The sequence below is a fragment of the Channa argus genome, chromosome 24, assembly GCF_033026475.1.
Source record: "Channa argus isolate prfri chromosome 24, Channa argus male v1.0, whole genome shotgun sequence".
Classification (NCBI taxonomy): Eukaryota; Metazoa; Chordata; class Actinopteri; order Anabantiformes; family Channidae; genus Channa; species Channa argus.
The window spans coordinates 355,948-477,843 of NC_090220.1; the positions used below are offsets into that span (position 1 = coordinate 355,948).

Genomic DNA, 121,896 nt, shown 5'->3' on the forward strand with positions numbered 1-121,896 from the left:
CTATTCTTGTCAGCCCCACCCACACCGCAAGAGGCGGCACTGCCCATTCTCCCTTTTATCATCACTCTCATTTTTTCATGGAGCAAAGCTTAAATTTGCAAGAGAGACCGTTTCTGTCACATTGGGAAAGCCAGTAACCTATATTCAAATGTTGTCTTCCGCACTAAGCATCCTGTTAGGTCCGCATGTGTGCAGTCTTAACTGTCCGGAAGGAGAAAAAACTCTTGATAACTTTCAGAAACTGTTGGCTACATGTACACAACAGCGGATAAAAAGAAGCATCACATCGCAAATACTTTTAAACTTCCATGTTTACTGCGAAGGTGATTTAAAGAAGGTAAAACCAGCAAAATCCATCCTTAAAATGACCGATTTGATTGAACGTTTATAATTTTTTGAATAAACACCAACGAATGTGGATATTTATTCTATTGATAATTTTGTTTTATGTGGGTGTGTATGTATTTTCATGTAACGCCTTCTGCAGCCTGAGTTATGTTCTAAAAGTCCAGCCACTGACAGAGCTCAGCCCAAATATAAACGCAACAGCTGAATGTAAAGTTTATGCGGATCCATTTTAAGGTTAATGTGTCATTTCTGGGCACAAAAAGGGACAAGTCATTGCCTGGAGGCAGCGCTGTTAAAGAGCAGTGATTAATTCCTTTGCTCGGGCCCCTGCCGAGTCGTGGGGGGGAAGAATAGCCTATGTAAAAATAACCAGGTTTTCACTCTGCGGACCTTATTGAATGTCATTGTGGAGGGTTTTCAATGAGAGAGAAAGAGAGTCGAATTAAAGTGTGTGACAGCGGCGGATAGACGCAACAAAGGCGACTCTGTCAGAGAGGAGCCCGATGCGCGGCGCGTGAAGCCCCCGCCTCGCGCTCTGATTGAATGAAGTAATAGGAAAACATTTTCTTTCACTTTAAGGATTTCGGAACGAGACCTTCAAAGCGTCTGGAGCCGCAAAGTGCCGGCAAACCGTGGGGTTGTGATCGGAGTTTTATCTTTCTCTTAAGCAGAGAAACTCATCAAACACGATGTGCTGATCCGGTAAAATGGAGGATAAATATGACATCAGAGTTAGAGCCGTCTCCTCAGGGCGGTTTGGTCTGACAGGGGGATGCTGATGGTACTCTCCGAATAAAATTCAAGCCCTCACAAAGTTTTTGGAACTGCAAAAAAACCTGGTTCTCGTCATTGTGAATGTCTGTGTTGTAGCCCATTTGCAATCAAACCTAGCATTCCCCCCGTGTCGTTGGCTTTATTATTTACATGTCATGTGTTTTAGGCTTAATTTTCCACAAATTGTCAGCGAATTAGCTCTTCAGCGGCAAAACATACCCACACGGTCTGTGGGATGAGATCTGTTTGCTCTTCATAAAAGAGGCCTAATGCGCTCAGCCTCACACTACTAATCTTCCACAACCGCTAAACCTGTAATTAGGCTGCGCCATTAAAGAAGGTACAAATTAGGATCAGTTGAACCATTTAACGAGATCTACTCATTCGCACAAAAACCTGTTATATTTGCGAGAGCTGTTTTCAATATGGTATTAGCGCGTCCTTTCATTTTACTGCCAGAAATGAGCCATTAACTTGTCTGTCAATCTTGTTGCAATGCCTAAAACCTGTAGATACACCCTGAAGTCCTATTATTCTCCTGATGAGTTCAACAATTTATGTGGTGAAGCCCAAAATTAGATAGTCAAAATGTGTATTTTTTCAATCCAGACTTAAACGGTGCAGATTTTAAAAGAACCGTTTCTCAAATCAGGCTTTTTACAGCTGCAGCTAGCCTGCACGGGGTGGCAACTTGATGTATTGCTCAGCATAAAGATGTTATCAAAGGCCCTAATTTTCAAATTATGTACAGCAGTCACCCCGTGGACAGGAATAGAGGTTTCATGGGTCGCCATGCAGGGAGGCTCATCCTAATTTGCAATCACAACTGGAGACTGACAAATAGTTTTGACCTCCCTCTGGAGGCGCGGGCCAGAAGTGCAAAGAATCTCATTCTCCATAATCACTTGTTACTGAGATAAATAATGGAGAGAAATAGCCCACTCATATAGCAACTATTAGTTTTTTTTGCAATACTTCTAAACTAAACACACACACACACCTATAGCCACACATGGTAAGGTTCATACATCATCACATCCATATCCCCTCACAAACCAGAGTAATTCAGCATGGCTTCATGTGTTCAATAACTAGCATACAGCTGTGGGTTGTTAAAGCTTCTTAACATTAATGTCTGATAGGCGGAAAAGCGATGCCCCTGATATAGTAAATTATTTATAAGATATTAAGTTGGAACAATTGCCATCACTCAAATTCATCCCCGATGATAACGCTGACCAATGCCTGCTGTGCCGTTGGAGATGCACATTTTCAGAGGCTTTTATGCAATTATACCCAAAGATCTCGTGCCTGATGACATAAAGAGAGCAGTCTGTTTATGGAGATGTAGTCAATATCTCCTTTTCTTTTTGGTATGAATAATTCATTGTTTAAGACACTGTCCCCCCTCACTTAATATGTACACACACTTAAACACCCACACATCTCTAATACAAATGATGGTTTTAGCTGACAGTGTAACAGGATTTAAGGTCCCAGTGGGGTTTGGCCCAGCCGTGGATGGGTGCTGTGACTGTCGACGTGACACAGAGGGCTGGCTGCCCCTCCTAATCTTCCCCTGAGGCAACATCACAGACTGCAGATCCTGCTGCACCTCTATGGGCACACAAAGGCCTGATTATCATTCATATGCTCACCAGCAACACCAGTCCAATAGGTAACAGATGACACATAAGTACCAGCTGAATGGTGCAATATGTTTAGGCTGCTGGAGTCTATAGGGACTAATGAATCCTTAAGAGACAGGGGCACTGACAAAGAGGTGCAGTCATTTGAGTTGCAATAATGTGACATATATAAGGCTCTACAGGTGAATGTGGACTTGACTGAACCAGAGGAGTTAAAGGCCAATGTTTTGATTTGTTTTTTTGCAGTTTTTCATGTAAAGAATTAAGCACCAACTTCTGATATTAAGCTGAATGCTGACAGAGGACATGTAGAACGTGCAAGCGTTTCACTGATAATTTGGGATGAGGACATACTTAAGTGACCATTTCAGGATGAAAATTATGTTGTTGTTTACATTATGATTAAAGTACAACTTAACTCAGCATGGCTTCAAAGTTATGCAGATCAAAATGCATTTTAGTTCAGTCAAAATCACTTTAACATCTTACTGTACAATACACAATTATCAGATTTTGGTTTTGTTTTATTTAATTTGTTTGCAGATGGGGGTTTTTAAATAACATTTGTATAACTGAATCTCGTCAAAAAAACATTCCTTCCTTCCTTAGTCCTAACTTGTTATGGGCCTATACTTAACACTCCGTGACCCATACTGTATGCCTGGGTTTGTACCACCTTTTGGTTGGTAGACTACATTGCCTGAAGGGACAGCACCTCAATATTGTAGTACTGTATTGTACTCTATAAACTATCATTCCAATTACCTGCTATGTCAGCTTTCTTTCATTTTTTAATTTTTTTTTTTTTACAGTGCGTACAGAACACAACAGTGAAATTCAAATGGTGGGTGGTTTACTGTTCCTTTGATTGATTCTAAAATGTACCTCTAAAGAGTTCCCATTCAGAAGAAACCATGATCCAGACTGTATTACAAAGAATTAAAGAACTGAAACCATCGAATTTTGGGGTTCATTTAACTCAGTCCATGAATGGTGATGATTAAGCCGAGGCCAGCAAACAAAAGAAAAAAAGAGAGTTTTTCCTTCCTAGTGTCATCTGGTTCCTTAAGTGTAAAACTTAACTAAACTAAAGTGTAAAATAACTTGACACAAAGAAGCAGAGTCACATACTGTAATAACACATCCTCTCATCCTCACTCTTAAATCTCTGAGTGAACATGAAAAATGACACATGATCTGTCATGCTGACACAAGTCTGAGCTGTGAGGGGATCCTAAACAGACCTAGCTTTCTGTCATAGAGGTTAGTTAGTGAGAAAGCTCCAAAGTCCTGCAATGTTGAATTATACTTTATCACAAATTACTGTAAATATAAAATATAATTTCAGTATTTCAAAAATAACTATAAAAATAACATATACATAACTTAAATACAAAAAACTTTAAAACATATTTAATAAGTTTTGAAGTTTCATATGAATAAACATTTATAAAATAAAAATTGATTAAATCGCAGCAACATAAAAACATTCAGACAGCATAAATAGATATTAAGAAATCTGGACATTATACTCTTCCTAACTACAAGAAAAGATATCAAAATAATGCAAAGGAGGTGTTTTAGGTGTGTTTTCTTTGATTAGCATTTTCTTGTCTATCTCATGATTTCTCTCTGATGTATATGTGGTTGCTAAATGTATGCTTCAGTTTACTGTGTAGAGCCTCTCTGATGGGGTTGAGTCCAGGTCAAGTGCTGTTGCTAGGTACATACTCACAGCTATGCCTGTCTCTGCACAGCTGGGCACACTGACAGTCTGAGTGAAGCTGTCTGTATACTAAAGTGTGCAGCTAATGTATAACTAATAATCTGAAAAAAATATATAAATTATAGCTGTCTTGTAGATGCAGGTCCCTTCAGGGATTTTAAATCAGTCTGAAAGGGTAGGCTAGGTTTCAAAATGGGCCTAAAGGTTAGAGAAAAAAATTATGACCACAGGGTCACCAGTTCAAACCTTGAACTGACAAGGTTCATCTGGATGGGACAAGTTAAAAAGCAGCACCCGTAACCCCAACTGCTCTGGCTCTACTGGCCAGAAGGTGAACTGTGGCTGTACTGGGCAGCTTCCAGGTGTGATTGACTAATAAAACATAATCAGGTTCTGAAATATTACCTGAGTAAAGCATGGTAGTTAGCCACGAATTTCAGAAATCTTTTTTTATTTTTAGTTTATCTCTGCAGGTTAGCTCTTACTGTCTGTCAGAACCTAGCAGACTTTAGTATTTTAGTGTGAAGAAATCAACAAGAGGCTATAGTATAAGGTTATGTTCGCATTTTTTCATGTCTTTCTTAGAAGAAATTGTCAGACACCTAACTGTACACTGCAGGTTTTGCTTGCTGTAACATTTCTCCTGGTAATACGGGCCGCTCAGGCAACCCATCAAAAGATGTTTCTAGCTGTTACAGCCAGACACAGACAACATAGAAGATCTCAAGGAAGAGTAAAGGCCACTGTTCATAACTAAATATGTGAATCAAGATAAATGATTAATTTTCATTAATGTCTAGTGTAAAATCAATTCTAAAAATGTGCTAAAGCTTCCCTGAAGCCTCGTTATATTCTTCACCCCACAGACTATGGGGTCTTATGTGCTCACAATTAGGGAGGGGTATGAGGATTCAGCTGAATTACATTTTTAAATTATTTAGTTTAACATAAAATATAATTTTTGATAGAATCACCTGTATTATGTTATAACAAAATAACTCTACTAGTGTTTACAGTACAAAATAATTTTTACGAAATGGTGCAGTGCTTTTTAAAAACAATATTCAGACTATGTTTACATTCACATTACATGCTGAAGTCCCCAATGCATTTTCGATTTAAACATTTCTTTTTTGCATTTTGTGCTGGTCCCAAGCCCAGAAAAATATGGGAGGGTTGTGGCAGGAAAGACATCCGGTGTAAAAAACATGCCAAATCAATGTGCGGAACATGTTCCACTGTGGCAACCCCGAAGGGAAAAGCCAAAAGCCGCTAAGCTTTTGTCAACAATCCTAGATTTTTTTTCCCCATCAGACCTGGCCCACTTATGTGGTTATAAAAAAAAGTAAGTGTGTCAGTCAGATCATAATTCATGTTTGGTTTTTTAACATCTCTTTCTCGTTACATGTGCATATTGCCCATCATCATGCTCCTGGCTCCTCACAATCTGGAAAAAATAAGCATGAAAAAGAATGACAGTGACGAGGCTAAATGGAATGATAAGGAGATTTAAAATTTTTTAGATACACATGAAGGGAACTTCTGTTCAAGCCAGAAGATACATATCATGACTGTTGCACAAATGATGTTATTGTTTTTATTCTCATAAGCATGTGGCTCACATTTTCAGCTAATGACAGATTATAATGACAGTTTACACAAACAAATGTTTCATCAACACAGAAAATGTGTTTTAGCTTTTTACTTCTCTAATGACTGTATAATAAGAAACAGAAGTCACTGGTCTTGTAATATTAACATTATTTTGGGGGTTTGTGATTCAGCAATTAAAATAAAGAAGAAGTATATAAAATTTTCAAAAAAGCATGCGGTTGCCCTTAGCCTGTTTGACAATAATAAATTGGGAAAGGATGCAAATCAGACAGTCTCTTTAATGAATGTATTTACATCTAAATGTAATGTAATGGGAAAGTTCTCGATCAAGTATTTCCTGGAAATTTTCATATTCAGGACAGGACAAATACAACCATTCAAAATCCTTCACACTGACACACAGCATTCTTTAATCAATAACTTTCCGAATCTATTGTTGACCGGTACTCAGTCCTCACACTTTGCTTATTAATAAACTATAATCAGAAATCGGATTTCGCTCAAAATATCAAAAATACCAAAATATCGCTAGAAAACTCTACAGTGCCATTATCTTTCTAAATATCTTTAGATGATTTCAAATTCCCTTTTGATGTAAATCCATTGGTTCTGCCATAGATATGTCTCAAACTTCCCTTTGACCCTATTCATATAAAAGCCTTGAAATGCTCTTCAAAAGGGTTTGTTACTCTGGGGAGGTCAGTAGGCTATTACGTATGGCTGACTCACATTTTTCCAAATCAGCAGACTTTTGGCCTAGAAATAACAGGTCAAACCAATGAATTTAATGAACTCTCCCAGACACAATGAATGGCTCTTGCCTTTTGAACCCCAGTAAAGGGATATGGGCAGGTCAGCAAGGCCTTTTCAAGGGTTTGTACACAAATGTGACAGAAAGCAGTTGCTTCAGTGTCTGCGCTGACAAGTTGTTCAAAGTGCTGGGGATGTCAGTGATAGTGCCTCCATCCACACTGCTCCCTTTGTTCCCTATTTTGTGTCTGTTGCTCTTTCATGAACAGTCCCACAACTACAAGAGCAAAGAAAAATGCAAAGCGTCTTTTGCAATGTTCGGCTTGCCTCATTTCTCTCTGCTGAATGTTACGCTGTAGGCCAACATGTAAGAGACTTGATTGTAGAGAAAACAAAGCTGAATTACGGCGCTGAACAACTTCTGATGGTGATTCGCTACTCCTCCCTTCTTTTCACCACTTTAATTTTCTGATTCTCCCCTCATTCACTTTTGCCTTCATTTGCTGTCACTTTTCTTCTCCCGTTCCTCTTGTTTTCATTTTAGATGTTCTGATGTTTGCAGTGGGTTTTCTTCAAAGGCCAGTTAAAAAATGGATGGGAAAAAGTGCAAAAGTATTAGTATCAAGTATTTTTTATCGATGCAACCACCCACTGTTTCAGGCTCGGAAAAAAAAAACACGTTTAAGCATATGCTATCTGTGTGTTCACTTAATTGAATCAATTGGAGGCCCATGGGAAACCACAGAGGGGGGTAAGGTTTAGGGAGGGGTGAGGTCAAAGAGTTAGAGCAGGAGAAAAGGGGGCATAAACTCCAAAAAACACTTCTGTAAATGTTACTTGCTCATTTTCCCCTCAGCAGCTCATGATTACTTCAATATCAATGTGTTTCTCTAAACAACTGGATGAGGATGAGCTTCAGGAAAATGTTTAAAAGAAACAGTCAAGCCTTAAATTTGATGTTTTCATTTTCATGAATGACCCCCTGCGGTTTGGCCCATTTCCTCCACATTCATCTCACATTAGCCTCTTTTCAGAAGTCACCTTTGTTTTGGGTTTGTTTTTTCAAGTTTGCCTGTCAACACAAACACCATTTTAAAACTAAACCAGCATGTCACTCTATCCACTTTTCAGTTGCATGATGCAGAAATTTTTCAAGATCCATTGTGATAAGAATAAAGAAAAAAACAATATGTGGCATATATTAGTTTTGACTACTGAAGGAGGCTACATTTTCAATGAATAGTTCAATGTATTAACCCTAAAGATTAAGTTAAGTGTGCATCCTGAATGAGAGAAACACTTAAAAGTCAATAAATAAGAAATTTGGGGACATTTCAAAGGGAAAGACCAGACCCCCTGTATGAATTTCATAACTCAATATCCTACCTTCTTAAATTTCTATTGCAGGCTTTGTTGTCTGGATTCAGCTATTGTTTGATTTTTTTCTCGCTCTACTATGTATTTGTTTCATTTTACTCCCCCTCCTAATGACCTCTGTGACAGCTTTTTATTTCATCTCACACACAGCTTTTGACAAAAAAAAGGGAGTATATGGCTAAGTCTCAACTTTTTTTCATGAATTATGACGTAAGCAGTGTGAAAAAGCAGTTTGGGCTAATTCAGTGTCTATACATGACCGTGTGTGAGAGTCAGTGTGATGACGGGTCACTGCCCATCTCACAGGGTCCCCCAGTTTCCTTCAAATGCAATCTATTGAAGAGGTGACACGCGGCGGGATGCTACTGGGAGGTAATTACTATTTCTCCATTACCATAGAAACTAGCACACTGGCTTTCAGCTGGTCTAGGCCAGGGGTCCACTGACACCAACTTTCACACTGCTCCAAGTCCTGACAAAAAACCCAAATGGATCTCAACACTGAATAATACCCATTTGTACCCAGTTCACTTACAAAATCGGCTTCCAGCAAAATGCTATGACAGCCTGTCTGAACACATGAGACCAGAAAATACAGAGGCCTCCTTTCTGTGCCACTTATTATAATGTACACAAAATGGGAAAACACTGTGGCACTGATATGGAGTGAAGCAGTAAATATAAAAGTACAACAGTTTACATATTATAATGGAAAAAACAAATAATAATTATATTATTGCTCATCTTGCTGTTGAATTCCTGTTGTCTCTCGGTTTGGACTTCAATTTTCAATGCAAAGTGTTTAAGCTAAGGCACATAATGTCAAAGCCTTAAGAAAAAGTTTGAATTTGCCTATTTCATTTCTTTTAAATGCGAGTCAACAACCAGCACAAGGGCAGATTTGCTGAGCCTAGAAGCCAAAGGCAATCAGCTAGTCTGGCACAGTCATAAGGTCATAAGGTCTACCTGCCAAAACCTCAAAATCTTATTAATTAATAGGTTATATCTTGTTTGCCTTAAGTTATAGTGTGCAACTTAGGTTTGCTAAAAGCAAGACTCACTTGCCTCAACTCCCTCATTCAGGTCTATAATCCTTGCTGTCCACTGCGTTAACGTGCTACCAAACTCTGCACACTCTGCAACCTCACTCTCAATATTCAAAAAACACACCTTCCTATGCACTTAGATCTATAAAAAAAAAAAAAAAAAAAAACTTCCTTTCTGCTCTTTCTTGCACTTGCATCTCTTGAAACGTAAACACTTCTTCTTCTCTGGACTTTGCTTTGATGTTTTCTTCTTGACTTAGATTTTTGCTTGCCTTGTACCTCACTCGTAAGTCGCTTAGGATAAAGCGTCTGTTAAATGTGAATGCGAATGACTCAGACTTAGTCTTGTCTTTTCTGCCCAGTCATCACTCTTTCTCCCATGATATAGCTCTCTACATTCTGCTACACTTTGCACAGCCCTTAGGTAGTCATAATTATCAAATTACAATAAATACAAAGTCTACCTAACTTACTAATCAAGCATAAACCATTGATGTTCTGCGATTGGTCATTAGGGTGAGACTCAAACAACCACATTCAGAAGCCAATACCTCTGCATTGCTGCCAGTGCTGTTCAACAAAACTACATCATGAGAGGCTTCCACCAGATCTCTCCACATTAAGATAAGTTATGGAGCATATTTCTAATAAATATGTAAAAATGTTGCACACTGTAACTTTAAGGTGTCAAAAAAACATGGGGTTATGTGAACTGTGACTAAACAGACAATATCTTGCTGATAATGTCTTGTCAATAGATACAAGTCTAGGTTGTAAGCAGTTTAATTTCTTAGTCTGCTATAACTCAATCCTTCTTCACATCCCATTTACTTTCCCTTATGAAAAGGATTACTCAGATTGTACTAAATTAGTTTTTGTCCTAAAAAATGTCATTTTTTTCACATTAACATATGTGAAGTAGACATCTGTGTATTGTGGCCAAGAGCTAAATATGAAGAAGAATACCACACTTATCAATATGATAAATATAAAGCAGCCACCAGCTTGTTACCTTAGCCTAACACTAAGATTGGAAGATAGGAAACAAGAAAACAGCTAGGCTGGCTCTGTCAGCTTAGAGCAGCTCTCCATGGAATAATCTTGCTGTGCTTTTTGTAATCTATGCAAAAAGCAAAAATGTGAAAAAGACATGTTGAAATCTGTGACAGACTATTACTTGGCATATACATATGAGTAATAATACGTCTTGAGGAAAAAGGCTGCAGTCAGATCTCCAGATTTCCATTTCATCCTACTTGTTAAAAATATTTCTTCAGCTACACAACTATATGATTTTAATGAGTACAGTATTGTTTACTGTATAGAATACATGGCTTAGGTAAAAGATAGGGGAGTATGCACGGCTACAAAATCTTAATCCCCGTGCTTGTCTGAGTCTGTTTACAACATACTTGTCAAAACTGTTTCTATCAATTCCAGAGAGTAGAATTTTTGTATGATGTATACATTACATGGTATGGGTAAGAACTGGGAATTGTAGAAGGTACAAGGTCAAAGTTCACAATTGATTCCCCCCACCCCTGGCAGGTGCAGATCGCAGGAGTAAGAAGAGGCGGCCCCTCATCTCTCCTACCTCTTCACGCTGCTCAGTGAGAGAAAGAGAGAGTGTAAATGAGTGCACTCCAGAAAGCCATCACCTGCTCCCTCCACCCTACTCCTCTGCCTAGATATCCTACAGGCCTAGCTCAAATTTCTCCATCTAATAAGAGAGAGAGAGAGAGAGAGAGAGAGAGAGAGAGAGAGAGAGGTAAATGGAGGGCAAAGGGGAGTTTAAAATTTTTACTATTAGCATCCATGTGGTGATTTTGTTTTTCTTCTTTTTTTGTTGTTTTGAGTATGAACACATTCATCAGCAGCAAAATATACATTTGTCATGCCTATAGAGCGAACTGAATTGGACTGGAAGGGGCATTGAGTATGTGCGCATAGAGAGCCCAAGGGTGAGGTTGTGTATTGATGGGTCCCCCTCCCAGCCTCTCCCAGATTCCCACTCTATTGTGACTTTGAGTGAATGTATCCTCTTGCTAAGGGCACTGGAATGTGTCTTCTCAACTTGTGTGATGGATGGGGCCTTGTTTTGCACTCCTCCGCCCCTCCCTCTGAATCCCTCTTTCTCTCCCTCAGCCTTTGACTCTTTCATCACATCCTTTTATTTGGCACCAATAAAAGTCAGTGATTCTTCATCAGCCGTTGTGCAGATCTGAGGGCCGCTGTTATTTTTCATCAGGAGTGTGTCACACATCACCATTCAGCTCCTCCGTCACACAATTTCAGACACTGGCACAGAGGCAGAAGCAGGTGGAGCTACACTATCAATGAATTATTCAAATGAGACACTGGGCAAATCCATTAAATTTAATTTAAATACTTGGTTAATCTTGTTTAGTGGGTCTCTATTGCCATTTATGCACAAGGATGATATACTGTTTTAGCTTGAATGAGTTATTGTAGTAGCAGCAACAAAAGAATAACAAAATGTTACTACTACTGTACTTTTTTATTATTTATTTACTGTATAAAATTAAACTCAAATATAGCACAAAATTAAAAAATTAAAAACATTAAATCTAGGAAATATGGGAATTCTAGCTCATCTGTACAATACAAATAAAAGCATTCGCAGCATAGGATCCTTCAAGCCTGAGACTCAGTTTATTTAACTATTCGGTGTTTTGTCGTTGACCTTCTTGGAATCATTATAACAAGAGTTATACGGATATTGCTGTATACTGTATGTCTCATAATGGTCAATATCTGTAACATCACAAATACAGCATAATCGACCTGATGTTGCTGATGAAGCAATACATCATATTCCATTGGTCTGTGTTTGTATGTGTTAAAGAGAGGGAGACAGAGAGAGAGAGAGACAGAGAGAGACAGAGAGAGAGAAGGAGAAATAGAGAGAGAAAAAGAGCCCAGGTGGCTAAAAAGTTCAAGGCATTGACCATGAACAGCAGCATCCCCAGTTGTTTACTGTTGGTGTCGTTGTTGTAAAACTGAAGCTTTATTGTTGACCCTTTAAGACCTCTCTTGTGTTTTATGTTTCATGCCAGCAGGCATATGTAATGACATTAGGCTGTCATTACATAAAAAACAAGCTCATTTAAGGGCAATAAGATCATCATTTTGCACGTAATGACATCATGTTTATTGGGATATATTATTAGTGTGGGTACTGTATATGTGATGAAAGTTACTTAAGACAGTTCTTGAAGGATTTCTCTTACAGCTTTATAACATTTTACAGTCTTATTGCTTTCTGTTTTACAAGACATATTTTTCTCACCCATTTAAAAATTGCAGAGACCAAATCCAGACTCCTACATCTAGATGTCAGTGTATCTTCTTTACTATACATTTTGTTTTCCTTTCACACTCAGACATCATTTCCCATTGGTGGTCTTGTGGAAAGCAAGAGTGTCTCTATTTAAAAAGTATTATTCAACAGAGTGTTACATAAGAAGCTCCAAACAGGAGTGAGGCCTCGCAAATGAATCATCAGCTCAGTCATCATGTCAAACAACGATCCGCTGGCACTTAGAGCACTTCAGTAATTTTTTACACAATCTAAAAAGACTCATACACACCTAAATACAAGCAGAAGTATCACTTAGATGAATATTAGCACATTTTTCTTTCAGCGCTATATGCACACATAGATATGCAATAGCAGTAGTTGTGAGCAATTTATTGTTGTTATAACGGTTAATGCACTTAACTAGTTCAAAAGCTGTGTCTGAGGGTGAAAACAAGACAGACAGTATATTGTGTTATCCAACATAATATTGGCATCATGGGATTCATCATTTAACTTAGTAATTTACTATTAGCTTTAGTTAAATACACATGTATAGTACAAAATTACATTTAAGGTAAACATATATAACAGGTTAGAGAAAGCTTTGCAGACACAGATGTCTCTTGTCTCTGTAGTTATAATAATGAAATGTTCAACTACTGAAAAGAGTGACTATTGCATTTTCTGTTTTGAACTATGGGCTGCAGTTAAAGTCAGCTGCTTGGCTTTGAGAATAGAAAACAAAATGCTGCCTGCTACTTTTGTCTAAATAGACTGATAAGATATGAATGAAACCATTAAAAAACTAACTTACCAGTTCATTAGGCACATCTGAATCAACAATTAACTAAATTTTTAGGCTGCTGGTATTGAATAGCATTTCTAAAAATTTGTTCACACTATTTACAGATAACGATAACTAAATTCTACAAAAACTAATGCAATCCAATACAACATGATGAGGACATCAACTGGAGCCAAGATGATGAGAACCCAGATGAGAAGTGGAGTACCGTGGCCAAAATATTTATCTTTGTCAGAGTCATTTGAACCAGAACTATAGAGTACTGAATGTGACTGGATTGGCTGTGATTATCGCTAAAACGATCGACTGTCCTGACTTTCCAACATGTCTTTGGTGAGGACTGGGATATTAAAAGTAGGCAGCAAGTATGGCAAGGCAGCTTTTCCTTTTAACTTGCCGGAAGCAGGAAAGTGCAAGAATCGGAGCAATTTTAAAAAAGGGGCAAATTGTGACGGCTAGAAGACTGGGTTAGAATATCTCCAAAAAAGGACAAGTAGTAAAACAGCAACAAGGTCATTGGTGCCCAAGGCTCACTGACAGACATGGGCGGTTAGGGGTGGTCCATGTGGTGCTGTCCCACAGAAGAGCTACTGTAGCAACAATCACTGAAAAATGTCAAAAACGGCATCACAGCTTCCCGCAGACCGGTCGGAGTGCTCACGCTGACCCATGACACAAGTGTCAGAACCAGGACCATTGAAAGAAAATGAATTACATTTCTTTTATATCATCATATGGATAGTCAGCTATGTGTGCTTTGTTTGCTGGGGTAGGAGATAGCAACTTGGTTTACTATGGGAGTTCAATCCATGGAGGCCCTAATCTTGCAACTCACAAGATAAAAAGGATATGTTGCTGACATCTGGTACCAGATAACAGGGGAAACCTTCAGAAATCAGTGGGACGGAGCTGCGTTGGCAGCAGAAGGGGACCTACTTAATGTTTCTGTCATGGATGTCCTGTGAAACTTTCATTAAGCTGTTGCCGTACATATCAATTAACAATCTCCATGCTTCTATCATATGTGTAAAACAGTAGTTGTTCAGATTTAGCCATGAAAAGGAGCATCTCCTGGTAAAGTGAGCCTGCTGAAGCCTCACCTTTCAAGGCAACATAATGCTGCAGACATCAGACATTTTAGGGTTTTCTGCATTACAAGCTTAGTGTTTTATTTATTTATCCATTTATATATGGGAGTGACAGTATTTAATATGTATCAGTTTATTTACCAACAATGACTGCAATATAAAATAAGTCTTACTGCAGTATCTTTTTCCCTTGAGAATAAACTGTTTAGTTTTTTTATTTTACAATCCCTTTTTTTTTTTTTTATATGTCAAGTCTATCAATTTGAAATATATTTGAATATCTTTACCCATTTTTTGATAGATCATTACATGTTTAAAGTGGCCTGATTATGGAAACTACTCTAAATAACTTTCATTAATATCTAATTTTATTTTTACCAGCGCCCTCTGCAGGCTGTTACAATCACAGAGGAAACAGTCACTAGTAAATAGACTGTACAATCACATGTCACAGCCAGCAGTGCCTCTAAATCTGAGAACAAAATTTAACTTCCCCCCTATTTAACACATTTTCATAAAAAACACTAAAAGAAATGGAAAAGCTCTGTCTGTGATGGTGAATACAAGAAAAATTATGTAGTTCCTCAAAGACTGAAATATAAAAAAAATAATAATCTCAGGCTTTTTAATACCACTATTCGTATACAGTTTCTATAAAATAGTGAGTTTTTTTTTTTTTTTTAAATCCAGCCCAATTGTCACCACTTACAAGCCTAAGCTTGGATGTATTATTTTATTTCTTTAAATAATATTTCTAGGAACGCTGCAACATGCTGCATTATGTGCTGGTGTCGTAAGCATAGAACTTGACTTAGACCCGTAACTCATTTGTTGAGAAATTTTTTCTGGGTGTCAAAAGAATCCTGCAGCTTTAGATGATATCAACACAGTGGCATCATATTGTGTTTATTGTGCTGTCAGTCCCCTCTTGCTCCCACTTCATAAATCTTTGCTGACTATGGAGAAAAAGCAAATGCAATTTGCCCATCTTGCCAAGTCCACTTCAAATAAAAAAAGACATAAATGGTGCTCAAGTTCAGGATATTTGGTGATGTTTTGTCACAGTGTTACACCTTAAATTTTAAATACTCTTCTTTGCAATTTTACTTTTTTGCAGCATTTTTTAATTCTGTTGGACAGGCTGAAAAACAAAATCATACATAACCTTATTCTTTATGTCTATGTTTTAAAATAAAACAAAAGACATATGCATTTGACTTAATGCACTTACATTTTTAATTGTCTCTTCAGTCAACAGCTTTTGTATTGTCCACCTGTTCTCATGTTTTCAAGCCTTAATTTTTATGCTCACAAATTGTATTCATTTGATTTGGTATGCACAATATTTATTTGATATGGCTCACCTAAATAATAACGCGCAGTTAGCAAAATCTTTTATCTGTTATAAGTAAATATTAAAAAAAACCTTACAAAAAAAAAACCATTTAACAGCAATTGGACTATTAAATTACTTTATATATTTATTAATTTGTGAATAATACATTTTAGTCAAAACTCTTATATTCCTAATCCAAAAAAACAAAAACAAAAAAACAAAAAACAAATATAGATTATATAGAGAGAGATTTAACCTGTTTATAATACTTTTAATTCAGGGTTTATAAATTATATATTTAAATATATTCAAATGTTTTAAAATAGTCTTTCATTTAATCTCTGCAAGGGTATAGATTATAAATATTGAAATGTTTATTAATATGAATGTCTTTTTTTATAAAGCCAAATTTTTAAAAATGAAAATAAAAATAAATATTAAAACATTTGAACATGAAGGAATATTTGAAATTGATATCTGAAAGTATAAGATTACTCTTGTTTACAATGAAAGTAAAGAACACTGTAGAAATTCAATTCTGTGACAATTTAACAAATCATTTGCAATTTTCTCATTTAAAGCAGATATTGTCAGTGAATTATTGACTTAATATAACCGTTTTTGTTTTTAACAAAAGGAATAATATTTCAGGTTTAACAGACACTTCAGTTTTTTAGGATTATCTTACAGATGTTTTAAATGATGTGCATGTGTTTGTGCTTTTGTGTGTGTGTGTGTGTGTGTGTGTGTGTGTGTGTGTGTGTGTGTGTGTGTGTGTGTGTGTGTGTGTGTGTGGGTCTGCACGCGTGCAAGAGGCAAAAATGTGCATGTATTTAATCAGTCCCGGTATAACCTCTTGAAGCACAGAAAAATGGCAGAGGCATTAAAACATAAAAGGGAAAAAGGGCAGTAATGAATTTAGCGGAAAATGGACATTAATGGTATTAGCATTACTCATGTTCCATATAACAAATTATTGGAAATTTGACAAGCACACGAAATTATCTCCTCATGCCTGACGGGAGTGTGATGAAGTCCTCTCTGCCTGCTGAGGAAAGACAATTTATGCTCATTTTACTATTTTTAACAATAGAACCAACCCATTAAGACAAATTAATGTCATTATCAAGTCTCTATGAAAATGACAAATACCACCGTTTCGAGCAGCTTTAGAGGCTATTGACAATAATGAAATTCGCTGTACAGGTACTGAAAAGAAACACTCCAAGTAATTATTTTCTAGTAGCTTGTTTGTCTGCCATCCGTTCATTTGCTTTCAGCTCAATTATCTGACTCTGTGAGCATGTGGAGGCGCATAGTGCTCTGCGGCCCACAGAGCGAGGGCCCTAATTGGGCAATTACCGTTCTGTTTTGGGGCTTTTAGCTCCAGTGGAGAGTGGAGGGAGACCACGGTGTGTAAAACCATGAGGACCTTACATGCGCAAACCACACATATACACTGTTTAAACAAAAACAAAACCCCACATTCTCTATACACATAACACAGACCTATACGGTGTAGCTTTAGTGCAGTTTGTGCAACAAACACTAAAAACATAACAAGTGACAGAAGCAACAGGCCAAAACAGAGTCCTCTCACTGGCACATGATGCAGATGCAACACTAAATTATGTTTATTGTAACTTTTCAAACATGTGATTATGTCATTGCATGGCAAGGTATCTCATGTGCATATGCATTCTTCCTCCTTTCCCTTTAAACACCATATCATCTGACTAACCAGCAACTATAAATAGCTGGGAGTACTCACTGTATAACCCTGCTGAGTTTTGGGGGAGGTGGGCTGCGGTTGCAGGGTTGCAATTGGTGTATGGTGACAACAGGTCAACAGTAGCTACCACTTAAAAGTGTGGTGCATCATCAAAAATACTGGAAACTAAAAGATTCATTTCAAAGCTTAACAATCAAGTTGCAGCACTGCTTCTGCTACCTGCAGTTATTTCAACTGGAGGTAAAGACTAAAGACTTAGAATTATTTAGAATTATTTCTGATATATTCCACTGTTACCGTGTTAAAGATAAAAAAAATTAAAGCCATGGTTTGTTTAATGTCACATTCAGGGCTGCAGCTATCAGTTATTATAGTTTTCAAATATTCTATTGAGTAATTGGACAACAAATAATTTTGCTTTATTAAAGAATAGTATAAAAAACTGAATAGTAGAACATTTAAACAAATTACAGGTTTCTTAACATAAACAAGTAATTGGTTTCCTTTTAGTAAGCATTGGTATTGCTTATATTGCAGTCAAAACCAACCAAGGTGGATAATCCATAATAATAAATATTCTTTATTAGAAACCTGCAAAGAAAGTAAAACTAAGTTTACCTTCTTGAAATGACAAGACTCAAGTAATGGACAAGAACGCCAAAACTATACAATATGTGGATTAATCTTCTACAGGGACTTTTAGCAGCCTGCCATAAACTGTTGTTTCATAAATAGGCTGTTATCTGATTTGAGCTGTATTCAGGGTCACTGCAGATGGTGCTGCCCATGTATGGCCTGCAATTACATCATCCTAGCCAGCGCAAGGGCCCTGTGTAGGCCCGGCACTTGCTGGCCATTTTTTGAAACTCAAGCTAGCCCATATCTCTGTTGATAACTAGTTGACTGGTCAGATGAAACCCTGAACCAGCCACTTGCTTTCCAACTCCAATAATAAGATAACTAATATTTCTTTAAAGACCAAAAACAACTTCAGCAATGTTAACATAATGAACCTAAAGTTACCTAGTTGTACAGAACTGTCCTGTGAGCTACTGTAAGACCAGTCCGCAGTGCCAACTATAGTGTCACAAATTGTGAACAAAGATTGTTGCAGGCTGCACATTCCATTTTTAGAGGTGGCCACGGCCAAGAACAGCTCCTGCTGCTATAGATTGATTTACTACAGTGGTACAAGTTTCATGCTACTAATGCTCCATTTATTATTACGTTGAATCAGCAAAACTAAAATTCTTGTAAGAAACTAATCAACAAAATGGAAACTCTCAAGAGAAAAACTATACGCTTAGTAAAAAACTGTAGTGACAACTTTGATGGTGCTGGAAACAGCCTGAACATGGTTGCTTTGTTTCACTGGAGAAATATAAGGCCACAGTAAGAGCACAATGTCAAAGCTGAAGCAGCTAGAGAGAAATAGCTGTGAGAAATATGCACCTCTCCTATCAAACTGAGGGTATCTGTCCAGTTTGACAGTTACAACAACCTAATATATTCAAAGAAACTATTCTGCAATCTACATTTGTTGGTCAGAATGAGACTGTGTTTGAAAGAAGCAATGTTCAAAACAAAATGTGACCAATGAAGTAAACGGGGTTACAGCTGGGTGAGATTTGGACATCAGGACAGGAAGATCAGCTCCATTGAACACGGCCGAATCCAACATTCTGGACAACTTTGAAAACAATAATCCAGTCTATTTACTAGAAACGAGAGGTGCTGTAGTAATGTTCAGTCAGCAGCCCCCTCAGTTGTTTTAAAGGACTTTAGTATTTACCTATATATACTTTATGATTAATATTATATTTAGCATAAATATAGCCGTTTGACATGATCAAATTACACTACATTTTGGCCTCAATCCCTGCACGTGTCTTATCTCCATTTATAGAAATCATGTAAGTGACATAGAGACACTGCTGAAACTGTAGTAATGCACAAAAACAGGAGCAAATTTTAGACTTTAAACCTGCAAAATAAAAGTTGGCACCCTGGCCCCCTTCCCTCCACATCATCACTTCCTCCTCCTCACTAATTTTCATACTATCCCTGCACTGTGTGCTCTCCCCCTCACTTTAACATTCTGTCACGCGCTCCCTGGATCATGTAGCTTGTGTTAATTAAACCCTCTTTCAGATCATTTTCTTGCTCAAGTGGCCTCAGTGCAGCACCCATTAGGCAGAAAGCTCTGTTATCTGAATTTCCAAATGTAGCTCAACATTTATTAAAGTGAAATTCATCCAGTAATTGCCTGCCTCAGTATGCCCCATGTCTCCCTCTTACCTCCAGGGCCACCTGCTCAGAGACACCTCCAACTATTTACCAGCATGACGCAGGGTAATTAGACCTCTCTGACCCCGTCCACTAAGAGCCCGGTAATTGCGTTAATAAAAAAATTAACAGCAGCAGCATGAGGATCATTATGTAAAAATACCTGGTAATGAAGCATTAGCCTTGATTTTATTTGGATTAAAAACAGCTATAGGTATTTAAAGGTTACTGTGTCTACTAAAACAATATCAGATGAGAAAGTTTTTTTTTTCTTTTATTAAAAACCTGTTTAACTAAAGCGAAGGTGAGGTGATTTATAGCACAAATAGTTATGCTTTCTACACAGCATGCTGGTAATAATTCATGTAACACATTGTTCTTTAGAATCTTTACTGATACTTACACAGTTCACACGTCAGCTATAGAAAAACAACACTGAAATGTCAGAGTCTTAACAATTTTTGCTCAAGAACACTTCAACCAAAGATTTTCAGATTTTCCTGCACTCATAGCTTCTAAATCCTGCTTTATTAACAAACAGGAGACCTCAAATGCAACATCAGTCAATTTCATTAATGCTGTTACCAGTTAATTAGTTATTGCACTACAACTACAACTAATGTAACTACAACTTTGAGGTTGGGGGTACAATTAGGATGAGGTTCATCAACATAGGATGAGCTTCATCAACAACAGATGAACAACAGACCTTTAACAACAGGCACCCTTTCTTATAGAATCACTGCCAGGCTACTAACTACAGGTATGTGTTAAGTGTTATGTAGTTCATCAAAACAAACCCATTCTGCAATACCACTCCCATTCATTTTATATGCCCAACGTCACAAAGAACAGACGAGTATCGTTCTAGAAAATAAAAGAAAGTGAATATCCTTGTACATGATCACTGAACCATCACATTTAGGATCATTTTACTGGGAAGAGATAGACAGCACAAGCAATACGAACTGTTTGGATGTCACCACTATCACACAGTCTCTTCATCATGATCTATAAATACAGCAGGATGGAGGGAGGAGATAAAGAAACATTCAAAATTACTAAGTTTGAGAGGAATCCATATAAACAGAATAGATAGCAAGATGGAAAGATTAAGGATACTAGAAGATTTATTCAAAATATTCTAGAGCAAAGTCAGCACAACGTAGCCAGTGCCACGGGAATACAGAAACTACGAACAACATTAAACATGATATATATTTAATAGCATCCTTTTTCTCCTGTGATGCATTTCATTGATAATCCAGTATAACTTTCTACATTTAATTTTCATCAAGACCACATGGTGTCATCACAAAAACATAATGCATCCTTACACTTTCATTACTTTCTGACATGCATTGTCACTGAAACACTAGCTCTATTAGGCTTAAAAGTATGTACAAATGTCCATTAAATTTTATCGGCATTACATAAACTCACAGCACATGGAAATACGTTTGTCAACAGAGGTTAGAAAATAACTATCTATATAGTGACATCCTATGGGCAAATAGTGCAACTGCAGTTAATCATTTAAAATCCAGAGTTATTGTCAGAGAGTATTAAACTAATTATACCTATCAGTTACTTTTTGATCTGCAAAGAATGGTGCATAAATTATTTCCCTTCTGACTGGACGTTATGTTCGTTGTTAAAATCTTGAAGTAACAATAAGCGACCACTACTACTTCGGAACTACTACTGCTACAAAAAGCTAAACACCTTTCTCAGAATAATGTGTTGGCCATTTGCAAACCTGGGTTCATTAACTCATTGTGGTAGAAATCTTCTCTCTGGAGAAGTATTTGCTAAGCTCAGTGTTGATAGAAGACTAATTGGCATGTCGTTCTGGTTAAATCCTGTTGTCTGCATGACATACATGAGCTCTGAGAGCTTCAGCAGGGACACTTAGTTAACTTTTCTTTAAACATTTGGTAATCAAGCATACCTGAGGCTAAATAAGTAAAGCTGCTTTTTAATTCAGATAACATCTAGGCTACTTTTTTGTCAGGATATGTAGGTATTCTGTACAATGATCTTTGGACTTTATAAAACATCAGGCCTGTGGTTTCTCACATCAAACTGAAAATCACAGTGCACCAGCATCAAGACATCCAGGACTGTTTATTCTCAACCCTGGTTCTGTGAAGATGAAAAAAATTACTGCAATCAAGATAACATCATAAACCTCAAAAATCTCCTTCAAAATTCTCTTATATACTTTAGAAAAACATGTGTCCCAATAAATAGTTTACAGAGACTAGGAAAATAAAAAGGGACAATCATGTTCTTGCCTTTTCACCGCCCTTATACTTAGTAAAAAAGTAACAGTTTTAGGAAAAAAAGGAATGCTCAAAAATAAAAATTTTAAAGCAGCTATCAAGTGCATTAGCCTATTTTAGCTTACACAGTTGCAATATCTCAACCAGGAGCGCACAATTCTTTTTGCAGATTTTGTGTGCCTGAGAATAGTAATAACTGTTGCAATTTGCGAAATAAAATACACCTCTTTAATTTGGTATTTCCTTCCTTTTTGCTTCTTGTGTAATAGTCCCTAAGTGAATTTGGTGATTAACTTAATGTTAAAAATCTGGCTTGATGATCTTAATGTATATATCAAGCATTGCCTTGCTGTGCCAAGTTCAAAGTCCCAAATCATTGTTATCCATACTGCAAACCCACTGTAGCTATCAAGATTCAACAGAATTATTAAAGTAAAAAATCTGCATTAGAAACATAAAGCAATTTGTAAGTCACCACTTGCACCTAGCCTTCTACACTCAAAACCTTGTTCACTGATTTAATCACATTTAATGCTTGTTATGTGCCACTTGTTTCACAACACATAATAAATGATATATAATAAAATCCATAGGCTATTATTACTGAAAATGATCAAATATTTCTCATCTTTATCTTAAACCCTCTATAAAATCCTACACAATCCCTGCCGCTGAAGCTGCAAACATGATTCATCTAATAATAATGACAATTATTTTCTCATTTTGGGTGTTTGTGTAAGCTTGTTCAGGAACCAAACTGTTCACTGTTCAGTTTCTTTGGTTAAAGGATTGAATAGAGAGCTGATCTGTGGCCTCACTCATTACCAATTGGCCCTGTTAGCATTAACAGCATCATTAACAGCATCATGGTGGGTTGACCTCACAGTATTCATAGCTTCACACCTCGCACCCATTCACTGTTAGGAAATAATCACGCCTGCACTGGTCCCCAAAAAGGAAGCGTTTCTTCTAAAAGATACAGAAGGTTTTGTGGCTTGATTCAACCTTTTTTTGTTAGATTGTTGCAACAAAGCAGAATCCCAACACTAATTAAGAAATGAGGAACATCGCTTTTCCTATCTTGAATGCTCTTTTTTTTTTTTCTTTTTTTTTTACTTCTAATCGGTCAACCGCACACAATCATCCACCTGCAACATTTAAAGATGGACGTTTTTGTTCATCCTAAAAGAATTTAAATGAGTTTTCAAACATGTTCATTTTGTGACCAACAACATGTGAATTACTGCAAAGCCACTGGATTTGCTGTGTTTTCACAGCCTATGGAAACCAGCAGAGTAAATAATTTAGTTTATGCTTTATATGTAGACTTTAGAGACTAAAATAAAAGTTTATAGAATAAACTAAATTAAAATCATTCCAGACAACTTAGAATTGATACAGACTATAAAGTTGTTGCACAAATATTTAGGGCTGCTTTGTAAAAAAAATAAATAAATAAAACCAAAACAAACAACAAAAACAGAAATATATATGCTATGATTATCACTACTCATGCCAAACACTATAAAGTCAACAAATAAAGACATTGGGCATTTAGGAACTGGAAATAAACTAGGCTCACTAATAACAAAGAAAACCACAGTCCATTATGTGGATTTAACTGAGCTGATTTACAGATATAATGAGAGCAAATGAAACACGCAGATCCTAAACCTTTCTACAAGTTTCTATTATTGCTTTCCAATTCAGACGACAAAGTGAAAAGAAGCTAAGTGAGAAGACACCTGTGTTAGGAGCAGGTGATGGTCCTTTATTTAAAACAGTTTTAAAGACACTCCACTCAACTGATGCTGAGGTTCAAGCCACAGAAGAAAGCAAAGATTAGACTCTCTTTGTGGTGATCAACATTAAACATATTAATCTTTTGCTGTTCATTTGACTGTGAAATCTTTGGAATCACTGGTTCTAAAGAACTATGAGTAAAGCTACCACTGAACCCACCTTGTGGACAGCTCACAGACATTTGGGGTTCCATAAGTTTAAAACTGCAGCCCGGTAATTTATAGTCAACTTAAAATAAAATAAAAAAAAAAATGTTTAAAATATTGAGTATTTTGAAACATATTATTTAAGCAAACAACAATAGCCTCTTCACTCAAGCTTCTAAACAGAGGATTTTCCTTTGAAGGCCAGGCCAAGAGAAACAATTCTCCCAGAGCCCTGAGCCTCAGCAAAGACCTACAAAGGAGCAATTCTGAAAGGGTGAGGAGTGCTGAGAAATAATAGAAAAGCAAATGTTGAGAAATGAGAGCTTAGAAGACTGGAAAATGTTAAAGATTGTATAAGAGTACTATTAAATGCAACTCCCAGGAGAGAACACAAAACAAAAGCCAGCAGAGAGGGGTATCTGCTAAGGTCAAATTGTGTCAACCTGAGTTACGTTCAGATGGGTGCACTGAAGTTGGCCTGTGTACCAAGTGCAAGCCTGTTTAAAAACCCAGCTTTTATTCCATCTCCTTGATGTCATGATATCTCCAGTGGGCCATGTGCCTTTAGTTGACAGCCTCATGGTTTGACGACATTTTTTTCCCAAAGGCACCCATTGGACAAAGAGTCCCCAAATCAGTCCCCTTTGTGAAATGGCAAATTTGTAATCTGGCAACAAATTAGGCCTTTCATAATTTAGAACAATGACAAGAATTCCAGTATTTAGAGTTTAAGTTTTACTGACCTGTTTTTGTGAAGGTGCACAGGCACAAATGCCTGTGTCTTCTGTAGGGTTCAAAATTATTGAGCTTATTGCTAAAACTTGTGTTGCAAATTTCGATGCATTTTAAATTTTGACCAGTGTTGTTTCCAATAATTCAAAGATAAAACCAATTTTCTAGTCAAGCATCATAACCCGTGCCAATCAGCAGAGATTAGGATTCTATAAATCTTACCTGATTTGCAACATACACATTTTTATCAGTTATTATTAAAACAAACATCACTGGTAGGCATATTCCCTTTTCTGCACTTAAAGAACATTTTCTGTAATTTTCTTTAGAAATCACATAAAAACATGTCAGTCAGAGACACTATTTGTCTGCGTGACATATTTCTTCCGTACATCAACGGTGTCTGTATGGTCATAGTTAGAAACAGGCTTAATTTAGAAAAATAACTGAAATTATCCTTTATTTTATCTTTTAATTATCTTTGTATTAAATTAAGATTTAAAGTAACATAGTAGCTCAAGTCTGTCAGTTACCTGATCATAGAGACTTGCAGCTCATCAAAATGTTGGCACTCAACAAGGCACTCGTATATTAGAAAAGTATACATTATTAATATTATGTTTTAAAAAACTGATCCCAAACTGCCAAAAGTAAGGGGATGCTTGTAGAATAGCAAGAAAGCAAGTAGGCAAGCCAGAAGAGCTGCCTCACAGACAAGGGTTGTACCTGAGATAATTAAACTGTTGACATCTCATTACGATAGGGCCTATTTATAAGAATGACACACTCGTCGGCTGTTATTTATAGTTACCTTGGCCCAAGCAGAAGATGAGGGCAACTTGCCAAAAATACTTGGTGGGAGTTTAAGTGATATGCACAAAAACACCACAAATGCAGCCCTTAATCCAATATCAACTTGACCTCTTGCTCAGTTCCATCAAAAACTGAAAAACTTTAAGAACTCAACAGAAACATTAGGCTATGGTTGATATAATAAATCAATTTCCGTTTAAACTATCAAAAGAATACATTGTGGTCTACTCAGTATGACCAGATGAGTCTGTCTTATATTAGCTCAGATAAGTGTAAACCTAAAGGTAGAATATAAGGGTTTCTTGCAGGGGAGACATATTTCCTCATGGGAGTGGAACTGACTTCAAAATAACCATCCCCTTGACAACACAAATCCTAAATCAACTGTAAGCCAACAGTAAGATGTGGCTGTTATAAACCCAACTCTGCAATTATTTGTTATCAGGGGTCGTGCTTAACAACAAACCACACTATCACAAATCATCAAAACACAAGCTGTCAGTCAACAATTTGACATAAAGAGTATAAATGGTAAAGAGAGACAGTCTAATCAGCTTAAAAAGTTTCATGACATTTCATGACTGGGACAAATGTAAACTGTACAGATACTATGGGGAAAAGGACAGACCAGTGGAATACTGCCTAATTCTTTTACTTAGATATCCACCTTGTGGTTAAAAACTAGTACTACGCAGTTGTTATAAAACTGCATGTGTCAGTATGTTGATCACTTCACTTCCATTAAACTTCACATCACATATTCAATTATGGTACCAGTGAATATTGCCAACACAGTATAGTATTGGCAGTGGTAGTAAAATCTGTAATGTTGTATTAGTAATTAAAATTCTCTGCAGATTTATGTAAATAACAGAATGCATCAAATGCTTATCAACTACATACAAGAAGATGGTGGCTCAGGCTTTCTGATTTCCTGTAATTTACTGTCCCACATGTAATTTTGATAGTTAAATATCTGAGGTGCAGAGACAGATACAGTAATCATAAGCAGGCAGTCTGTTGATTTTTGTTAATATACCAGTTAATTATGAGCTTGATTGGGTTTGTTGCTGGTTTTGTTCGCACCATTAGAGATTCGTCGGCTAAAGCATACCTGTTCATGTTTTCATATTCTCCTTGGCATCAAAAAGCATCTAATCATTTTAACAGAAAGCCCAAAGAAGCAGCTGCATTTAATTGTTAGAAGTTAAAATTTAAGTCTCAACCTGAAACTAAACAGGTCTGTTTGATGACTATATGAATATTAGGTGTACATGCCAAAACTAACCTGGATTAGGAATCAAATAAAATTGACTCAATCAACTCACTTTCCCCTATTTATTCATTTCGGACCGAAGTGCTTTAAAATGGCCATGGCCTCACGTGCCTTGTAGGATCTCCAGTGATGGACATTTTTTCCCTGACTGCACTGCATGGCCTTGCCTGCTTTGTAGCAATATTGTCTTTTCTTCCTGCAGTGCCACCCAACACACACGATGAGATTCCTCTGCGCACACAGTCACACAGGCTTTTAGACACTCATTAGCCGCTCCTAATACAATAAGTGCCATCTTCCATTACATGGTGCTCAGTTGGATATCAGGATTGGAAACCAACCAAATCTTCACACAAGAGGTGCTACCCCCTCATGCACTGTATTGTCTTTCAACTACAATGAGGAATTGTTTTCTCTCTGCTCTTCTGCTAACGTTAATAAAATATAAATGTATACAATTAACACAGATAAACTGAAACCTACTAAAGCTTTTCTCCCATTTTACAGAGCATCTTTAAAGGTATAACTAAATGACACATTCCTTCATTGTTTGAACCTTCATGTTAACTCTGGGGTTTGTTTCAGAGCAGGCAGCTGTTTAAGGATCCACCCCACCCCACCCTATTCAAGCCTGTTGTCTCAAAGATAAACAGCACATGCAGGGTTGTAAAAAATCTTAATTAAGACTCCTAATTCTCCGTGTCGTCGCCTGACTGAAACTGTGCACTCACGTGAAGTGCTGCTAAACACCCGGCGGTAGATGTTTCACATGAAGACACATGACAACAAATAGAGTTGTAAATAATTTAAGCTAATATTTTATTGGCCCTACTAATAGTCGGCTCTTTAAGCAAACCAAGATTAATTAATGCTCTCTACAAATGTTTCCTTTTTGGGTAAATACAGCATTTTTATATTAATTATATTATTAATATAAATCTTATTAATTATTATACTATTATACTTATATATTAATTATTTTTATATTTTATAATATAATATTTCATATTTATATTGTGATACTTCTGATACTGATAAAAAAACACATCTTTCACATATAGATTCCTCTGTTATGCCAACAGGAGAATGTTTTAGACAGTTTAGATAGACATGTTAATAAATTTCCTCACTATACAGAGAACCTGCATTGTGCTGTACATCACCACACAGTTAAGAATATGAGGTGACATGTGTTAGCAACTATAAAGGTGGGTGAAGATTCTCATTCATCCAAGTTTGCTTATCAGAAGACTGAATAATGTCCACTGGACTTCTTTCTTCTCAGAGGGAGAAGCTTCACGAAGAAGCTGTGAAGTCCAATTGACATGATTCAATCTTCTGACACTATAAGGTTTCAGCTCAGGGTTTTGTATGTAGCCCTTTAGTTGTGAGGCTTTTCCTTCTGAGTGGTGGCAAAGGGCATGTGGTCCTCTGCGTGCAGCAGATGATTTGAAAACAGGCATGACATGTGTTAAACAGGCAAGCACTACAGCAATGACATTTGAAAAGATGACGGGCGTAGGCAATCATTATTGTCTCCACTACAAGCAAGCTGTAAATATTCAGGGTTGATTTCTTGGAAAGCAAAAGCCATAATGCAAATCAGCCTGAATAGACTTATCAGACTCAAATACAGCAGATTGGTTGAGGGACATCTACTGTATCTTGAAATAGGCAAAAACCACAGTGGATTAATATTTCAGATTTCAAAATTGACTCAATAATAATTTTAAAATTTCAGTTGCAGGTGTCTGAGTCTATGAATTTGTTCCCTCAGCATCTTGTAGTCATCTCCAAACCGTAACAGATCTTCAACCTGGGTTCTTCCTGCCTGACAAAGGTGCCAATGATGGTAAGTCAGGCATAGGGATGAACATGCCAAGGAGATGCCCCCCTCCTCTTTCTCCCCAATCTACCCACCCTCCAGAACCATTTGGACCACAGGGAATGGGTTAATCACATTAGAGGCCCAGAAGAGAGATGGGAAGTAGACAGTACCGTGACAGCCGGGGTAGCACTGGCACGACTAATCCCGTTAGGCCGAGGAAAAAGGGGGACGCCATCGCGCCTACAAGGCTGAGAAAGAAAAAAACATTTTCCCAGGAATGAGTTCACCTGTATGGTAACACAGAGAAGTTGGCCTATTGATGCCTATTAGAAGACACAATCACACTTGGCACGTACAAATGTTTTTTTCATGCTGGGCACCACTTTATTGTCAGCGGCTGAAAAAAAAAAAAACTGCAGCAGACAGTGGCATTGCATGAGATCCTCTTTCATGCCACAGTGAAGCTCCCCCTTTCAATCGAGTGCTATCAGTCCCGCAAAGAGTAAAAAGATGGGGAGGGGTGCTGTAAGAAGGACAGAGCTTAAATCATCTGCCATTGTAAGTGCACCCGAGTTCAACCTTAATGCAAACCTTTGCAGGCAGGATATGAATAGGATGTTCTCTATAAAAATATATCCTGCTGCGTAATCCAGCAGATGGCCACAGCAGCGGACACTACAAGCACGCCTGGCCACTATGGGGGTACAGTGAAGGGAATGTCCGATCCACTCTTCAGACTGAGAGATGTGGAATCAAGGTTCTTAACTCCCCTTAGCAACGCTGGGAAACAGAGCCGTCACTTTAGATCCATCAAGTTTCTACTTAATCTCGCTCACCATTTTTTCCTCCATTTTTTTGTAGCTTGCCCTTTTGTTGTGGGGATTAAGCCAAGTGGTAAAACAGTGATTTAATGATCTTTCCATGGCTATGTGCACCACTTAAATCATGAGACAAACAAGCTGAGGCATTCTATGAGTTACCCCCTCTAAAGAAAGCTGCTCAGGAACTGTGGGGCTTTTGATACAGCATTACACTCTGACTGATTATTCTTCCCACTGTCATCTGATGTTCTCTGCTCTGCTATGGGAAAATCGAAGGTTTGGTGTTTTGTAAAGGCCCATTGTGAAAGAGCTCAGAAGAAACAGCTGTATAATTACTTGGTGATAGGTTAATATTGCTAGGGTGAATTCTAAGTATTTGTTAGCTAGAGGTTTTAAATGAGCCTTCATTTAGAATTGTTTTATAATATCCCCAAATAATAAAAGGAAAATGCATTTCTAATGACACTGTATTGAAATGGAGTGTAAAATGTGTTCAGACATTTGAAAAGGTGATCTCTTACTCAGGACCAGTTGACTTAGGTAAGTAACTCCAATGCTGTTCCCTTGCTTCCTCTTTATCACTCACCAAGCTGATCAGCAGCAGGTTCTGTATAATGAAGAAAATAATTAATACATTTCTCTTTGTGAAAGTCTAAAAACACTTTTCCTTAAAAAAATCAATAATAAGCCAATGAAACAAATACACCACAAGGTCAGACACAGTAGCTCCTGTCAAAATGTATTATATATTACACACACTGCACGGTTACAACTCTCTTTAAAGGTAAGATTCTTTAAATCATCTTATAAGAATAGCAGTTTTTAAGCCACAGTTTTACTGCACTCCCTTGTTCTACAAACATTACCCAATAGATGACACCAAGAGAGGATTGAAGGGGTTGAGTTCAAACATAGGATGAATGTTACTATGTGCTCTCTTTTATACATTTTTGGTGAACGCTTTATTGTTTTTCCTCAAATAAGTTGCCATAGTGAACTTTAAAACACTACAAGTTTGATTTGTTACCATTCTCTTGCTCTTTACAGTTTTCAAGTTAGTAGGCTATTTCAGTTGTACAAATCTGTAGTATGGATCAAGTTCCAGGAAGTAATGGACCTACATTTCCCGAATTACAACTTTGATTAGGTAAGACACTATCACCAGTATTATTTTCTCAAACACTACTTAACCTAAAGATGCAGAAAACACACAAATGTGTAAAAAAATGCCTCCTCAATAAAATGCTGGTATACTTACACGAATATTATGGAGACTTAACTTAAAATATTGAGCACAGTGAATGAAGGATTTAAATGTCTTATGTCTACCAGAAATGGGATCCTGTAAGACCTTCTCACCTGCAGGTGCTTGACTGATTATTTTCCTACTTTAGCTACTTGACATTTGCTGTATTCCATAGACATATGAAGCTTGAAGTATATAGAAATTGTCTTTTTCAAGGTAAGTCATGATTTTTAAAATGTCTTTTGATGCACTGAGATAGTGTAAGAGGATTTTAACTTAAGCCTAAATGTTAACTTGAAAGAGCTAAACACAGAAGGGGAATGGTAACATATGTACTGATACTCAGGCCACAGCTCTCATGTGTAAGTGTGTGTGTGAGTGTGTGTTTGTGTGTGTGTCACTCGCTCTGTTTAATAATAACTTGCAAGGCACCAGTGATCAGTGCTAAGTAGGACTAGAAAGCTATAATGGGAGGACAAATATCAGAAGAGAGGCAGTCTGTGTTTCATTGTGTAATGGATGATAGAGAGTATTATTGTACAGTGTGGTCTGCACTAAGTGGGTTTTCTGCTGGTTGGCTACATTGTGTGAATCCAGCAGGTTCAATGGTGGTAATAATGTAGAGGGTAAGTACTATATCAGGGTTAATGCTCGATTATGATTAACATAAGATTAAGACAACATCTAAAATATGGAAGATCCCTCACAGAAAGGCTGTGCTCTGCAAACATATTACCTAAGAGCAAAAGTAATAAAAGACATTAAGACACATTAAACAGATTTCAATCTATGCAATAAAGAAGCTGGTGGATCCTAATTTTAAAAAATAAGTGGGGTTTTTGAATAACTGCTTCATCAATGTAAGTTCTTCTGAATGTATTTCACAAATATCTGTCTCCTGTTGGTCTCAGTGTAGATTTTGGTATCATTCCTTATGCCTGGTAGTCATTCTCTGACTGGATCTTGATTCCACACTTACTGGATTCTTCAATATTTGAAAATATTTAGTGTTTTTTCCTGTTTTTGTATGATTGGTTGGCCATGAAATTGGTATGATGTTTCATTCCTTTTACCAATGTAGATTACATTGACATATTTGGGTTAAACAATTTCTCAGTGAAACAAGTCATAGTCCTTTAATACCTATAAGTTACAGTTTCCTGATGTGCTACTTATAAACATTTAAGCTCTATATTTGGGTTACACCACTCTATCCTGCAGTCCAGATGATGCCATCTGTGAGAAAGACGAGTGAGTGTGTGTGTGGGTGTCTTACTTAAGTATTAATCCAGGTTGGGCCCACTGAGATGTAGATAGATTGGCTGGGACTGCTGTTAATGTTCAACAGCAAAACCAGCATAAATGTTAAATACAAAAAAATACAGTTTCTGATCAGCTGTAACACACAAGTACAAAAAAGAATGTTCTTTGGAGAATAGGAAGAACATTTAGAAAAAAATTTTATGCATTTAATGCAAAGCTAAAACAATTAAAGATTAATTAATTTATTGTTTAATCTGGATAATATTAATCAAATTATTTGTCACTGTCACGACAAAAAGCCAGTGTTTACTGTTTCCAAACATGTAAGGATTTAACCTTTCTCTGCTCTACAACACTAGTTTTGTTAAAGAAACAAGTCATTCTAAGACACTTAAGATGCATTGGGTTGTGTAGTTTCTGATCTGATTAGACTCAATGACAAATTCAGAAAATGAATACTTTACTTTTACTTTACTTACTTAATGGTAATAATAAAAATGGTATTAATAAGAAATTGTCATTTTCATATACAATTCATAGAAGACATGGCATTCATGGCATACAGTCCAAAAACAGGACTAAAACATCCTGAAATAAAACACTTGGATGTCGGACGGTTGGCATGACGACTGTGATTGGATGACAGGAGTAAATCTGCTGAAATCCCCTCATGGGATCAAGCTGTGATTTGGACCAGAGAGATTTGTTTTCAGAGTGAACTCAACCGTGCAGAGATAAGTACAGTTACTGTCCAACACTGGACTTCAACAGGCCAGCAGAGTTTAATTTAAAGGATGAGATAGATTGGACTCCACTGTCGTTGCGCCTTCTCAGCGTGCTGACGTCAACAGAACCGCACATTGAGCCAACAAATAAGCTAGCTACAGCTTTATGGTAGGACGTGTATATCTGTTTGTGTTTTAACGCTGCATTTGCTGCTACATGTTATTACAATAATCGTGCTGTGTGTGTGCGAGTACTGAAGACTTTACCTGCTGTAACGAGTTCAAATCTCCAGTCGAGAAAAATGCCAAAGTACGCTAATTGACATCTGCTTCCAGTGACCTCCGATGGTTTGGAAGTGTGACGCATTGCATCTTGGGTAATTCGCTGTGAAACTCATATAAAGTTATAATTGTAACTTTTTTTGCATGGGATTGAAAGACTATTGCTTTAAAAACAAAACTTATTTTAGCTGTAACCGCTTCTTGTGTGAATTGTTTGACATACTTTTATTATTTCATCTGAGCCATTGCCACACTTAATTTCCACACTTAAATTATCCTTTGTAGTGTTAATGTAGTCACATTATAGACGTCCAGTAGTGCTAAGCAAAGGCTATCAAAAGTAAAGTGTGAATGCTTTCAAAAATAATGTCTTAACATTTATTAGTCAACTTAATAAAAAGTACAGAAAATAGGGGAATCCTAATTTAAATAAATATCTGGTTGCCAATGCCATGTGCTAATTTATACTTTGTCACAGTTTGGCTGGGTTCATGGGTTGCTTCATGCATTTGTCTCTTTGTATAATCCCAGACTGACATGTTATTTAAGTCAGTGTTTGGTGGAACTCGGACCATTAATGTGCTTAAAATGTTTGCACAGTACTGTTCAGTGAAAAGGGGACAGGGCATGTTCTTTCTGTGTACGATGACTGCAACGAGATCCAACTGGTATTCAATGTGAGTGATGAGAAACAAAATCCAGACCATTATCTGTTCAATGGGTTCAACCGAAGCTATATGAGGCTTCAACAGTCTGTTGACAGACAGAAAGAAGATTAAAATGTGTAGATTCTTTTTCCACAATTGTTGCTTGCCAGCTAAGAAGACGTGGGACACTGAGAGGATTGAAGAGAGTAGACAGGAGTACAGGGAGATGCACCGTACGGTGAAGGTAGAGGTGGAGAAGCTCAAACAAAGGGCATATGAGAACTTTTGTGCTAGGTTGGACAGTAAGATAGCAGAGGTGGATCTGTACAGGTTGGCGAGGCAGAGAGATAGAGATGGAAAGGCAGCAGGTTAGGGTGATTAAAGATAAGGATGGAAATGTATTGACAGTTGAAAGGCAGTTGGTCCTGATAACATACGTGTGGAGGTATGGAAGTGTCTAGGAGAGGTGGCAGTAGAGTTTCTGACTAGTTTGTTTAATAATATTTTGGAGAGTGAGCGGATGCCAGAGGAATGAAGGAAAAGTGTACTGGTGCCGATTTCTAAGAACAAGGGAGATGTGCAGAGCTGCGGCAACTACAGAGAAATAAAGCTGATGAGCCAAACAATAAAGTTGTGGGAAAGAGTAGCGGAAGCTAGGCTAATGGCAGAGGTGAACATTTGTGTGCAGCAATATGGTTTCATTCCTAGAAAGAGAACAACTGATGCAGTATTTGCTTTGAGGATACTGATGGAGAAGTACAGAGAAGGTCATAGGGAGATGCATTGCGTCCTTGTAGATTTAGAGAAAGCGTATGACAGGGTGCAAAGAGAAGGTAAGACAGCAAAGAGAGCTGGAGTGGCAGAGAAGTGGCACCATGTCCTGCACCATGTTAGAGTGGTGCAGGACCTGTATGAGAGCTGTAAGACCGTGGTGAGATGTGCTGCATGTGTGACAGAGGAGTTCAAGGTGGAGGGGGGTCTGCATCAAGTATCAGCTCTGAGCCCCTTCTTGTTTGCTCTGGTGATGGACAGGCTGACAGATGAGGTTAGACAGGAATCTCCATGGACTATGATGTTTGCAGATGACATTCTCCTCTGTAGCGAGAGCAGGGAGCATGTTGAGGAAAATCTAAAGAGGTGGAGGTCTGCTCTGAAAAGCACATGAATGAAGGTTAGTCGCAGCAAGACAGAATACATGTATGTGAATGAGAGGGAGCCGAGTGGAAGAGTGAGGTTACAGGGAGCAGAGGTGAACAAGGTGCAGGACTTACGGTCAACAGTCCAAAGCAATGGAGAGTGTGGAAAAGAGGTGAAGAGGCGAGTGCAAGCAGGTTGGAACGGGTGGAGAAAAGTGTCAGGTGTGTTGTGTGATAAAAGAGTATCAGTGAGAATTAAAGGAAAGGTCTTCAAGACGGTGGTGAGACCAGCAATGTTGTTTGGCTTAGAGACAGTGGCACTGAAGAAAAGACAGGAGGCAGAGCTGGAGGGAGCAGAGCTTAAGATGTTGAGCTTCTCTTTGGGAGTGAAGAGGATGGACAGGATCAGGAATGAGTACATCAAAGGCACAGCTCATGTTGGATGTTATAGAGATAAACTCAGAGAGGCCAGATTGAGGTGGTTTGGACATGTTCAGAGGAGAAACTGGGAATATATCCGTAGAAGGATGTTGCTAGGCAGGAGGTCTACAGGAAGACCAAAGAGGAGATTTATGGATGTAGTGAGAGAGGACATGAAGTTAGTTTGTGTGAGAGAAGAGGATGCAGAGGACAGGCTTAGATGGAGGCAGGTGATTCGCTGTGGTGACCCCTAAAAGGGAACAGCTGAAAGGAAAGGAGAAGTTGCTTGCCAAAAAAAATTTAAAATGACAATCAGTGATTAAAATAATGTTCAGCTCTACAAATGAGTATTTTTACAAATTCACTCTTTTTAATATGAAAACTCCTGCAACCAGAGAGTATTCCCTTGCTGAACCATGGTAGAGGGAGAGTAGCACAAGTGGGAACTCAGAATTAAAAGTAGATCTTCAAATACTTTATTTCTTTAACTTTCAAAGTTTGATCTAAAGAAGGCTTTAGTTTTATGTAGCTTTACAATGTCAACTCAGTGCTCTCTTAGAAACCCCACAAAATATTTGTAAACTTGTGAATTCTTACCATAGTTCATATGGGAAACTTATTTTTGTTCAAAATATGCAGCCTTTATTTTGGTGTTAATGAAGTATTTCAAACCCCTGTGTAATCAAACATTTATGTGTTATTTCTGATTTGCTTGTCTTCATAGACAGAATAAAAAAATTGTGATAGTGGTAAATTGATGTGCTTATTGTTACCAATGTGATGGGTCACCCCTCCCGCTCTCACTCAGTGCCCTGTTTCAAGTCCATTTCATAAAGGAGTGTAAAGTGACTCGCAAATTCACTTACAAATAGCCTCATCTGTTGTCTTCACACCTCTACTATAACAATAAGCTTGCTGAATAAAACAGCTGTTAATCATCACAAAAGATATGCAAAAAAATACAATATGTGTTGCACTTTAACATGTGGTGATAAATAGTAACATTCAACAGAAAGCGGCAAGAAATACAACATAGCAAAAATAACACAGTCATAAACGTTACATTATGATTTTGATGCGGCCCATTATACACTTTGCAACTCATTTTTAAACTTATCAAAGCCAAAAAGGAATAAAAGGTCTGCCACTGGCATAAAATAGGGCATTTTTTGCATGAAAAATGAAATTACTGCAGTAATTGGTTAGAAAATAGAAAAATAGTGAGGCCCACTTTCATTGACCTGCAATATGTTTGAAATATATTGTGGGTCAGTCCAACCTTAGCATTTGGATACCATGTTTCATTACCAAATATGAAGCTTTACAAATATAGATTAATGTGTTAAAGTTCAGTTTGAAAGGTTGTACTGTCCAGAAAACTGTCAGCACTGTCTTCACACTGTCTCACTGTAGGTGCTTCTGTAGCCGAGATGTGAGAAGGGGTCATGCCACTGGTCAAGAGAAACATTGATCCTCGGCACCTGTGCCACAGCGCAGTGCCTGATGGAGTTGGCAACGAGCTGGAATGTGTAACCAACAACACGCTGTCCGCCATAATCCGCCAGCTCAGTAGTCTGAGTAAGTACAGCACAGTTACTAGCATTAATCAATAAATGTTTAAATCATAATAAAATCGTTAAAGAATATTTACTCCTGCATACACTAGTGTGTGTGTGTGTGTGTGTGTGTGTGTGTGTGTGTGTGTGTGTGTGTGTTTAGTGATTTTACGGAAGCTTAGAGCTTATAGTAAAGCTTTGTATCACAGGCAGAGAAGACAGAGCGTCATTGAGACACAAACACAGGCAGTCTAATGATAGCTTCTACTGTACGTTAAGTGGATTGGAGCTATTTGATATGTTCCATTCATGCTCTTATCTGCAGAAACCAAACACATATTCCTTGTGCATAATTAGGGCTGTACTGCACAATTTTTATTTATTTTCTGTCAATTAATCTATCAATTATTTTTTCTATTAATACATTAATCTATAGATTATTTTCCCTAATTTAAATTAAATTTAAATTTAAAACAAAACAAAATGGAAATTCATCAGTCAAATAATAATTATTCCTCTCTCTCCAAATAGGTCAGTCTTAACTGATAATCTGTGTTTTACAGAATAATATAAAGTCTCCCCACAATATAATTAAAGCAAGAGCTTTTGTAAACCCCATGTAGTGTATCAGTGAATTCTAACTACATAACAAACTCTCCTGTCTTCACTACAGTTCAAGAGCAGCACAATAACAGCCTCCGCAACTGAATTAACTCCTCTGAGTTTGACCATAAGGTATTATCACCTTCATGTAGCAGGATTTACTGCAGGACTGTTGGATCAGACTGGCTTAGTTTGTGCCCAATAAACATACAACTGAATGGAAATTCATTCATTCATATGCACAAGAGCAAAGTCTCCACTTAGACTCAATGATATCTCCTTAATCATTTGCTGGGTGAAGTTTAACAAGAGCGAACATGAATTACACTGAACCCTGTCCTCCTCTGTCTGCTGCTGCTGCTCTTTGCTAACAGCTGCTACAGGGTCCTGCGTGGTTCAGTGTCCACCGGAACCTGTGGCACATTAGGTTAAAAGGTTAGTGCATTGAGGGCAGCACATCCAGCTTTAGGTGGAAGTCAGCCATTAGCCAACAAGCTACTTGTGGTGAACACAGCTGAAATGATCGCTTTTCTACACGTTTCTGATCGTTTAACGAGTGTTTTGGATCATTTCCTCTTATAGATCGTTAATTTACGGAGCGTTTTTACAAAGAGCACTGCTGTTGTCCATCTGAGGTAATGAGTAACTTCGGCTATACTTCTAGCCCTTACTATGTGTCACGCGCGTTTCCTAGATCGACTTATTTTTTCAATCGATTACGTTGTCCCGTCGACCCACACCTATTCATAATACAGATAAATATAACAGAAATGCAGGAGTAAAGAATTCATATTTTATCAGACACCAAAGATAAACCGTATAGAGGACAGACAAAGCTCACTTTTTGTAGGTGTATAAAACCAAATATCAAAACCTACATTTTTATAAATAAACAATTTTCAATTTGCAATACTCTATTTAAACACAGTAGACGCTTTCTCCATATATGTGTAAATAATGAAGAGCAACAAGTCAAAACAGACTTTGTGTTTTTTTTTCCGATTCTTTTATTATTTTCCTGTTTCAGATATTATTTTGCTATTTCATTACCTGAGACACACATCAACTATTAAAAGAACCCTTCGTACATTTCCTTCTTGTTCCTTGCTCTGGTTTTTAGGCAAACATGCAGAAAACGTTTTTGGGGAGCTCTTCAATGAGGCCAACACCTTTTATGTGCGCGCAAACTCTCTCCAGGACCGTATCGACCGCTTGGCAATCAAGGTTACCCAGCTGGACTCTAGCGTGGAGGAGGGTTAGTACAGAGGACAGCATTAAATCTGTCTGCTGGTTTTAAACCACATTTTCCACTCTCCCGTTCTGTCATTTTTTATCTCATGTTTTAAACCTAAAAGCTTTGACCTGCTGTTTTGCAGTCGCGCTTCATGACATAAATATGAGGAAGGCGTTTAAAAGCTTTACTGTCCAGGACCAGCAGGTTTTGTCCGAGGGCAGCATGACAAACTCAGTGGCTGACATGTACAACAACAGTGACAGGCCTCCCCCCCTCAGCACCCTCACGGCTTACAGGTACTGCATGTGCAAAAAGGTGTGATAAATGCTCAGTTAAAGCATCTGATTTCATGTGCAAAATTGCTTTATAAACACAGAGAGGATTCCGCTGATGCAATGAAGTTCTACTCAGACCCATCTTACTTTTTTGAGCTGTGGAAGGAGAAAATGCTCCAAGACACAGAAGACAAGAGGAAAGAAAGGAGGAGACAAAGGGTGAACACACTCTGCCGAGTGTTTTAATTTGTGTGTATTTATTGGGAAAATGTTTTTTCATTCTCGTGTTTTGTCCCTTCCTACACAGGAACAGAAGCGCTGCATGGAAAGCGGTACCCTTCAGCGGGAGGTGAAGAAGGTGAGAAAGGCCCGAAACCGCAGGCAAGAGTGGAACATGATGGGAATCGATAAAGAGCTTCGTCCAGACCATCGTCATCCACAGACTCTCCAACGGGGGGCATCATCTGAGGGCTCTCTTTCCCCAGACGGCAGGTTAGTTCTAGTGCAAAGCTGCAACCAAATATGCTTTTTCAGATGTAGTTATATGAAACCTTCTGGCCTAGTTTTAGCATCATTATCAGACTGTTGATGCTAATGAACAGACAATGACAAATTTTAGAATAATATTGTAAAAACTGCAAAACTGTTGATAGTCTGATGACATAAATTTTCCTCTACTGTATGTCCCTTTCCCTCCCTTCTATCTCTCCTTAATTTTAAATACCTAATAAAGGCAACATTTACCTTGAAAATACACCTTAAAAAATATTGTATAATTTGTATAAAGGAATAAAATCTAGACCCAATTTTATGAATATGATGATAGTGATATCTTTGTTGTTTAAAGCTACAGTTTTGATTTTCTCACAACAAATCTGCCATGTGAATGAGAAGCTTTCTGTCTTTTATTGTTTACGCAGGCCTGACTTCCCTGACTACCTTGTCTCTCCACCTATTGCCCACGCTGCTTGTAACTATGCCAAGTTTCATGATTATGAGCCAGGGAACTCGCGTCCCTCACCACCTGTGGAGCATGAATACCACAGCATTGATGTCAACTACAAGAGGGTAACCTATGCCGCAGCGGAGCCCCACGCCGAAGACCAAATAAACGGTTCAATACGTCCACCTGCAGAGTATGTTTGTCATTTACATAATCAGAAAAGCAATCAAATACAGTTTTTTTCTTTTCTAACATAGCGCTCTTTCTTTCACTGTCGGCCAGCTTTGTGCCTCCACCTTCTGCTCCAGGCCCAGCCATCCCATCATCACAGACAGCCTTTGGGTTTCCTCTGGGTCCACTACCACCAACACCACATAATGGAATTTTGCATGTAGGCCCAGGCTACTCTCTCCCACCTGTTCCTCCTCCAGGACCTTGCATGGTCCCTCCTCCCCCAGGTCCTCCACCTCCACCTCTCCCTCCTCCAGCTGCACCCTCACACCTAGCAGGGTATAGAGAAGACAACAAACCTGTGAGAGATGCAAGAAGTGATCTGCTATCTGCCATTCGCATGGGTTAGTATGGCCGTGTTGCAGTCAGACATTATTTGGCATTGTTTTATGCTATTCAGATAAATGTAGACATGGTTATTTAAAAGTGTCAATTGCCACAGCTCTATGTTGCTTTTCTGCCACCAGATGTCACAAAGTCCCACCTTCGTCACTTCTCTATATGTTCGTAAAAAGTAGAGAAACACGGAAATAAACAAAACTAAAAATTGTACCTTAGATATACAACATTAGAATTGAAATATGAAATGCTTTTGGGTGCTGGGTTGGTTGAATCTTCTTTCTCCACAGAGTTCATCACTTGGGGGTAACTTTTATTATTTAACCTCTAATCAGTCATCCTAGATGTCACTGTAACTGATGTCACAGCACAGTCATTTACATGTACATGTACTTTTTAAAATGTTATCAGACAATAGAGTGATCAGTGCAGTTTGTGGGCAGCAACAGTTTGGTAATCATCAACATAGATTGCTCTCTGCATCTACCACTGGGTCTTGTGTGTTTGTCTTTGTATTGCAATACACCCACAAATAACTAGCACTTCAGTATAAGACAAAGTCTACTGCCAATTTTGACTGTGTATACTTTCACAAGTAACTTGGAGGCTTTAAATAGAGATGGGTGCAAGCTAGAAATAGACTTGATGGATGTGGCAGAAAAAAGAGTCATGTTCACATGTGCCTCAGCTGCTACAAACAAACCAATAGCAGCAGGAAATTGAAGAAATGAATAATTGTGCTTTGTAGCAATTGCATTAAAGCTTTGCAATTTACAGAGGGGTGTGACACTTTTAAGAGTTCACACTGAAAAGAGTTGACAAACGCAAAATGTAATCTTGTTTTACTTTTTTGCATCTGTGCCCTCATTAGGCATCCAGCTAAAGAAAGTCCAAGAGCAGCAGGAGCAGCAAAACAAACAAGAACCAGTGGGAAATGATGTTGCCACTATCCTGTCCAGACGCATTGCAGTGGAGTATAGTGACTCCGATGAAGACTCTGAACTGGATGAAAATGACTGGTCAGACTGACCAGAGTGTAGCACATGGCAGACGCTTTGTTTTATTGGATCTTGCATGCAAAAAAAGCCAAACTGTGAGTCTTAACGGCTCCATCTAGTGGACTCTAAACGCAAAGCCATGACTGCCAGACTACTCCATGTTGTATTAATGTCCTGCTACATTAATTATTATGAGGAATAACATGAAGTATGGTATGCAATAGTCTGAAAAATTCATTTAGTTAACCCCTGTGCTCTTCCTACTTTGTTGAGTCAAAATGTCTACCTTTAAACAGACCTATTTTTATTAATGAATGCAGCACTGTAAAGTGAAACTTTTAAGTAGTCAAGTATTTATTATTATCATTTAAACTATCCTGACAGTTGGACTGAGTATACTCCACCCCCACCCCCATTGTGCGAGCATTTTATGAACTCTTGCTACCTCAGGTCATCACTGTCCCATAGTATGTGAAGTAGGTTTATCACAAACAGTTTGGACACTGATTTGTTCAGCCATTTATTACTATTTATTTTGATATGATTTTGAAAATGATTCTCCTTAATTTCTTTGTTTTATTTAAACTCAAAAATCACCTCAGAGCTGTATTTACATTATAAGTAGAATAACAAATATTTGTACAGTAGCTCATATGCAGATGTCCAGAAGCTTTTTCATCAAGTAAGAGTGAATTTTAAAAGAATTTCTAATGCAACCATTAAGCAGTTAGTTATATTAACATAACTCAATGGCAAACGATACCAAAACAGCAGTCACTACTTTGCCTTTCAAAAAACAATACACTCATACAAATACGGTGCAAATAAATAGTTTTGTGTGTTTTAGTGCAAATATGTGGCCCTTTGTGATGAAATGCTCAGCTTCAGTATTTAGTAAGTAGTAAGTCAAATAAAAGGTGTGATTTATCCAAGCCACCGTTTCAAACTGCAGAATGTGAGCTTGACAACCTGGCCTAATTAGTATATCGTCAATTTAAACATTTTTTTTTTTAATTTATGTGAAAAGATGCCTTCACAGTTTTTAAAATGTGTCTCAAAACAACATTCAAAAGCATCTCAACAACTTAAAATACACACTGAAATGTGAGTTTGTGGATTAGATATTTTGGTAAAGCTCAGAGTTAACAAAGTGCAGCAAAACCAGTTCTCTCTTCATATATGCACTTGAAAAATTGTGAACTAGAGGATTCAAAAAGAATTCACTATAAAAATAAAATTATTTTGTTGGTGTTTTCTGTTGTTTGTTACTGAATTTATGATCATGCACATCTTTTTACACCTTATTGTGAATTTTGTATCCTGGGTTTATCAGTTCAGGTACAGAGACTAGAATAGAAATGTTGAATCTTTTTTGTCACAGGAAAAGTATCTTCTCTGACTATATTTTCACTACAAACACACAATTGAGAACATTTTGAAACAAAAAGTCCACAAAGGTGTGAGACATCATCCTTTTTGTTGTATAAATAAACATCATTGTTTTACTGAACAGAGAGGGCCCGGTGACATTCACAGCTGACAGTCCTCTGATAAGTAAAGGCTGCCAAGCGGAAACTCCTTACTGGATTAAAGGAAGGGTGTAGATTTCAACCTTACAACTTAATGCAGGATGCAGGTGTGAGTCATGTAAGGTTCATCTATACTGAGTGGTGGGCTATTCTTGTGTAGCTATACAACAAAAATTACAGTCACCAGCAAAAGCAAGCATATCAAGCCAGAAGAAGGTTAGAGAGGACAAAAAGGTTCGCCCTTTCTTTTGCACTGTTTATTTATTTACTTGTCCAGATGATCTTGGCCTCGTTATTAGCTGCTGATGCTCTTAAGCTGGCCTGGGTCCTGGTGCCACCCTGGTACACAAAGAGAAACCTAACAACTACAAACAGAGAAAGAATAGTCACAAAGGTGGGAAATACGACTCCAGAGCTCTGTCGGTGGGGATATCTTCACAGTTTTTCATTTGTGTAAGTTTGATACCAGAAATCATGCCTCTTGTTAATATCAGCCATGAATAGATCCTTTCCTAAAGCTGTTTTAGTGGACATGATAGGGGGAAAAACTCCACAGTCTTGTTTTGTGAAAACATTTATTCAAATGTATATCTAAAGCTAACAGGAGGCCTCAGTAGCCCAAGGTAATCAAATGAATGTGCAAATATTTTTAGTTGTCTATAAATTAGGTTTCTCACAGCAGTGCTTCCCTGTTGGGTTGTATTATAGAAGAGAAAACATTATCTTTTTTAAGCGAACCTTTGCTTAAACATTTGATAAATATCATAACTTATCATCCCAGGAAACTGTAGAGCGTCGGACGCCTTGTTGGCTCTATAGTCAGCCAATCACGTTTTCTCCAGTGGCACCGGGGAGCTCGGCAGGTGATAAGCAGAGATAAGCTCCTCCTTAGCCCTGTAAGTGACAGTGCAGTGCCCGGCAGGTGATGAAGCTTCCCCTCAATGCGCTACCTTAAACAAACTGAACTACTGCAAGATTGGACCAAGGTGAGATATTAATACAGTTGCGGACTAATTGCTTACAGTTTGAGCTGTATTCTCAATCTTGGACATTCGTTTATTGTTTATTATTTTGGCAACATGCACTGAGGAAGATATCGCTGTTAATGTTTGCTGCAAATCAGTTTCTTCTCTGCTTTATGTATGTGAAAGGTTACATCAAGCTAGTAAATAGAACATATCCTCAGTGATGAACAGTTGTATTTGAGTTTAATCTATCGCACTCCTGATTGAATGAGACACTTCTGAATGTTCGTTTTAAAAGTAGAGCATTTGTCCTGCAGCTTTTGATTGAATCCATTGTTAGTTAATGACCTGTAGCTGCACTGTCTCGTTTTCTTTCTTTCAGGAATTGTAAAGGACAGAAATTATCAAAATGGAAACATCAAAACTGCCTTTAATCCAGGATGAGGAACGAGAAAGCAAGTTTGGATTTGTACATGGAGTTTCTGGACCAGGTCTGATATACTGCCCTTCTTCTGAACTGGTTAGATTGCAATGTCCAGCATTTGATAGGTCAATTTAGCCATGTGGGCAATAAAGAAATCATCTCCCACAAAAACTTGTAAAATATATACACATTTTCAGCATATTCGTCATCCAACCAATTGAAATAAAATCATTGAAGTAATTTCTTTCTTTTTTCTTTTTTCATCAGTCGTAATAGCTAATTCAATGTCAGGTGCTGCCATGTATGAGCTGGTTCGTGTAGGTCACAGTGAGCTGGTGGGAGAAATCATCCGTTTAGAGGGAGAAATGGCAACTATTCAGGTCTATGAGGAAACCTGTATCCCTTGCAGCCATTGTCCTGTCTTCTGTAGTTAAACATACCATATCAAAACTGAATTTGGATAATAGATTTTTACAAAAGACAATGTACATTTTGTTTAGAGCCACAACACAATCTTTGTCTGTTGACAAAACTAGTTAATCATAGAGGTTGCAGTTTGTTGTGTTTTCCTTGACTTCATGTTGTAGCCGGTGTGTGTGTTGGTGATCCGGTCCTTCAGACAGGAAAACCACTCTCTGTGGAGCTGGGACCAGGAATAATGGGCTCAATCTTTGACGGCATCCAGCGTCCTCTAAAAGACATCAATGACCTCACTAAAAGTATCTACATCCCAAGAGGAATAAACATTGGTGCTCTTAGCAGAGACATTAAGTGGGATTTTAGCCCAAGCAAGAATCTTCGAGTAAGAAAATCACAGTTTTGTTTGCACTTGGATGTCTCTCCTCCGCAATTGTTTTGATTGTGTCCCCCCTTTTCCAGGCTGGCAGCCATGTAACAGGCGGCGACGTCTATGGCATAGTGTTTGAAAACTCCTTAATCCAACACAAGATAATGGTTCCACCTCGCAAGCGAGGCACCATCACCTACCTGGCCCCGCCTGGAAATTATGACATATCTGTGAGAGTTTATCCCAAATCACTTTGGCCCAAATTCTGTTTGATCAAATATTCTGTGAACTTCCTATTCCTGTCTTTTTGCATTCAGGATGTAGTTCTGGAGCTTGAATTTGAAGGCGTGAAAGAAAAACTGAACATGATGCAGGTGTGGCCAGTACGACAAATCCGTCCCGTAGAAGAGAAACTTGCTGCAAATCACCCGCTGCTGACTGGTCAGCGAGTTCTGGACGCACTTTTCCCGTAAGTAACCATTTCAAGAAAAAAGAAAAAATAAATCAGTATTTTGCCTTCATGAATACAGAAACTCAAAAACGGGTCCAGTTGTAGAGGCAAGAAATCTTTATGCAGTTATATTATAATATATTATGTTGACTGCTTTTGCTGTATAGTTGTGTGCAGGGTGGCACCACTGCCATACCAGGAGCCTTCGGATGTGGAAAGACTGTAATCTCACAGGCCCTGTCCAAGTACTCCAACAGTGACGTCATCATATATGTGGGCTGCGGTGAGCGTGGTAATGAAATGTCTGAAGTGCTGCGGGATTTCCCTGAGGTTGGTGGTTTTCTGCAATGTGCTTTGACGCTTTCAGCTACTGTAGCTCCGAGTTTGTAACTGAATAGCCAAGTAAAGAAGAAAAACTCGTGATATTTGTTTTGAGAGAAAATAAAAAACACATAACAGAGTCGTTCACATTGTGTGAGGTTTACATTGGTCTTGTGCAACAGCTTACTATGGAAGTTGACGGCAAAACTGAGAGCATCATGAAGAGAACAGCGCTGGTTGCCAATACATCCAACATGCCTGTGGCTGCAAGAGAGGCTTCCATTTATACTGGTACAAACCATTCACATCATAGAGTGTCATTGTTTCTTCTATTATTTTATGGCTCCTATATATTTTTTCTTGTTTCTTTGAAAGCTGTGGAAAAATGCACATTTCATGCATTTGTAAATTTAAATATAATTTATTGCGTAGGGATCACACTGTCTGAATACTTTCGAGATATGGGCTACAATGTGAGTATGATGGCTGACTCTTCATCTCGATGGGCTGAAGCTCTGAGAGAAATCTCTGGAAGACTGGCTGAAATGCCTGCTGGTAGGTTCACTGGTTACGTGTAATTTACATGTACTTCTGAACATATTCAGATTTAGATTTTAAATAAATGAGCACAGATGTCTAAAAACATATTTTACTTGACATCATATCATGTTGTTTGTAGTCATCCACAAAATTTGCTTTTTTATCACATTTTAAAGTAACTTACTGTGCAGTAAAATGTGCAAAACCTGAGGGTCAATTAATACTTTCCAAATGGGCTTTTTTTGCATTTCTTAAGATGCAGTCAAACAGTAGATAAGATGTTGTGAGTCTGTCACAGTTAGTTGTGTACGTTGTCCTTCGTAGACAGTGGTTATCCTGCTTACCTGGGTTCCAGGCTCGCCTCCTTCTATGAGCGCGCTGGGCGTGTGAAGTGCATCGGAAATCCAGAAAGAGAAGGCAGCGTCAGCATTGTAGCAGCGTGAGTTGACAACAGGGATGAGCAGAGAGAACTACATGAAACTTTTTTTTTCGTATCTGCTCTACACTTCCAGACACCAACACATACATTCAATAGTGAAATGAACGTGCAGTGAGCCAATTAAAAAGTTTTAAGATAAATATGTTCATAAAAACAATGTTCTTGGTTCTTTAAGGCTTTAATCACCAACTTCAATTGAAGTTTTCTTTTTAACATACAAGCATACAGAGAGAGTTTAGGCTTTAGGTGCATCATTTTTTGTTCGCATGACATATTATATGCTATGGTGAATTTCACTCAGTGTTTCGCCCCCTGGTGGAGACTTCTCAGACCCCGTCACTTCAGCCACACTGGGAATTGTTCAGGTAAGTAATGGGTAGTGCTTGATTATTTTAATTCGCCTCACCGTCAATATTACTCCCTTAAAAGCCATCCTGAGTGCGCCACTGTTTTATTGTTTTCTTCTTGGTAGGTGTTCTGGGGATTGGACAAGAAGCTGGCTCAGAGAAAGCACTTTCCCTCTGTAAACTGGCTGATTAGCTACAGCAAGTACACACGAGCTCTGGATGACTATTATGAAAAGAATTACCCTGACTTAGTTCCTCTTCGTACAAAAGCTAAGGAGATTCTACAGGAGGAGGAGGACTTGGCTGAAATTGTGCAGCTTGTGGGCAAGGTGAGGCAAGGTTAAGATTATATAACATGGTAACACACAGTATGACCTCAGAGGCAACGAAATACCTGTGAAATGCAGACAACTGAAATTTTATCTGTGGCTCAGATAACAATTACTGTATATACACAGTACATATGGTACTAAATCTGTTTGCATGAAGGTCAGAGGATCAAAAGGTAAGTGTAATTTCACTTTATTGTAATTGTGTTATATTCCTATTGCCCCCTTTTTTAAAGTCTGTTAATAAGTGTATTTGATGTCAAATCAGATTTATAGAATTAGCTGTAGAATTAGTCATTTGAACTTTTAAATGCTACACAATAAAATAAACAACTCTGAAAAAGGGATTTGGGTTGACATTGATATTCTCCTGTACACAGGCCTCCCTTGCTGAGACTGACAAGATCACTCTAGAAGTTGCTAAACTCATTAAAGATGACTTCCTGCAGCAGAACAGTTACAGCACTTACGACAGGTTAAAATTAACTCACCAATCACCAAACATATACTATTTCAGTCAGTAGGCCTGAAGTGGTGCTGTGAGCTTTAATATTTCTTCTTTTCCTGAACATAGGTTCTGCCCTTTCTACAAATCTGTTGGCATCATGTCAAACATGATTGCTTTCTATGACATGGCCCGACACGCTGTTGAGACCACAGCACAGAGTGACAAGAAAATCACCTGGATGATAATTAAAGAGCATATGGGAGAGATTCTGTACAAGATCAGCTCCTTAAAGTTTAAGGTTGTTACTCATTTTTGGAAGAGATGATGTTTTTCTCATGTTTATTTCATGTTTTCTACTTTTATTACATAGCAGTTCTTCTGTGTTAACATAATGCCTCTCTATGTTCAATAAATTCTTTAGGACCCCATTAAAGATGGCGAAGCTAAGATTAAAGCAGACTGCGCCCAGTTGCTGGAGGAAATGAGCAATGCCTTCCACTCCCTGGAGGAGTAAATTTTTACCTTCAAGCCCCGTTCTCAAGGACCATATCCTCAGTGCAAAACAGTGCAAATTAAAGAGTGCATGTTCTGAATGTCTGCCTGGTGGGTGAAATCATTGGGCCCCAGTCAGGTGACACTCTGGCACTCAGCTGCTACTGACAACAAAGAGTGGAAAGATGAGTGTCTTTTGCCTACATGTGACAAGTCAAATGGGATAATGAACAAGTTTAAAGGGACAGAAGCACTGTGTTGTATCGGGGGGTTATAGAATTCTTCCACCTTTAATTTCTCAAGTGTGATTCCAGATTATATACTTTATGAATGGATGTTTCTGTTGTGTTTTTAAAAATTATCAATATTGTATTCATGGTTTATTGCTGTTCTCTTAATCAAATGCATCATGTGATGTGCAAAGTTGTAGTTATTAAAATCATTGGGCCCGAATTGATCAAAATGACATCTGTTTATTTAAAACAACTGAACAGGAGTGTAGAACTTTGTCTTCTACTTTATGAAGACAAACATTCAGTAGAAGACTTTCACCTCTAGGTGGCACACACATGCTTCAATGTGATGTGGGTTTGATTGATGGACTAACCTTTTGAAATCTAATATTTCCTTAGAGTAATTTTAGGACTTTTGAAATAAGTTGGGGGGGAATTTATACTTTACATTACACAATGTATGCAACTAGAATAGGTTTTTCCTTAAACACTTCATGATGTTCAGACTGTGTGAAATATGACATAAGCATGAAACATTAGTGCACTGTCAAATATTCACATCATCACAACATCATATGGGTCATTTTAAATTTATCTCCCTAATATTCCGCCAACCTCATTCCATGTTATTACCATCTAAAAACTACCTGCCAGGGGACCAGATCCAAGTCCACACAACAATGTTAGGTTTAATTTGGAATAAAAATTATTATTTTTAAGGCAAAGGATTCTTATTGGTTGTGGAAAAGGGTAGCACGGATATTGAAAAAGTAAATTTTGAACTGTGCAAAAAAGTAGCACTTAAAAAGAAATTTATTTTTAAACTACAACAAAAAACCAACGTTAAAAGAGGGTAACTCACAACAGTTAAAACTTGAGCGCACACACGCACTAGCACCCACAAACACAATAACACAGACGATGCGGGAAACATAAACAAAGAGAGAAGCAGCCTTTTTTCCTGATGGATGATTATTTTAATGGGGTTTAATGTGGCTGTTTTCTGTCTTATCTTTAAAGAAAAAACTGCTGTTCTGCAGAAATACAGTGGCCATCTGCACTGCACAAAACATGTTAAAGACAATTAAAGCCACAGACTTTAACGCGTTAGAAGCCCATCACTGCACACAAACATGACAGCAAATGATTAGCTGCGTGGCTTCCTGTTTGCAGGGCTCACTCCTAGTGCTGTTCTTGTTGCAAATGCAGCATCCTTGCAGTTTGCTGATGTGTAATCTCTGGCATGCACTTTTAGTTCAGTCTCTTGTCTACGTCTCACAGCATTAATTCCTCTAAAATAGATTAGGGCCGCTATCTCATGTTCCGGGCTCCATCGAGACTAATGGAAGCATAACCCTCAAGAGCAAGAGCAGCATCTTTTCTCTGCATTGATTCCATCCATCCAGACTCACGCTGGACATTAAGAGGTTTCAGAGGTCTTGGAATATACCAATTTATAGCTTGTGCACCTGTCTTTCTCCTCTTTTCCTGTTAATGTAATGGCTGATGAGCAGTGCATTAACAACACATTAACAAAACCATACATGGGTTTGCTCACATAAAAGTGAAAGTGGAAAAGGGCATCACCTTCAGTTCATTTATAACACTTGTGACTGCCTTCAAATTCAGAACAACGCTGCCTTTGTATCATTTGATCTTTTGTGAGGCCTTGTTGCTTAAGTTCAGCTGTCATTTGTTCTCACTTACAATCTGTCAAGTATTTGACCCTGCAGTGGGATAGCAGGAAAGAAAACTTGCCTGCAGGAATCCCTTGTCAGTATTAGTATACAAGTATGTGTGGAAACATAGGCTTTATTTTACAATTTTACACATGAGCAGTTTTGCCATTGATTTCACACGTACAACCTTCCAGAGTTTTCTGTGTGTGAGCAGAAGTTCAAGTTGCTTATGGGAGGAAATATGATCCCGGAGGGTGGAGCTGCCCTGTGGATCATCGCTCACTCCCTCACCATCTATGAGTGCCTGTCATGTTTCCAATACGCACTCTCATCTAGCTCAGTGTGGATTATCAGGGCCATGAGAAGAGGTATGAAAGAGTTCTGGCTTCCTGGCTCCCTCAACAAGTTGAGAAAGTGCCTATATTTACCAAGCGTGCCAGAATTAAAACCATAAATGGTAAATGGCAAAACCCGGCTGAGTATGCTAGAGAACGACTTTTGAACTATTTAATGATATTTGAGAAAGGTGGAAACGTTAGCTGGAAAATGCAACACAATATTAAACCACTTGTCAGGAAAAATCCAAGTTGCCTCCACTGGGACTCTTCCATCGTGGGAATCCAAGTAATGAAAACCATCTCACTGGACTCATGCGTTGTCGCCGCAGCACCATCAGAGCAGAAAAACACCAATTTCTTTTTTCAACACAAATGACTGATGAGAAACTGGGCTGCTTTTTTTTTACCCCTTCAATACTTCAGAGAAGGAGCTTGATGACAAGGGGTCATCTTTCCTCGGAAAGAGGAACTCTGACATATCGGCCCACATGTTTTGATACTTTTGCAGTTTTGTTGTGGAGACAAAAGGTAAGTCCATAGACAAAAGCTTAATTCTGGCTCTATGAAGGTGAATTTTCCTATTAGCGCAAGTAGAAATTATGGATAAAAAGATAAATAAGTCACTGCTGGTGAGTAATAGTGATCAGTGTCAGACATTTCTGAGTCTGAAATATAGCCATGAAAAATGTTGCCATGAAAAACCACACAAAAATTGTGTGTCTTGTAATTTTCTCTGTGTATTCCTGTATAGATCAGGGTCAGGCTGTATGTTACAACCCTGTAACACTTGGGTTACAGGCTATAAACTGGACTATAATAATAAATCACATTGACAGTTATTACAATATATCTGAAAGTGTTGAGGGCTTGAGTTTGCTGGCCCAGATAGTTTATCTCTGTGGACACAGTGGCCTTGTTTCAACAAATTACATTAGAAGCTCTTGGGGATGTGAAAAGATGTAGAATCTTCAGACTAGGAAAATCTTTTCGTGTGTTACAGGCTGATTCCAATATACTGTAAGATGCTGTAACCTATATAATACTGTTACTTCACACACTACTTACTGTTATTATTGTGTAGCTTTATACATTTCACATTAAGTGCTTTGTACTTACAGGAGGATTACAGCTTATGTTATTACAAACAGTAAAAAAGAGTAGTAGCTGCCATCTGTTTCCGTCTGGTTTGCTTTGAACACATCATTGTTATTGTGTTTTTGCAGTGTGGATTTATAAATGCACCTTACCAAATTATGTTCTGGAGTTCATAATTTTTTATAAATATTAATGTTGTTTCTGAGATGTTGAACCTGACTCACTTTTACAGGTTGTCATGTTTTATTGTTCACTGGTGCTATTGTATATTACATAATGCATATAAACCAAACATCTGATTTTAATTTAGCAAAAAGAGTCAGAGGAATAGTTACAGAGCATCCAATACGTTTAAAAAGTTAGTGCCTCTAAAGGATGTAGTGAAATTTAAAATGCTTCAAATTATTAAATGTATAACTATAATAAAATAAGCAAAAACAGTGATAACAAATATGACATGAGTGGACCATGAGTGTGTGTGTGTTTGATAAGTTTGAAATGTTCGATTCATTTGGTAAATCTCAAAGAATGATAAAGAGCTCTTAATTAAAGGGTACACTGTACTCTTGATATTTAGGTAAAAAGTGTTCATGGGGAGTTTTGGCCATGTTCTGCCTTTGATAACGCTATAACCCATTTTATGTGTGTGTGTTTGTGTGTGTATGTGTGTGTGTGTGTGTGTGTGTACTACAACAGTAAGTTACATATTTATCATAATTAGCTGTACCTCTGTAGTTCACTGTTCAAGATCATTAAGTTTTAAAATGATGGCATTTTGTGTTCAAATAACAGCTTGTAAATGACAATATTATCTTTAGCCAGCAGAAATGAAATGGGAGAAGTTAAAGCCTCCTGAGCCAGATGACCCTATGTGTTGCTGTGAATGTGATATCTATCAGTATGGTTGCTGTGACTGTGAAAATCTGGATGAAGCCTTTAACAGGTATGAAGAGTCTAGTGTTGAATCAAATATTCACTCAAATTTAAATAAAGGTGGCATTTTGGGAAAAAATAAAATAAAACAAAAATACTTTAAATACTTGTAGCAGTTGTATTCGTCGTTTGTAGGTGGCTGAAAGACAAACCACCTAAAAGTGGATGTCAGTCTCCTGTTCTTGGGGCAATGATCGACAACCTGGAGATCTCTATGATCCCAGCGCTGGTGCTGCTGCCTCTGCTACTTCGGGTTGCAGCTCTGCACTTTCTGCTGGGGGTCATCATTCTGACAGTCCTGCCTGGACTGGTCCTCTGGTACTACTATGCCACACACCGAAAGAAGAAACGCACCCTCTTCTTCCTCACTCTTGCACTCTACTCTCTGGCCTACATGTATTACTTGTTCATCACAGAGATTTTGCCACGCGGGGATGTCACCCAGCTCCAGGTGTGTGCTGTGACGTCTGGGATGATTTTCACTCTCATTTCTCTGATTCACACCAAGAGAGGCCCAGGATTTGTGACCACTTCTCTACATGAGTTACACAGCCAGCGTCAGAAGAATGCAAAGGACTCTAAAGAACTTATTGGATCTATCCTATCAGCAGCCTCCTCTGCAGGGACTTCAGCAGAATTACAGATGACAAAAGAGGTCTTAACAGCAAAATGGAGCAGGTGTCAAACGTGCAAAATAATGCGACCACCGAGGGCTGGACACTGTCGGACATGTGGGTCATGTGTCCAGCGTCTGGACCACCACTGTATCTGGTGGGTTGGATTTCTTTTATATATTTCTTGTGTAACTTCCTTTCTTTTCTGCCTTGTGCATTTAGAATTATGATGAAATATATACCTAAAATGTACAGTTTAGATTGCTCCTTTTTAAAGCGCACACACACTAGGGCTAAACCTGATGGTGCTCGTAACTGCATTGTTTGGCTGGGCTTGACATCATCAAATAAGCTGCACCATTTATGCTACTCAACAAGCAGCAACCATATCTTTTAGATAGACATACATCTATCAGTGATTAGTGTTTAAATGTGACTTAAAACACATTTTCTCCTTACCTATGTTTTTACTGGCTATGCAGATATGCTTGGTCCATTCTGTCCTATTTTTGCGATTTTATAGCCACCTTCAAACAACAATAGACAATGGAATTTAGTATGCAGAACCTAACTTGAAAAAAGCGATACTTAAAAAACTCAAATGTAGTGTATGTTTCCAGAAGCACAGTTTGAGTTATTCAAAATAATCTGCAGATCTTACTATAACAGTTTTATTTGGGAAATTTTTCTTCCAAAGGTATTAGCAAGAATATCTCAATCCATCTCGGGACAACTGAGAGGATGAAGCTTTCGATGAAACAGTTTAAAATGTTCTTGTCTGTGTGCTTGGGCTGGCCGACATGCCCTCCTGCTGTGCACACTGCCAGGATGCCAAGATCCAGTCCTGCCCTGGGCTTACATACGCCACCAAGTGTGCACCTGCTCTAAAACTATTCTCTGTAAATTGTTTTACAACTCATTAATTGTGTCCAAGTAGAGGTACTGTTGCAATATTTTGCAATATTGCTTCACTGATTTATTATTCACTGTAGTTTAAAACTACATTTCATTCAACCATGCCATATGTGTATATCAGCAAACTACAAGGCATGATTGTGCAAGTGGACAAGAACAAGTAATATGCATATAGACCTCAATGTAAACCTAAAAAAGTACTAGTCATTTCTTTACATACCCTGGCAGGTGTATGCTTTCCAATTATCAGGCAATGTGTTGTTGCTTAAATTGGCTGTTTTTGGGTTTAACTGGTAAATTGTCATGTGTGTCTGTGTCATGTGTGAACGTGTTGAGATGTTGTAGGATAAACAGCTGTGTTGGACAGGCAAACCATCGCAGTTTCCTGCTGACCCTGTCTGTGTTCGCGCTGACCTCTCTGTATGGGATTAGTTTAGTGCTTTGCAGCATCTGTCCTCAACAGTATCTAATGACAGCTCTCTTCTACTGCCCCGGCGTCTACAGTCAGCCAAGGTACACAAATCTTTGTATATTGTGTTTCCTTTGAAACTTCTACCAGCGTCTTCAAACTCAAACACACCTGTCCTGCCACTATTAAACCTGTTGAAATTGTGTTATTTACAGTTTTTTTAAAAACATATATTTATTGTTTTCTTAGTACAGACAAACATGGAAAATATGGCAATTTTATCATTTGTTTCACTTTGGATTGTGGGATGTTGACTGAAAATTAAATTGGATTAATAAGCGCATGCTTTTTTTAAGGAATGTTTACAAAAGCTTTTTACTGCAGAGATATTATAAAAACACCTTCATTGATACTGAACTTGCTTCTGGTGGTTCTATTTTGGGTAGTACATGTACAAAAATGCCATTAAAATTCCCACTGACTTTCCAATATCAAAATATCTTTCTTCTTCTAGCTGAAAAATGCCTCCAGATGACATCACTTGGGAGGAACGTTCAGATTATGTCATCTTGTTGGTCACACTATGAAGGTTGTAATCATGGTCAACCTGCTTTTCCAGACCTCATCCAGATGACATCATATGAACTTCTAATAATAAAAAAGATTTTCAGCTAGAAGCAGACAGAAATTGTAATATAGGGAAGTCAGAGGGAAATTTAAAACCATTAACGCACATTTACACACTAAAGTAAAGCCACAAAAAGCAACTTGAAGTGATGACAAAGGCAACAAATAATATTCACTCTTTCTTTATTCTAATAGCACGGCACTTTGCTTCACCTGTGCATGGTACAGTGGCATCGTCACAGGTGGATTGATTTATCTGCTGGTGATACAGGTTCTGAACATCAGCTTCAATGTGACAGAGCGAGAGGCTCAACTGGCTCTGAGGAACAAAACAGGCCAGAGCCGCCTGTGGGGACTCGTCATCGACACAGGAGAGCACTCACGTGGCTTCTATCAAAACTGGGTTGAGTTCCTAACCATGACAGATGCCTCGGTCTCTACTTGCTCCAACCTCACAGATGTGGTCTAGTTTCACTTATGTCTTGATAACAGAAGATGTAAATGCAGCATGTGTGAAGAATTCAATCTAACGTATTTCTTAGAATCAGCTCTTGACTTTATTGCATTCTACCTGTTATATAATACATTAAACTCATTTTAATTTGTGAATTCTTTATGCTCTGTGAGGGGGTATTAGTCATTATATTTCAAACTAACACAACTATATGGGTGTAAAATAGGGTGTAAATGGCCTTAAAGGTTGTGTTGTGACTGTAGTAAGCATGTTCATCCTTTGTACAGTGAAGACCTTAGATGTAGATTTTCAGGTTTCACCTCACGATGGAATCAGGTGAGGTGGAAGCATTCTAGAGACATCAAACTTGGAGAAATCCCAGGAAAATATCCTCCCACATCGTGTTGGACTTCTTGAAACAACTTCAGCCATATCTAAAAGAACATCTACTTTCATCTGCTTTACTTGTCTTATTCAATTAATATTCTTCTCTGTGGTGCTGATGTTTATGTCCTTTGTTTTCTCATAGTGCTGCTTGCTTGCTGCCCTGCGATACACATTTACAGACATTCATGATCTTTTCCTGTAAAAAATCAGATACAAATCAAACAAACATCGCGTCTTGTGATCAATAATATTTTTAAACCTTTTAAAAAATGTATTTAATGTTTCAGTCCATACATTTCCCATTATTTTCTATTATCATTTCTCATAATGCACACATTGAGTGGAGCAAAGAATTATACTGTTGGAGTCAACACACTTCCTCTGTTTAAATAACTTTACCAGCTCCACTGCTCCGTGCTTTCATGACCATGGCTTCAGTGAGCTGGTCAGTTTGGTCTTTACTCTAGTGCCACCTTCAGATCAGTCTGTGCGTTTTCCATAAAGTTGCTCTAAATGTGCTAAATGGACAGTCGCTCCTTCATTGTTCTCTATGCTTTAGCATACACATTAAACAAACACACACACACACACACACACACACACACACACACACATATATATATATATATATATATATATATATATATAGAGAGAGAGAGAGAGAGAGAGAGAGAGAGGCCAACTTCAAGTCAATTGCACAAGTCAACGTCAAGTGCAGCACATACCAAGGAGATGCTATGTCCCTGCTGCTGTTGTACATAGGCATGAACCCCCTCAAGTACCTGCAAGGAGAAAGGCAAGACCTGAGAAGTCAGCTAAATGGCAAGAACAAAGTCCAGGCGATAAACACCTACACCCTCCCAGTCATCATGTAACCTGCTGGCACAATAAGCTGGCCAAAAGAGGATGAAACAAACAAGATCCACAAATACAAGAGGAAGATGACACCATGTGATGAAGTGCTTAGTGAAAACTTCAGGCTGCAGACACCAGAGGAGCAAGGGAGAGAAGAGCAGGAATCTTCATGGAAGGACAAACCCCTGGACGGTATGTACCACCATCAGAGGTGGTGGAGAATGACAGAGCTAAGATCCTGGGGGACTTCCAGATACAGACTGACAAACTGGTAATGACCAAGCAACCTGACATAGTCGTGCACAAACAGAAGAACAAGGCTGTGGTGGTAGATGTAGCAATCCCAAGAACATCAGGAAGAGGTAACACAAGAAGCCTGAGAAATACCAAGGTTTGAAAGAGTAGTTAGAAAAGATGTGGAAGGTGAAGGTACAAGTGGTACCTATGGTAATAGGAACAATGGGGTCTGTGATCCTCAAACTGGGAGAGTGATTTCAGCAGATTCCAGGAACAACATCTGAGATCTCTGTCCAGAAGTCTGCAGTCCTAGGAACAACTAAGACACTGTGCAGGTCCCTAAAGCTCCCATGCCACTGGTAGAGGACACAAGCCTGAAGGAAGGAATAAGACCTCCCCTAAAAGAAGGAGCGAGTGGGGAATTTTTTATTTATATATATTTCATTAGTTGGAAAAAGCCTTGTAAATGAAGAAACTCTCAGCTGTATGTGGTTTTAGCTTCAATTCTACCTCATCTTTCACCTTGGTTGCTTTAGTTACTATATATGTTTAGTCCATCTATTTATTCCCAGCTCACCACACATATATCAGGAGAGAAAAAAATCCCTGAGGCCAAACATGTTGGCATCACATCATTTGGACAGAATCTCACTTTCAGCCGTATGAATCTGAGCACACATTCCCTCCTGGGATAGAACTCTGTGTTCATCTGCTTTTTCGACAATGAAATTATGAATAACTGCCAGTGGGCTGGTTCCGCTGGTACCTGCCCAACTTAAACAGCACCACTACCATGTTTATCAGATGGCTTGGTATAATGTAGGTAGTTCCTTTTTTCCACACTTTGCTCTTTCAGTCATTCTGGATTTTTCTTTAATTAGTTTAAAAAACCTTAAAAAAATCTTTTTGTAAACTGAAATGTGTCCATGGCAAAGCATCCATTACTGTTTATGTTGAATACTTATGGCCCATTAACCCTGGAGGACTAAACTCTTTTGCTCCAGTGCCCTCATGCGGCCAAACTACTGCTGTAGCTTGAATGCTAAAGGAATAAAGAAGAATGAAAATTACACAACACACTGTTTTCAGTTTATGCCTTTCATCGTGCCCTCACTAAATGTTCAGTCTATGCTATATATAGTGTGTTTGTGTGCGTGCCTTGGAGCTCCTTTTCATCACATGGCAGATGTTTTTATCAGTGACTATGTTAGAGATTCTATGAGATTTTTCATCAAACTTTTCCGCCATAATTTCTGTAGGGTAGATGGTGGTGTTAAATAAAATGTTCCTGGCATTTATAAAAAAAAGTGGGGATGTGAGCATGGAGTGCAGCAATATGATTTAACAAAGGTAACGCCATATTCATGTCATGTTAGTCATATTAGAGTGTATTTACGAGCCGGCACATAATAAAAGATTGTTAATCTGCACAATGCTTCAATTAAACAATTTGTTGTCAAAATGTAAAGTAGATTCATAAATCTGCACATTCCTGCAACACATTAGTGTGGCAATTAGTAAATTGTGCACCATTTAGCTGCAGCTACAGTGTTTTGACTTTATGTTCAAATATATAATCGTCTTCTAGATGACTTTGCTTTAAATGTTGGTTTTCTTGGTGCAAAACATGTTTAGACTAGCAAAGCCTGCAAGTAGGAGAAATGTTTGAACCATGGCATGTATCTTCTTGTGTCTGACTGCATAGTCTGATTCCAACTTGTTACACAACCTCATCTTCTCAAGAACCCTCCTGCCTTTTTACCAAACCATCTATTTTGTTTATCTTTCCGGTTTTAATTCTTGTCCACCTCAGTTTAACGGATTGGTTAAGAAATCTCAGCCTTAGAAACAGCAGCTGATGAAACAAAAGGTCCACTCTGTGGATATCTTTCAGCAGATTAAATAGAGTTAAACTCCATTTCTAATTTCCTGTGTACCGCTTCAGTTTTATTCCATCTGCTGATGAAGACCATGTGACACACCAGGAATTTGATACCTTTGGGCATATCATGTCAGAAGGGAATATATTTACAAACTTCAAGCGCATTAATGAGACACTAAAGTTCTACAGGAGAGCATTTCAGTTCACCACAAGTCAGTGCTTGATGTTTTTGACTATCACAACTGCTGACAGCGGAATTTGATTCTGTGAACTCTGCCATAGAAGGTCCTGGAGAGCAACCACGGTGGTGTTTACCACTTTTTGTTCCTGCTCACACACACAGGAAGTTGCATAACATAATGGAATTATCAAACGTGTTGCTTTCCAACCTTACCTAAGTGAAAGACAGGATAGAGTTTTGACCCAGGTTTTTCAGCTTATGTCATTTCTTTGAACCATTCTGCTGTCTTGCTTTTGCTTCTTGGAATATAGATTGAAGTTTTGCTCTGGCAGGGCTATAAACCAGCATTTGCCTGAAGCTTCGCATGTTTGAACCCATCCGAGCTCCAGGGCTTGTGTGGGTGTGGGTGTATGTGTGTGTATGTGGGTATTTGCTGGCTAGGAGGGAAAGTAATCTCCCTCTCCACTATATAAGGGGTGGTCAGGCAGAACCTGAACAACAGAGCTCCAGATCTGTCGCAACACTCTTTTCCATTATTGTTGACTGTTGACGGACCCTCAGCTGCTATGACCCAACTGCTAACAGTGCTGGGAGCTCTGCTCTGCTCCTTGATGGTTTCCTCTGAAGTTGTGCCACAGGCCGACTTCAATTTACAGCAGGTAAACACCTGGTTGTTTATTTATATTTTAGTTATAATATAAATTTAGGGTGTGTTTTATTATTTTATTATTTTGTTATAATCTGTCAAATACAAAAAGTTATTTGATAGAACATATGAAGTTAGATAAAATAAATATAAACTCATGTTTATAGTATCTTTTTATGTTCGCTTTTCATAATGTAAACTTGCTTATTTTTCCCAGCTATTTAAATAACATTTTGTAAAGCATGTGAGCTCTTGTCGGAGTTGTAACAATATGTTGCAATACAGCAAGATGGTAAAAACCTTTTCAAATGTTTAAATTTCCTCAAGTCTAAAATGAATTCATCATAGTATATTTGGTATTTTCATTGCATTTCGGCTATGTTTGCCTGCAGGTGGCAGGAAAATGGTATCTGATTGGAATTGCCAGTGATGCCCAGTGGTTTGCCAATCGCAAAGCCAGCATGAAGATGGGCACGGCCATGTTAACCCCAACTGCTGAAGGGGACCTGGACATATCATTCGCCAGTCTCAAGTGCGTGTGAGAGGACAGATGGGGAGAAAGGAGATTTACATAAGTAAAGAACACACTAACACACTGACACACTAAATTGGGTTCCTGTGGTTTCTTTGCAGGTCTGATGGTTCTTGTTGGAGAAAGAATAGCGTGGCCAAGAGGACTGACGTGCCTGGGAAGTTTGCATACACATGTCAGCGTGAGTGAAGCCACACAAGTGCACGCAGACAGTGAACACACAGAGGCATGCAAGCAACAATTACAGTTAAAGTGTCCAGAGTACTTCTGTTTCTACATGATTTATTTTCCTTCCTCTGTTAGGCTGGGGGAGTGAGAATGACATGCGCTGGGTTGATGTAAAGTATGACGAGTACGCCCTGACCCACACCATCAAGACCAAGGCGGGTGTTTCCACCATTGTCAACAAACTCTATGGTGAAGTCATCCTTTCCTATGAAGCCGCTCTCTGTTCGATCACTATAAATTTGTCCAGACATTAAATACATGTGCACAGTTGCATGACTTATTTCTATTTGACAGGCCGTGGAGTGGATCTCAGTACTGACCTGCAGGAGAAGTTCAGGCAGTTCTCCTTGGAGTCTGGCATCCTGCCTGAAAACATTGTTTTCCTTCCAAAAAATGGTACGTTTTTTTTCAGTCAGTGTAGAGGTTTTACATAAATTACCCTGTAAATAATAAAAACTTCTTTTTCTGTTGCTTCTTTAGCTGAGTGCCCAGCTGCCTAGTTTTCTGCCCTCTGTGTCAGCGATGCATTTGAATATTCTACATCTCTTCACTTCCATGAACACATCATTTACTGTTTATCTGCTCTACTCTTTCAAACCAACCATGATGTAAACCCTGGTTTCAATATGTCGGTTTGCTGTTATCTGCAGTTGTAACTTAGCACTTTATAGATCCATGCATTCAAAGATTAAATGCTCTGCTATGAATTTTAATATATGCCTGGTTTGTCATTTATTGTTATTTTACAATAAAACTAAATTTTCCATTTATTATCCATTTTCACATCCTGTGAGGAGTGACTGGGTGACCAAGTGCACCCTGGGTGGTTCATCAGTCTGTCTCAGGGCAAAGACTGAGAGGAATACACAGAGAGACAACAATTCACACTTACAGGCAATTTAAAGTCACCAATTCACATGCATGCCATGAGCTAGTAAATAAAAAGATGCAAAAGTTTGCATCCTTGTATTTTGAAACTGCAAATGGGTTACATTTTTTTTCACAACTCAATATTTATCACAGATGTGGCTAGTATATGTTCTTTTATTAAAAAATTTATTTTAATTCATTTATCAAGGGCATGCAAACTTTTCCACTAATCTAATTTTAATATTTTACTTTTTTTTTAACTCCTTTAATATTTGTTATTTCTACTGATGAAAAAAACATTGAAATAGCATGTAAGCAATGCAGATTTGACCCTAAACCTGACATAATAGCAATGCAGTATTGTTCGAAATTGGTATATATTGCTACAAGCTTATAGTAAAATAATGAAAAATTTTGTAAAATGTTTGTACTAGCCAATTATGTTGAAAAAATAAACATTTTACACTTTTTGCCTATTCAAAAGAAGGGTAGGCTAACTTTTCCACCTAACGGTATATTATATAAGCACAGTAAATTTTAAACTTATACTCAGCTATGCAAATGCTGTTTGAAGAAGAAAGCACATTTTTCAGATCTCAAGGACACATGACTGTTGGTAACACTGAGTTTACAAAGAAAACTCCAAAGAACTCTGAGCACAGAAACTTTGCCACTAGTCAGTCTTCTACTCAGTCTCCATGTCTCTCACACAGCTTATCAATCTGCTCAGTTAAAGCCCTGTCATATAATAAGCCAAACACATTTTAAGCAGGAGACTTTAAAAATAAAACAAAACCAAAAAAACAAGAGAAATTAAAATACTTTGCTTTTATTAGCTTTTTAACAAATACATTGAAGTACATCCATAACAACACAGTTCTGCAGAAGTGTTTACATCTACACGCTTTGTACAGATTTGTATACAAAACAATAATTTACGTCCCATAGAAGTCTAGTTACACATAACTATATAACAACTTGTAAATGAAATAAATATAAAAACAGAAATAATCACAGGTGATAACAACAATGTAAAAAGCCATAGTACAAGTACACCACCAGAGCCCATCTTCTGAAGTTGCATCTAAAGATAAACATTTTCCCTTTCTACTGGCAAAAGTACATCTGTGCTGGCAAAAAAAAAAATGTTCAGTTCATAGTTTAACAGAAGCACCAGATATATACTGTATGATTCCCATCAGGCCAAGTCATTATATTGGTACAATGATGTGATACCTCTTTTAACCCAGCCTAATATTGGTATTATAGTGACACTTGTAGAATATGCTTTTTTTCCTATGATTTAACAGATAATGTCAATTCAAATGAAACACTGACGTTTGTATGATCGTCTTTTCATCAGTAATATGCTGAAAACATTTTTACTCCCCAGGTAGTATTATTGGATTTAAAATACCATCAGTCCAGGCCTTGGCTCTACTGTTTGGCCACTTGATCTAAACAATTTACAGTACACTTACTGACTTTAGACAGAAGTATCAGGAAATCCTGATAATCAAGTGATGGGTTAATGATTGCATTGTGACACAGGTGCATATGTGTAATTTTAATCACTACCATGATACAGCAACTACCTTCACTTTGTATTATGTGTATTTAATGATCGTAGACCCCTGTGGATGAAGCAAGGAATGTTTCTCTGTGCTGTACACCGCAGGCTTTGTGTTTGTTAACACAAAAAAAGTACTATGTTAAAAAGGTGGGATCAGAGCACCAGGAAGCACAACAATTGCTTTTGTTGTCACTCACCATCTTTCTCTCTCCCAGTCACTCACTCAACACACAAACACACATATAATTTGTTTACTGCATTTATCATGATCTTTACCAAGATGCAAGTGCTACCGGGGACAGGTTGCTAATCCATACTGCTGCATTTAGTACATGTTAACAAAATGATGCACATGTTTTGCAAATTACGCTTCAGTTTTGAGACAAATAATTAGGACCACCGTGATTGTGAACTGTTTGCTGCCTGCAAAATCAAAAATGTGTATCTACAAAGAGACATCTGCACAATCTTTCATGCACACTGTCACCAGCAAGGGACATGCAGTTCAAAGTGCAAGTCTACGTAGGGGCTCTGTTGCTAACTCTGCCAGAGCGTTAATGTTATGTACATATGTATACATTTCATTAGGCTGAGGATTAAAAAAAAAAATTAAATAAAAATAAAAAAAGGAAAGGAAGGAAAAACAAAAAAGGGCTAAAAGGAACAGAATGGACTAAGTGCAGCACTTGCAAACACATTATTTCAATGTGAATGCTGTTGTGCTGAGGGTGCAGTGACTGGAGTATGATGGTTGCTTTAACATTGTTCCATTGTGTGGCACAGTATTTGGCTCTGTCAGAGTCACTCTGTCTGCACCACGTCCTTGTGGTGACGCATAATATGCTGGTTCTTCTCGGATGGTCGCCGGAAGCCTTTCGAACAGATCTCGCAACGGTGTGGATAGTCTTTTGTGTGAATGGAAATCACATGTCGCTTGAAACCCGAAGCATCGCCAGTGCTGTAGTCGCAGTACTGGCACTGGTAAATTCGCCTTTCTTTTTGTCCTTTGCCAATAACTACAGTCACACTGCTGGCTAAGCTGGCTGCGCTGACTCTGGCAGGTGGAGCAGAGCTGCTGGACCCACTAGCTGCAGACTTTTTAGCTGTCACTGCAGGAGTGTGAGCCTCTGTCCTCTTAACCTCACTCTTTTCAGGTGAGGCTTGTTGCTCCTTCGTGTGGACAGACAAGATATGGCGACTGAGAACAAAAGGATCTGCAATTTTAAAGTTGCAGTGCCGGCACTGATGGAGTTTCTTGGTGCGATGGGATACTGAGTGCTTCTTCAGTTCAGAGGGCCGGTGGAAGCCTTTGCTACAAACGGCACATTTGTGTGGATAGTCCTTGGTGTGAACAGATATGATATGGCGTTTCAGGTCACTGGAGTTAGAACTTTTGTGATCACAGTGGGCACAATGGTGGGTCTTATTCTCCTCGTGTGTTAGTCCATGCTGCATCAACTCCTCCTCCTCTGCAAAGGTCTGGAAACAGCGCTCACACTTGTATGGCATCTCTTTGCTATGCTTAGTCTTGATGTGAGTCTTGAGATTTGAGGAATCAGCTGACTTGTAGTCACAATAACGGCAGGGGTAAGGCTTTTCGCCCGTGTGTGTGCGCATGTGTTTCTTTAACTCTGAAGGATGTCGAAAGCCTTTTCCACATTCCACACAGATGTGGGGGAAGCTCTTACTGTGAACAGCCAATAGGTGCCGATTGAGCAGTCCTTGCTCAGCAGTTTCATAGTCACAAAACTTGCATTTATGCATCTTGGTAGGAGTTGGAGGTGGTTGGCTCTTGGGCTCTCTGTGATGGTGCTGCAGTCTGTGAGAGAACAGCGCCGCCTGCTGGTGAAACTCTTTGCCACACATTTCACACTCAAAGGGGGCCTTACTGCTTAAAGCATGCACCTCCATGTGGTTGTGGAGGCTAGCTTTCTTGTTGGTAGTGAAGTCGCAATCTGTACATTGATACTTTTTCCTTGTGAGAACATCCTGGTGATGATTCTTGGTGTGGCGTTTTAGGAAGCCTCGTGACTTGAACTTTTTACCACAAAGCATGCAGGGGTAAACTGTGAGAGGTTGACCATATGGACCAATGATGATGGCTGGAGAGTAAGAAAATGACATAATCATTACATAATCATAATCTCGTTTGTTCAGTAAAACGTTTGCTCATCTTGTGTTTAAATCCTTTTCAAATGACCTAAAAAGTCTTTACCAAGAAAAGCCCCCAAAATAAATTTTACCCAAGTCTTGTTTTTATTGTTTGCGGCTTTTTCTGAATTCTTTCAATATCATGCCATATTGCTCTCAATACTAAATATATAGGGCAGATGTTTCTTTTTTCTTATGTCAAATTCAGTTCAGCAGACCACACCTCAGCAGAGTATCCTGTCAAAGAACTCAAGAACTTCCTGGAAAAGGTTAATCAGGTCCTGTCCATTTTATTTGCTAATTGAGGTTTGTTAAATGTGGTAAACACATGTCTACCATGCAAATATTAAAGCAACACATTTGAGCATGTATCCGAGCGTGTTTTGAAGGAGAAGCACAATTTCGCCGTTGGAGGGATGAAGAGAAACAGGTCAAAGTATTGAGATGATAAACAGTTTTGACATATGACTAGATAGTGCACAGGGTATTACTTGTGTACAGCTTGTACCTGTATTCAAAAATAATTTTGGATCTGATTACATGTACTATGCATTAGTTTTCACTTAAATAAAAACAACAACTTATTACAAATGAAAATAATGCATTTGCATCTTTCAAAAAGTCCTCCCTTCTGTCACTGCTGAACACTGGACATCTCTACTGTAACAGTTATTAACTAAGCCTTCTTCACAGTTCAGATATAGATGCTGTTTACCCAAGCATATGCGTTGATAATGGCAGCGTCATTGTTCACATACATGCGTAATTTGTGTATATCTGGAGGTTTAAAACAGGTCAGGCACAAGGATTTGCTGCACATGTACTTTACTTTTCCACAAATTAGGCTGTGTCAGGAAGGGCATCCAGCGTAAAAACTGCCAAATCAACATGTGGACAACGATCCGCTGTGTTGACCCTGAACTCACAGGATAAGCCGAAAGGACCAAAAAAAATAAAAAATAAAAAAAAATAAATGAAGCCATGGTAACACTTGAAGAGGTTAATGTCGGGATTGCAGCAGAAATGGAAGATGTGGATAGTTGTGGACTGTTTTTTTTTATAATCACCGTGATTTGAAGCTTTTGCCAAGATCACTTAATACTGCCCCACTAGTAATATGTAGGATTGCATCTTGCATACACAAATGGTTATTTCCTAACAACACGTACAATTGTTGGTCCAAATAAACACAGGCTATTTATCTTCCGTATCCTTTGTGATGCTCTTACCTGTCTGGACCTGTCGAGGTTCGGACCGTCTCTTGCTCTTGTTGCGTTGTCTATTGACTTCATTAGCTCCATCAGATTCATCGATGCGAAGCAGTGCGCTGGCTGCACCGTTACGATTTTCACAACTCTCGCTGTCCTCTGCACCTGGGAGAACAAGAGAAGGCCTTTAACAAAAAAATAAACAAAGCCAGCATGTGTACACTTTTAAAACCAAGACACTCAGAGACGTGGTTGATGCACAGGCTTCCAGTGTTGTTTTAAAAGCAATTTAATAGACAGGGGTGCTGACCATAAGCAGCTGCCCAGGCCACAGGCATGAAGTCCTTGCTTAGAGACACGCTGTCATACGAGCGGTCGTGAGTTACTGGCTCTTCACCTCCTACCACCACCTCCATATATACCTCATCAGTCACCTTGGACCCACCTGTAGATGAGCCCAACATGTACAAAACCAAACAAGGTTTACTCTTATGACAGTCAACCCTGTTTGTTAGATGCTTTAGACTTACCATGGTTTCCTTGATTGTGATGAGAATCCCCGACAGACATGTAAACCATCTTCTCTCTGAGCGTATGGCCTGAAGACTCTGTTAACGCCACACTCTCTGTGTCTCCATCACTGATGTCCACCGATTCTCCTGCAGAATGAAAACTACTTTTCAATCTGTTGTTGGCAAATCACATTTTGGCCAGTAACAGGTACAAGTCCTTGTAATTAAGATTAACATTTATGGAAAACAGTTATGCAGGATAAGGAAATATGCTAATTATTTAATAGTGGACCAGACACACCTAATTTGGTTTCCTGTGGCAATCACTACTACAAATACATAATGAAGTTTCAGACTATTGCCTAACAAAAGCTGATGGTTAATTGCTACTCACCCATGTCATCCTCGCCAGAATCAGCCTTGAAGATGTAAACCTTTATCACTTCCTGCCCATCTTCATCCTTCTCTACTTCCTGGTCCTCCACAGCACCCTCCACCGTTACCTCGGTCCCATCCTCAGAAACCATTTTACCAGCTTCGTCCACTAATTAAGGGAATACATATATATAAGAATAAAGATGTACAGTATATAATGTAGGGTTTTTCCAGTCTTGAACTGGAATGGAAGATGTTTAAATAACATCCCACAACTATATTTATTGAAGATGGAACTGGGATTTAATTTTACCAATTTTTGAAACCAAAAATCATAATTTATACTGTTTTTGCACAAGCTTTTCTTAAAAGTAATGTATACCCAAATTAAATATGTGGATTAAATGGCCAGGTAAAGCACAAATGAGACACTTATTTACACACAGATGTGTGTCTCCGTTGATCTCTTATTAGTGCATCTTTATTTTCTACATGTATGATACATGCAAATTCAGCACTGGGCCTTTTCAGGTCTAGAAAAAGGTAGTAAGGCACCTGAGGCTCAATACCACCAGGGCAAAAACTTCTGAACTTTACAGTTTGGTTAAACCAATAACAGTGTGGCAAGGTGATGAAGTTGATATACACAATTCTTCCAATATAATCCTAGTTTTAGCCACTGTTATTGCTACAAAGGAAATGAACCATGGATGTATCTGGCAAGAATATTCCTCACACCACCTCTGATGGTGGTCTCATACACAGTCTGTGAGCAATCGCATTTACTCCATCTCAAATGCATTTATATTTCTCTTTCGTCAAACCAGCAAGCTATCCAATCCACCCCAAGGCACATAAAGTGACTAATTGCACGTGGTCTAAAATGTTTTCTCCAAAGGAGCAAGGACACATTTAAATGTTACTATAAAAAAGAGAAGTAAACTTACAGGATATCATTAGAAAATCTCCACAGCCATCTTGGTCGTCTTCTTGCTGTTCTGGGTCCAGCCTATCTTCAGGGATGTCTCCCATGGCAACGCCTTCATCCTCACCATCCAGAGCCATCACGCAGGTTTCTACAGCGACATCTTCATCTTCAGCGCAGTGCACATATTCAGAAACCACGTCCTCAACAGCTTCCTGGATGACTAGCTCATCCGGGGCAAACCTGTGAACTGCCATGCTTTCCTCTTCTCCTTCTGACACCAACACAGTCTCTTGAAGCTCCACAACAAACTCTTGCCCACCTGCACCACCGTCATCTGGAAGAAGCAGGATTAGCCAGTTAACCAGATAACAAAGAGCAAAAACAAAGCTTTATTGTATTTACATATTTTAAAATGGCACATTAAATATTACTTATTTATGACCAATATAAAATCATACAACCATCTCATTAAAGACAACAAAAATATTTATCTGGCTAGCAAAAGATTCCTGCTACTTGAAATCCCCCAACTCTATCATGTTTATCAAAACTCACATACCTCCAAAGGATGCATTTGTGTTAATGAAAAACACATTAATATAGGAATGGCTAATTACCCGATCCGTGTATTATTATTTTAGGCTCTTCTGAATGTATTGCAAGCCTGGTGACATCCTCATCCATTGTCCTTGCACTGCATTTGTTAGTGGAAAGCTGAAAGCAAATGATAAAATGCTTAGATTCTCGCACAATGTATTAATAAAGTAATGAATTTATCTTGACAACATTTATCTTTTCAAAAGTTATTTTTTCTCATTGCACTACGACTGAGTGTTCTACCACTCAACTAAACAAAGACCATGTGTGCATCATTAATTTAAACCAATTGAGTTTTAAAACGGAAAATCAGACAATGCAGCTCCAAGAGACTATATGTTACTCTTTTCTTGAGCCACAATTAGCCTGTTATCCTTTACTTACTTACAATTTAATATTATAAAGTTTTTCACATGATGGATAAGCACTGGCATTGTCTTGCAAAGCAGGAATTCTGCAGCCTGAGCATTGCCTTACTGGCTGATGCATATACATTCTTAAAAAGAAAGTCATTTTTAAGTAATAACTTACTGTTTGTGTACCTTATAATACAAAGATTGTACACACAATCACAGCTTGATATTAAACCTATTTATTTGATAAAATAGAATAAAGTGTTAATAACTGTCCAGGACCAAAAGCTAGCAAGACAGACTTAACTGTGAATTATTATTAATCAGTATTTATTCTTAGAATCAGCTCAAGTATAGTATATCCTACACAAATGACTAATTCCACACTGTGCTTTCAAGTTTCATACCAAAACCCTTGTTTGCTTTATTAAAATAAGTTGCCACCTCACTGGCAAATTGAATGAAATTTTAGGGAAAGACTCAAAAGCCAATGATCACACAATCTGATGAAAATCGTATTTTGCAGTGTTAGCCTATGTATGCGGCAAAGGACCGCAAGTAAAATGACAGTGTCATAATAACGGTGACTGCATCAATTACTCGCCCACCAGAAATAAACAAATATCTCCCCAAAACAAACCTCATAGCACAACAGGCTTCAACTTCATTGCAAATGTGAAGGTGATAGTAATGTGCCACGACAAAAAAAATTCATAAAAAAAAATCTCAATAACACACACACACACACAAACACACGGGGACGCAGAGATGTAAACAGTGTTGTGGACAATGCAGCTGGGTTGCCATTTAATTTACAGTAAATGCACCATCCCCCACCTCCAGGTGGAAAAATAAAACATGACACCGGTGTGTAGCGCAGAACAGCGAGCGTAAGTTTGCAGAAAAATGCCGCCAACACATAAAACCATACTTGGATGATCCACCTTAGCTTGTCTCATTCATGCAGCTCAGTGTAAACCCGATGAGACGATTAACGGCAGTGTCTTCAAATGACCACTTGAGCAGGATTAGCACTGATTACACACGCAAACTCCGACTGTCAAAACACACGTTTGCAAACAGCTGATAAAACTACCATGCATACAGCAAGATTAAACTACTAAAGCAATTGTTTCGGGCTACGTTATGCCTTTACTAATGAGGCTCTGTGGCAGCCAGCTAGCGGGAGGAGGGCTAAACAAATATACACATACATACATACATACACACACACACACACACACACACACCAAATCCTTCCACAACTGAGTTTCATCACACCTCCGTCCGCCATTTTGTTAGCTTGACGTCTAGACGAATGCTAATGCTATCGCCAATTGAAAACACCGCTCAGCGATAAGAAAATGTGTAACTGCTTTTCTGATAGAGATCACAATGTCCACCAACTGTTAGAACTGTCAGAAATTATGCTAACGACCACTGGTGAGTAGGAAAAGCCTTATTTTCAGCAGGCTGCCTAGCTAACCCTGTAGGCCTGAATTGCCTATTACGGCCTATATTGAGGCCCGGGCCCGAGAAGAAAAGGCCCAGCCCTTTGCGGCCTCTCCGCGACAATAAAGAATTAAAATAAAAAAACGCATGCATGCAGAAACGACGAGACACAGGCACGCACAAATGCAAACATAGATCCCCCAAACGGGCGGCGCAGTAGCGAAAGTAACCCGCGTACCAGATTCGAGCTGCAGGGATGGCCTCTGTCCGCTCCTCGGCTTCCCAGGCCGCCTAGTTCCCCCAGACTCGGGCAGGATTCAGTCGGGAATTTTGTGTTATTTGGGCGGGCCGGAGAGGAGCAGAGAAGGAGGGGTTATGGGTTGTTTCTGGAGCTCTGCTGAAAGCAAAGCAGGACGTCTGGAGCCAGATCTTGTCAAGCTACAGCCCCCCGCTTCTCCAGCTCGGAGGCCGCCGTCAGCACGACACGTCACAGCCCGAGAGCAGCAGGAAAATGCGGAAGGGTCGTGGTGGAAATCACACCGACAGGCACCAAACAGGCCAGAATCTGGAGACTGCTGTTCCAGCGGGTTATGTCAAAACGTGCACTGTAGTGTTAATTGGAATCAGTTTGTCCCCCAAGGTTAGCGTAGCTCTGCTTCAGCTCTCATAGCAAACTGCCATGCACCGATGAGGTGGTCAGTGAAAGGTGATTAAACTATGACCTTCCGCGAGCAGCCAACATTTAAACAAACCGCCGACTCGCTACTTATAAACACTGCGCCATTGTGTCCGTTTCATCCTCTGCTGCAGGCTATAAACCCGCTTCTCTTTGAATTCAACTCCTAAAGCTGTATTTTAAGATTCTCACGTTTCCTTATTGGAAATAAGTTTTATAAAAGGGCCTGTATGAATGACAAGTTAATCAGGCAACTGAGAGAAAAGAAAACATAACAAAAAAAATAAAGTGTTAAGTTTACATTTTAATTTTTTTTAAAAGATATTTATACCCACCAAAGATGCAAAGACACTACTTAACAAGTACAAATTAGCTTCAATCAAGTATTCCACTTTACTTTTTTAATCATGTTTACCTCACACTTCTTTTACAAATTGCCATATTACATAGAAAGTGATCAAAGCATACCTTTTTACTTACAATTGGTAAAACTATTCAAATTAGTTACAGTTAAAATGCTTTTTCTGCACTAATTCATTTATAGTAATTACACAGCACTACACTGAAAAGGGCCATTTTGCTCTATAATGAGTACTTTTACATTAAGTAGCCTATATTTAGCTAACAACTGTGTCAAATCACTAACCAAACAAAATTGGATTACTGGTGTGACCAATAGTTAGTACAAGTCAGTGAATTAATTGGTTGTCATCTTGAGCAGCTCCTTTTTTCCAATCTCAAAAAGACGCCAGCCCTCCTCAGAGGAGAGATCCGCTGCTCCTCTTCGCTTGTAGAACTCAATAGACTTTGTGTTGTTTTCTGCTACAATGAAGTGCATACTGCTACAGCGAGTCTTCACTGCCGTCTAAGTGAAGAGACAACAAAACATAAAATACAAATTAAGTACCAAATACAGTAATGAAGATGGATCTGTCACCAAAGAAGCTTTGAATATGCAGTGACAACCATACCTCACTCAGAACTTTAAGGATCTGTGAACCAATTCCAAGACCTGGTAAAAGATTAAATGTACAAAGTGCAAACTGTCAGATAATGAGAATGTATGTATAAATACCTACCAATGAGGCGAAACCATTTCTCTGTAACTTATTAACATTTACCATCACCATATAACAGAACTTGGCAACATCTTACCACGAAACTCCTGCATAACAAAGAAGTCTTCTAAATAGAGGAGCTTTCCAATCCAAGGGTCATATGTGAAGTAATACATGGCAAAGGCAATTACAGTGTAACCTATAAGAAAACAGAGTTGGTTAAAGGTTTCATTTGATGGGAAATGGGGGAATACGCAGTATATTAGACTGTGTTAGAGACATGTTTTACCGTCAGAGCTCTGCTCTTTTGGGACCTCAGCAACCAAGCAGCGGTAGAAGGGATGATCCCCAAAGCCATCTTCAAGTAGATCTAAAAGTGGGACATTGACTTTTTAAGAACATTTAAAAGAATGTATAAACTCTGATACATACCAATATATCTATATCTATCTATATCTATAGATAGATATGTATCTGTCTATATAGATATAGACAGATAGATATATTATTCAGGCATGTATAAAAATTACAGTTCATGACAATTCAGGCTAAAATTAAGTACCTTTCTCAGTCAGTCTGACCTTTTCCTCCATGTCTTCATGTTTAGCAAGTTTCTGAAAAAGCAGAAGTACAAACAATAGAGCCAATAAATTATGCTTTGAACAGTAATGAAAAATGGAAGTAGTAGAACAGACAAACATTTATTATCAGGGGGCGAAAATGTCCTACTGGTTGTTAAAATGTTTAACATCTGGCTCACCTTTATGAGTCGTAAGATATCTGACACGTCCTTGGGTTCAGCCGTCCGTAATATAAAACTGGCCATTTTCTTTTTTTTCCCTTTTTTCCTTTGCTCACTAGTCCTCTAAAGGTGAACAGAAGCAAAATTTGTTTCTTCATCCGCCCCTCAGGAGTTTACCCCCCGACAATGAATTTAGAGCACCAGCATACACAGAAGTGCATTAGCTGTGTTTTACAGAGTGGTGCAGCAGCTTCAGTTTCTTCTCTTATATGTATCTCTGGAGGAGGAGGACCTGTTAATACACATATAGGCATCCGGTTTCTTTTTCTTTACTGTTGACTCCTTATCTTTGTGTTGATCACTGTACATCATTTGAATGTTGTTTAAAAGCTAAACATTAACCAGACCTGGAAAAAAAAAAAAACAAGTGCACTTCATGTCAGGAGAGCTGAGTTAAGAACAATCCACCTGTAGAAATGAGGGAGTATATATATATATATATATATATATATATATATATATATATATATATATATATATATATATATATAAACACACACAAAATGTTTATTTTGAAACATTTAACTGTTAAGCGAATGCTATGCACTGCTGAAGAAGAATAAAATACATGAATCTATTGATGGTCCCTTTTATATAATATGTGGATAATTAGCTGTTGCTTAGGTGAAAAGTTAATAAGGAAAAAGAATTGGGACACATTAGATTACTAATAGTCAGAAATGAGCTTCATAGCAACTTAGTTAATAAGGAAAAAGAATTGGGACACATTAGATTACTAATAGTCAGAAATGAGCTTCATGGCAACTGGTGCTTTAGCTCGGAGACAAGACTGTGATGACGACATTGGTGTGATGGTTACACAGAACAGTAGTTACTAATGTTTTCAGTATTTGTGTGTGGATATTCTAGATGGCCTTGCACAGCACTGTTCAAAGCCAAAATTTGATTTGGCTTCTGAAAAGAATATATTCTGTCATCTGGTGTCATAAACACACTGACCCTTGCCTGGTAAGCCCAGGTGATATCTTTTATACCAGAACAAAGTCACACTGGCTAGATTTAATGAGTAGTTTCCCATAAACATGCTTTATGCAATTTGATTTGCAATTTTGACTTGTTCAAGAGCATTTTTAGCGCACAATTGACAGACCTCACTCACAAATGCAAACATGAAATCCTGTGTACATTTCAGTTGTAGTTACACTGTCCGATCAGGCTAAGCTCTGCAGCAGGAGGTAAAAAGTCTGCTTTCTATTTTGTTTTTATAACTACGACACATGATCACCCACACTTTTGTTCCCCAGAGCAAAGCCAAATGTAATGTAATGTAATGCAATGCAAATGTCATCTTTGAGAGAGAGCAAGTGAGGATGTTATATTAACAACAGGTTTCTTCTTAGTCAATGTTAAATATGCAGTTTTGCAGTTTCCTCCCAGGCCACTCCCAGTGCAAATTTATTTAATCATTGGAGTGTTTAAGGAAAGTCATGTCTGACTATACATAGTGTGTAGAGGTTGGGGCTAGTTTTTGAGGCAAGAGGCTGTGTTCACAACAAGTGTTAACCTATTCTAGCAAATTCCAAGCACACAACTTCATATTTATTTTTTTATTAAATCTTTGTCTGATGTCTTTAATGAGCATCTGACAGCCATTGGATGAATTTGCATCAAAGACAGCAGTTTTTTTTCCCCCAGGATGAAACTGGAACGCTTTAAGCACTTTAGAAAATAAAGGTATGAACTTGAAAGCCAAGACCTCAAAGTGCCATGTTGTAAGTCAGTCAGATGACACTAGAAGACCACACAGAAAACATTTTAAGAAAAAAAATTTATTTGAATTTGTGGTTAATTTTACAGTCTGAGAAAAAACAGATCAGTTCAGTTTATCAAAATACTTCAGCTTCCCTGAAGGGTCTGGAATGATCTGTAGGTAAATAATTAATTAAATGAGTGAACCATCATTGTTATGATAATAATATTACATTAGACAACAGAAATAGACCAAACCACAAATAAACTGATCACTGACAAAAAACTAGACCATTACTGTTTGTGTATCTTTGTTTATGCTTAGTTTCCTATTATGTTCAGTAGTGGCTCTTAAGTGAACATCCATTGTCACCAGTTTGGGACAAACTAAACATAATCACTTTGGCACAAAAATTTAAAGCAGCAAACAGCAAAAGTAGCAGCATCTTATTTTGAAAACTCCTGTCGGTGCTCAACTCAACTAGCCAGTCATAGTATCATCTCTTTCTCTGAGAAATTTAAATGCACAATATTTGTTGCACTAGCTGGGCACAAACTAAACATCTGAGATCTTGTAACTGATGTGGTAAAATACTAGTTAAAAATCAATTATCATAGTCAGTGATCAGCCTCAGTTACAGTATACTCACAGTGTCGCTGCCTGGCTTCCATCCTGCTGGACACACTAAAAATAAAAAATAAAATAAAATAAAATAGGACATACATTCAACACTAATCCTTGGGCAGCACTCATAGCTCAAATACTTTAAAGCTTCTTGTACCTTCTCCGTGTTTGTCAGTATACTGGAAGGCCTGCACCAGCCGCAGAGTCTCATCCACAGATCTTCCTACTGGAAGATCATTCATGGTGATCTGCCTCAGGATGCCTTTATTATCGATGATAAAGAGTCCCCTGAGAGAGACAGACAAGTGAGATTCAAGCACAAAATGTACTATTAGTTGTTTATATATACACACACACACCTGGTTGTGAAAATGGACAGTTTTAACATATGAAATGATGTCTGCATTGCAATCATCTGTATTACTTTGAAGTGACGAATTGATCCCAGCCAATCCTATTTGTTTCATACTTGTTCCTATAATTTATCAACATTTATTCACCTCTAAAGCACCTCAGAGGTATAAACTATGTTACATAAAGTTGAAACTGTACCTCAGTGTGTGTCCCTGGTCCTCCAGGTAGACTCCATAGTCTTTAGATATCTGGTGTGTGAGGTCAGACAACAGAGGGATTTTCATTTCTCCTAGTCCGCCCTGCTTCCTGGGTGTATTTATCCTGTTAATAATAACAGTAAAATGTAAAATCATTAAACTCTTCCAAACATAAACTAGAAAAAGAAAATTTGAAAATATCCCTAAAAAAAAAAAACAAAAAACAAAACAAAACACCAACTTTCATGCTTGAACCATTACAGTCTTAATGCATTGTGTAGGTTTAATGGTACAGCTGTTTTACCAGGCCAAGTGGGTGAACTGGGAGTCCACAGAACAGGCAACAACCTCTGTATTGACGGCATGAAACTCATGCACGCGATCACTAAATGCAATGATCTCAGTAGGGCAGACAAATGTGCTGCAAAAGAATCAACAAGACATTTACATAAGATGCTGTGCAGGAATCTCAGCAACAAGTGATTATGGAAAATGTGTCTCAGTCAGATGTTACTCACAAGTCCAGGGGATAGAAGAAGAAGACGAGATATTTGCCCTTGTAGTCTGACAGCTTCAGCTCCTTGAATTCACCATTAATGACGGCTGTTCCTTCCCAGTGTGGTGCAGGCTTTGATACTTGAATAGAAAGACAAACGTTTGTGTTCATAAAAGCAAGAATTTGTGGTATAACTGTAATGTGAAAACGTTAATACTGTGTGATTTTTATTCAAATGGCTAAATTACATCTACTTAAATTTTAACGATTAAGCAGTCTATAAAGTATCTCAACACACAACAGTGAAAAAGCCCAAGATGATCAGCTGTCAAGCTGCCCGTTTTATGTCATCAACAGTCTTATTACCCAAAGATATTACTTTAATTAACATTTCAAAAACTAGAAGCTGGGAATGTTGAGGAGCTTTGCTTAAAACTATTTTATCAAAACATCTCAAAGTGCTCGTTATTTTCACTTCCCATGTTCTGTCTCCATTTTTTTAAATCGCTTGCTTCCATTCAGTTATTTATTACTTTGTACAGGTGTTTATTCTGTACTGTTATTTTTGTGTGTGGTTGCAGTTTGAGATGTGACTAGAAAAATAAGACTTTTCACTATTTTCATACAAAAACACTGTGCCCAGTTTCGAGAGATGGTAGCTCATTTGATACACAGTGGTCTATGTATGATTGTGGTTAGAAAAAGTTGTTCAGTCTTTTTGACAGTACAGGTTATTGTATGTCTGGCCTACAACATGTTGACAGTACTTTTAAAACTGGTGGAACAGGCAAAGGGGACACAGATGCGCAAACACTCCAAAACAAGTTTCTGTGACAGGGAACAGAGTCTAATGAGAACACGTGACAAGTAGAAACTAAGGAGCTGAGGCTATAAATATGTTAACTTCCATTTGTTTACAAATCTCCATATATGATCTTATACATGAGCACACCAGTTTGAGTAGCTTTGACAGCTTCCAAGTATCTCTGTAATGTTGTCCCACCAACGTCGCGCCTGTAAAGCAGTTTTGGAGCTGTGCCACACACCGTCATGGGGGCGGAGGATGGAACACAATCCAATGAATTTCATAGACTGACGTGTCCTACCAAACACACTAGATTTAAAGTTGGGCCTAATGTGAAGAGGGCACCGACCTTAATGCCACTTGAGAAATAAACTATAAGACACAGCCAATCATGACTAGAAAACAAGCTGTAGACAAGACGCTGTCAGTTTGCTGCTATTGTCCTGGCAACAGCTGCTGCGTTTTGCCAGGCAGGGGACGAAAAGAACATCACTGCGCACTTTGAATATGCAAACACTCCTATAGATGAACTCAGAACAGAAACTCACTCTTGGCTTTGCTGAGGTGCAGGGAATGGTCAGACACAGGCACGCGGAAAGCCTCTCCAGGATAGACGTGGCCTCCCGCGTAGTTGTGGCACTGGGAGTTTTTCACGTGTGCGCCTTCTTCTGCAGACGCGCCTGTGGTGAGGAAGAGCAGAGTGATGCAAAGCGCGCAGACAAGCTCCTTCTTTACACCGGCGAGGAAAAGAAACTCCATTGTTCCGTCCTTTAAGAGCACGTAGCCACTGACTGCCAATGCCTGCCCGCCGTTCAGCAGAATTTAAAGAACCTTCTTTCCTGACTTCTTCTTCACTTAGGATTTGGAGCAGCTTTAGTTTATACTGTTGCATTACTGCCATCTTCTGGGGTTAATTAGCTCGAAGGCCATGTACATTTATTCTAACTTCATAAAAAAACAAACAAAAGCAAAATCAACACCAAAGAGATTTGTGGATGTGCTGAGGGAGGACATGAAGTTAGAAGATGATGCAGAGGGTAGGATTAGATGGAGGCAGATGATTCGCTGTGGCGACCACAGAAACAAATCACTAAATGTAAACGCATCATGTTTACTGGCAATAATATTCTCTACCCCTAGTGGACTCCGTAAATACCCCTTTCTGGAATAAACCTTTATTGTTTTTCATTTTTCCGAGTGTGCATTCTCATCCCTGCAGATTTGTCTTTGAATCAAACAATTATTTATTATACAAAAAATAAATATTAATTTGTGTTCATTTTCTGGATTTGGCAGCTGATCTGGACACAGTATATCCCAGGCATCAAATGTCAAACCAATTGTCTATGTTGAATAATTATGTTTGGCATACATTAATACTGCAGCATTTGCAGAAGTGCCCTGGTGTCTTTCAGTTAATATGACCTAGATGATTTTTTTTTCTCTATATACTCAGCACTTATTGTTTTAGGACAACTCAAACAGAGTATTTAAAAAAAATGAAATAACCTGTAAATGGTTTATAATACAGCACTGGATGTCCAACATGGAAGACCTCCTCCAAATCTATTCTTGACCTTCTTTAAGGTCTTCTTCAGGATTGCTATTTGTCCACAGGTTCTGAATGTCCCTGTTCTTTAAAGACTATTTGTCCATGGCGCCTGCAGAGAAATACATTTACATAAACATATACATACAGCATTTAGCACAAAGCTGAGGGGACAGAGAGAGAAAACAGAAAACAAACCAAGTAGAAACACAAAACAGCAGCTGTTTCATTTTACTTCATTTTGTTTTAATGTAAAAATGATGCAGTCTCTTCTTACCCCAGGTATGTTTTCAACAGATTTTTTAAAAGCAGAAAGTCTTTGCCTGTTCCCTCCTCCTGCAGATTAATGGTGCTTTGGAGGTGAACACATGGTTCAGTTAAAGTGTTTTTAACTGCACAGGCAACTGCAGAGTTTGTTTTTCTTCTGTATTGTGAGAATGTCATCGATCAGTCCTGCAGCGTGAAAACTTAATGAAAAAAAAATATAGATGGAGTAAAGAGTGTACAACACATCTGCAGTGAGGAATATTTAACAATCTTGCAGTGGTGCTGTATCGGAGCTTAAATCATTTTTAGTCCATTAATTTTCTTTCAATGGCAGGAGTAGATGGAAAGAAAACAAGAGATTTATCATTGTTCATTACACATGCTTACACCACTTTTCTTGGGCGTGCTACTTTGCTAAATACGGCCACCAAAGGTTGTCTGTGCAAGTTTCGCCTCTCTACCTTCTTTATCAATTTGATTTTTTTTCAAACATTTTTTATTGCAGCTAAAAAGGAAAAAAACTACTGCCACAAGACCTTTGGATTGCATAAGCACCAGTGAAATACATTGTTGTTCCAAACAAAAGCAAATGTGTTACCTCTACTGGCATAACAGAGGAAATTAGTGCTGTAAGCCAATAAACCAATAATTATTTGGCTAAAATATCAACATACATTAACCACTATATGACTGTCACAAGCAGTTGAATATAGTGCCTTAGTCGTTTTATTACATTGGCTCACACATGAAACCAAAATTTGACTTTGCCATCTTATGCTCTCAATATAACAGTCAACGACAACAAATAACCACGCTCTAGGCATTTGCACTTGTATTTGGACAAGCATTGCTGCCATAGGAGATCTTGAACATTTTTACAATGATGGGTTCAGGAACTTGACATGAAAAAAAGCACATAAAGCAAAACATTCACCCAAAAACTGAATACTGAAATGTAGGTGACAAATGCATTTGAAATCATTACATTTCATTGAGCAGGTGGTAACTGAGTGTAAACATTTTGGACATTCAAACAACTTTGTACATGTACATCAGAAATTGAATTTTTGAATGTATATGAAAGTTAACACAATCTGTGAACATCTGCTGTCACACATCTGGCATTTAGATGCAAAGACTCACCTGCTCAGCTGAGTATGACAAAGGACACATTTCCTATCTAAACAACAAAAGATTTGGCATGTTTGGTTTGGCAAGATAAATTTAAAAAGTTCCCTTGGTATTTTTACCCTTTGTTTAATATAGTATGACCTGACAATAGTAAGGATGTTAATAGTATCAACAGTTCTCAACAGGCTGCCATTTTAAATGTATTTGTAACAAGGAGTTAAATTAAAAACATACAACTGATTAAATCAAATTTAATTGTTTATCATATCAGTACAAAGTCATTTGACATGTTATATACAAAGTCATTTGACATGTTATATAGTCTCTTTATATAAGGAAGAATGCTGGATGGACATTTTTTTAAACCATACCTCAAAAAAAAAAAAAAAAAAAAAGACCCAAGAAACATAAATTAAGAATCAGCAAAATAAGTTCCCCTGGAGACACATAAAAAAAGATCTTACGAAAATAAAAATACTAAATACCTTAATGTTACATTAAATGGTAAAATAAATGTTTAGTCATTAAAATAATGACATGTAATTATCACTTTTGATGCATGAACATGAGATGAAGAATTTCATATTTTCTTATGATGTACAATGTACATTTTAATTTTGATCTATTACTGTGACATTAAGCAACCTTACTAGTGTCCATCTAATTTACATTTTTCTTGGTAAAGGTTTTCTGTTTTCTGTTGATAATGTTTGTGATGCTGATAACCTGGTCTTCTAAAGGCACAATAATGGGCTTGATATCTTTGATTGTATCTAGTATATGTGTGCAAACACAATTGTAGTCGCATTATAGCAGACAGCATCATAGTATATCTAAAGACAAGGGAAAAACTTTAAAAAAAGGATTTAGTGTCCTTGTCAATCTTTGTTTAATTCTCAAAATGTCTCGAATATGGCCAATGTTGTTAAAATACACAGCACTGAAACTTATTTACTTGTTTATGCTATAAACTCTGGGTCTGAGGCACAAGAAAATGGTATGGGATAATGGTATGTGCGCATTTGTTTTGGGCCATATGCGTTGTTTAACATTTTACAGGTTTGATTAAAAAGAGGGGGCGAAAAATATTTAGCTAACAGATTTCAGCTTAGCCCATGGATGTGTGCCGCGCACCTCCAATGGTTCATTGTTGTGAAAGATGTGGTTGCACAGTTCTTCTAATGGGGGTTCAGGATCTGTGGTGGCAAACTGAGCAGCATCTTCAATTTCCTTTCTCACCTCCACGTCAATATCCTACATACACAACACAGACAAGCCAGAGCATATTTTGCTGTCATGTACAATACATAACCACAGAAATGCCTTTTACATGATGTAATCACGTTAGAACATTTTAACATTATAGGCGATGCTAAGTTCTACTTATTTCAGAGAAATTTGTCTTTTTATTTTTTGATGTAAAAGGCTACCAACACATTTTGGTCACACAAGTTTCCAGAAGTACAAAATAAATGTTAGAGAATTTTTATTAAATCCCAAACACCTGTAGAACTAATAGTATAAAACATAAAAAAACTCTTTACAGGGAGTCGTATGCGTTTGCCTGAGGACAACTTATCATTTATAGCATTGCCATATGCTATAGTGAGATGAAGCTAAACTATGCACTGTGCTTCGATGATGCACAATAGATCATGCTGCCATTTAAAACAAATCCATCTCTGTTACAAAAATTTTACAATATGTATTATGAATCATGTTCCAAATTAAAAACGTTATACAGAAATGATAATGTCTGGCTTCTGTTGATAATTAGCCATATCAGCACATTTAAAAACAAAGTTTTCCTACCTTGAGCTCCTCTACACTGGCCATGTTGTTGCTGAGCATGCGGTCCTTCAGCATAGAGATGGGGTCACTCTTACTGCGGACCTCCTGGATCTCCTCACGTGTGCGGTAACTGAGAGAGGAGAGATTTGTGCAGGCATGTTGAAGGGATGCACTAATGCATTCATTTTTTAAGCTAACACCAAATCAGTGTATTATAAGACTTATAAGTCAAGCGTTCTATTAATTTTACTTGTGTTACTTAAAATAACTGATTTGGGGTCGTTGTTCAAAGCCAGAATACTCTACTCTTAATGCTGCTCAGAGTAAAGCAAAAATGTTTACTAACCGCCACATTTTGTCAGTATACAGCATTAAAATTTAGTAAATTTATGTAAATGTCTGTTTAATTTACTTTTCTTATTATAACTTGGGGTTATTCCTCCATTATCAATAAAGCCTGGCAGTAATCTGCCAAAGCCATCAATGACTAGTGACTGTATTCAGTCCATCCCTTGGATGTGGTCATAGTATAGCAAGGCCACTAGAACAAGAAAGAGAGTACATATACACTACTGTGGACACTGGCAAAATCAAGGAGAAACAACATAGTGAGGGTTAGTTCTAAATATAAATCAATAAAGATTCTGGTTATAGCATTCAGTTACAGCAGTACTGTAAAAAAGTAAAATATATATTTACCTGATACCAGGATCACTCATACTGTGGCCATGATAGCGATAGGTCTGAAGTTCCATAAGAATGGGACCCTAATGAAAAGTAGGAAAATAATATTCAGCTGGGAGAATGACTAACTCGGCAACTTGTTTCTAAAATTAAATGGTTTTGACTCACCTTTCCAGACCGGCAGTGATCAGCTGCAAACCTGGTGGCTTCCCGAACACAGAGAACATCCATCCCATCCAGCTGAACACAAAAACAATATCCCACATTTCACTAGATTATCGTCTGCTCTTTCCTGGAAAAAACATTACTGAAATGTATACTAAACTGATCACATGCACCACAAAAGTATACACTGTGAGCAACACTTTTTATTAATTTTAACGCTACTGTACATACAGGGTCCTCTATTGTATATACAATTGTAGAGTGGTATTTGATATGCATTGTCACATTACATCCATTGATTCCAAAGCTATATTAAATCATCACCAACAGCATCTGTGCAAAAATACAAAAAAGTTTTAAAGAAACTAGTAAGAACAGTACCCTGATACCAGGAATGAATTCTCCTCTCTTGAAGTAATCTGTGCTTGCTGCAGCTCGTTCTACAGATGTACCCATGCCATACCTGTTGTTCTCGCAGATAAAAATGACAGGCAATTTCCAAAGTGCTGCCATATTATAGGTTTCAAAGATCTGACCCTGTGGGATACACAACGGATTTATTCTATAAACTGCCAGGTAAAGTGTACTATTTTCTGTTAGTGTTGTTGTTTGAGTTCAAAATTAAATTAATAAAGTACATTGTCTTCATGTTTATGGAAAACAACGATAGCACAAGCAGCACTTCTACTAGAAGTTTTTCACACTTTTAAAAACGTGCAGTTAATGTCGGGGCAGATACTTCTGTGTCACACCTGGTTGGCAGCACCGTCACCATAGAGACAGACACAGAGCTCATTGTTTCCCTGATACTTGCAGGCCAGCGCCACACCGGCACCCAGGGGAACCTAAAGTGAATTGGGAGAGACGTTACATTATTTTGTTCTTAATACATATACTGTAGCATTCCTTGAAACCATTTATGGACAAACAAAAGCTTTATGAAACACATAATTCAAACCTGGATGGAAATTCTTTGTGACTTTTTTACACAAAGCAATTATCTTTTATGTGACTTGTCCATTTATGTATGCAGACATGTTACACAAGTCATAAGCCCCGAGTTGTGTTTTTATATTGCAGGCTGATGCCAGGAAACGATAGAATTTCATGACTTCTGTTTCTGTTCTAACACATTCTTTACCAATTCAGCCAACATGTTTTTTTTCCTCTATCACATCTTGCCTGTGTGCTGCACCTCTTTTTAATTTGTTTGACACCAACATAACACCATAAGTCCAGTTGGGGCTTTGTGAACTTTTTTTTCTTTTTTTAGGGAAATAGTTCAGTTATCTGGGACACCAGCCAGGTTGTTAGGGATTATGCAGCCATAGGTACTGTAAACTAATGCTAACCAACCAAACTATTTCTTCTTTTTAAAACAGCTTAACACAATAACTACATCACAAGTAGGGGCACAGGGCAAAACTCATGATTTCAAACATCCTATTAGTAGTCTTCTGGAACATACCTGAGCTCCAACAATACCATTTCCTCCATAGAAGTGTTTACAGTACATGTGCATAGAGCCTCCTTTTCCCTTTGCAATCCCTCCTCTTCTGCCTGTATATTAAAATCAAAAACATAGTGAGTGTGATGGTGGGGGGGAATTGTGTGGTGAAATTAAACATAAAAATGTCTTTAAGATTTTGTCTCAGCAGTATAGACGCACCAGTGAGCTCAGCCATGATCTCCTTCACAGTTCCTCCTCTTGTGTAAGTGTAGCCATGGGCACGGTACGCCGTAATCAGGTGATCTGTCTGATTAATTGCAGCTTCAATACCAACCGCACAAGCTTCCTATGAGGGCAAAAGAAAGATTTTGACAAGACTGTAAGACAGAGCAAAAATTTGACTGGTTTCGAGAAATGAATTATATTAATATTTGATAATTATTATATTTATAGTCAGTGGATCCTTTTCTCAGTATCAGCCTCAAACTGTAAATATTATGTTTGTATTTAAATGTTTCTTACATGCAGCAAACAGTTTAGGATAAATGATAGAGCACTGAACCTGGCCATCATACAAATGGCAGAATCCTCTGATGATCTTCTGCTTATAAAGCTGATCTGCCTTAAGCTCCATACGCCTCATGGTCTGCATGGTGCGGTAGTACTGCAGACCCTCATCCCGAGTCATAACTACCTGAGTGGCCGGGGCCTCATCCAGCTTGTAGACATCACATTTCTAGAGAGACAGAAACACCCAAAATAACTCACAAACTCCCATGGCCATTGACCAGCTTATTATAAAATACATCTCAGTGTGTGTTTGTGTTTGAAGTGTTTGAAGTTTACCTTTATTTCAAAGGTAGCTTGGGTTGTGAAGTCTGCATATGTGCGGGCTGATATGACCACTGCAGCTCCCTGCAATCGGAGAAAAACAGGCCAAAAGGCTTTAAAATCTGTTACAGATCGACTGAAGCAAAACCAGAGTGTCAATTGCTAATCATGACTTCCTTTGATGGTTTACAAAATACAAGCACTGTTTTCTACAAAGCACTAATTTCAATTTAACAATATAAGCCAGTTTTTCAGTAAAGGTTATCTTAATGCAAGCAGCTGTACCAGTACCTGACAGTTTTTAATATAACCCCCCCCCCAAAAAAGGAAGGAAAAAAGTACTTTGATTTGATGCATAGATAAAACATCTCCTAGCAACTAGTGTGACGTAATGTTTGCATAACCAGCAGAGTAAAAATAAGTATTGCTCTTCACACAACACATTCAAAGATACTGGTAAACCTGAAAGGTCTCAGCTAGTAGGTCTGTATACATACATGTACATGTGTTTATTTCTCTTGGTGTACAGTGTGTACTGAACTCAATGGTACACAACACACTGTATTACTGTAAGTCTATCAGCTCATTAACCAAACCCATAAAACAGATTGGTGCTTAACATTAATATTGTAAATTTTAAAACTGTCATTTTGGATAAGCACAAACAACTCTAGGCATGGAGTATTGTTATAAATAACTTTGGATTATTATTAAATACCAGTTAATTCAAGTGTAAACGTATTCAAGCATCCCACATAGCATCCCATCTACTGCTCTAATCACATTAACTGGGATACAACATTAATAAAACCGGTTAACACAGACAAAACATATTGTGATGTGGCACATATCTAGCTGCAAGTAAATTAACTGGAAGTATTACACATACTCAAAATGTACTTGCTAATGGTAAAAACAACCATCCAACATGTTTTAGGCTTTGCCATTTCCCCACTTGGCAAAATAATATCAATTCTATTATTAACAGTCAGTCCTGATACCCTAATTACAAAAATAAGGGGGTGCCGGCCAAAACACTGAGATCAGATTTTTGTTCAGTCATCTGTTGTAATAACTTAGCCAAAGAAGCTATCAACCGGCCTTGCAAGGTCAGAACAGCGATCACAGTCTTGTTTTGGTTGAAGACTCTGGGTTAAACATTCGATGTTGTAGAAATAGACATTAATGCGATTTTTGTGTACTTACATTTCTCTGAGCGCAAGCTTTCAGCACATTAGAGATAGTGGTCAGCATGTTTCCTAGGTTAGCTATTCACAGTTCCGCACCGCCTTCTCCGTCCTTCTGTCAGGATCTGTCCTTCCGCACCCGCTCACTTCTTCTTCTCTGTCTGAAATAGCTGCGGGGGAAAACCGCTGCTGCCACCTCTTCTTCTCTGGTTTCAAACCAGTGGTTCGCATGTGATAACACATAAGTAATAATAGCTCGTTCCAATAAAAAATAAATGTATATTTTTTTCTCCTTTCATAATTGAATACAATTTTCAATAATTTGAGGCAATTGCATTTTTTTCAGTAGACCACAACAGAAAGTCCAACGTCCGTGTGATGAGGCTAAATTATCAATATACCTTATCAGAACATTTAACACAGACGTTGGACTTGACTTTCTTTTGTGGTCTACTGAAAAATGCAATAACATCAAAACCAAGCCACGCAAAATTTGAAATGGTGGTGATAAAATGGTGAAAAAACAATATTAAGCATGTTTTGGGGGTATTTAAGCGAGCTGAAATGTATCGAGGGTGGGTGTAAAAAGTATTACACCATATTCCATGATCTCAGCCTCTCCCATAATCTGACCGTATGATTGATCATAAGGTGTGGTCGATGCCTCAATGACTGTAATACAGTTTAGAATAGTGAAAAGAGGGTGGTGGTATTGAGGCAGTGAGGTTTTGTGAATGAATACATTTCAGGAAGACATTTACTAACACGTTATCAAAATTGTGAACCTGACTTAAATTGATGGGTAAATCACTTGTTCAGCTGTTAAATTGGGATAGGGGCCTGGAGGTGCGCTGAGAGGAAATCTCGATCCACCGGTAATGTGTTAATATACTGTGTGGCGGGGCGGGCTTACGCCGCTACGCACTGTAAACTGGATTATGTGCGCATCATCGTCTGCGCTGCATCTCTATCTCCATTCACACAAGACTTTCCTGTTCTGCCCGTCATCTGCAGCCTTCTGACCCTCGGACTATGTAGATGCGTGTTGTCTGGCTTTTACTGTGCGCTGAGACTGCGCTTGGTGCTGCAGCTGTGGAGAGAAGCGGATACCTGTGCTGATCTGGCAGCACTGCATAGTGTTTTGGATGACAGCGCGTATATACATCTGGGTGTATTCCATCTGTGACCGCTGCCATGGCGCAAACAATCACATCATGTAGTACAGTAACAGGTAAGCTCAATCTAACGTGTGTCAATCATGTGCCATCATGCCAACATGATGCCTTGTGCTGTTGTGTTTGCGGCGTGATTTGAAGCAGACTCTTGAATGACGCAACTGACATTTCCACTGCTGTGAGCTGATGCTTCGCTGTTCTGATTATTCGCTAAACAAAACTACCCTGGTTGGTTTTGCTGAACACTCGTCAAAAATGAAGAGGGATCTCGTAATCTTAATATGTCCTATATAATAAAATCACTAGAGCAAATGTTTTTTTCTCACAAGAGCGAGTTACCATAACGGAGGCGCTCTCTTTGTGTGTTTGTCTCCTGTCATTGTGTGAGCTACATTTTCTCATGTGAAGGCCTGCATATCAATGTTTTGTTTTGTTGTTGCAAAATCAGGCAAATAAGCCTGATTTGAAGCTGGTGATGACGTGATTCGATGGGATACAAGCTTTAAATGGGTGGAGAGAGGAAGACTGGATGATGCCTATGAAACAGCACGGCATGAATTACTGTATAATGCTTAGAGCAATTGTGTGATGACTTTGTGGTTTATATAGCCTAAGATGAAGATACATTTTTCACTTTGTGTTGGTCTAGTTTTCACCATTTCCTAATCTCCAAAACAAAAGAAATATCCTTGTCAATTTCAGTAGAATTGTATGTCCAGTGACTTTATACTTTCCTCTGCTCCATTGCTGCTGTTAACTGTACCGGATACTGTTATGTTGGAATAGAGGTGGCTGTGTTATAAAGAACACGTTGTAGAATAATGACAGGGCAACATAAATAATGTTATAAGAGCTACAGTAAACACAGTCCAATGCATTAGAGGTTGACTTTACATGTGGCTAATCCATGGAAATGCAATAATGTTTCAAGCATGATGAATAAATACAATGATATGTTTAATTAGGTCTATTGAGAATAAAATGTTAGGTCAAGAGCAAAGTGAACAGCAGCAGCGCCCCTGTTTGCCAAGCCACATTTGAGAGGGACTCGGTGCTGTCTGCCAGGTTTCACTGCACAATAAAAGCCCTGACGGAAAAGAAAGTATTTAATTTAATCAAGCCACTGACTTTGTGTTGGCAGTTTGCAATGCACAAATTGATTCAGTGAATTTGTGGAAATAAGCTTTTGTACTCTGTAGTTAACATGGCCATTAGAGAGAAGCTCATTCCATTTTGACCCACTGTGTCAAGTTTTAGAAGTAGGTCACTTATTAGGGGACCACTGTCATCTCTCAATACACATATTACACAATAGATCATCTAATATTTCTAAATTAAAATGTATTTATTTAAGATATTACTCTGATTATATCTACTTAATAATATAACCTGAGTTAATGTGGGATGTATTACTCTCATCCGTGAACATAAATTCACATTAATTCACACCCACACACTCCCTCTTACTACAGGTTCTAGACGCAGTTCTCAGGAAAGCTTTCCATTCACACTATTTCCAATGTGATGATAAGAGCTTAGTGTTCAGACTGGTATTTTACATATTCTTGTTTATTGTTCATTAGGTGAAAAGATGACATCACCATCCATCAATCTACATCCTGATAAGAGATCTCCCACAGATGGTCACAGCTCTCCAGCCCGGAATGGAAAAACTAGTGAGTTATCCTCTCTGTCTTCTGTCACATAATTCACACTTTCTAAACAGTGACTTGGATTACATAACAGTTAGCATGGGACAATTCTAGAAATCATACAATGATTCTGTTGGTTTAAGTATGTTAATGAATATGTTGCAGGGCTCTTCTTTTATGAGTGAGTGCAGAGATCAGCAACAAAAGCTTAGCAATATACCCAAAAGTGACATTCAGCATGTGTGGTAAGACTATCACATCAAGGGCAGTTTCATCCTGCATATTGCTGCAATTCTCCCTTGGCTCAAGGGGCTACTTGGCATTTTGCAACACAATGCATTTAACACAGAGCTGAGGAAATGTTTCCCTCTGCTGGAAACAGGGCACAACTACAGCTCAGCACTAGAGCTGATGCTATACTGAACCTATTTAGACAATGCTGAGTGTGCTCTCGCTCTCCTCTCTTATCATGGTGATTTCAGCTCCATCTAACACAGAGAGGAAACCCCACATAAATGGACATGCATCTCCTTCACACTTAGCACCTAATACCAGTCACAACCACGCAGGTAAACAAAGTAAGTTTCAGCCTTTTATTAATCAGATTCAACTCTTTAATTTTACTTATTTACTGCTGCCTTTTTTGTTCTGTGACATTCTCATTCATCTTTCAGTTGCAGAGGCGTATATGAAGACAGACGACAGGATGCGATTAGCCAAAGAAAGGCGTGAGGAGAGGGAAAGAAGCCTGGGTTGGTGATGCCTTGTTTCTTTAGTTTTTGTTTGTTTGTTTGTTTTGGCAGGAGTACAAAGCAAAACGGATTTTGTTTTCTAAGAAGTTCGGAAATGCCCATAGATTTCTGTTTCTGTGCTGTTTCACTGCAAAGTCTTCAGCTTAATTGGGTATGGAGGAGATTTGCGAGACAGTGGACAAATTATTTTGAGTTCACTGACTTTCTGATAAGATGAGCTTTGTCAGAGAATGTTACATTGATATAGAATAGTTCAGAAACGTAGGTCTCACACTCATAGTTACTCTTGCTGTAGCCTCATGATAACAAGGATTTCTGTCTTCATCTAGTCATTGGTTTGGATTGACAGACATAATTCATTCACAGATAGGAGTTTACATTATAATGGCAAAAAATAATAGGAAATAAATGTGTTCACTGTACTAAATCATCTTATATTTCTATTGTGGCATATAGTGTATCCTTGAAGATCAGCAGAAGAGCACAAATTCCTCCAGCAACAACGTATGCTCTATTAACTTAATTCATTCTTGGAAAAATTTATCTTGTTTCTTTCAGTGGCCAGGGAGCAGCTGATTAGGGAGAAGGAGCGCAGAGCTCGGCTTCAGTATGAACGTACAGTGGAAGAGCGCTGGAGGCGGCTGGAGGAGCAGAGGCAGAAAGAGGATCTTCGCAGAGCAGCAGTGGAGGAGAAAAGGAGGCAGCAACTCGAAGAGGAGAGGGTCAGCTGATTAAAACATCACATTTTAACAAACCATATACACTTGTGAGGACACACAGAATATATTTCATAAGTTCATGGGTTTCTTTGGTCTGTGCTATTACACTGTTCCTTCACAGACTCAAGAGCTTAATAGAAAGCAAGTCCTCTGTGTGTTACGGTAATATACTGTATGCATGTATATATGCTACTGCAAAGAACTAAGCCACTGGTTATGTTGTGTTCAGGAGCGGCTTGAGGCCCTGATGAAACGCTCTCTGGAGCGAAGCCTTCAGCTGGAGCAGAGGAACAAACGCTGGGGCAGGGGCTACACTTCTGGAGCGGGTGAGAACCAAATTCATAGATGCAAAGAGAGATGGTACTTTATGCAAGAAGCATGGCAAGATGAAGATAACTTTGAAGGATCTAAAACCACAAAATTGCTTTCTCCATATTCTGCAAAACAATTGCATTCTGCTGTATAGAATGTGTGTATGTATGGATATACTACTTGTATATATATATGTGTGTGTGTGTGTGTGTGTGTGTGTCTTAGAGAGAGATAAACATTGCTTTTCTCTTGGCCTGATCATTGCCAACAGCCTTGCTGCTGAATTATGCATGAGCAGAAATGTCATTCTGGTTTCCCACAGAGACAGGATTGAGTTACATATCTGCACTGGTGTCTGTGTAACACTGAACTATGTTATAAACTGTGGATAATTGAAATACAGTCAGAAATAATGGAAATGTGAAAATGACACAGCAAATTACTATCTGCCAGTTTCACTAGTGGTTTTTAATCTGACCAGAAAAAGACTGTTTGGGTACATTACATCATGGCACCCCTGAAGATACGCTAACTGCCATACAAGTCTCTACAGATGGATGAGGAATTGCTCAGATAAACTGTTCATAATGCTCTATCTGCTCTGCTCTGCTCCATCCACTGCCTATAGGTGAAAGTGAGATTACCCCACTCCCTTTCTCTGCTGCCTCCGTCTTTTCCCATGGCATTGCTTCCCCCTTTCCTGCCGTCAGCGAATCTGGTAAAGTTAAGATCCCATTGACCTCCCAAATGTTTTAACCCTCCTCTTCATCCAACATCAATGTCCTTGGTTTGCCTTTGGGTGGGCTTCAACCTAAGCCAAAGGCAAATGTGTTCTCTTCCTGTAATACATGCATGTTAAGCTGCTTTGTTTTTAAACTTTTAAGTGCACCGACATACTGTACTGTGCCTTTAAAAAGTAATCTGTGTTTACTGTGTTTGTATCCTGCTGCAGCAGGTTTTATTGTTATCATATGTTCTCTTTAGGAAAACACGTACTTTTCAGTATGATTCTCTTTTGAACTGAACAACTTTCAGATGAGCTGTCCCACATTAGCAACCTCTCATTAATTAAAGACAAGATTAAACTGGATCAAAATGATTTGGAAAAACCAAGGATTGATATTTGTAGATCGGTTGGAAGTATCTGTTTCCTTTTCATTTTGATAGCATGACATTGTGGTTTTAGAATTAAATCAGCTAAGTGGTGCTGACTCCTGGTCCCTGAAGCAGAAGATTTTGAAGATTAATTGCACATGACCTAGAAAATGTGCACTAAAATAGATTCACAAACAGTGACCCCACTCAGATGGCTTTACTCTTGAAAGATTATGCCATACAGATGTTGACAGATGGATGAGAGGTAGCAGGAGATGGTGAGAAGACCTCTTCTAGGTTTGTACAATGTATTTGATGTTAAGTGTCTTTACTTTTGTGATTGTGGGTTTGCACAAGTCTGTGTGTGTTTTCATTGGTTGCCATTGGTTTTGGTCTAAGAAAGATGGAAGGTTTGAAATTGGTTTCAGCCACCATGCTGGCATATGTTGGCATCATAATGTATAATAGCTACAGACCCAGGAGTTACTTTCTGAAAATGACCAACAGTGGCATTAACACATCCCATTATGTCTGACTGTTGACTGAAGCAGTCATACTGGGAAGACAATCACGTGTTCAATATCCTACCCTGCCAGGTCAGGCCTAATCTAATATACTGAAGGCAAATCAATGGCACTTTTTTAATTAGGCAGAATCACAACAAGACTTTCTCCCTCAGTGTTTGTTTGTCAATTTCAGAAAATCCAATAAAAAACACAAGCTGAGTGGGAGTTGATCTGGACTTAAGTCCATCATGTACTTCTATTAGATGCACAGATCACACAGTGAAACATAGATTTATTTATTCCTAATATACTGTATGTAAGGCTGAAATCCAAGATTGTGGTGGCATAAAATGCAACTGACCTCATAGAATTAATTTTGTCTGCAAGCATGAGTCTGTAAGTTTCATGTCAATGTTGCACACACTGTCTAAGCACGACCCCCACCCCCCCACTTTATCAGTATGCCTCCATCACTCGTTGTCTGCCATCATTTGATTGGATAAGCATTGTGTTTATGATCATGCAGCGCCCTGCAGTCCTCACAGGTCACCTTTCCGTAGCTCACTGAACCCTGCAGATCACAGCAGAGCTGGGCTTCAGGGAGGCTCTCAGTCCACTCCCAACACCCCCAAGGTCAGTCCTTGCATATCCCTATTTCCTGTACCTTGACATACTGAATCTGATACTGATGGATGGAACCTGCATTTTCTTAACTTTTAAATCATTCTAACATCACTTGCAGAAAGAGCGACTACGCAGAGAGAGAAGAACTGCATCCCCTGGTTATGGATCCCCTATTCGAAGATCTGAATCCCCTGCTAGTGTCACCAAACACTTGGCCTCCCCCACTAAATCCAAGTACAAAGATTTTTTTGGTGTTTATATGAATTATGGGAAAACATTGCAACTTTTGTTGCTGTTTCTGTACAACATGCGGATAATGATCCCCTGTGGCGACTACATTTAAATGCATTTCCTTCATCCAAAATGTCTTCATAAGCCAAGCCTCTCTATTTGTGTGCAGGCTGGCATCTAAGATACGCGTTCAGTCGCCTAGCAATGCACATCAGTACCCCTACTCTCCTACAACACATGGTCCAAACCCGTCAAGTGAGGATAGAAAAGCCGAAGAGAAGAACGTGGAGCAATCCAAAGTTGAGACCACAGTGAGAAAAAATACCAACTTTAATAGCACAAATCTAACATCACAAGCTGAGAAAATTTTGGCCAATGCTGAAATACATATAACAGGACCACAAAAAACTTTTGATAAGCGCCCTAATGGCAACACATCTGAAAAAAATCAGTCCCCTGACAGAAAGGCAGAGATGGTTTCTAAAGTGGATACCTCAGAGAAGAAGAGCAACATTCAGGATGGAGACAAGAAAAAAGGTGGAGTTTATGCAGATGGTGTACTTGTTATCTTACTCATTATTTACTGTTGTGCACATGGATAGTTCTGACACCAGTCTCTCTATGTGCAACAGAATCGGCACAAAACACATCCACAGGAAAGGTAGCAGCTGGCACAACAAATGCAGAGGAGGCTACCAGGATGCTGGCTGAGCGTAGACGTCAGGCTCGTGCTCAGAAAGAACTGGAGGAGAAGAAACGGGAACAAGAGGAAGAAAAAAGGTCAGTTCATTGACAAAATCAATTAAATACTTAAATAATATGCAAGATTAAAATTTGTAAGTCTACATAACGAAGTGTTGGGCCCCGGCAATTAGACAAAAGGAAGAGCAGTTAAAGAAGCAACAGGAGCAGCAACACCAAAAGGTGGAGGTTCAACAAGTGAAGGAAAAGGGGAAAAATGAGGAACATCCAAACAGAGTGAAACAAGAAGAAGACAAACCTAAGAAGGAGGAGCAGCAGACGGAGCTACAGACCCAGACAGATAAAGAGGTTGGAATTAGATTTATGTTGATTTCCTATGGCCGGTTGTGAGTCAGCTGGTGTAGCAGTCGTACATGAGCTGCAGAGTCAGTGGTTTGATTCTTGTTTGTCTTGGTCACATGTCAATGTGTCTCAGGATGAAATGCCAAAAAGTACTTTAAATGTAGCAGCCTATCCACAGCAATTCTCCGTGGGGATTAATAGTAGATACTGTACATTTTAAAACTGATTTGTGGATAGCTCTGGCTGGTTGTGTAAATTAATTTTTTCATAACAATTTCTGTTCACAAGTAAATTTTATCTTGATTTTAACAGAAAGATAAAGTCCAGGCTGAAGAGACTCCAGACCGTCATCGGCAAGGCAGAGAACTGCAGACGCAACAAGAAGAAGAAGAGAGGCAGCTAAGAAAAAAGGTTATTTTAATCAGAAACAACTGCCAATAATGACAGTCCAAACACTAAATGTTTGCTGTGGCTTGTTGCACTTGAAATATTTTAAATTGTAAAGTTCACATTGTAATAAAATGTTCATATATATCTTTACAGAGAATTGAGGAGATCATGAAGAGAACTAGAAAGGGTGAAGCTGACTTGAAGGTACTGTAAGAGGCACCTTCTGTTTCTATACAGTAGACCTGCTGCCTTTACGCAGCTGATGACTATGCGATCCAGACTTTTTAACTTTATTTTATTGAAATTTTGTCTTTTCTGTTGTTAATGCCTTTATTAAATTTTATTGTTGGTGATACTTTGATTTTGTGTCCTGATTATCACAAACTTTGACTCGGTCGTCTCTGTTCTACGCTGAATCAGAAGGAGGAACAGGTGGAGACAAAGTCCGTCTCACCACCAGGTTAGTATTTTATTGGGTCACCCTGCAAATACTTTAGTTCAGGGGTCACCAACATGGCGCCCGTGGGCACCAGGTCGCCCGCAAGGACCACGTGAGTAGCCCGTGGGCCTGTTCTAAAAATAGCTCACCTTAGCACCACTTACCAATGAGCTGCATCTAATTTTTTGTTGCTATTCTTTTTTAAATCACATTTGAAAGTTATTGTGAAAAATCATTAACATGATCCATGTCTTCGCATAGATGAATATCCTTAATTTAATTAATTATTAATAATAACATCTAATTAACGGTAAATTGAGCAAAGTTGTTATTTTAAAACTGCGTATTAATCTGGTAGCCCTTCTCATTAATCGGTACCCAAGAAGTAGCTATCAGTTTCAAAAAGGTTGGTGACCCCTGCTTTAATTGCTTTCTGCTTGTGCTTATTCCACCTCTCGCTGAATGCCTTAAAGCTGTAAAAATGCAAACAGGGCATGTTTACGGTATGATTTCTTTTTTTATTAGCTTATTCGAGCATGTGCAGCAGCAATCTAAATTTTCATGATTTGGCTTGTGTGAAATTAGAGTTGCCAGACCGCAGTATTTATTTATTTTTTGTTATGTAATAGCCCTGATGGTTTGGTTTTGGTTATTCTGAAGAATGAACAGCAGTGGTCCTTGTCTAAATAAGCTTATGTCGGCCAGTCAATACTGTAATATTTTTGTACTTTAACCACCCCCCGCTTGGAGGTCGGGGGTGGTTATACGATAACCAAGGACATTTTTTGATGCTGAGAGGGCACCTTTTACTGTAGAGCTGTATCATGGGATCTGATTGTAAAATTAGCTGCTCTTGAAAACGCCCTTAGAAGAATTATTCAGTCCTCTTTCTGGGGGACTGTTCTGTAGCATCTGAGCGCACACTTTCTTTGAACTGTCCAGCGTTAATACATACAGTTGGGTTTATCAGTTTAGCCATTGTCAATATTTAGTTTCACTTTGTCAAAACATAATGGAGTGAGAACTACTGCCTCTGTCAGTAGGCATGTTTAAGTTGAGACTTAACTTTGGACAAATTGTTGGTTTCTTTTATAAAGCTCTAATGAAATTCAGTAAATTTTAACTGGACAGTCCAATTAAAGCCAAGGCCATTGTGATGTTTGTGTATTTTCTGCAGAGGAGATAAAGACTCTTCCAACTAATGCTCAGGTGAATGAGCCTGCATCCAAAAGGGGTGAGTGTCATGGTAAAGTGCTGGTCACAGACCACAGCACAAAGGAATGTGATCTTCTTAAGAAGAAGGCAGCAGCAGCACATGTGGACAATCAGAAGAGTGTGCAGTTTAAAAACAATACTCATCAAGTGACACCAACACATAGTGTTCCTATCAAGAAAGCAGACAAAAAACAAACCAGTAATGAGCATGGCAGCCAAGTTAACAAAGAAGCCAAAGTCTGTGCTCTTAAGCAACAGGAAAGAGAGGTGGAAGTAAATGTGAGCAAGCAGCACATACCAAATGTTAAAGCCACAGACCAAATAGAAAAAGAGCCAACAAAGCTGGCAGCCGAGAAAACAGCTGCCAATACCAACCAAAGGGAGGGGGGAATGATTAACGGAGCAGTGAAGGGTGAAGAAAGTGCCTTGATGAGAAGCCATCTAACTGCTGAGGTAAGCAAACAACAAAGCCCACACGTATCTACAGCTGGGGGAAACACTAAAGGAGGGTCTCAAGGGGAGGTCATTAGACCCTCAGTGACACCCCTGCCTGTGGAACACCTATTACCTCCAGTCATCAAGCTGGAGCCACTAGATGTGAAGGGAACAGAGTCTTGTGATGGGGTGCAGTCCATGGAGGTCAGGTGAGTCATGAGGTCACCTTTTATTATTAGAGTTAAAGTTGCACTTCCTTTCTTAAATAATTATTACTATTCTTCAGCCCAGCATCAAAGGAGGAACTCATTTCCATCCCTGAATTTTCGCCAATCAATGAAATCCAGCTCAGCAGCATGAGTAACACTCGTGCTCTTGAAGACCTGATGGACTTGACGGGCAGTGTCACGTACCCAAAACTATCCTCTGAAGGCACCATTGGTGACTGCAACAAGAACCTTATTGAAGGTGTTGTTAGTCCCATGTCAGACTCAAAGCTCATTGGGATGTCACCTCCATCCTCAAATAAACTTAGCATCCAGTAGTTAATTTGCCTCTTTCTCCTCCTCTTGTGCTTGCCTCCTTCCTTATTCCTATTTGCACAAACATACACTCACAGGATGTTACGTTTTGAGTGTGAGGCCCTGTGTCACTGCATTTATGGGAATAGAGCCATAAAGATTGACTTGAAACTGTAAAACCACAACCTTCAACATAAATAAAACATATTGTCACAAAGATTTAATTTAATCTAAAGTGTGCACAAAAGATGAGCATGTGAAAAAAAGAGTCAGGGAGAGAAGGTGTATCTGAAGATGTTAAATAATGAGAAATATATCTGCACATTATACCAATTTCATGAAATACTATTGTTAACATAGAGTAGCTTCTTACTGGTTTCCATTTCAGTCCAATTACTAACTAAAACTTCATCAAAGCATCAGTGACTGCATTTGTAGCTCTGCTCTCCTCAACCTTTAAATCAAATTCAGTGTGCTGCTGGTTAAGGTGTGAATCCTTCACATCATTCCAGTCTTACTTTGAATACTTAGAAAATGTTATTTGTAGATTATATGATTCAAGAATCTAATGGGGACTGATTTCACTGTTTAATGGACTGATCTGGCTAACCAAAATCCAGCAGGACTCTCAGGACTACTGCACTACTGACCCAGCAAGACCATGTGGTTGATTAACCTTTTCTTCTCTAGGCAATGGGGCGATTTTTTTAAAATCCATCCTGGGACTTTCTAACTGTGTTTGAGTAAGAACGGTGAGTCCAAAACTGTCAAGCCAATATTGTTTTGCATTCATGAAAGCTTGTTTTGTTGGCAAGGTGCCCTTTTGCAATGGTTCCATTGATTAAATACATTTCCAGTGATGAAAATACTGACAGCTGAGCAACTTTATATCATTTAAAATATTTTCTGTATGTGTGCCTTGCCATGTGGAAAGTTTCTAGGCCCAGTTCAAATGGATTAATTAATTTATGAAACATTGTTAGACGTAGTAACAGAAGCAGATTCTTCAATAAAGATGCTGTTTGCCGTAATGGCTTCTCTCCTCCATGTACTGTGCATCTCTTCATCATGTACGCTTTGGTCCTGTATAGCAAATATCCAGTAAGCTAACTTCTTAAGCAATTCATAAAATGAATAATAATTGCAGCTGTTCATTATCTGTGTCATGTGTGAATCCTGTGGAGAAGCCTTGTGAAATACTGATAAGTTATTTTATTCTTGTGCTAAAATATTGTGCAACTTCTGGAGTGTATGCAAATTTGTTCAGTTCTGGCACTGGGGTTGTTGTTTGTGACCTGGAAAACTTGAATATTGGTTTGAATCACATTATCCCAACCATGCTGCACAAAATTATGCCAAAAGCTTGTAAACACTATCATGTCACTTATATTGTGACATTTTCATTTGTGTTTCTCTGACAATGCATAGCCTGTTCAGTCTTTTTGAATTGCTATTATGTGAAATAGCAATTTAGGAACAGTAATAGTATTTGGATTTGCTGTTACACATTTAGTAAAACAGCTTTTCTTTTTTTTTTTTTTTTGCAAAGGTGAATTGAAGTTAAGGAAAATGAGTATAAGAAAATATTGTAGACCGCCACTACAAAGATTATTCAAGTCTGCTCATACCCGCATTTCATTCTACCACAGTAAGCGTAACTCTTCGAGTTATGTAAGTTGTGCATGGTAGCATGGTCATAATACTGTTATGTAAAACAATAAAGTTTAAAACAGCAAATTGTGCCTTTTTCTTTTGTTAAATACACTATCTGATTAAAGGTTTATCATATTTACATAAAAGATATACAGAAGGTTCCTTCACAACATTCAAAAGTGCTATGGTGTGAAGTAAATAGTTACATTTACCTAATATGTTTAGATACAATTATAGTTAGCATTACTGTACTCAAGTATGCTAAGTTGTACTTGTATGCTTAGTGGTATGTTTTACTCCACTACATTTATATTAAAGCTTTATTTGCCTAAACCTTAGTTTAGTTGTTCTAATCTTTATTATTAATATGGCTTTTGTCTTCCGTACGTTTTTGGTGCGTAAATACTTCATGGTAAATGAAAATGATCTGCGCTTTTATAGTACCTTTCTACCTACTGGTACTCAAAGTGCTTTACACTGCTTCTCATTCACCCATTTGCACTCACAATCACACAACCACACGCCCTCCACACCAGCTTATAAAGGAAACTGCTTTTTTCAGCTTTGCTTCAGATTTCAAATTTAACATGAATTTTTGAAAGGGTCACTCGAGGCAGAACAATTAATATTCAATTCTGCTTATTTTGTACTTTTTCAAATTTCTTTACATTCTTATAGTAAATGTTCCAGCCATTTTAGCAAAAGCTATTTTTAAATAGTTCAGCTTCAAATTATTTTTATTATCAGTAGTAGCAGTAGCAGTAGCAGTATTATTAATTATAATAATAATACTAATAATTAATGGTGAGTACTTTGACTTTTGGCAATAAAGCTTGACTTGACTTGAAGTGTAATTCACACTCCGGGCGATAGGTGGTGCTTCGATTCGGTTGTCAAATGCTGGGGGCGGTTGCGACGAGGAAGAACGTTCGATTTGTGTCGCAGCTTTGTGCAATCGAGGATACTGTGTTTGGTAGGTACAATTGCTAAATAACACTTATTGAAATTTTAAGTTATCGTTCAAGGTTTTATTTTCATATCCTATCAAAGCCAAATGGTTGAATTGCTAACATAATGCCTTTTTCTGAGTTCGTCCAGCGGCGTTACAAACTAACGTTAACGAATACCCAAGCTACCTGGCCTTGGCTGGTTAGCTAACCTAGCTAAGACCGAGAGCAAGAGAGGATTAATAGCAATAGCTCGAGCTGTTTTGTTGCTAAATTTAAATCGAATCAAATCAAACCAAACAATAAGGCACGATGAGAACGTTACTGAGTACCCACGTCTCCAATGTATTATCAGGAAATGGCTAGTTAAAAGTGTGTAATAGCTGACGTTGTGTGTTATTTACTTAGCTAGGATTAGCTGCCAGTCGTTAACACCAAAAATGGAAGAACAATCCGTTCATAACCCTAATCACGATTTAACGTGAAAGACAAAGACAACGAGCACTATACAAACATAAAAGTTAATTTGTTGTTTGGTAAACTACATTTGGGTATAATTCTTTTCATTATGTCATATGTTCTAACGAAATTTCCAAAACAAAGCGCGTATTAAACACGGTTCAGTATTTGCTCTAGCGGACAACATTAGCTTAGCTTAGTTATTAGTGATTACAATTGGCTGTTCCCCAGATCTGAGTAAAATTTGAGCACTTGCGACACTAGTGTAAAAATTGTTCTCCGTCGTCTCAACAGATAACCAACATGTTCCGTTGTTATGACTAGTATCTGGCTTTTACCCAGTACTGTGAGTAATCTGCACCACTGGTCTCTGTCACTTGGATGAAATATTAAAACAACTGGAATACAGTTAGAATTGTCTGTGACCGCGTAGAGTAAAACTGGCTGAACCTATATCTCTCTCACTGATCGTTTACTCATTGCTGTAGGTTGGCTTCAGGAATTGAAGCTAAATGCTTTGTACCATTGCTTTGGGATTGTTAATTTTTTTATTAAAGTTGCTAACAGTTTTAATTAAATTTGTATACACATTCATATCCATCCACTACAATGTTTATGCCTAGTATCTCTCATTTTTCCCATGTGCTTTAATAGGCAGTGATTTTACTTTTTAAAATGTATTTGTGATTTCAACTCTATATTAACATTATGTTGAAAATCAGTATTTTTATTCATAACTTACATTACTCGGTGTACAGCATATACAGTTTTTGGAAGATAAAAAAAACTTTAACTGCATATTTTTAGGCATTGGAATTCTCTTTAGTATCCAAACGCCATGTGTCAAACTACCTAGCGGAGTGAGATAAAGAACAAGATATAGGCTAGAATTTGAGCAAAATCAATTTAACTGAAATTATACTTTGCTCTACCCTTATTTTGATGTGATTAATTAATCAAACAGACAACTAACAATGGAATTGAACTTTAGACGATCAGGGATTTGTTCAAGTTAATGCAGGTAAAATCTTCTGGTTAGCTTTAGGAATTTATCATATTAATCTAGGTTGTCAAACTCAGTTTTTTTTTTTCTTTTTATCCAGATTATTCACTCTCTTCCAAAAATGGTCCGACCACATTTTGGACCACCACGTGTAAAGTCAAGGTAATGTCTTTTAATTATGTCAGGTTACACGCAGATACTCATTCTGTGGACTCCTAGAAGAAGGTCTAGCGGTTACATTTGGGATTGCTAATGGGGGCATAAACAAAACAAATACATTTATTATGTGCATGATTTTTAATTTTTTTATCTTGGTATTATTAGTGATTTAAGAAAGATGCTGCAATTCAAACTATAGGGTTAAAATAACATAATGTGGTATTATCTGTTTTTTCTTGTGTCTTTCAGACCTTATGGAGATGGTCATGGTGTTGGACCAAGTGAAGGGAATTACAGCCCCAGCTCTAAAAGTCGTAGAGATGCCCAGGGATACACAGGAAAGCCCCCTCATAACTGGAGAGAATCTAGAGGTAGAGGACGACCCCCAGTTGTCAAAAGAGCTCCCTTGATGGGAGAGCAAAGGGAGCCACGTTTCAATCACTGGAGGTCCCCAAATCAGGATTCCTTTCAATCATACGCGCCTAAAATGGAACCGCACTACAATCAAAGAAGGCCCTCTCAATCTAGGCCAAACTGTTCTCCCCATGTCCAGCACCAGTCATCTTCTCGCAGTTCTGCACAAGGATCTCCAAGCCAAAGGGGCCCACCTTTTCATGGCCACCCCTCAGTTCACACATCTCCCTCCCCAAGGCATTTTCACAACCATCCAGCTGACAGAAGGCCAGGTTCAGCACCACCTTACCAAGGGTCTTTGAGAGACCACAAAAGGCAGTCAGGTTTTTCCCATCAGGAGCAGCGGAGTCGAGATACTCGTGGGAATTACAGTCCTAGAGAAAGGCCCTATGAGCACTCAGGTCATGGCATAAAGCGCTGGAATGAGGCTGGAGTATTCCCTCATTCACACATTGGAGAAAATGGGCCCTCTGGGTCACAGAGGAACCCCAGAGAGATGCATGGAAGAGGCTCATGCCCAGAGAGGTACAGATGTGAAGCAACAATTGCAGCTGGGTAGAATTAATAAAGAGGAGGAGGTCTGAAGCTGGCCCAGTTCTCCCAGTCATAATGATTACCTCTACCCTGCCCCAGCTCATAGTTATGAGAGGGTATTAAAAGGGGGGTCAAGTGTAAATATGGTTATATTTGCCATTAAGAGGAGTGTTACATTTTTAATTGCGCTTTGAAATTTTGCATCTCCTACCTTTTTTTTAATTTTGTCATGGCATTATGAAGGGGCTGCATTAGGATAGAAGTTAAGCTCCGCCTCCCACTTAACATGGCAGTGGATCTATTATTGTAACGATTTCTGTGTTGTTTGATGGATATACAGGTGGTCATCTGATCAAGACTCCAGGCGGCAGCGTGGTCCAGTGGAGAGGCAGGGCAGCAGATCCCACAGTAGAGAGAGGGTTCAAGATGTCCCTCATGTTCCCCCCTTCAGATCTCACTCATGGAAAGGTGGTCCATCACCATCATCTTACCACAGGATCCCTCAGGAGAGGCAAGTGGCAGGACCCCGCAAGAGACGGTTATCGGACACCAGCATGCCCTCCTCAGACCCTGCATCGGAGCATGGAAATCCAAAACATGCTAGGAGAGAGAGGCCTCAACTGCTAAGTATTCCTAGACCGTTTGGTGGTAAACCTTTGAATCTTAGGGATAAAGGTTACCTGGTTAGGGGCAGACAAATCAGAGCAGAGTCTCTCATGAGGCTTAGAATACCTCCATCTGTGAAACCCAGGCCTCGCCTGGGTGACTGCACTTCCCGAGGAAATGTCGGCTCTGTTCTTGCTATCAGAAAGAAACGTTTCCAGTCAAATGCTGTTCCTTTGAAAAAGCTGGAGCCAAGGAGGGCAAAACCACAACAGTCACCCCTCAGGGAAGAAGGCAATGTCAGCAAGTCTTCAAGAGACTCTGAAACAAGCAAAGAACAGGTGGAGTCTCGCCGGTCCTTGAACACACACAGGTACGGTATTTTCCTTGTAGCACTGTTCGCAGGGGCTTGATGATGAATATTAAGAGGTCAAGAAAGAATGTCTCTATGTGAAAGTGGGTGCCAGCTGTGGACAATGGAGATATCATGATGAGCTAATTGTGCAACACTGATTCATTTGAGGAAAAGCCACAAGTTTCAGATGGCTCCTACTGTGTGTGTGTGTGCGCTACCTATTTCCAAAATTTCTTCATAACAACTGAGCTGATGTTTATGCTCCAGCACAACTAAACCTAAACTGAAATATCTGTCCTGCCTCTTAAGTTTTGACAACATGTCAGCCACTTATGAACCTCATGGTGGGGAAAAAAACATCAAATGGACATGAAATGTTGAAGAGCACTCAGAGCAAAAGTCAAGTGACATGTTGGATCAAGGAATTTTTTTCTGAGCCTATGTTTCACTTTACATATATAATGAAGTCAAGGTGGAGGATTGTGATTATTGCTGACAATGAAGAAGATGAAAACCATAAAGCAATGAAGATTGTTGTCAGTGAAGATGAATATTTTTACATATCAATTCGATAACATACAGCACATGCATTTATTTCTTCTCAAACAGTAGGCACTACACAACTATAAAAGATTCATATTTCTGACTTGTTATTACAAGTCAGATTACTAATGAAACAAATTTTCATAAAGTTCCAAATTGTTTATACTTGATATAATAGTAAAAATAACAAGGAAAGCCCAAGACAAAGAATTCTTCAGATGGGATCTTCTTTGGTTAATAGATTTTGTCAGCCTTTATATAAGGAAGTTTTATCTCGCATTCATCAAATATCTACTCTATGGATGCGTCATTGACTTAGCATAATTTACAACTTCAAAAAGTGGAATTTGGAAGTGAAGGTCACCTACTTGTGCAAACTGCATTGATTTATGCAAGAAGAATTACTTATTCAAGGTTGAATTTTGCACACTTGAGATGTGATACCTTGGGGATGGTGCTGCATTACTCCCCTTTAGAATTACCGGATTGAGGAGGAGCCAAACTACTGGAGTACTCAAGTTTTCTTCTTCTCTGCATAAGGAATCATTCAAACATGCAACAAGAATTCACCAGAGAAGTATTTTGAGGAAAATGGTCTGCTTGTGGCCTGCTTATGCCGAAATACACCTGGGAGAATTGCATTCATTTGTGTGGGAGTCAAACCTGTGACCACAGCACTACTAGAGTCCCGCTTCTGTTTTATTCTCCAAAGATGCTTTGATATGTCATTTTGAAAAAGAAGGCTGAAAACACAAAACCAGATCAAATACACAAATGATGCACCAAGGAAGATTTCAACATGGCCAGAATTCTAACTCAGTTCTGCGTGTGAACTGATGCAAGATCATTGTGGGGTTTGCTGTTTTACCCTACATTATGTTTCTATCAATGTGAATTTATTTGAGCTGGACCCAAAGGCCAGCATGTGCTGTGGTCTATTCCCATGTTTCATCTGATGTGTGACCTAAATGTGTTGAGATGTGCATCATCAGCCTGAGGGAAATCTGATTTTTCAGTCATTTTTATCCAAGGCTAGTGCTGCCCAAATCCATGGCACAGAAAATCTCTAACCCAAACCTGCTCTTCTCCAGTCTTCAAATGCAGCACCTAGTGTGATGAACAAAAGAAGTTCTAGATTAATTCTTGGTGCTTTACTCCATTGATTGTTACTACACGAAGAGGATGACAGCACCGTGCTGTATTTTTACTTCAGAACCAATCAGATGACCATCTTTATTAAATTGCTGCCTTTCCCTAAATCACAACAACCCAGATTTTAAGAAAAGTAAACAACTTGAAGTAACATGTGGACACTGCCAAACCTTAAGTTAGTAGCTGTGAAACACGGATTGGTTTATGCTCAAAAAAAAACACCGGATCAAATTTCAAACCCACTGTGCAGCTATGAAGAAGAAGCTGATATAATCGCCTACCTGGATGTATTTGGCAACTTCTAAACTGCAGATGTCTCCGAGACTCAAATCTCCATCTATCCTGTGACCCTTGGGCGGATGAAAATAATGGACACATAAACGAACATCATCAAATGACCTGTTGACGAAACCTTATGAAGTTATCTCTGACCGTGAAAACAAAGGCATTGTCTTCTTGTGCATGTGAGCAAGGGATTAAGGATTTCAAGATGGGATCTAGTCCTGCCCATGCTAAAAGTCACTGAGTAAATGAAGAAAGCTCAGATTGATTCAGGGTACAAAAATAGGAGTAAAGAAGCGTGGACATTCCATGGTTTTTGTAAGTACCCGTGTGTGATGAGTGGCTTTATGATCATTTATGTGTCTGCAAAACAGTACTTTTTGTTACAGATTTTAAATAGCATTTCTTCTAAGAGCTACTAGGTTGATTTTATACATTTGTCATTCTGATTCACACAACACTAATAAATTGGATATATCCAGGCCACATGTAACCAGTTTGTCCAATAACAGTGCAGCTTGCATAGTAGTGCTATTGACACTGCTTCTACCCGTCTCTCCATAGATCTTCTCCCATAGAGAAAAGAGACCTTGTTGTTTTATCCCACTGGCCACCAGGGCCAAGCTCCTCTACCAGGGATGGCTCATCTCCAAAGGGCCGCAGCCCAAAATCAAAGAGTGGTAAGTAAATAGTTTTTCTGATCAAATGTCTTCTAGGAGCATTACAGAAACCAGTACTCATCTTACATTTTGTTTTGATATCATATGGTGTTTTGCCTGCCTTTCTTGCTCTGTAGGATGAGGTTTAGGATAGGTTTATTCAATCTTTTAAAAAAAAATAAATAAATAAATTTTCTTTCCAAGATCGCAGTTTAGATACAGATGCCACACCAAACAGCAGACTCCCAAAGATAAATGAGTCCAGATCATCACCTGGAGATCGAAAACGGGGACATTTGGATAAGAAGAATTTTAGGTGCGTTTGTAAGAATTTTTCCAGCATTTGGAACAATGCACTGTTTTATTTGGTTGTTTAGTGCGGCTTTCAGTGCTTCTATCAGTTCCTTTACTACACTGTTCTTCACTAAACATGCCTTTTTAACTGGTTCCAGATACATCTCTACAATTTTATTTCATTTTTCTTGCGGTATAAAAATATATGTATAATTATTTTTTTAGTAGTTATTTATTTGTTTTAATTAATTACTTTTTTTAATGTTCCATAATTGTGTTTGCAGGCCATTTAATGTGATGCAGGACAGCCACAGATCTGAGAGACCGTTTAGGGGACCAGGACCCATGCAGGTTAGTGAAATGTATTTTTAATAAGACTAATATGTGATAAGTCGCAGAAGAATTATTCTAGTAAATGTCCAAGTGTAGAAGTAGATATCAAAATAAATAAAGCCGTACCTCATGGTGTTTAACTTTTATAAATAATATAAATTTACATCTGCACAGTGTTGTTACATTTTAAAATGTATAACAGGTAAATAAAAATTATTAAACACTGTATGTATTCAGCGTTTAATCTTGTTTTATAGAGACCAAAGTTCATGGGTGGACCAAGGAAGACGGGCCCTGAGCTGTCTGGAAATTTTAGACGACCACTCATGGTATACTTGCCTTCTTCAGAGATTACTTAAAGTGTCATTGACTCACCTTTCTTAATGGCTAATATTTGAATTTCCTGTTTCTTTATAAGGAGAGCTTAGTACCACGCCCCGTCTCAAATCAAAGGCCAGTGTTCCGAAAAAGTCAAAGCATCATGTCCAAATACCGCAACATGAGGGTAATGCGTCAGCGTGCACCGTACAGCCGTGGGCCCAACCAACAACGCTGGTGGTAACCTCTGGTAAGTTATCATAAAATGTGGTTGTGAAGGGGCAGCATAACAATTTAAATTTATTATGATAAGTAGAATCTTCAAATAGTATAGTTCTTTATTCAGGCTAACGTGTCAAAAAATAATAAATACAGCTGCAGATTTAATTATCATGTATTCACTGTTACAAAATCTTTTATTTAAGGATTTTTATTTATTAAATTTGATCTTGTTATAGACCTCGCTATCTGAAGACATGACACTGGAAATATGGGAAAAATCTCAACATCTATTTTTGTTGAATGGACTGCTCAAACCCTTCTTTCACTTCAAGCCCAACCTGCGTGTATATTGTGAAAGTGTTGTTGCTTACATTCGTTCTTTAAAACAAGTGTTTTTAGCTGCATCTTTAGATATTGCAGTACTTTTATTTTTTAATGTATGCCATTATATCAAGTGTATGATAATTTGGGAAGTGCTGCTTGTGAACATTGGTCTTCATTTTGCTTAAATAGTTTTCGTTTTATTTAGATCTTGTTTGTTTACCAGCAACAACCAGTTTCAGGCTTGTTCAGTCCAGAAGTGTGTGGTTTAACATTTCACCTTTTTTTTATTTGTATTTTTTTGTTGTTGTTCTAAAGACATACCACATAGGACTAATCATGGTGTTTTGTTTAGAAAATATGGCTTGTTGTACAATATTTATAAAAGCTGTATAATCACATGTTCAGTTTGGTGTTTGAGACTTGAAATAAAAATGGATATAACAAGCTGTACTTAAAAATTGTCTTTTTGTCATTATGTGGTACAAAGTGTAGATTAATGAGGGGAAAAAATAATTCGAAAAATTGTATCAGGGTGCAATGTGTCAAAATTGAAAAAAGTCAAGGGGGTCTGAAAACTTTTTGAATGCACCAAATAGATCAGTGGTCCAACTAGACTAAGGAATAAACAACTAGGTTAGTCTGTAACTAAGTTGGGTTTATTTCTGTAACAGTCTGCTTTGCTAATCAACAACTTAATTATGGGTCTCTTTTTTGCAAGGTGTGGTTAACAGCAGATGCTTCATGAGAATAACTAAGAAGTTATGTGTTTTTACAAGTCAAAGTAGCTCTGACATCACCAATCTAACTTTATTATATGGACTTCAGTTTATTGTCAGATGTTTTTATGGCACTGAATATACTGTATATATTGTGTATTTCCATGCTGGTTATATTTGAAAAGCAATCAAAGCTTAAACACCATAGGCAGAGAGATCTAAAAGCACTGGGTCCAAAACTTCCCATAATGGGATCTGTCAGCTTGTTTGAGCCCGGCAACCTTAGGACCCAAAGTCAATCGAACCCAAAGACAATCCTGTTGATATCATCTGGGTAATTAATAAAACCTTTTACTCTCCCTCCAGAGTCACAGAATACATTTACAGTGCATTCAGAAAGTATTCCCTGCTCTGAACTGCTTCCACATTTTGTTATGTCACAGCCTTATATCAAAAGTATCAAATTCATTATTTTCCTTAAAAATCTACAAACAGTACCCCTAATGACAATGAATGAAGTTTGTTTGAAATCTTTGCAAATTATTTAAAAATGTATTTCACATCATTATGGGTTATTGTTTGTAGAACTTTGAGGAAAATAATGAATTTGATCCCTTTTATATAATAAAATAAGACTGTATGATAACAAAATTTGGAAAAACGTAAGTGCTGGAAATACTGCATGCACTGTATAGTTGTTTTCACCTGAAAAATAAATAGTTGAGTGAACTAGCCTTTGTGTAACACTTGTGGACTGTCCCTTTAAGACTGTCCCTTTATGAGCGGAGTGGAGCCCAGCACTGTCCTCAGCTAAAATTAGCTTTGACACGACCCCTCCTCATCACAACAACATGATCAGCAGACCATGCTGGGTTACAATGGATGGTGTCAAGTTACCACAGATGCTGCTGTATCTCACTGTTGACACTGGCTAAACAAGGTGAGTGCATTCACCAGATCCTTAAGGGTAACTGACAATAATGTGGAAATTAGTTTAGTATGTTTACTAATGACTGATAATGAATAATTAGAATGATTAGAATGAATGATAATTAGTCACTGTGCTCCTTTCTCTACACTGCTTCCTGCATGTGTTGCACATTTGTTCACTGCTGTGGAATGAGAGAAACAGCTGCCAGTTGTCTAACACCCAAATTTAGCTTTACACACAGCACAAACTGAAGTTGTGGGTAAATTATGACCAGCGCAGGTAATGGTTAAATCAGAATGTTAACTTTTTTCAGTTTATTCGAATTTTTTGTTTAGCATGAACAGCTGAATGATTTCTGTCGATACCTGCTCCACTGACTTGCTCTAATCTGTTGTTTGTAGATGTAGACCTAAAGACTGCAGGTTTTTCTGTCATGTCCTGTGCTTGCATTCCTCTCTGTCACGATGGGCAACTATAGCTCAGCCCTTAATCCTGGTAAGCCTTGCAAGCACTGTTGTTATATCTGTTGCAGCAGAGTTATCAAAATAGGATGCTTGTTAAAAAGTTTTAATGTTAATACAGGCTTTGGGATAACACAATTGAAATTATGCATGGTTGCGTAACTATAAAAAAGCCTACAGTTTTATCTTATTATCATTATAGCTATTTTGGATACATGAGATCTGGGTTCTGCAAGTCATGTTTTAACATGCATTTTCCATTTCTCTCAAAGACACTGAAGAGTTTGTTTCAATTGTGTCAGTCACGGAGAAGCTGAATGAGCAGGCAGCTCATGGTGCAGATGAGAGGTTACAATCAGAGCTTCAGACTCTGGGAAGTACACAATTTTAATAATCTAGATGCCAAACCATTCAGCTGTTGTGTTACCCACTCTTATACTACTTTAATGACTTGACTCCATATATGAAAGGAGTTACCCCAAGAACACATGCTTCACAAATAGACCACATGTCTGTATGTGAAGCATCTGTCCTTGGGATAAATTTAACTTCTCTGCACTGCCTCATACACAGTGCCATACTGCCACATACAGCAGCAGGTATCTACATCGACTTCTTTCCTAAAATAAGGTTAAAATTTACTAATTTTCTAAAAAATATAAGCTGTATTTTCTATTCACTATATCAATCTCTATAAGAATGTGCTACTCATTTAAAAAATTTCTTTGGGGATGTGAGCTGTTAAAGTTTCCATAGCTATATTAGATGATGGACCCTTTAAATGTAGTTTACTTGAATCCCAGACTAGACTTTACTTACAGGTAACGCTAATGGAGGAAGGTAAAGAAAACCAGAGTAAAGAGCTGGATTCTTTACTATTTCAAAACAACTCCCAGGAAACAAATCAGAATGGGTCAGCCTTGTCTGTAAGTGCAAAATTAAAACTTTACTGTCAGATATTTATTGTGTTGTCAGCAAATAACGTTATTTTTAATGTTTATTTCCACAGCCGGCAGAAGCCATAAATGTGCCCCCACAGTCCTTCTCTCTGTTATCAAAAGTTTTGTCTTCTGTACTTCACCCAACAATGCACCCAGGCCTTAACTCTGACCCTGAACCAATCAGAAATCCAGCAAAACCCACATCACTGGAACATCTGCAGACTGAGCTGAGACACCTGAGGAACCAAATTGAACAGATGAACATTCAACACAAGTATGGGATTGTTACTGTAATCTCTGTTCAGATGTTTTTTTTCATAGGTCAATCAGTTTGCTGCAGTAATATGACAATATTTTGTTTTCCAGCAAAGAAATTAAACAACTGATGAATGAGCTAGATGAAGAGAAAAAGATTCGCTTGACTTTACAGGTATGACATTTAAAAAACTTCTGAAAAGTTTTATTTACCTTTTCAAAAGAAGGAAGAATCACTTTGAATTCACTATATTAAAGGACACTTTCACTAATTTATAAATTGCTTCCTTTAGTTCTAGTTTGGTTAGTACATGTACATAAATGCCATTAAACTTCTCCTTGACTTCCCTATATAAAAATATTTCTCTACTTCTAGCTGAAAAATGCCTCCAGATGACATCACTTGAAAGATGCCTTCATTTTAGATTAGATCATCCTGTTGCTCATACTATGGAAGTTGTAATCACCTCCTACTGATAAAAAAAATTCCTCCAGGTCATTTCATCTGGAGGAGTTTTTCAGCTAGAAGCCGATACTTATTTTATTATATTGAAGTCAGAGTTCATTTACACCCTAACCCAAAGCCATAGAGAGCAGGTTGAAAATTGGTGAAGTCACCTTTTAAGATCAATGTAGATGTAGTGCACTCATGGTTTGAGTTATTTGTTATGTTTTGTTTTGTTTTAGATGGAGATTCAACGTATGAAGAAGCACATACATAAATGCTCATGAGATCTTCATTGGACTAGAAGAACAATACCTTTAAAGGTCCTGCTGGACAACTTGGACTGTTTTCTCTGGAATTAAACAAGGCCAAACCCTGTTACACATCTCAGTTATGGCATGTTTAGCATCCTGTAGTGCAGGATATGTTTTCTAATCCAGGTTTCCCAAAAAGGGAAGAAAACAGTTGTCTTTTTCCTGTGGAAACCAGTATGGAATGACTGACTGGTGTAGGCCTGATACTGTTTTGGAGTTGACCACTGTTGAATTTTTCTTTTATCCAGCTGTGTAGAAAACAGCTGACAGTACGACACACAAAAAGCCAGTAGTTAGTCTTCAGAAATAAAGGCAGAGTTATAATTTTCTATAAAGAAGTGATGGTGAGGCACAAGCATGAAGCTACTATCATATTGGAGTGTATGTAAAATAAATGTTATAGTTTGGCCTTTGACTGTACGAAGAATTGACTGAACAAGCTGATGGCTATTGTCGATTACATTGTTTTTATTGTCAATGGATAATAAAAAATAAACAATGAACACATAGTAGAATTAATAGCCATTTTATATGTAAAACTAAATTAATTACTTAGAAGTCTTATTTTCTCCATGAGTCCCATTTCAGCTAAAACATGGAAAACCCACACGTCTCTATTTTCTTATAAATACAAATACACATATACATATGTACAGCAGTATTTTACACTTCATTTTTCTGAACACAAATTATTTTGTTTCCAGGTCAGTACTTATGGAGATTGTGTTTATGTTGCAGTCCTTCTGAATAATCAGGCGAATCTCTTCCAGCAGGGAACATTTTAATAGAATCTGATTTTGTCTCAGAAGTTGGGTACTTCACAGGGAATGGGCCTGAAGGTGACCTCTCTGTTCTCCTCAAGAAGGACGTCATATCGACAGAGAGGACTGTGAACAACAAGGACAATATTACTGTAAACCTAAGGACAGTGAAAATTGGTCAAGTTGCTCTGATATATTTCACATATTTAAACTCAGTAGATGTTGCTTACCGCTGCTCAGGTTCCAGATGTGTAAGACGGATTCGGAGAACACGGAGCTTATATTTGGGCTTCAACACATTCCCAGTGGAGAATTTGAGAGACATCTTTTCCACTTTCTGAATGTCTTTGTCAAACTGGGCCAACAACTTAGTCTCGGTGTACTTCTTGAACTCTGACGCTGCGCTGATATATTTATATATACATATATAAACATGTTACTGAGAGGAAAGCAGTAAAAGAGGGACAAGGAGAAGTCATAGTGAATTATCAATAACTGGAGAGAAGACTTACTGGTCAATGGTGGCCACTGTTTCTGTACCATTATAATGAAATTTAACAGTAATGTATCCCCAATGTACGTCCTTGTTCCATATCATCACGTCCATTTTGTAGTTTGTCACTGAAAGAGGACATTCAATCTATTGTTTAGATGTTCACATCACATAAGGAGATAAGTCTGCCTGTTTGGCCTGTTTTTCTGCATTCTTGCACATTTTAGCAGTGTTGGTTTAACAATACTCTGATAATATTTATATCTGATATTATTCCTGATTAATTTAAGATGTTCTGCTATTTATATATCTGTCTGGTTTGTCATATTTGTACGGTGATTTTGTTACTTACTGCAGAATGGGGTCTTTGCATTTGTTGTGAAGAAAGTTTTAGTCTGTTTCAGCTTCAGCAGGGTGTCTTTCCACTGTGTGACATCATAACCTAGATTTACATTTACATTTACATTTACATTTAGTCATTTAGCAGACGCTTTCATCCAAAGCGACTTACAAGTGAGGTACAAGGCAAGCAAAAATTTAGATTTGAGTAAAGCGGCAGCACAATGTACTGTAATCTCTGATAAAATAAAGTATTGGTATGTTTTCTTTATTTAAAATAGATATTCAGAGTACCAACCGAAGACAGGACATCCAGCAGCACCAAACTGATCACACTCCAAGCATTTACCATTCAGAAAGTCTTTGTAGGAGGAGCAGGGATAGGCCCGGCTCTGACATGTCTGTGTCATAGAGTCAATGTAGAGTATCACTGATCTCTGGTGGTCACATTTAAAATAGGATTCACCTGTACAGAAGCCAGACAGTGGATTGTTATCAAATTATCCCAATTCTTTTAACACTCTTCCTATATTTTTGAGGACCTTACCAGAAAAGATGGTCTTTGGGCAGCCAGGTTGGTCTGTTCCTCCATTTGCATAAAAATCAATGTGGCCCAGAGGTTCTCTGAAGCCCAGGGCTGTAAACACACAGTTACAAAAAATGCATTTATGTGATATATGTGAAATATTTCTAAATTACTAGATTACTAAATTATTAAATTACTACTAAATTAGTACAATGAGTACATAATAAAACATTTCAGCTTCACTAACAATCACTGTCTGTGTGCAGGACATCCACAAACTGTGCGTCGGTGGAGTCCAGCCGGTCCTGGGGAGGAGAGTGAGTAAACATAATCCCAGCAGGATCCAGACCTGCAAACATTACATTAATAAACCTCAGTATAGCTTTACCGTTTTTTTTTTATTTCTGATACCCATAATTAGCTGATGATGACCAGAAGTAGCAAACAAATGTTAAATTAAATTTGACATACATTGTTTTGATGATAAAAATTGCGATTGGGATTTCCAGTTCAGATGTTATAATTCTGAATTAGAAAGTGGATTTATGTGCCAATGTATGCCAGTCTTACCTGTAATTCTTCCAAGTGACCCATTCAGGCTAGAGCCTACAAAGCCTGCAATGTGAGCTCCTAGGCTGAATCCGATCATGTGGATGGAGCTCAGAGAGGCACCATGTTCCTGAAAATAGCGGTATTAGTCTTAGTCTAGAAAAACAGTGAATTACATGTCTATCTAGCCACACACATATCATACCTGCATCAATTCAATGAAAGCTGTGAGGTTGGCTCCTGCCTTCTTTGTGTTCTTCACCGCATTGAAATAACTGGTAGCAGCACCACGGTTCCAGTCCACCACTATGACATTAATATCGCTCCTGGCCAGCAGCTGCTCCGTCATGTCGTTCATCCACACTGGTGGAGATCCTGTAGGCCGAAAACCATGAATGACGAAGGTGGTGGGTCTCGATAAGTTGAACTGAGGATTGGCAGATATGTTGGTGTGGGAAATGAGGGAGCCACAGGTGCCATTTTCCCTGGTGTAAAGCAACAACCTAATTGTGAGGCTGGTGCCAATGAATGCATGACCAACATTCAGTTTTGTAAATTTTTCACATTCCTGAGCTGGAAAGAGAGAAAAAAAGGAGCAGAAAATAAATTACACACATGCACAACTCTGAAACGTTTAGCTATTGGTAAACCAAAGTGTCTGGCATCATCAGTGACATAATGTCCCTATGACTCAGTGCTGGACCATTCAGAGTAAAACTAGGGTGAAACTGTTTTTAAAACCATTGTCGCCCACAAGAAAAACAAGCGGAACAAGGAAAGCAGTTAATGAAGTGATACTATGAAATGATTGTGAAACTGACCTTTACCAGTCAACTTCACGGATTATGGACCGATTTACAGAAAATACAAAGTAGCAATTATTCTAATATTTCAGTTGCCATTTTCTGAACTACCTAATAATTTAAGCAAATTAAATTGAAATATTTTAGTCATCCTAAAACAGACTGATGCTCAGTCTGCTGAGCAAACTGTGTTTATATAAGCTTATAATTTTAATCTGAACTGATCATATCTAGATCAACAGTTTTCGTCCTATCAATCTGCTAAACTGTCTAAACCTTATGATTGTAGCATAAAACAAACAAACAAACTAACGTGTAGTATAGATTGGATATTGGAGTGGTGTTTAAGAAAAGCCATCAGCTGATTTCTATAACTGTTACATAATAAATATGAACCCTTGTTTAGGTAAATCATCACCACATGGCTGCGTATATCAGCTGAGAGAGCTGTTCGACTTTATGCAATGTCTGTGGTTTCTGCAAACCTCAGTAAATATCATCATGGATTTTAGTTTGAAATTTCAGTTCCTCCAATGCAGGTTTACTGGTTTCTATGAAATCACCATACGCTTACTGACAAAAGTAAATGGGTGTGTGTTTCTGTACATAAATGCACAAGGCTGAGGCTAAATTATGTTAGTGTTATGGCTTTTTCTTTTGGCCTCACCTTCATATATTTGAACAGTTATCAGCAGGAGCGGTGTCAGAAGTTGCCAATGGAACATGCTTTACACCAGCAATGGACCAATGATCAACTGAGTTGTCAGAGGGAGCCCACTACATAAAAATACATCAGTTAGACATTATCTTGACCATCACACATTGTATTCGTCACACAGCCAAATCAGCCAGATAACAACAAGTGACATGTAGATAAACACAACAGATACAACACCATTTTGATGCTTCTCTGACTCTGACTTTGTATTTTCCCCTGTGATTATAATTCTGTATTCTCAGCCACTTCTGCTGTGGACCTGAAGAAAATAGATTCAGGTACCTATCACCTTACTCAATATAATGTTGTTTATCCTGGCTCTATCCACTGTTGTCACTCTCAATAATGATTATAAGTAAAACTGAAATCTAGGATTCAACTCATTTGCTACAGTAGATACCTCATGTTTACTCAGTGTACAGAGTTTTCATCCAATTATATCTGCACAATTTTAACAGCAATCTGAGAAAATAACGGTTTTTTTTTCTTACCTGCGATGTACAAATAAATGTCCTGTCCTGGTGTGTCAAATATCCAGAATCATACAAGTTATCAACAGTTTTTAACTCCACATATGTGGGCAGTATTCAGAGATCAGGAAGTGAGAGCAGAAACAGAAAAGGAATACTCCCGCCCCAGAATGCTCACACAATCCACACCCATTGGCCCGAGGTCATTGTGTTAACAGGTGAAACATTCCCGCGAAGTCACTCCTGGTTTCTGGACTTAAAACCGGTTATGACAGTTTATGGTGCTTCTGTTGCACGTAACTTTAAATGACTGACTGTCTGCTTGTTGACTACAGTGGTATTCATGTAAAAGAATATGTTTTGTGTAATTGTAGTGTGTGTGTGTGAATCTTGGAGTTTAAAACGACAGGCAGTGCAGCATAATGTACACAAACTTTAATTCAAATAGAAATTCAGGTCAAACACAACATAGCACTGTATGTAACAGGAGAGAAATGTTGGGACATTCTGTGTTTGGTTTCTTTTTGTGTTTGGTTCCAAAGGCTGCCAACGCAAAAGCTCTGAGCTCTTTGATGTGTAGTTGATCTGATATACATGCTCTTAGCACAATATTTCACACTGTTGACAATCTCTGCATGTCACAGCTTGAAAGGAAATAAAAGAAATGTCACTTCTAGCGGGCCTCCTGCATTAAGTGTATGTAGATTTTAAGTATTGTAACATCCTATTGCTACAAGGTTCAGTGTTGTCACATCAGGAAAGGGAAAGCACTCCTCAGCTCAGTATTGATAACAAGTACAATCTGCAGCACATATCTGAGTAACTTCACCAGAGTGGCTTGAACTTTGCTCACTAGATTCTCCCGTCATCAGGGTCAGTCGGGCTGATGGGATTTATACATAAAAACATTCACAGTCTTTAAAATCGGCCCTATTTACGCCAGCTGAGAGGAGCAGCAGGTGGATGCACTGGTGTTGTTAGTAGAAAAGGCAGCAGAACATCCAGGATGGCTGGAAGGAGACGTGGTCGAAGCAGCAATGTTTTGCAACAACATGCCCCACAGAACCAAAGACGAGGCCCCGGAAGGGTATGTTCTCTTCAGTTTAAATGAAACGTGGCTGCCACGCTTATTCTTACACTATAAATAATAATCATACAGGAGCTCGGAGGCCTATAGGAGAGACTTTGGTCGTTCTAAATGTTTGATATTATTTAGTTAAGCTGGAAATGTAGTTAAGTGGAATTGATAATATACTGTAGTGAATTAATCAAATATTTTTATGTTACAGGATTTAAGTATTAAAAAAGTAAATATTTTCTCTTTGGTTCTTTGCATTGTGCTGCGAGAGGAGAGTTACCTATTGAGCTGAGTTGGTTGATATAGCCATGCCTTAGATTGATGGGGGGCATATTCTAATTTATTCTGTAATTTGAAGTAATTCCATTGTTCTATTGCAATTCCTATAGTGTAGAGTTTAAGTGCGTAACATTTGTCTCGCAATTGGGGAAATGTGAAGGACTGCATGTGCTGTACTCTATGTAGATGTACTATATATTATAGATACCTATAAGGACTTGGCAACATGCTAAAATTATAACAGCTCTCCAATTCCCATGACCAACATTTGAAAACAAAATTTAAGCAATAAAACAAAATCTTATAGTTTAATAGAGAACAAGTAGCATCGGCCAAATCAGGGAGAACAGGAGTTCACGGTATATCTTAAAATGTAGTAGATAAAGGTCTGTAATTGCATCTGCACACAGCATAAAGTCCATGACATATCAGGATGTTCACTACAACTGAGATTACTCTGTCTTGAACTGTATGTCTTAAATGGAAGTGATACGATAACATCTTATCTAATTTCATATTTATTCTATTGTGACATCTCTGGAGAGTTGTCAATAAAATCAATAAAAGAGTCAATTTTAAAAAAAAGTCATGCAGTGTTAATATTGCATTACCAAAAATAAATGTTTCCACATTGATGCTGTTGCTGTACATTTTCATTCCTGTTTTGTTTTTGAACAATTTTCTAACAAATACAGAAACAAGTAAAATGCAAACGGTACCTTAATGTCAGCGTGTTCAGTCTCTTCCCATAGGTTGTTTAGATGGGAGATGGACAGAAATAGAAACACACAATTTAGTCAAACTTGATGAGCTTTATTTTCTCTGCTTATCCATCTTGTCTGTGTTCAGGCTTTGCGGGAGCCGGCTGTTTTTGCCAAGTCTACAGGTTGTGACTCCGAAGTCCCTCATGAAAAGCTGACTATTGCCCAAGCACGGAGGGGCACACCAGGTCACACTTCTTCAGAATTTTGTTTCTATTACCACTTGTCATAGAACAGAAAGTGTATTCACATATTGCCAGTCTCAGATAGTGGCAGCAAGAAATAATGAAAGTTATAGGAGAAATACTAACTTATGATGATTCAGTATGGTGAATTCATCTGTTATCAGCTGCAAAAAGTAAATTACAGTCTGTAGCGGAACAATGTTTTATTGCTCGTTATTTGGCTGGTTGTAGGGTTGGTATCATTACGATGTTCTCTAGGAATGGGTCCCACCATATGACTCACAAATGACCATCAGATTTACAAGTATTAAGCTTTATTACACTTTATTAGCTGATTGGATATCAGGCTTCAATGTGTCAGCTGTATATAAATTACAGTTGGGGTTTGTAATGTCAAGCTGATCACTGAAGATGTTTTCATATTTCTTATCTTATAGCTCATCGTCCAGTGCGAGTATACGCCGATGGGATCTTTGATTTATTCCATTCTGGGCATGCGCGAGCCCTGATGCAAGCCAAAAATGTGTTCCCCAACACTTATCTGATAGTAGGAGGTAAATGGATCAAATTTTTTCTCTCCCAGAAACACTTTTCTTTTCACGGTCTATATATGTTGTTAACATGTTAGAAAAGTAAAGGCTTTAACTCTTTGCGTACATGAAATGGGTCAGGTTCACCTAAAAGCTAGATTAGCTGAGCATGGATGCTAATCTTAGAATACAATTTAATTTAAAGGGTCAAAATTGTAATGCTCTTCGAGTCACATTTTCCATTTTATTTAAATTTAATGTAAGACATTGGATTTTAATCTGTATCTCCAGTCTGCAGTGATGAACTCACCCACAAATTAAAGGGGTACACAGTGATGACAGAGGATGAACGCTACGAAGCCCTGAGGCACTGTCGTTACGTCGATGAGGTGGTGCGAGATGCTCCCTGGACACTTACCACAGAGTTCCTCAAGAAACATAAGGTCAAAGGTCACACAGTCACTGGATATACGCTTTTTACAATGTCATATAGGATAATCAACATAGATTGCTTGTGCTCATTTAACGCTGTTACACTCACAGATTGACTTTGTAGCACATGATGATATCCCTTACACCTCTGCTGGATCAGAGGATGTTTATAAGCACATCAAGGAAGCCGGTGAGGATGCATACAATACAATTCATAAATGATAAATTATAGTTCTGTCATTATACATATATTCAGTTGAACAATATTATTGTGTTTGAAGTATTTGTGTGTTTTTGTCAGGAATGTTTGTGGCCACTCAGAGGACAGAGGGCATCTCAACATCTGATCTTATCACTCGTATTGTCAGAGACTATGACATCTATGTCCGACGCAACTTGCAAAGAGGCTACACTGCCCGAGAACTAAATGTTGGATTCATAAATGTAAGAAAAAACATTTAAAAATAGAAAAAAACAGAGTTTTTGAAAATGGAGTCCTTTGAAACAGGAATCCTTTTTTGTACTAGGAGAAAAAATACCGGCTCCAGAATCAGGTGGACAAGATGAAAGAGACGGTCCGTACAGTGGAGGAAAAGTCTAAACACTTTGTCTACAGAGTGGAGGAGAAGAGCCAAGATCTTATCCACAAGTGGGAAGAGAAGTCACGAGAATTCATTAGCAACTTCCTGGAGCTTTTCGGACCAGATGGAGCCTGGGTATGTTTCCTATTACATGAATCTATAGAAAAAAAAAGGAATATAGAACAAAAATTCCGCTAACTGAAAGTTTTACTCTCAATTTCTAGGCTGAGTTCATTGTTTATCTGTGGTTTTATATTAGCTTGATAAATCTTGATTTGTATTGATTTGACCTCAAAGTCTTGCCATGAAACAAGTAAAGAAATTGTTTTATAGCAGAAGTGGAACAATATATAGGTGACATAGGCAATTGCCTGTAAGGCGAAACACAAGATGGGTAGAAATGTGACTTACCAATCCTATTCATGCACCTTTTTCCAGTCACAACAAGTCAAATGTAACAAGATACATACAGTCCTGGAACAAACACAAACATTGCGGATAAACATTTATTCATGTATTTTTACTACTTTCCTCATAATCCTAATGTTTAGGTGTTTTCTTCCAAATCAAACATAAAACTCATCAGCACAGGAAATAATTCATTGGGCAGTGATAAAAGGCTCTGTAGTTAATGTGGGAAATAGAGAAAAAGTAAATATATTAGGCAGAAAGTGAGTACAATAAATAGCTAACAATACACTTCATCACAAAATACTTACCTGAAGCATTGTGACATTACAGCGGAGTAACACTCTTTTCTGTCTCTCCTTGTTTAGCATGCGATTCAGGAGCACAGCGGCCGCATGCTTCAGGCCTTGTCACCCTACTCATCACCTCGTGGCTCCCCCAGCAGCAGTCCTACCAGAAGACGCTCAGTTTCCCCTGACTCCTCCGCCTCTGCCTCCTCCTCCTCTCTTTCCCCTCCTTCCTCTCCATACTACCGCTCCTCACATAAAAAGAAGACATGCTCTTCTCTCAATGGTGCTTCCACTTACAGTGGACATGTACAATGAGTTCCTCACACTGAGCTCATCGTTAGTAGTCTTCCTATAGGCTGTGAAATTTGAGTCACATAATCTCTAAGATTGCTATTAATTAAATGCAGGTGTAATATATCATAATGTACATAATGTTTCTCACTGAAAAGAAAAGAATATAAAGATTTTAGTTGGATGTGTTTTTTCTTCTATTGTTACACTTCCATTAAGTCAAGTGACTAAATACATAGCCCATTTAAAAACAGCAGCCTGTCTGTAAAAAAGCTTTCCCTTTCCCTTATCAACCAAAAGATGAACATACTGTCACATTTATTGCTGTGAAATTATAAGGCTAGCCTTAAAACAACAATCAAACTAGAAAAAGCACTTTTCAAAAAGGAAATACGCTGAAAGGATT

General features: G+C 38.3%; 13 protein-coding genes and 1 long non-coding RNA gene across 22 annotated transcripts in view; 7 read left to right on the forward strand and 7 right to left on the reverse strand.

The window, feature by feature from the left end:
- Positions 1-256, reverse strand: part of gsx1 (GS homeobox 1) — a 2,771-nt gene extending 2,515 nt beyond the window's left edge. The window contains exon 1 of the mRNA XM_067494870.1: positions 1-256. This exon is cut by the window's left edge and continues 652 nt beyond it. The gene's annotated coding sequence lies outside the window, so the exon portion shown is untranslated.
- A 28,597-nt stretch (positions 257-28,853) lies between these two features.
- LOC137109270 (uncharacterized) lies at positions 28,854-33,152 on the reverse strand. Its single transcript, XR_010912291.1, has 3 exons — positions 33,059-33,152; positions 30,079-30,164; positions 28,854-28,984 (listed from the first exon to the last, which is right to left on the reverse strand). It is a non-coding gene; the product is annotated as an uncharacterized lncRNA (long non-coding RNA).
- A 3,543-nt stretch (positions 33,153-36,695) lies between these two features.
- On the forward strand, positions 36,696-42,735 carry wasf3a (WASP family member 3a). The gene is made up of 8 exons (XM_067494868.1): positions 36,696-36,854; positions 38,556-38,690; positions 38,812-38,965; positions 39,046-39,163; positions 39,252-39,436; positions 39,865-40,080; positions 40,170-40,462; positions 41,329-42,735. Exons 1-8 carry the CDS (start codon positions 36,722-36,724, stop codon positions 41,484-41,486), a joined length of 1,392 nt encoding a protein of 463 aa, XP_067350969.1. The 5' UTR covers positions 36,696-36,721; the 3' UTR covers positions 41,487-42,735.
- A 577-nt stretch (positions 42,736-43,312) lies between these two features.
- On the forward strand, positions 43,313-48,980 carry LOC137109219 (V-type proton ATPase catalytic subunit A-like). The gene is made up of 16 exons (XM_067494774.1): positions 43,313-43,437; positions 43,766-43,970; positions 44,332-44,440; positions 44,641-44,769; positions 44,961-45,175; positions 45,253-45,390; positions 45,478-45,629; positions 45,779-45,941; positions 46,115-46,223; positions 46,365-46,487; positions 46,797-46,911; positions 47,213-47,276; positions 47,384-47,587; positions 47,968-48,062; positions 48,162-48,333; positions 48,457-48,980. Exons 3-16 carry the CDS (start codon positions 44,359-44,361, stop codon positions 48,547-48,549), a joined length of 1,854 nt encoding a protein of 617 aa, XP_067350875.1. The 5' UTR covers positions 43,313-43,437; positions 43,766-43,970; positions 44,332-44,358; the 3' UTR covers positions 48,550-48,980.
- A 1,780-nt stretch (positions 48,981-50,760) lies between these two features.
- LOC137109029 (palmitoyltransferase ZDHHC23-A-like) lies at positions 50,761-61,485 on the forward strand. Of its 3 annotated transcripts, XM_067494350.1 has the most exons (9): positions 52,691-52,815; positions 52,941-53,576; positions 54,680-54,847; positions 55,566-55,803; positions 60,405-60,544; positions 60,646-60,725; positions 60,848-60,961; positions 61,067-61,168; positions 61,253-61,485. In XM_067494350.1, exons 1-9 carry the CDS (start codon positions 52,700-52,702, stop codon positions 61,270-61,272), a joined length of 1,614 nt encoding a protein of 537 aa, XP_067350451.1. In that variant the 5' UTR covers positions 52,691-52,699; the 3' UTR covers positions 61,273-61,485. The 3 variants fall into 3 exon arrangements, with proteins under 3 accessions (XP_067350449.1, XP_067350451.1, XP_067350450.1); XM_067494349.1 differs by lacking the exons at positions 52,691-52,815; positions 52,941-53,576; positions 54,680-54,847; positions 55,566-55,803 and adding an exon at positions 59,851-60,025; XM_067494348.1 differs by lacking the exons at positions 60,405-60,544; positions 60,646-60,725; positions 60,848-60,961; positions 61,067-61,168; positions 61,253-61,485 and adding an exon at positions 50,761-51,305 and having other exon boundaries at positions 55,566-60,010.
- Positions 61,486-62,455: 970 nt separating this feature from the next.
- Positions 62,456-71,322, reverse strand: LOC137109028 (zinc finger Y-chromosomal protein 1). Of its 2 annotated transcripts, XM_067494345.1 has the most exons (8): positions 71,030-71,322; positions 69,007-69,103; positions 68,409-68,723; positions 67,481-67,630; positions 67,105-67,233; positions 66,885-67,019; positions 66,596-66,739; positions 62,456-65,317 (listed from the first exon to the last, which is right to left on the reverse strand). In XM_067494345.1, exons 2-8 carry the CDS (start codon positions 69,071-69,073, stop codon positions 64,017-64,019), a joined length of 2,241 nt encoding a protein of 746 aa, XP_067350446.1. In that variant the 5' UTR covers positions 69,074-69,103; positions 71,030-71,322; the 3' UTR covers positions 62,456-64,016. The 2 variants fall into 2 exon arrangements, with proteins under 2 accessions (XP_067350446.1, XP_067350448.1); XM_067494347.1 differs by lacking the exon at positions 66,885-67,019 and having other exon boundaries at positions 71,030-71,321.
- A 429-nt stretch (positions 71,323-71,751) lies between these two features.
- On the reverse strand, positions 71,752-73,544 carry LOC137109030 (diamine acetyltransferase 1-like). The gene is made up of 6 exons (XM_067494351.1): positions 73,286-73,544; positions 73,088-73,139; positions 72,815-72,895; positions 72,623-72,724; positions 72,439-72,479; positions 71,752-72,332 (listed from the first exon to the last, which is right to left on the reverse strand). Exons 1-6 carry the CDS (start codon positions 73,349-73,351, stop codon positions 72,165-72,167), a joined length of 510 nt encoding a protein of 169 aa, XP_067350452.1. The 5' UTR covers positions 73,352-73,544; the 3' UTR covers positions 71,752-72,164.
- A 1,553-nt stretch (positions 73,545-75,097) lies between these two features.
- prdx4 (peroxiredoxin 4) lies at positions 75,098-78,369 on the reverse strand. Its single transcript, XM_067494275.1, has 7 exons — positions 78,063-78,369; positions 76,732-76,849; positions 76,518-76,634; positions 76,215-76,337; positions 75,820-75,950; positions 75,688-75,722; positions 75,098-75,212 (listed from the first exon to the last, which is right to left on the reverse strand). The coding sequence occupies exons 1-7, from the start codon at positions 78,271-78,273 to the stop codon at positions 75,162-75,164; spliced, it is 786 nt and encodes a 261-aa protein (XP_067350376.1). The 5' UTR covers positions 78,274-78,369; the 3' UTR covers positions 75,098-75,161.
- A 2,165-nt stretch (positions 78,370-80,534) lies between these two features.
- Positions 80,535-86,745, reverse strand: pdha1a (pyruvate dehydrogenase E1 subunit alpha 1a). The gene is made up of 11 exons (XM_067494274.1): positions 86,589-86,745; positions 85,398-85,466; positions 85,114-85,287; positions 84,771-84,897; positions 84,570-84,661; positions 83,854-83,946; positions 83,483-83,638; positions 83,105-83,176; positions 82,952-83,019; positions 82,274-82,382; positions 80,535-81,715 (listed from the first exon to the last, which is right to left on the reverse strand). Exons 1-11 carry the CDS (start codon positions 86,634-86,636, stop codon positions 81,551-81,553), a joined length of 1,173 nt encoding a protein of 390 aa, XP_067350375.1. The 5' UTR covers positions 86,637-86,745; the 3' UTR covers positions 80,535-81,550.
- Positions 86,746-87,464: 719 nt separating this feature from the next.
- map7d2a (MAP7 domain containing 2a) lies at positions 87,465-99,416 on the forward strand. 5 transcript variants are annotated; one of them, XM_067494272.1, is made up of 18 exons: positions 87,465-87,800; positions 89,328-89,420; positions 89,879-89,974; positions 90,071-90,148; positions 90,707-90,870; positions 91,097-91,193; positions 91,808-91,897; positions 93,307-93,413; positions 93,523-93,638; positions 93,805-93,946; positions 94,088-94,172; positions 94,268-94,415; positions 94,511-94,685; positions 94,992-95,090; positions 95,223-95,273; positions 95,490-95,529; positions 96,686-97,367; positions 97,445-99,416. In XM_067494272.1, the coding sequence occupies exons 1-18, from the start codon at positions 87,764-87,766 to the stop codon at positions 97,701-97,703; spliced, it is 2,559 nt and encodes an 852-aa protein (XP_067350373.1). In that variant the 5' UTR covers positions 87,465-87,763; the 3' UTR covers positions 97,704-99,416. The 5 variants fall into 5 exon arrangements, with proteins under 5 accessions (XP_067350373.1, XP_067350370.1, XP_067350369.1 ...); XM_067494269.1 differs by having other exon boundaries at positions 87,466-87,800; positions 89,879-89,965; positions 93,805-94,172; XM_067494268.1 differs by having other exon boundaries at positions 87,468-87,800; positions 93,805-94,172.
- Positions 99,417-100,221: 805 nt separating this feature from the next.
- Positions 100,222-108,391, forward strand: si:ch211-114c12.2 (uncharacterized protein LOC336578 homolog). The gene is made up of 10 exons (XM_067494371.1): positions 100,222-100,305; positions 101,842-101,903; positions 102,150-102,839; positions 103,189-103,824; positions 106,348-106,463; positions 106,647-106,758; positions 107,021-107,087; positions 107,327-107,398; positions 107,488-107,637; positions 107,846-108,391. Exons 2-9 carry the CDS (start codon positions 101,863-101,865, stop codon positions 107,629-107,631), a joined length of 1,878 nt encoding a protein of 625 aa, XP_067350472.1. The 5' UTR covers positions 100,222-100,305; positions 101,842-101,862; the 3' UTR covers positions 107,632-107,637; positions 107,846-108,391.
- Positions 108,392-109,499: 1,108 nt separating this feature from the next.
- si:dkey-71d15.2 (SH3 domain-containing kinase-binding protein 1) lies at positions 109,500-112,287 on the forward strand. Its single transcript, XM_067494030.1, has 7 exons — positions 109,500-109,589; positions 109,982-110,075; positions 110,314-110,413; positions 110,862-110,967; positions 111,051-111,256; positions 111,349-111,412; positions 111,925-112,287. The coding sequence occupies exons 2-7, from the start codon at positions 110,045-110,047 to the stop codon at positions 111,967-111,969; spliced, it is 552 nt and encodes a 183-aa protein (XP_067350131.1). The 5' UTR covers positions 109,500-109,589; positions 109,982-110,044; the 3' UTR covers positions 111,970-112,287.
- lipia (lipase, member Ia) lies at positions 112,245-118,861 on the reverse strand. Of its 2 annotated transcripts, none has more exons than XM_067494024.1 (11): positions 118,732-118,861; positions 116,135-116,244; positions 114,870-115,237; positions 114,686-114,794; positions 114,363-114,464; positions 114,137-114,226; positions 113,888-114,055; positions 113,603-113,692; positions 113,270-113,378; positions 112,988-113,161; positions 112,245-112,883 (listed from the first exon to the last, which is right to left on the reverse strand). In XM_067494024.1, the coding sequence occupies exons 2-11, from the start codon at positions 116,190-116,192 to the stop codon at positions 112,799-112,801; spliced, it is 1,353 nt and encodes a 450-aa protein (XP_067350125.1). In that variant the 5' UTR covers positions 116,193-116,244; positions 118,732-118,861; the 3' UTR covers positions 112,245-112,798. The 2 variants fall into 2 exon arrangements, with proteins under 2 accessions (XP_067350125.1, XP_067350124.1); XM_067494023.1 differs by lacking the exon at positions 118,732-118,861 and adding an exon at positions 116,677-116,837.
- Positions 117,460-121,674, forward strand: LOC137108911 (choline-phosphate cytidylyltransferase B-like). Its single transcript, XM_067494026.1, has 8 exons — positions 117,460-117,742; positions 118,862-118,961; positions 119,396-119,512; positions 119,780-119,931; positions 120,032-120,110; positions 120,222-120,364; positions 120,448-120,636; positions 121,278-121,674. Exons 1-8 carry the CDS (start codon positions 117,662-117,664, stop codon positions 121,512-121,514), a joined length of 1,098 nt encoding a protein of 365 aa, XP_067350127.1. The 5' UTR covers positions 117,460-117,661; the 3' UTR covers positions 121,515-121,674.
- The last annotated feature ends 222 nt before the right edge of the window (positions 121,675-121,896 follow it).

Bases quoted from the DNA above. Each gene is read 5' to 3' on its own strand.
- wasf3a (XM_067494868.1), top strand. From the start codon at position 36,722: ATGCCACTGGTCAAGAGAAACATTGATCCTCGGCACCTGTGCCACAGC. The intron at 36,855-38,555 runs GTAAGTACAGCA...TCTGGTTTTTAG, and splicing joins CCGCCAGCTCAGTAGTCTGA to GCAAACATGCAGAAAACGTT. The intron at 39,437-39,864 runs GTTAGTTCTAGT...TTGTTTACGCAG, and splicing joins TCTCTTTCCCCAGACGGCAG to GCCTGACTTCCCTGACTACC.
- LOC137109219 (XM_067494774.1), top strand. From the start codon at position 44,359: ATGGAAACATCAAAACTGCCTTTAATCCAGGATGAGGAACGAGAAAGC. The intron at 47,588-47,967 runs GTGAGGCAAGGT...TCCTGTACACAG, and splicing joins TTGTGCAGCTTGTGGGCAAG to GCCTCCCTTGCTGAGACTGA. The intron at 48,334-48,456 runs GTTGTTACTCAT...TAAATTCTTTAG, and splicing joins TCAGCTCCTTAAAGTTTAAG to GACCCCATTAAAGATGGCGA.
- LOC137109029 (XM_067494350.1), top strand. From the start codon at position 52,700: ATGAAATGGGAGAAGTTAAAGCCTCCTGAGCCAGATGACCCTATGTGT. The intron at 52,816-52,940 runs GTATGAAGAGTC...CGTCGTTTGTAG, and splicing joins CTGGATGAAGCCTTTAACAG to GTGGCTGAAAGACAAACCAC. The intron at 55,804-60,404 runs GTCTCTACTTGC...GTTTGCCTGCAG, and splicing joins TAACCATGACAGATGCCTCG to GTGGCAGGAAAATGGTATCT.
- LOC137109028 (XM_067494345.1), bottom strand. From the start codon at position 69,073: ATGGATGAGGATGTCACCAGGCTTGCAATACATTCAGAAGAGCCTAAA. The intron at 67,234-67,480 runs GTGAGTAGCAAT...TTCATTCTGCAG, and splicing joins TTCTGGCGAGGATGACATGG to GAGAATCGGTGGACATCAGT. The intron at 65,318-66,595 runs GTAAGAGCATCA...CTTACTCTCCAG, and splicing joins ACCTCGACAGGTCCAGACAG to CCATCATCATTGGTCCATAT.
- LOC137109030 (XM_067494351.1), bottom strand. From the start codon at position 73,351: ATGGCCAGTTTTATATTACGGACGGCTGAACCCAAGGACGTGTCAGAT. The intron at 73,140-73,285 runs GTGAGCCAGATG...CTGCTTTTTCAG, and splicing joins ATATCTTACGACTCATAAAG to AAACTTGCTAAACATGAAGA. The intron at 72,333-72,438 runs GTATGGTTGTCA...CTCTTCACTTAG, and splicing joins TCCTTAAAGTTCTGAGTGAG to ACGGCAGTGAAGACTCGCTG.
- prdx4 (XM_067494275.1), bottom strand. From the start codon at position 78,273: ATGGAGTTTCTTTTCCTCGCCGGTGTAAAGAAGGAGCTTGTCTGCGCG. The intron at 76,635-76,731 runs GTGAGTAACATC...ATTCTTTTGCAG, and splicing joins TTCTTCTATCCCCTGGACTT to CACATTTGTCTGCCCTACTG. The intron at 75,951-76,214 runs GTACAGTTTCAA...TGTCTCTCTCAG, and splicing joins GACCAGGGACACACACTGAG to GGGACTCTTTATCATCGATA.
- pdha1a (XM_067494274.1), bottom strand. From the start codon at position 86,636: ATGCTGACCACTATCTCTAATGTGCTGAAAGCTTGCGCTCAGAGAAAT. The intron at 85,288-85,397 runs GTAAACTTCAAA...CTGTCTCTCTAG, and splicing joins AAGCTACCTTTGAAATAAAG to AAATGTGATGTCTACAAGCT. The intron at 83,177-83,482 runs GTACTGTTCTTA...TTTTGTGTTCAG, and splicing joins AATTCATTCCTGGTATCAGG to CTGGATGGGATGGATGTTCT.
- map7d2a (XM_067494268.1), top strand. From the start codon at position 87,764: ATGGCGCAAACAATCACATCATGTAGTACAGTAACAG. The intron at 91,194-91,807 runs GTGAGAACCAAA...CACTGCCTATAG, and splicing joins GGGCTACACTTCTGGAGCGG to GTGAAAGTGAGATTACCCCA. The intron at 97,368-97,444 runs GTGAGTCATGAG...ACTATTCTTCAG, and splicing joins GTGCAGTCCATGGAGGTCAG to CCCAGCATCAAAGGAGGAAC.
- si:ch211-114c12.2 (XM_067494371.1), top strand. From the start codon at position 101,863: ATGGTCCGACCACATTTTGGACCACCACGTGTAAAGTCAAG. The intron at 103,825-106,347 runs GTACGGTATTTT...GTCTCTCCATAG, and splicing joins CGGTCCTTGAACACACACAG to ATCTTCTCCCATAGAGAAAA. The intron at 106,759-107,020 runs GTGCGTTTGTAA...TTGTGTTTGCAG, and splicing joins TTGGATAAGAAGAATTTTAG to GCCATTTAATGTGATGCAGG.
- si:dkey-71d15.2 (XM_067494030.1), top strand. From the start codon at position 110,045: ATGGGCAACTATAGCTCAGCCCTTAATCCTG. The intron at 110,968-111,050 runs GTAAGTGCAAAA...TTATTTCCACAG, and splicing joins AGAATGGGTCAGCCTTGTCT to CCGGCAGAAGCCATAAATGT. The intron at 111,257-111,348 runs GTATGGGATTGT...TTTGTTTTCCAG, and splicing joins CAGATGAACATTCAACACAA to CAAAGAAATTAAACAACTGA.
- lipia (XM_067494024.1), bottom strand. From the start codon at position 116,192: ATGTTCCATTGGCAACTTCTGACACCGCTCCTGCTGATAACTGTTCAA. The intron at 115,238-116,134 runs GTGAGGCCAAAA...CTCTCTTTCCAG, and splicing joins AACTGTTCAAATATATGAAG to CTCAGGAATGTGAAAAATTT. The intron at 114,465-114,685 runs GTAAGACTGGCA...TAATGTTTGCAG, and splicing joins GTCACTTGGAAGAATTACAG to GTCTGGATCCTGCTGGGATT.
- LOC137108911 (XM_067494026.1), top strand. From the start codon at position 117,662: ATGGCTGGAAGGAGACGTGGTCGAAGCAGCAATGTTTTGCAACAACAT. The intron at 117,743-118,861 runs GTATGTTCTCTT...GTCTGTGTTCAG, and splicing joins AAAGACGAGGCCCCGGAAGG to GCTTTGCGGGAGCCGGCTGT. The intron at 119,932-120,031 runs GTCAAAGGTCAC...TTACACTCACAG, and splicing joins AGTTCCTCAAGAAACATAAG to ATTGACTTTGTAGCACATGA.